This window comes from Ptychodera flava, chromosome 1 (assembly GCF_041260155.1).
Source record: "Ptychodera flava strain L36383 chromosome 1, AS_Pfla_20210202, whole genome shotgun sequence".
In the NCBI taxonomy this organism is placed as follows: domain Eukaryota; kingdom Metazoa; phylum Hemichordata; class Enteropneusta; family Ptychoderidae; genus Ptychodera; species Ptychodera flava.
The window spans coordinates 36,526,094-36,670,272 of NC_091928.1; the positions used below are offsets into that span (position 1 = coordinate 36,526,094).

At 38.2% G+C, this 144,179-nt stretch overlaps 2 protein-coding genes and 1 long non-coding RNA gene across 3 annotated transcripts; 1 reads left to right on the forward strand and 2 right to left on the reverse strand.

Moving 5' to 3' along the window:
• Nucleotides 1-14,377: 14,377 nt before the first annotated feature.
• LOC139136426 (cytochrome P450 20A1-like) lies at nucleotides 14,378-106,299 on the reverse strand. Its single transcript, XM_070704154.1, has 12 exons — nucleotides 106,146-106,299; nucleotides 31,742-31,865; nucleotides 29,342-29,421; nucleotides 28,786-28,955; nucleotides 22,575-22,720; nucleotides 21,271-21,438; nucleotides 20,226-20,292; nucleotides 19,215-19,394; nucleotides 17,303-17,426; nucleotides 16,608-16,722; nucleotides 15,854-15,918; nucleotides 14,378-14,973 (listed from the first exon to the last, which is right to left on the reverse strand). The coding sequence occupies exons 2-12, from the start codon at nucleotides 31,763-31,765 to the stop codon at nucleotides 14,721-14,723; spliced, it is 1,392 nt and encodes a 463-aa protein (XP_070560255.1). The 5' UTR covers nucleotides 31,766-31,865; nucleotides 106,146-106,299; the 3' UTR covers nucleotides 14,378-14,720.
• On the reverse strand, nucleotides 67,864-70,711 carry LOC139138747 (uncharacterized). Its single transcript, XR_011553671.1, has 3 exons — nucleotides 70,344-70,711; nucleotides 69,180-69,278; nucleotides 67,864-68,571 (listed from the first exon to the last, which is right to left on the reverse strand). It is a non-coding gene; the product is annotated as an uncharacterized lncRNA (long non-coding RNA).
• On the forward strand, nucleotides 74,287-75,135 carry LOC139144524 (uncharacterized protein KIAA1958-like). The gene has a single exon (XM_070715225.1). It carries the CDS (start codon nucleotides 74,287-74,289, stop codon nucleotides 75,133-75,135), a length of 849 nt encoding a protein of 282 aa, XP_070571326.1.
• Nucleotides 106,300-144,179: the final 37,880 nt, after the last annotated feature.

Genomic DNA, 144,179 nt, shown 5'->3' on the forward strand with positions numbered 1-144,179 from the left:
TTGATGAAATAGTTACAGATGAGTGGTTTATTCTGTTAAACAGACCTGAAGATGAGCACCAACTTTATCTGGCGACTGGAAATGGCCGTTACAATAAAATTGATGCCATAAATATGTCCCAAGATCAACAGAGCGGAAGCACTAATGAAACAACATCTGTCAACGTGAGTCCCGAGGATCAAATATTTCGAATCCTGTACTGCTTTGAAGAAAGTCTAATATCTGATATGATGTACAATTTAGAAATCAACGTGAACAATGGGCAATCTGTGTACGGCTCAATGTTTGTCGAAATGATGCACTTAATGAGACCTGACCCCACAAGAGTTAAATCTGTTACGAGTGCTGCAGATATAAGAAAAGCTGACCACTTAATGCACTGTCGCTTTGGAGGTCTTTACTACCATCACTTATTGGCTGTTGAAAATGGTTCATGCACCAATAAGATAGAAGTAATTCACTTCAGTAAGTCTAGTTCAGGAGAGTTTCGGTTGAAAATAAAAGAAGAAAAGGTTGAAATTGATACTAAAACTAGACATTATTTCGTTGTTCAGTACGACATCTGCGATGCTCCTGACACAGTGATTAAAAGGGCGAGGCAAAGAATTGGCAAAAAGGTTATTCGCTGGAAAGCAATAACTGTGAACACTTTGTTACCAAATGTAAGATTGGTTCTAGACAATGTGATCAACTAAATTACGGGGGCAGAAGAGTGCTAGTAGCATTAGCAGTACAGAGTATCGACGTTTTCAAACAGCAGTTTCTAGGTGCGCCTTTGAAAACTTCAGCTGGTGTTGTGGCAGAAGCAGCATTACTCCGTATCCTTGTAAGAGCAGCGGCCAAAGGTCTCAATCCCACAGCCACGGGGATTCGGACTGTTGCTGCCTCAAGCGGTATTGCAGCAGGCGTAGCTGTCCTTTCAGAAGGTGCTTTTTTAGCACATGATGCCATAAAAGTGGAGAGAAAGCTAAATCAAGTTCGTAACACGCACCAGGAGAAACATGACATTTTCACACGGCAGTGGCAAATGGGAGGGGCATTTGTAGGTGGAATAGGAGGGACTGTTGGAGGAGGAGTGATAGGTCAGATTTTAATACCAGTACCAGTGTTGGGATTTGCCGTCGGTGGTGTAGTTGGAGGATTTGTGGGGAGGCTTGCCGCAATGGGTGCAGGTACGGGCATAGGCCATGTAGCGTACAAACCAAATGGGATCGATGTATACATGGATTTTCTTCGCTCCGTGAGAAGAAATAGAATTCTGCATCAGTGAGAGTTCCGTGGTCTCCAGCAAGATTTTAATTGCTGTTTAAGTGGTAACTTACACACAGAGTCGTCATAGGAAATACGGGGTCAAAACTAACCCAACGATCCAAATCAGTCAAGTGATAAAATTAATAGGTCGTATAAAAACGACGATGTCACCAAGGACCATCTTGAACCACACACATAAGAAAGATGTGGTTGTACCAGGTACCTGGAATGGGTAAGCGTATCCTGCTAATATGATACACTCGTCAAGAATGACCCAAAAGTGTCAAAATCAAAGTAATCCAGTTAAGCTACCGAATCACTTTATTAGTCAAAGTTAGGAATGATGTCACGTATCATTTGCTTAACAGACAATGTTGTATTATGTCCCCGTATCTACCATAGACATTTTTAAATGAGATAGCTATCGAAAAATGAGCTGAGTTTTAAGAATCTGTTTACAGTGTAAAAGTTAGCATTAGTTGCCTAAAAACACGACTATCTTTGAGTTCGTTTCTTTCGTGTGGCCTGAAAGCTTAGGCTTCATCAAAAGCAAATTTCCAGATTCCAGATTTCAGAGTCCAGACAATTTGGCTCGTGACCGCTTACATATAAATTTTTGGACTGGAAGGCTGTTACAAAAGTGTTTTGAAAGGCCAATCGCACTTCAATTTCGCAGCTGTTTGAAAAATGAAATGTGATGATCTTTGTTAACATTTCCTTTTGTTAATCATTGAGTACAGTGAGCGTCATATATATAAATGTGACCGAGTGTGCTTTGAATGAACAGAAAGACTGCTTTAATTGCTGTGCGTATTGCAATAACAGGAGTGCTTTGGTATATTGTAACATGAATAGAATGGTATGAAATAGTTTGAATTAAACAATAGCTCTCTCGTATATGTGTATTGGCTCATCATTTTATTTCCATTTTAAGTTGAAATTTGGAAAGACGACAAGCTTGAATACCGTTCAAATGTACTCACAGATATTGCTACTGAAAGCTAGCATAAAATAGAGATTGATAAGTACCTCATGTAGTTAACTCTGTTCTTTCAATAACCTTGCATTTGCAAATCTTAGTGTTATAGTGACATGAATGTCAGAACGATATTTAATTTCATTGAAATTCAATATTATCTTTTATTATTCCAACTAGAACAGCATTGAAATTATCAGTCACTGCGATTAATGGAATGCTTCTACACATGGTGGAGTCTTCAAAAGTCTAATTTACATGTAATTAAATACTGTGTTGTCTGGATTATCGATTGAAAATGTATTTTATGCCATTAAAATAATATTTTGGCTATGTTAATAAATAGTTACAGTAATTATTAAGAGCAGTGGACCTATTACTGTACACCAAATACAACACACTATGCTAATGTGTAATTATACTATACTGTTGTCTACTAGGTCCACTATTCTTATGGTTTACCATGATTATTTTCTGCTAGCTTATCTACGGTTACGCTTATGCATGATTGGGTTCGATAGATGGTTGGGTATAAATAATGTATTCGGCAGTTTAACTTTTAGTGACGATACATTATAATTACCAGATATATATTTGTTCTTTAATTGCAGTTGATACACCATTTGTGTTAACCCAAAGGGTTCTTTTTTCTTTGGCACACATGAGGATTCTTGCTAGTGTTATATTGTGTTAGACTCTGGATTATTCAAGAATATTTGTAACGTTACTTCCTTTATTAGATGTTGTTAAACATCAAGGAAAGCAGAGAATTACACGTGTGTGAATTCGTTTCCTCGTCAAAGAATATTTACCATTACCCTACATAGGGCACTTTGCCCATACATGTGTCCCTGATATAACATTCATTTCTCTCACAAGAGGAGACTGTAGGGACGTAACTTTATTCAATAACAATGAATTTATTTTCTCGTTCGATAAACTTTATACAATCAATGTTTTAAAAATTTGGAAACGACTATGCAAAAAAATTCTGGTGCAAATCTTTGAAATCTTCTCTGTCACAATGACTATTGATTTCATTGCATTCATTTTGGCCTTTATGCGGTTCTCAATAACCTAATTGTATACATAATATAGTGGTATGTCATTGTGTAAATGTATTATATTTAGGTAGATCTACCCTCAGAATAAAGATACGTTTTCTTTGCTGAGTATTTGTGTCCATGTTCAACTAAAATATCGTAATGTTTTCTAATACTGCAAACAAGTTATGAAATAAATAGCAGATATTGAGTTTAAAATGATGCTCTCTGAATTCATTCATACCTCCCGAAGTATATCAAAGTTATGACAAAACTAAAATTACGTCACTTATATTAACCATTCAGATTTCTCATGTAGGCTATGTATGTATGTATGTATGTATGTATGTATGTATGTATGTATGTATGTATGTATGTATGTATGTATGTATGTATGTATGTATGTATGTATGTATGTATGTATGTATGTATGTATGTATGTATGTATGTATGTATGTATGTATGTATGTATTTGTGTACATACTTGTGTATATGTATGTAGGTATGTACATATGTAAATGAACAGATGTATGTATGTATGATAAAATTCGCTGTAAAATACCCCCTTCCATTTTATCTGTAAAGAATAGTCTCCCACTGTTCGTAGATCGATCGAGTAATCTATCTATCTATCTATCTATCTATCTATCTATCTATCTATCTATCTATCTATCTATCTATCTATCTATCTATCTATCTATCTATCTATCTATCTATCTATCTATCTATAAATCGATCGATCTATCACTCCCCATGAATCGCATGATCAGATACGTTATCAGTTGTTTTTTAATTCTGTATTGGTTGATTTTCAACTTTATCAGTTGATTAAATCTGTTATCGGTTCATTGATACGTTATCGATAAATTTGTTGACACGTTATCTGTTATTATGTTATGTCATGCTACCATACGCCATTCTGATTGGACGAGAGCTCATTCCAATTAGCACTGATAGCGGTGGTAAAACGGCCCCTAAACCAGCATTTTCGAAAATTGCCCAGTCGGTGTATTTGAACGTACCTATCTAAACCATAGACCCTCGAGATAAACCGAAACAGTCCGCTTTGTTTCAAAGACCGAAGACCGAATTTTCATACACAGATAAAGTGTGGGTCTGTAACTCACCTCTTAGTGAAAATAAGTTGAGATTGATGATGAAAGACATTCCAGCTTTTGGCCATACAAATTTTGACGTGGGCACTATCCGGTTCAGGCCCCGAGAACCGGATAGTGCCCACGTCTATGAATATTCAGCGTGAACGAGGGCGATAAAACTACAAAGAATGCTTCGGATAAGGCTTGCAGGAACGCAAACAAATTATCTCCTCTGAGTTCCAAATTCTACACTTGGCTCTTCTAAGTATTTCTCTGCACTCCCACCCGGTCAGTCCACATGGATTGGATTTTTCGATAGTTGAGAATGGCGACACCAAACGATGTGTCCATTGTCCATTGAGTTGAAAGGAATACTAGCAAACTATTAAAAGTGCATGTTATGTTGTAAAATACCAAAGCCAATTGACCCAAATGAAAAGAAATGCGTTGCGACACACGATAATTTCGAGTATTTAATCCCCACAGTCCCTCAAACCACGGCCATACATGAACGCGCTCGCGTATGTCCGTACGCTCTAAGCTGACATTGAATGGTATGCATTAAACGTCAGCGACGAGTGCTACGCTTGCGATCGTGTCGATCGGTACGACGGTATGACATGAATCAATGGTCCAGTTCAAGTGACTTCAATGACTATATACAAAACTGTTTAGATGTTTTCTGCTCTGTTATGGACAAGGGTCCGGCATTCACAGGTGCAGAACATTTCGGCCAAGGGGACACAACACTAAAACAAAACTGACCAACTTTGCCTTTTGTAAGCGCTAGCGTTCCCGCGACAAGAATTCCTTCCGCCCGTAACCGGGCCCGTATCCCAACTTTGTACTTAGCCGGCGGTTAACTGTTTTTATCTTTTATCTAATGTAAGCCTAGTGTAGCCATGTGAGAGATATATATGGTCCAATATTGATATATTGTAGTCTAATTTTGATGCTGACTTATTCACTATATTAAATCACAGACAAACAAAAAATGCTCACATGCCAGCTAGCCCGTGTAACGCAGGGAACAGTCGGAGACTGTACGCAAGTCACGGCTAACATTGCCGGCAAACTTCAAGAATCATGTCTCAATTTTTTCCATTCTCTTCCAATAAACCCGAGACGATTTTACTGACAGTATTACACTGTCACAAACTAGTCTGTTATGATGGACTGTGTATACACTAAAGTTTTCGATTTCATAAACCAGAATTCAGATCTCTCCGTTCAAAAGACGAAGTTTCTCTTAAAAGTCAACCAACAAGACTCAAATTATGATGATCGTTCTTTCTCATATGTCGCTGTAGCTGCAGCCATAGCTCTCATACGTTGCGACGGAAAAACTCTTTTTCCGTTGCACGACTTGGGGTTTTCCCGTTGCAATCCATATTCGTACGGCAAAACGAGAGTTACGGCTGCACAGATGTATATACTTCTAGTATATTCGGTCAGCATCAAGTACTGAAGTTTTGAAATCTTGACTAATGACCTGCTTCTTTGAGAAAGCATAGTCATGCCACAAGCGCCAGTTAAAATTTTCTTTATGCTTTGTCAGGAAAACTTAGGTGATTTTGCTCAGCTGACGTCTGAAGTTGCAGTAAAAATAGCGTTTAGGACCCGATAAACAAAATTTTACACTTGGTAGGGGTGTTCGTTGTAAGTGGAACGGCGTTTCTGTCCAATCACTGGCCATGCTTTGTTTAGGCGTCAAATTTAAAATTCATTGTTATCAGTGCGTACATATTGACACACACACCCACCAACTCATTAAGCTGGCAAAAGCTCTCGCAGAAATTTGTATGGGAAAAAGCTGTCATGGACATCTCTGAAGCAGCACATTTGGGTGTGATATAATTGTTCTTACACAAGTTATTTCATAGGGCGACAGCGCATGCACCGTGCACTTCGCTTGAGTCGAGACGTGATATATCCTACCTATCTTTAAAGTGAAGCCAGTATTGACACTTCCTCATAGTAACGGTATGTCAGATATTCGTTACCAAAGTTTGGACTGTAACAGACCTGGGTGTCCTAACGATGTAGACCAAGAAGTTCAAAATAACAATGGGATGACTCCTAGCGACTGCGACGAAATTTGACATAACGAGCAGTGTCAGCGTCCAGCTCTCGCTGCATCGGGCAACACAATCTGCACAAGTGCTATGATCACAGTTGCAGTCATCGCACGTCTGGATTATTTCAAAACTGCTTGTTTTCTGGTACAATTAACGCCCAAATTATCCATCAAAAATAGATCCTGTAACTTCACTGTTCCACTTCTGAATGCCGCGACGGTCGATACGCGTATGCGGTACAGAAATGAGACAAATCTATTTTTAGTGTGCCAAAAAGCCAGGGCTATTGTTCTTATGTAAATTTACGAAAAAATTGTTACTTTTCTTTGATTTGAACTCTTGACCCGATTTCTGTGTCTGCAGCAGGTATATTTTGACAAGTATAGTGTTCGTGTTGCATGCGAATAAAATGCAATGTTGATGAACGTAATGCGTATTTATCGTAGGATACTGTGTGCGTGTACGTAATGCCAACTTATAAAAATGCTCGGTCTCGGGCGCAGAATTTCCGACGTTCGATCTCTCAGACGTCCGTTTTCTGCATTTGGCGCTTAAAGTGGTGAAAATACCCAAGTAGGACAACAAAGACACACAAGTTGATATAATATAATAGCAATAACCCCTCCGCAGTCGGGTATCCACTCGATTTTGGTACAATGCGCTCCATATAGCACTCGCCTATCGGCTCGTGCTATATGTCGCGCATTGTACCAAAATCTCGTGTATACCCTCATGCGGCGGGGGTTATTGCTTAAGTAAAATTTACTATGTTATCGGTAAATTTTTACTACGTTATTAGTTAGAAAAAATTACTACGTAGTCGGTTCGTTACTACGTTATCGACTGATTTGATATGTTATCAGTAAAGTTTTACTACATTATCGGTTACATTATCGATTGTAACAGCCCCGAGGGCTACAACTATTGCAGCTCCTGCTCCGCGTGCTTTTTCAAACACGCAAAACACTCTCAAATAAAACAATCCGTATGTGGCAAAGCAACTACAAATACACGGCCACCCCTATGAGAAAAAAAGTACGATATCCAGTTTTGTTTTTCCGCCTGATCCCTACGCATACACACGATGGTCTTGACACACCCAGTGAACGGTAGGTGTCAATGGGATTTTCACAGCCGATGTTGTCCAAGTGGATCCGACAATACAGTGACGTTGCCCGTTTGCATAATCTCGATTCGTCCAGTCCCCTACCCCTCGCCATTTTTATTTGGCACAGCCTAAAAATATCATCACATAAATGCATTGAGGATGCATTCCATGTTGTTATCAGTTAGCCCATGGAGGTAGTAGAGAAGGAGTCACAACTAGGCGGAGATCAAAGGGACCATGTGTTTTGCCGCTGTTTGCCTTACTAACTACTCCATTAGCACCAACGGGACTTGCGAACGCGTTTTCTCGGATTTAGGAAACAAGATTAAGTTCGTTCGGGGTCGTTCGGGTGTTTCGGCCGTCCCTCGGCAGTGACAGATCTTCAAACATGGCGTCACGTGTCCAAGCGTCGCGTCGGGAAGTTCGAGTCGTTCCACTGATTTTGATGTACACGATGTTAAAGAGGTCGAGGAACAGATAATTGAGGAAGGGAGCTTTTGCATCTGCAAAGGCACGGAGACTGAGTTGATGATAGCTTGCGATCACAAAAAAAAATGCCATACATCGTAGAGCAGCATTGTTAACACGCCAACTTTTTCCAAATCCAGTTCTTGGTTCTTGCCGTGTTTTATCATGTTGTACTTGCATTAATGATAAGGTTAAATAGGAAAGCATAGCTTTTAACTGCTACGTCCATGACTTTAATGAATGGTCGCGATATATAAACAACACGTACGATGCATTGAAACAAAGCGTCGCAACGTCGCCTATGGCGTCGCTGGCGTCGCGTCATAAACACCCGGGAAACGCTACAAGTTTAACCCACGCTCACGGCAGTGCTGCAGTCCGCTGCATCATACTCAGTACATGATTGAAAAGTTCGTGATCAGAACTTTCATTCTAACAAGGAAAGGTTCCTGCGATCGAATGTAAAGTATATAAAAAACGACGTTAAAATTACCAAGATTTTGAGAATGAAAAACTTAAATTCCTTGTAACTTCACTTTTCGTGGACGGAACATGTCGGTTCTTACACTATCATGACGCACTTGACCCAAGCTACGCAAATACAGTCTTTGCGCATGCCTTATGAACTGTGGAGAAACTGAGTTGCATTAGCAAACCCAGGTTAATTTCACTCGGTTCGGTTGCGAAGTACCGTCGGCAACGCAGATGGCGGGAAAGGGGTGTTAAACAAGGACATAAAGGATTAAACCAATGGTGCACAATAGTAATAAACGTAATTATCTCAGTTGTGACTCCTTCTCTACTACCTCCATGGTTAGCCCTACCAAATAGCGCCCTCATACAACAAACTACCCACGACTTCTTTCGATTTCACACATCTCGGATATGGCGTATTGGAAGAAAGAAGGGTAACTATTGTTTGGGGAAGATGACACCGGAAACTTCTTGAGTAGGAAGAGAGGTACTGCGTAGGTTTGGTAGTTAAAAGGGGAGAGCCCGGAGAGAGGCTATTTTATTGATGGGGAGTAAACTATTCAAATAGTGATGGGAGGGTAGTTGCAACGGAACAGTTTATGTAGTTGCGAAAATGTTTGACCTCAACCCTCAAACGTTTATTGTTTTATGCTATATTTAAACTTTGAAATATTGAAAATCCCTTTTGGTTACAATCTTACTACATAAGCCCTAAGCTTATACCATATAAAGGAGTGAGTGATGTGTAGCTACCTGAATAGGTTGTCAGTTTATGTAACAAAAACTGTGTATCGCATTGTTAGAATATCTTTCATTTATTTTTTGACATCCTAACAACTGTTATGTTATAATTACAGGCCATTGCGGGCGGTGTTTCCGAACTACATGGAGGCCCGGATGTACTACTGTTTGTGCCATTTTTATTTGATCGGAATAATTTATGATCTTGTGATAGCTTTTCCTGTTCCGTAATTAAACTGCATCAAAGACAGTAGAAGCGATATTCTCGCTTCTACTGTCTGATTTTTCATTTTACATTTGCTGGATATCTTGCCCAGACATGGAACATAAGAACGGGGAATTTAAAATAGAATTACAACTAGCTGCAATTATAATTACTAAATGAGATTAAACATCAAGCAATATTCATACATCCCAAGTAAAGCTCGATCGACACACTTCTTCAAGGAAACCGTCCTCAAATTTGTAATTTTTGATAAGAGTTTACCCACTTTCACTGCGGTCCAAAGGCCCCGCTTTAGGCGATAGCTTCCCACTTTTCGCAGTGAGGGGATTGGCCGGCACAAACCGTGTATCTAGGCTAATCCCCTGAACATTTCCGGCTTATGACTCCCTAGAGAGTAAATAAACTATCTATTAAGTAGAACAAAAGATCAGAATGTCTGTGAAAATGACATCACCCGGCGACGTCTCTGACATGTCTTACAGTTCAAATCGCGTGTCGATGACATGATTGACACTTGATGAATGCCTGATGAATAGATGTCACTATATTTCACTAGGTCTCAATAAAAACTAGAAAATGAATAATTTGTTCTACTTCTCCGTTGTTGTATCACTTCTTGTTACTATGTGTTCCGCTCTGAATGTTTGCTTCTGCTTGGATGCATTTGTTCTCACCAGAAGTTGGAAGGTTCTCAAGTCTACGGCTTTTATAAGCGATCATACCAAGATACACGTCGCACCACTCGTACTTTATTGCGTTTTGCGGAAATGCATTTCTTCAGGTGATCCATGTTCCCTTCCTACGGCGGGAATTACCGCTCCCGCTGAATCAGAGTGTACGCTTTGACCATGGGTGCAAAATATAGTTTATTTTTGTACATCCATGCTTTGAGGTAGCTGCATGCACCGACAATGTAAGCTTACCACCGGATGTGACAGCCAATCTGACGAATAGTCCCGGCCAGACGGGCCGGGCGTTCGTCAAGCATGATGAACATATTCAAGCTCGTTCAACCCAAGCGTGAGCCATTGATTCAATATTTTCGAAAGGAAAAGAAATCTAAGATTTGTTTTACCGTAGCTAGCACTAGATACGTTTATAAGGAGACGGAAATTTGAAATACATTGTAAATATACAATCGAACGAGGCTGTTTATGGGTCACCCACGCCATGGAGCTGCTAAACGCTGGTACGCCACTACGGGCATGCACGTTTCTGGCTAGACTGTGGAGGAACTTGTCAAATGTTACAGGTTGTCAATTACTGCTTCAAAAAAGGCTAGTCACACCTGTGGGTTTCATTTTTTTATTTTAGAAGAGAATTTTTATTTGCAGTGTTTTTGAGTTGACATGCTCAGTATCCTGTTTTGTGTGTACGGAGCTGTGAAATGCCATGTCACGGACGGATGGACGTAAGCGAAGGAGGTTGAGCACTGAGACCAGCTGTTGGCTAGCCGTAGCTTATTTCTTCGTACCGTGGTGTTGGTGGAGGATATTTTAAATAAATATATATAATAATATCAAGTTCTTGACCAAAACTATGAATGGAATCAATCTAAATCTAAAATGAGTCAAACCTTTTTAAAAAGCCTTTTGTGCCCAACTTTCGGCTATTCATTGACAATAGCTACCGTACTTCGTTGGCGAAATTTCGATGCATTTATACAGTTGGTGTAAAATTATTTATACAGACTGAGATTTTAAAAGATGGGATCAAAATAGAATGGTTTTCAAATGTTTTGAGTTCTTAATGAGTAAAAAGGATGTATGGAGTTTAAACTTTTGGGCAAAGAATGTAGACGGAAATGATTAACATCAGGAGAGCAAACATTACCGATTTTGACAACCTTCGACAGCAAAAAACAAAGACACAGTCACATGACACTTAGGCATTATTTCTCTTTGTCATCGCTGCTGCCTTACATTGTTACACAAGAATTTGCCCCAAAATGACAAAAATGAAAACAATTGGTGAATCCAAAATTAATATAACCTTTCACATTTCTATATCTCAAGAAAGCCCTTTTCGCGAAACATATTGTACAGGATTGTATTCACGTAAATGCGATTACTGGACAGTTTAGGTTGCTTCAAAATGACTGACCAAGCAGAAGATGGAAAATAGATGAAGAAAGACTAACACGCTATCGAAAAATACTGACACCTAGGCTTTACATGTATATCCCATGAAACAGCACAGGATCATAAGGTAAATTGTGAATAAACGATCACGTTCCTAGAACAAAACTAACTTTTTGGATTCTGCGTTTCGATTTTTTGTCGAACAGTTGTCAGTCTCTAAGTTATGCTGCCTCTTAGACCACATTATGGAGTCTTCACGCTCGTCTTTCTATCCCGACTCTTATTACTTTGTTTGGGACTGAATTGATAGCATACGTGTGTCGCATATTTTACCTTGCAACAAAATGGAACTTTTATTCTCTACACAGTATTACCAATAGTACCGAACCCTCGGCGTATGCGAAGCAATATTCCGGACATATCCTCTTACCAGCGAATCCAAACTGAGTAAATGCTGTGGCGATCTTCCAACAAGCATCACTTAGCAAGAGGACAATAAGTTCCTATTCGTCGGGGGTAAGCTTACATGCATGGAAAACGTTCTGCTCGTTGTCAGACTTTTCATTAAGTACGTCTCTGCCTGATGTGTTCGAAGAACTTTTAGTCTATTTCGTTACCCACTGCGCCACCTTCCTTCACCTTAAACTGTCCACTATTAAACTAGTACTGTATCAAGCTGGAATACACTCCTACTGTATTATGAATGGTCATCGCAATCCCCTTGTGTCAGAATACGGCCATCCCTACCCACGCCTCAAGAATGTTCTCACGGGGATCCATCGTTTACAAGGTTCAACCACAAGATCACGCCTCCCTATTGCAGCGGACATCTTCCGGCGCATGTGCAACATCCTTAACGAAGGAGTATTCGGCCCATATGTAGACCCTCTGTTGCAATCGGCATTCCTCCTCGCTTTCTTCGGGTTTCTGCGCTGTAGTGAGTTCACATCCGCCACTCATAAGTTGGACCCTCAGTGGAACATCTGCTTCTGGGATGTTACCACCACTGCATCCAACGGACGGGTCTCCTGTCTGTCAGTACGACTGAAGTCTTCAAAACCTGACCAATTTCGCCGCGGCTTCGACCTGCGCCTCTTCCCCACGGGTACCGCGATCTGTACTGTCTCCGTATTACTCCGTTTCATGTCTGTCCGTCAAGCAATGTCTGCCACTGCATCCGAACCACTTTTTCTCCTGTCAGAAAGAACGCCGTTAGACCGTCACACGTTCACAGCATTTCTACGGACTGTTTTATATATCTCGTATCGGTCTACAACCAGATTTATTGGCCGGCCATTCCTTCCGCATTGGGGCAGCCACTTCAGCCGCAGCTAATGCTATAGATTACCCGTTTCATTTTGTGCTTTTATTTTATAACTTTATCGGTGTTTCCCTCCTTCTTTTTCAATAAAGCCTCTCCTCTTGCCCTTAACTTAGCAGTGGTGTATTCACAAAGTGGAATCTGTGTTGGATCACAGATGTGCTTTGTGATTACATCTAGCTAATCTGCCTACCCTACATCTTCACCTCCGCTCCCTTAGCCAATCAGCTCTTCTACCTCTGACTGATATCAATCTTCCTCCCCGGCAATCAGCCACTTTTGCACACGACACTGCATCATCAAGCCTTTGTCTCATCGCTCTCCATTTATTCATTCATCCATTCATTCATTTAACCGTTGGTTCATGTCACACCGGCTCGGTCAATCCCGCTGCAACCCCCTTCTCCTCCTCTCTTTTTCCCTTTCTCTCAAGTGTTCGGGCTTTGGATGCCATCCTGACCCCCATTTCTCGGGAATTCCACTCCTGTCCCACAATTCGGCCTCTCATGATGGATTCATCATCAAGGTCATCCAACGACCACCCTCTGCTGCTTGACTGAAGGGGCCCTCTCCCACATGTTTTGCTCATATTTTTATTGAAGGTTAGTTTGCTACTTCTATTTTGATTGTTTTCTGTATTGTAAGTTTTGATAGTACCTAGCCTTTTTTTGCTTGAGATCAGCTGAGGGCTACTTTAGCTTTGTAACTTTGTAGTTCTATGCCCTTTACTGCGATAGATTTGCCGTTTTATTTTGTGCTTTTATTTTATAACTTTGTCGGTGTTTCCGTTCTTCTTTTTGCAATAAAGCCTCTTCTCTTTCCCTCAACTTAGCGGTGGTGTGTTCACAAATGAGTAAATGCTAACTTTTTACGTTCCGCTTCTACCACGAAGAAAAATCTGTTTGGGTCGAATCGGTGAATCTTAGCGAAGCACGTTTTATTAATGCAGGGTAAGAAACCCAAAGGCGAGTGCTGAACTGTTTGAATTTGGAAACAGGTGACAGATGGTTTTTTTAAAATATGAGGGCAAGATAGATACTTTTTTTTCAGTGATTGTTTATAGTTTTTCGTCCAGAGCCTAATTCCAATAATGGAGAATATAGACTCCTACATAGGTCAATGAGATGACAGGATTCTTGCTAGGCATACATGTTGATATTCCCTGAACACGTGACTGTATTTTAATTGCTACTAAAAGTTATATATATATATATATATATATATATATATATATATATATATATATATATATATATATATATATATATATATATATATTGCAATCGTTACCGGCAATCCAAAGAAGCACGCTGTGAAAGAGGCAATATAACATGAAACAGAAATAACAGTTAAACCAGCAGTTCGGAAAACAAGCCACAGAACAATCCGGAAAAATGAAGTTTGACATCAAAATATGAAACGTTACTAACTCAACGTTACATTTTTAGTACTGGTCTTTTATGGCTATACAGTACCTTCGCTGAAAGATGGCGCGCATACAAAGAAGGCCATGTGACCATAAACCTTATTAAATTTAATGTGTAATGGATTCAAGACGTAACATCTGTGCTAAACAAATATGGTTCGCCAAATACATATTTGCAGAGTTCCAAATTAATTTCAAAGTAATTGGCACATTTTTGAACGTCATTTGCACTTTAAAGCACCTGAAAAAACCGACACCCTATATGTATACCGCAGGCAGTATAAGAAAGATTCAGAGTAATTTTTGAATAAACTGTTGTGCTCAAAATAAGAGACACAAAGAAATTTGATACAGTCTGTTTTGGATTCTCTTGTAAGTTTATCATTCGCTACACCATTTTCGATTTGAGAAGATCTGTGTTACGGAGTTGTCATTCTCTTTTTTCTAACGTGATCTTAATTTCATCGCTCGGCAATGTAACAAAACCATACATTCGTTTTATATTTTTACATCCCACTAGATGAAATTTGAACTTTCTACAAAGTGTTGCAAATAGCACCGAAGCCTCGGCGTCGGATACACGATATCCCGGACAGATCCTCTTTCCAGCGAATCCAAACGGAGAATATGCCAACTTGTGACGCTCTGCAAGTTTTTCAGGGAGAAATCGGTCCGGGTCGAACCTGTGTATGAAAGTGAAGTAAGATTTATTAATTAGAATTCATCGATAGGAAGTGAGTGTTGAACTTTTATTTTATTTTCGGAATAAGCGAGAGTTTACAGATGTATGCACAAATCAGTTCTCATCACGACATAGCATATCACATGCTTAGCCATCCAGTTTTTGCTAATTATTTTCTGCTTAGGGCCCAGGTCGTCCGGTTGAGAATACAAACCTTCACCTTGGCTTCACATGGCATCGACTTACTTTATAAGATAATGATGTATTACATGAAGATCACCATTTTCACAAAATTATGTGTGTGTATATCACGGTGGTTAAATGAACGGTCGTTACAATATTTTGTAGTATAATTTTACATGACTTTTCAACTTGTTAAAAACTTTTGGCCTTGAAAGGGAGGGGAGTCATAATACTGTGGGTATCGCACTGTTTTTCGACGGTCAGCCACTTTTTAATGTCGAGGAAAAAGACTGATCACTTACTTTATCACATGATTCCGTTTCGTATCAGAATCAGACTCAGTCGGAATGCAACGTTCACAGCGAGACGAATTACGGCGAAGTAAAAACGACACGAGCCCTTTACACATATTTTGCCAATCAGCGAAAATCAAAATGTTCATGGACCGTTTTTTCCGTGATCACCGTCATGCGGTATCGTGCAAAGTTCAGAAATAGATACACATATTACCTAAAATATATTGATATCTGATATTGAGAATGACCTGCTTTCAATTTGTTGCTTTTTTTTTACTTTGGAGTTGATTTCGCAAAATGAAGACTTTGAGAACTGCACAAGAGCTTAAACAAAGTGATGTAATTTTAAGAGTTGGAAAGTCCGTCCCGGAGTGCAATCTACGTTTTATAGTTCAGATATACCTTTCTGGGTCGGGCCATATGGTCTTGTCAGCCAAAACAACACCCAGGGCGTGTACTACCCCAGCCTGAAAAGACAAGAGAGATAAAACATTTTATCATACATTAATTTTATCGTACATTAGTATCATCGAAAGCTTAAAGAACTCTTCCGACTCTACACGGGATAATAATCAAATTTGATTGACTCGATGAACAAGAGTTAAGGAAAATTTGGCCAAAACTTATACCCTCATTTTAGCGGGAACGGTCAAATTGATATGCAGGGCCGTTACACTGCAGTGCAATCAGATTTTAAGTGTATTTTTCATTTAAAATAGTATGCGTCTCGCAAGTAGAAGACTTAAACGTTTGCTCAAACTTTCCTCGGGGAATCTTTCCATCGTTATCTTTCAAAATCAAGAATGAAAATCATGGTTCACTGTACCAATTTTAGTACTAGAGAAACAAAATACCACTTTTCATTGATATGTTGAATACAAAATGGCCGCTCTCCCTTTTTTAATTAATGGGAAACATTAAATATTGAGTTTCTGAATAAACTCAGACAGAGAAAGTTTTCTTAGACCATGGTCTTCAAAATGATCCCTAAGAAGAGGTAACTCAGAAAATGACAAAAGTTTGAGAATCCGAATATATGTCCCCCGAGGCGCATATTTAGATTGACTTAATCAGACTTCTGATACGCATTTGATACAGTTGCCCTTAATTTGAAATGTAAAACACCCTACAACTCCTAATAAGTATTGCTTCTTACTCCTTTTGGAATAGTGTAATCCAACACTTTCATGTCCGCTTCGTAATTCACTCTTGCAGCAAATGGGGCAAGTACAGCACAGCGTAGGGTTTCATCCAGAACTCTCTTGAGGTATCTGTTAAAAAGAATATGGGGCATCTCCTTTACCTTTTGGTAAAATTTTTTACTGCAGGCTTAGAGAGTAAAGTGTCCGTACGCTACAAAGCTTATACGTTTGCTGGATATTACAAGTAAATTTTATGTGCAGAAAACTGTTTAAGCAAACTTGACTTGACACAATCCCAAAGAAGCAATATCTACTGACAAGGTCACCATTTCAACAAAATACTGCAATCGCTTAGAAAAAATCCATTATGACATGTAGAAATGAAAAATTATTCCATTTGACGGTCGTGTATGGAACTTTCAATGTAGCCAAGGTAATTCTCTCTGGGACATAAAGTTAAGCTGTACATCTCTTTTAAGCTAGCACACATGTACGACGATGGGTGGGACAAAAAAAGCAACATGATTTCTTTAAGATATAATTTATGAAATCACTGACAACCTCAAAATCTTTTTATTTGTGCATCCAGCTAAGTGAGTATATCGACCGTTGGTATTAAAAATATGTGTTTTAAAAATGTTACCAAGTGGGAGTGCCTCTTTAATACTCGTCTGAAAGTCGAGAAAAACGAATATAATAGAGTGATTACCTTAACTGACTTTGGTTTTGAAAATCAATATTTCGTTCATTCCCGAGGACTTCGACTAGTTCTTCGTGAAGCTTGTCCTGTATTTCCATGTCTTGTGCCAAAAAGTATATCGCCCATACAAGCACTAGGAGAAAGAAGTTGAATCCTGGGTGACATGTAGGTTTATTGGAGCATGAATTTTGATTAGTTTAAATACCAACAATAACCAGTGTCTTGTCAGATTTAGAAGCTTTGCTAAAGTCACAGGGATGGTAAGGCATATAATCTGCAAGTTAGAGATGTTAGATATTCATCAATTAGGTGCAATGGACACATACATCTTTTACATGTTTATCATTACCATGCAAAGCTTACAAAAATTGGCCACTGCATCAAAACGTGATAATACAAATAAATTCACACTAATTTGTTCACTGTATTACAGAATAATACATGTAAATTCACATGAGTCCACATGAATACAGGCGTAAAGCCGTTTTTGGCAATTTTTTTATATTTTGTCGTCTGTTTCTTGCTATCTTAATGGGTGTTTTTTCCCCGTTCCGTTTTATTTTTTCTGTTTTTTAATGTACATATTGTATTTTCTTGCATCTCGACACTGTGTGAGAAGAGTCTTTAGCTCTACAGTCTATCGAGTTTAAATAAAGTTTAATAGCAATAATGACAATAATAATAATGTAAGCGTGCTGAATACAAGCAACGGATTCTTGACTGTATTCATCTATATATGCACTATTCAGCTAAAATACAGGCAATAATCCATGCTATGCTGTAAGTATTATGGGGTTTTCACGCACGGTGTGCCTCTGTATATATAATAAATGCTACTACATCGACATAACCAATCTTGTTAACACATGAGCATATGTGGTTTCATCAAATATTGTGATTTTTGTAAAGGTTAGGGCGATGTAACAAGAACTTTATCAAGGATGATAATATGAACACGCAGTACGTTAAGGCATGGGTTTCATACTTAATATTTTACAGCAGGTAAGGATGAAGTTTTTTAGAAAGTTCTGATAGAAATAACTTTAATAATTGCAACAATAAATGTCTATCAGTATGTATAGACAGAATTTTAGCAAAAATTTAGATTTTGACGAAGTCACGTAATCAACAGGCTATATTTGCTAGCAAAAATCACATATTGGAATAAAGAATATATTTCAACTTCGAGACAAAAATTTATTTAAACTTAATCGTTAATATATATTAAGTAGAATAAAGTATTGACCAGAAAACACAAGACACGGTCCATGAACAGGCTTGAACAGCGTCCAGGAAGCGCGTGCAAAGTGTTTAAAAAGTGAAAAAAGTCAAACGAGTTACAAGCAGCCGGGTAAGTCGCGCCAGATTTGAAGTTTAGAGGTAACAACTTTAAATAATTATTTACTTCTTCTGAGGGCGCTCTATACAGGCGCGCTCCCAAAGTGACACCGAAAAAAGCTCGTGTAAACGACCACTGACAAATTCAAAACCATTAACTTTTCACAGGATTTTTCTTCAAAAACCTAAAAAATAGAGCAACATTTTACATTTTTCGGACATTTTTAAATATTTCATACATATTTCATATTTTTATTCAGGCCGTGGTGTCTGTAATGTTGACTGATAATTGCTCTTTCACAATATGCAGAAGAGACAGAGATGTTGAGCAGATATGTTGAAAGTTTTTAAAATCTATGAATTTAGCGGGGAAATGTGACAGTCTTGTTTTGGTCACGTCACTGTGTCAGTCAACATTATTTATATTGTATCTGTTTAGGAATAATAAAACAAAGGAGCGGACAAAATTTCAATCAATTTTGACCTTATCCCTCGAAAAAAATGCAGTCCGGTATGTTTTCTACAGTGTTCCATTACTTACCGTACTATCGCGAATATTCAGGGGAATATTTCATTTACTTACTGTAGGCAGTAGTATGGTAACCACCAAGGAAGAACAGGGAAGCGTCGCTGAACAATAGTTCGTCAGTTGCGCAGAAATCAATGAGCACATCAAGGAAGTTCCTGTCTTCCTCCCTCAGTGGAGGATTGTCACGTCGGTGTTGAATTGCTTCTTGTATCAGCCCACGCCAGGCATTCAAGGCTGAAAAATGGAGCAAAAATTTAAAGTTAGGTTTTCACTAATAATATCACTCGTAAACCTGGTAGTTTTTCTGATGGCTTGGTTTGTCTATCTGTTTGTTTATTGTGTTCGAAATACTGGACGGATCCAATATGGATGACCAAGATCAAAAAATGCGTGGAAACGGAGAAAGGTTTATTTAAGCCAACAACATTTAGGTTCAATATATATTTTAGAAGGCATTACGAAACCATGACTTAACACCATTCTGATAAATGACTTCCCAAACAGGATGTTTTGCTTAACTCAACATTGTGTTGCAGGGTGTACTATATAAATTGCATCGCCTAATAACGTTGGAGGGATTTAGGGACTTCGCTGCTTAACATCAAGGAGATAGAAGGGTGTGATGTACATCTGTCAGATTAAAGAACTTAATTTTATAACTCTACCACTGTCTAAATCCATACTGGCTGTAATACGCTCTTCTAGATATGCGAAAATAAATTAGCATGCTAATATTCTATGGCTGACTTTGCGTCTGTAACAACATTTGACAATTTGCTAGGGGTAAAAGAATGGAAGTGCAGATCGCCGTCTTTCTAATAAATTATTTTCAAGTAACGCCTTGTTTGCGATCACAATTGCCGTAATCTTCGAAACAGACGCCGTTTAAGCCAACATGCACCGTATGCTTATATTATAACCTATGAGAATCACACAGCCTCCCGTGGAAGATCCCTCGCTGCTATTTGAATTGTAGCCTATGTAGAAGCTTGGATTGGATGTAAGATTATGGTTACAGCCACGTCGGCTTGTTGTTGGGAGTATAGTAGAGATAACATAACAAACCCGTATTGAATTTCTCTTCATTTGCAGGTCCAACGTCAGACATCTTCTGGTTAAGCGCCTCCATGGTCTGGAAAGGATCATGAACAAAGGTGAATGCTTGACTCGATCTTAGTTTGATGGACAGTGAAATTCGTCCACTTTAATCCCCTAACTTTCACTAACTTGTTTCCAACCAACAGATGACAAAGCTTCATCAAATAATCTATGGCTTAAGTGACAACGTTTCAATATGGTTATTCCTGTTGATGACGATAGCTTATTCGTTTTTTTTATTTGGATAATACCAGTGCATAATTTACAGATTCGCTCCTTGGTAGTAGCTAGGTAGTGTGAGTATCGTAAGAGCTATTAATTTACACCTGCGTCTGTAACCTTGGGAGTTTCGTCGTACAGTAAGTTACGGTATCAGAGGACGCGGAGTCCGATAACTTTGACGTGGAGTACAATAACTTTAAGTGATATCAGACGCTATTTGACCTTTGACCTCGTAACACCCTTACGTCGACACGGGGAAAAACAAGGGAAGATTTTACATTATTTACAAACATATTGCTTCTTAACAGTCAGTATATCATGCAATGATTAGTGCCTAGTCCAACGCCTGTGAATTTGAGTATGATTATGCCGCTGACGTCCAATTTCTATCACTCGTACTGCGCTGCGTGGTTTGACATCAACTTCATTGTGCGTTTAGCGGACGCGCTGAACGCATTCCCCTCTACTTGCCATCACCTGAATTTCGGCTTTCTGTCTGGTAAAATTGGACTAACAATGTGCATTATAATAAATCAATCTCAAAATACCGGGATTTTGTCCATCTCGGACAATACCTCCACTGCACGATGTACTCGGACATAAATACCGATATTTTTTGAATAACCTTTTATTATCACAATTGCGATACTCTATGTACTCTTACTATGTACCTGTAAACCTAGTCTAATACATTGAATCCGATCTGCCCTAAATTGCAGTGCCAACAACATTTCAGATAGTTCCCTACACCCTCAATTATCTGCACAATATGTAAGACAATTGCACTTACAGTCTCGTAGGTGTCGCGGAGTTCAATGACTTTCTCTTCGTCTTTGAAGAAGTCACCATAAGACACCCTTCCGAAAGCCCTGCTTACATAAGATGATAAGTGCGGTTGCAGAGGTATAGTTTCACCCGGAGGAATGGAGGAAAGGGTCTCCAATGTATCATCAGCGACCTTTGGAAAGAAAGAACAGTGTAAGTAACCAGCGGTAAGTCAATAGTTCGGAATACAGGACGTACGTACGTGCGTACGTATGTGCGTATGTATGTATGTATGTATGTATGTATGTATGTATGTATGTATGTATGTATGTATGTATGTATGTATGTATGTATGTATGTATGTATGTATGTATGTATGTATGTATGTATGTATGTATGTATGTATGTATGTATGTATGTATGTATGTATGATGTATGTATGTATGTATGTATGTATGTATGTATGTATGCGTGTATGTATGTATGCGTGTATGCATGTATGTATGTATGTATGTATGTATGTATGTATGTATGTATGTATGTATGTATGTATGTATGTATGTATGTATGTATGTATGTATGTATGTATGTATGTATGTATGTATGTATGTATGTATGTATGTATGTATGTATGTATGTATGTATGTATGTATGTATGTATGTATGTATGTATGTATGTATGTATGTATGTATGTATGTATGTATGTATGTATGTATGTATGTATGTATGTATGTATGTAGCTTGCAGGCAGGCAGGCAGGTAGGTATGTATGTATGTATGTATGTATGTATGTATGTATGTATGTATGTGGTATGTAGGTAGGTAGGTAGGTAATGTATGTATGGATGTATTTGTGTGCGTATGTGTACACGCAGGTATGTATGCTTTTTTTCATCTACGTGTCTTTCGTGGATAATAAGGCAGGGATTTGGCCGGGCTGTTTTGACTGTTATGCCTTCGCTATATGACCAGGTGCTGTACGTTGTTGGTTCGAATCCGATCAAAAATATAATGATTTGACAGTGGTATGTAATTACATACATACGCAATTACTTGATTGATAGTTTGTGTAATTATGTGCATGTTTGTACGTAGATAAATATAACATGAAACTTGTAATCATTATATGTTCTACCCGGCGTTTTGAACGGACTGTTCGAAGATGTATTGTGTAGAATTGTTTTAATTAGAAAAATAGTTAGTGTTTGTTCCTGAAAATGTACGCGTCATTTTAAAAATAAAAATTCCAAATTCTCTCGTTACTTATTGTGGAGGAATCACGGAGACTTATTTTCACAGGTATAAAAATATGGTTCGTACTATTTTACCTCTTGAATACATTTGTAGTAATTCTTCACGGCCTCATTTTGGAACGCAACATCATATATCTTCCGCCTGTGTTTGCCTTCTTTACCATTGGTTGTCTGGAGGCTGATATCACCGATTAATGGCGTCAGAAAATCAAACAGCTCAACTGCAAGGGGGACAAATCCGTGATTTGGACATTTTTAATACGTTTTGAAACATTCACATACTTCATTGTCTTTACTGTATTATATCCATGTCGAGTAATGGCGATGTTTAACAAGGGCATTTGTTAATGTAGATGTAATATCGCAACGGTGCTGTGGCGTATCGATCGCGCTCGGCTCAAGGGTTGTCGCCAAAGAATCCCTACGAGCCACCCCATATACTTTTTTGGTAGCTAGTAGGCACCATTTTACAAGTGGTATAGCCATAAAACGATGACATGAAATCGCCGAACACAAAACGCAGACGACTTGTAATTATGGCACTTTGTTTTGTGCAGGGCAATTGGACGTCATCAGTTTGTGGCTATACCACTTGTAAAATGACGCCATTTACTACAACGCCGATCGGTGTCGCTGATTTAGCTCATAAAATAATGAAGTTGCTTAATCTTTGAATCAATCAGGCACCATTTTACAAGTGGTATAGCCACAAACTGATGACGTCAAAGATGTGCGTACTTATGGAAATGAGGTCAAAGGTTACGTTCTAAAAGGGGCGATAAATTATTTTGGGGGTAAGAGTTAGGAATGGGGGCTTGGAAACTTAGGGGGAAATGAATGAAAAGAAGGGTCCCAATTTTTTACTATTTTCACTCCTTTCACACTCCTTTCCCTCATTTTGCAGTATCCTATTACTCTATCCATGTCTTCTTCAGCCAGCCTGATACCTATGTGGAAGCAACGGTTGATTAATGACAAGGGAGAGAAGTGTTATTTATAAGTTACGTTTTCTTTACACAACAACTATTACCGCTACCAGGGGTCGAACCCAGCACCTGCAGCATGTGAAGCACTACCTATAACCTGTACTCCACGAGAACAAGTTGCGAGAGAGGGGTGCAATGTTTCATATAAACGTTAGGATGATAATGCTAAGCAGGAACTGATGAATTTATAATGTTCACTTGTAATGATTTGAAAGTCTTTTACGCATTTTCTCTCTTTTATTGAATTTTTTGCCTCTTCATTGATTCTTTATGCCTGCATTGTCGTGTTTGTTGTGCAGATTTGTTATTTTTTGAATATTTTTCATATTATTTGTTGTATTTTCACAGTTAAAGTATAAATTGTCACTTGCTTAGGATGTTTTATATGTTGAAAACTTTGTGTTATGACATTCATTATTGAATTTGTCATTTGCTGCTTTTTTACAATACGAAAGATGTGTTTCCGTTTTTGACAGAATACACTTTTATATAAAAGTGGTTCGTCACTCAACATATATGCAATGCAATATTTCATTGCTATTGTAGATGAAAACGTCAACAACGATTCGTTTGATATGCCACGAAAGTTACATTATAAAAATTCCGCCGATCGACGAAGTGAATTAAAGGGAAACCTAAGTCCAGCGACATTGACCGTTTATCCCTTCCAAAATCACCCTTGAATAAAATGCAGCTCAAATTTGCAACATAATTGCACGCGCCGACGACTACGGAGCGACGAAAAGAGACATTGAAGTAGACGACATTTATGGAAATGAGCTCGGAATCCCATGGGCGCGAAAGGGCTCATGGGAGGAGCGTGCGTGACGTCATCGGCGATACACGAACGTGTGTGACAGCCTACAAAGCATTGGAGTCTATGACTGCAGGAGTGCAGTTCTGCACGTTACGATTCTTTAATGCTCAGTAGCATAAAAAATAGTTAACTGTTGTTCAGTTGAGTGCAAAAATCACTCAGGGAAGAACAAACGGAGTCAGCTTTTATCGTCTTCCCACAGAACAGCTTTTTCGAAGACAGTGGCTAAAGAAAGTCGGGCGAGTTTAAAAATCTGTAAAAGATACAACATTATATCCCTTATCATGTTCTTCAGGTCGGTAATACATAGTATTATTGAATGTTCTTTTAGCACGACCAAACATTTTCATTACCTGAACTAGTAACGTTACTAGTTCAGGTAATGAAAATGTTTGGTCGTGCTAAAAGAACATTCAATAATACAACGTTATGTTCTAATTCTTTCAGGATGATTGTTTTATAAGGGATTTCGGGATTCTGATACCGATACAAGACGATACTACACAATGCGGTTCGTATTTTGACATGCTGAGTCAGCCTACTATCGCCGGTTTTAACCAGATAAATATTAATATTGGCGATTTCGGGACTCTAAAATCCGAAGACGAAACTACACAAAGCGTCTCTTATCTTGACATCCCGGGTCTGCCACATCTCCGATATATAACCAATAAATATAGGCAATTTCGGGACTATACCTTGTAATATTGATATTACAAGATATTGGAATGACTTTTTGCCTACTGTGTCTCGGCGCGCCGGGTGTGAGAAATCGCCGAATATTTACCCGATAAATATCAATTGCGCCAGAACTCCTTGGCTAATATCGATACCAGACGATCCTAGATTTACTTGCACTGTGTGGTGTTGGCATGCCGGGTCTACGAAATCACGGATATTTATCCGATAAATATCGGCGACTTAGGACTTTAACTCTGATACTAGACGATACTTTGTCAAATAATGGGCAAATATCCGATGTATATCAGAGATTTCACCACCTAACAGATCTGACCACCCGAATACCTCTGTCCGACTCTTAGTTCAAAAATAGCATCCTTGGCCAGAAGTCAAGAATACTGTATGTTTTAAATTATTAGATTTATTAATGCACGAAATACATTTTTTACATGTAAAGCATTTTTTCATTAAATGTCCACACGGGACTTCGTCGAGAGGGCCGATCGGATATCATCGGGACTCGGGAGGCCCTTGCACAAATTAGGGCCTACATTCTTTACATGTAAACATTTTTACTTGGCGATCGGGACTTGAACAGAGGACATATCGGAAATCATCGGGAGTTTGGGCTGGTCTTCAACATACTATTTTTTTAAATAGCGGGCAAATATTCATTATATCGGCGATTTCATCACTTTGTAGATCTGAGTAAGTCCGACTTCCTAAGTTCGACACCAGCTTCGAAAAACAGACGACACTATATAGATTTGTCAAATCGCGAATAAATATTTTCTGATACATATCGGAGATTTCGCAACCTCAAAGATCTGGCCAAGCTCGACTTACACGGTAACACATACAATCAGTCAATCATTCCGTATCATTCACGAACCAAAAATTTATTTTAAGCGATTGATACAGAAAACTCTGTTTTAGAAACGTAGCGTTGAAGGATCGCAGGGTCACCCCGGAGGGTCACTCAGTCTCTCCAATCCAGTTCGGGGTCTGTACAAGCACAGTGACTCCCTCCGCTGAATCATACACAAAACGCAAGCAACCAAGATATGAACGATGTTTTGAGATGCTTTCTAATTATTACATATCTTGGACAGGTTCAAATTAGTATGGTTTGATTTCAGTCAGGGAAAAGTAATACTCGATGTCAGAAATATCGCTGTCCGAACTCTCCATAGTCGTCTTACGAACGCGCTAAACTGTTCACAGTACTCCTCAAGCTGCAAGCTACAATCGTCTGTATCGCCGATGACGTCACGCACGCTTCTCCCATGAGCCCTTTCGCGCCCATGGAATTCCGGGCTCATTTCCATAAATGTCGTCTACTTCAAGTTCTCTTTTCGTCGTGCCGTAGTCGTCAGCGCGTGCAATTATGTTGCAAATTTGAGCTGCATTTTACTCAAGGGTGATTTGGAAGGGATAAACTGTCAATGTCGCTGGACTTAGGTTTCCCTTTAAGTACAGAAGCAAACGAAATTCGCCGCCAATATAATGATTTAGGGTGCATATATAGCACGAACTTGGTCTGGTTTGTGAATTCTTAGTGTCACACATCAGCGGCAGCAGTGGCTCCTGAGTTGTCAATGAAGGCGTGATATTAGTTTTTAGACCGTCTCAAAACATTTGGCATAATAAGGTGTTATGTGCAGAGTTGCAATTAATCGATGAAGGGGACTGTAAACTTGAAGGACAGAGAATTGAAATGAACAAGCACGCCTTAGCTTTATCGCCGAAACGCCACCGCCACATGAACTCGTAAAGATAAGTTGGAAATAAGTCTGAAGGCGTGAAGCCAATCCAATTCGCATGGCATGCATCCACATGCCTTCAAAGTTGGTGTGGGCGAAGGTTTGAGGATCCACAAAATGAAGACAATGATTAGCGGTGAAATGAGAGAACTGAGGAGACTTGGACAACGAAGAATAAGGCCCCTACCATTCATCGGAATAATATCGGAACCTGTAGGAACAAATCGATAAAGCATTGGCATTCGTACGCCGGTCAACAGAAATTAAAAAGGAAGCACAAATATCGCGACCAATGACTCAAATCACCAAATGTCTGTCACTGTGTCGACTCAAGCTGTATTTGGACTTCCGGAACTTGAATTCAATATAGATTTTTTTTTGGTTTACATCCGTGTATTCATAAATTTCCATAATACAGCCTGGCTAAAAATCTATTGGAAGGCATATCGCGAAGATAAAGGAAACAAATTTGTGGACAAAAAATTAAACCAATCAATAACAGAGTTTGAACTAATGTACAGGTGTGATTTTTGGTCTGTAGAAGAAGTAATGCAAATGAAAACATACAAAGATTTTTGGCCGTCATATTGATTATTATTTGCATTTGAATGAACTCTGAATTCTGTTATGTAACTGTGTGCCGTCTTTGGCAACGGCTATATTGAAAAGGGGTCAATATGGCCATTGCCGTCGGGGTCAGTTTGTACATGACAACAAATTTGATGAATAAAACGTGAGAGGGGACATATTGTACCCGGAATGAGACGAAATTATTGCCGCGATCACATGAACTAACTAACCCTAACCCTAAAAACTCTGTGATGGTCTTCATTTGCTTGATTTTGTGTCGGGTGAAGCACAGTGGGAGCCAGAAATTGGGGTTAGCTGACCAAATTGTCGGAACTCCGCTCGCTTCGCTCGCTCCGTTCCGACAATTTGGTCAGCTAACCCCAATTCCTGGCCCCAACTGTACTTCACCCGATACAAAAACTAAGCAGTCGGAGATTGTGACAGTGATTTGAAGAAAGTGCAAATTCATATTATTTTAACCTTATTAGTTAGTCAGTGCCGCAATTACGGGGCGTCTGTGTTTTGTGTACGGCGATTTTGACGTCATCAGTTTGTGGCTATACCACTTGTAAAATGACGCCATAAATCAATATGCACCTACTTTATCACAGACTATCTACGACTCACCACCTCCTCTTACTCCTGCTAACTAAGTTGACTGAAACAACATGTATTTTCAATCATTTATCGGTGAGCCGTCGACGGTTTCTGCAAGAATTTAAACTTTTGACCTCCAACGTATTCACTACGTTTTACGCGAGATCGAGAGGGCAAACGTTGCAGAGTCCGTCGACTGCTCACAGGAAAATGGTTATTTATTCAAAATGGATATTAATTCAAAGATTCTTGATTAGATTTCATTTTTTGCGAGCTAAATCGGCGACACCCTTCGGTGTCCTAGTAAACTACCAAAAAGTCTATGGGGTGGCCAGCAGCTATTCTGCGGGGATGACCATTGTCCCGAGCGCGATCGATTCGCCACAGCACCACTGCGATATCACATGTATTTTCAATCATACTTTATCGCAAAGCGAGGCAGTAACTGTACAAAATCTGACACCCTGGCATTGGCTACGTGCATTTGGTTTGTCTCTGTTGTTCTTGCCTTTAAAAAGTATCATTCGAAGAGCTCCTTAAACACCCTGTTTGAGATTAGCGCCTCGTTGTGTTTTCTGTCTCGGTTTTACTTTTAAAGTACCTTTTAGTTTGAAAGTATCCAAACGATTAAGCATAACTTTTGTTTAGAATATTAACAAGACAAAAAGATCAAATTTTATGATCTGCATCGGTTCTCGTACGAACTCGCAATTAGGGCCACTCTATGGTTGCACTTCACAAAACCAAAAAAGTGACTTTTATGTCAGCTCCTCTGTGATAATTAAGCAATTTGAACTCACAGAAATATTTCTAAATAATTTAAAGCATGTTGAGCCTGAATTTGTATAATATTTGGATGTTAATTCACCTACCAGGTCTGTCAAATAGTTTAATGTGATCCTTCCAGGCTTCGGGTGATGCCAGACTGACGTAATAATGCTTGCCATACCAGAATGACGCAACACGGCCATATTTGTCATGTAACTTGAATAAAAAGTCGGGAAAACCACCTGCTTCCGTAATGTCTTGTAAATTGCCCTCCCTAGTTATGAAAAATATTACTTGTAATATGGTGATTATTTTTACGATATAGTAAAAATTTTAATTATTAATTAAGTATTACAACATGATAAATGTTTTGTTACTTCGAAAAAACACTTATTCGATAGGTACTGATTCAAATCTGTTCGCTCGAAACACACATTTGATTTGTCTGCAATGACCTCAACGGCAAACGCTTTCGAACAACATCTACATCACCGTCATGGCATCGCGTAAACCATGAAACCAGGAACCGAACAAAAATACTGAAGAATTATGAGGAGTGACAGTTATCTTGTCAAATACACATTCCATCGACAGAACACAATCAAATTAACTATCTCAACTTGCAAAAAAAACCCAAAAAACAAAAAACGATAAACCTACTCGGGGTGTCGTTTCTCCATTCCTGGTATTTTCTTCACTGTTGACAGGTTTTCTTCAGCATTTGCGACTTTGTCACCATCCTGCAAAACACGAGTAAAGGATAAGTTTCTTTGTTGTTTACAAAACATAGCATATGAAACATTACACATTTGAGTCAACTCATTTTGCCTAGCGATGAAATCCGGAACAGTCACATTTAAATATATACCACTTAACATGTTTGCCAGTTCATCGCAACTAAAATTTGAATTCTTACGCCATAATATCTTCAAAATAACTGAAATGTCCCATATATCTGTTGAGATCTCGAAGGTTTGGTGCAAGCAATGCACGACGTTATTGTTATTGGCTCCATTGCTTGTGAACTTGTTCCTCGCATGGTTTCAACTGGCTCAGTTCAAACATTTCGCGACCCTAAGTACAGGTTTAACACGTCTAGACCCTGTAATCGGGGGTGGGGAGGGTAATATATCATCATGATCGTACTGTAAACTTCAGGCCCGTGTCCATGCTCATCAAATATCTATAACACCCTGGAGCATAAAAACTACCCTGTAACACATATGTGGCAGTATGCAATTGTCAAGAACATTCTGGGACTTGTAAGTGGGCAGAAAAAGAAAAGTCGCCGATATCTCGCAAACGTCCACCTCTCGAACCTGAGATCATTCCAGATGACGTGATTTCGGAGGTTATATTCATGCTTTAGAAAAGCATCAAGGATATAAATTATTAGTTTCCATTGATTTATAAGCAAAAAACTTAATACTAATTTACGGAATTTAATATTTCATTTTACACTTGACTATATGTAAAACGGAGGCAAATTTTGTTTTGCATGGTCTATTCTCACTTTTAACAGGCAGGGGTCAAAAGAATGACATTCAAAAACGTAATTACAATCAAGATAAACAAAATTGAAAAGACTGTTATTTGAAATATAAGGATTATGTTGTCAAATTGTTGTGTCGTTATATCGTATTTCAAAAAAATGTGAAAATTTCCCAAAATATGACACTGCCGGGGCGGAGTTAAATGTTGAAATGTTGAAATCTGGGGAAAAACAACCAAGGAAGGATTTGCATTAATGAGCATTCATTTACATTCTTTCTCGCCCAACTTCAATACGACTGCTTGCCATCAAAAAAGTAGGTCCCAGCTAATATTATCAATAAATATTGGTCGATTCATTTATGGAAATTGAATGAATCTCTGCAAAAAAGTGATATTGAGCAAAATACGCTGTGTTGTGTGCAACAGCGCCACCATAAGTCTAAGTCTGTATCCAACTGTACTATGCATAGAATGGTTCCCTGACCCATTTTCCCCGGTAGAGGGCGTGGGGAAATATAGGGTCAGGTACCGGCAAATGTAAACATGGACGCTATTGGGTTAAAATAAAACAAGCTGTGATTGGATGAAAGTAACACTTGTAACTTTTCTCATGTTTTTCGGGTTTCGCACTTTCAGGCTCACTTGACACCAACTTCTTGTTTGTACCACAAAGCCATGGAGGTAGAAAGAAAGACTTTCTACCTCCATGATTAGCCACTGTGGTTTAGCACACCTCTTGATACTTTTAGAACGTCGACATGATGCCTGGCATTTTTCACGAAATTCGGACACTATTCTATCCATCGAAATCAATCGTCGTTCACAGTTCCAACAAAGTTTGCTTTCAATTAGCTGTGATATCGCAGCAGTACTTGTGGCGTGTATCGAACGTGCTCGGGTCATTGGGGTCACGCCCCAAGGCGGCGATACACGCCACAAGTACTACTGCGATATCACAGCAAGCCTTCAATCACCTGTATTTCCCCGTACTTCTGGATTAATCCTTTCAGTTTATGTTTCCCGTCTCGTGTGCCAATGTTTTTGGTTCGGATACCAGTGTTTGAACATAATTCTGATCCAGTCGAATTTTGACCGGCGTTTTATGGTAGCAGCCATATTTGTTGTAGCATGTTCTGTCAGGTGACTAACCTCGCCATCTTGAACAAAATTCTGTTCAAGATGGCTACCCGGTACCTGACCCTATTTTTCCCCACGCCCTCTACCGGGGAAAATGGGTCAGGGAACCAGACTAAACTATGCATAGAAAGATTAGCCTACATGTTGCTTTGATTGGCGAATTCTATAAGATCAGGAAATCTTGCCACTTTATGCTTGACAGGAAGCCTTGACTGACGGAGCTGAGTTACATCCACAGTTGTTTGTGGTTAAGTACAAGGTTAACGCCACTCTGTCGTGCATAACAGCTAAGAGGGGCGTTCGCCGTACCAAAGGCAATAGCAGTCACTTGGCAGCCTACTTCTAAAAGATCGCGCACATCAGGGTTCTTGAAGTACTAGGCCTACTTATACATGAAACGAATTCACTAAAGATTACAAATTAGCTTACCTTTGAAGAGTGAGCTGTGAACATCGGTCTTAGGAATTGATAATCGAAATGACGACAATAGCCACAGCAACTAAAACAGCCACATTCGCCATCTTTGTTAGTTACCCTGTAACATGCAGCGCCCCTGAAAATATAGGTCACAAGGCCATGGGTCGTCGTTGCGCAGGTCACGGAACCGTACATAAGACTCTTAGAGGGGTCATAAGCTGAACCGTCAGCGGTGTTTGTATAGTCACTAATTGTAACGTGTCAAACGTTTGACCATTGATGTTGGGCTTCCGTGTTTGGCTTATGTAGGCTTTATATGTGTGAGACTATTAAACGAAAGAGAGTAAAGGAAAGTGAAGGGCTACGAAGCAATACTGAAAGGATTAAACGATTTTTTCACCTCACAACTGAGTGAATGACGACGGACGTTGTTTTCCATACAAAATGGGTTGAAGGCAGCATTTCACACTCAAAGGTTAATGGGGTCAAGGATATGTTTTAATGAAAAAAAGGGCGAAAGACAATGTCATTTCGGGTTAGCTAAAACGGAACCTTACAAAAATTTACCTCCCATGGGAGTCGTCATTATTTACGGGGGGGGGGGGGTGGAGGAATTACACCAGAAACTCCAAAATTTGAATAATCCCCTGCCAACCATGACGAACTGGGGTACCTACCCTCTCTGAGATAGAAATTTTGACTGAACCCCTCCCCCGAAACTTAGTAAAGTTAAATATTATTGAATGTATTTGTAACGTTTACAAAAATACAGCAACAGGGAAGACCTTTCAAATCCCTGTTTACCCTGCTGGCTTATAATCAGTTACCACATGAAGGTTGAAAAATGTGAAACCAACAGAATAAATTTCAAAGTCACAAGGAAATATACCTAAAAAGCTCTCCTATAGCCAGTATTGAAACATATAGTACTGCTTAATTTGAATGGTTATCATGTCATTATTTTCACTACGATATCTGTCAGGGGAGAATTCGAAAGTACAGGTGGAGAACACGTGGGAGGCTGAGGGGAGAGTGCCAGGTGTGTCCGCTCTCTTGTGTTGATAATTTTGGAAATTAATGTGTAGTATGGTGCAATCTAATATGTGTTTTCAATTTTGTTTTTTTTCCGCAGTAAAACTGCTTGAAAATGACATAGGACACTCAATGCGAGAAAACACGAGAGGGAGGTCATCCTCAATTTATTTTGCACTAGGTAAAACTGTTTGAAAATGGCATTGGACACTGGTATTTTTGAATATCAGTGCTTTAGTCACAATACTCAACAATAAAACAATGACGATACATTTCTTTAAAAAACATTTATTTGTTAGCCAGAAATTGAAGATCAAAGAATAATCAGAAATGGGAAATCTGTGATCTTCTTCTGTCATTTTGCAAAGCCTACAGTCGGAGTCAGTATTTTCAATCCATTCATTGTTTGTTTGCAACTTTGAGATTTCACAGCCGGAGACAGCAATGATCCCGCCAGTAGTGCAATGTCTCCGGCTGCCTGCTTCCGATGAAAAGAATGATAACACGGTATAGTTCAACATGTCAAAATTTAGGTTATTGAACTTCAGTCAAATGAAATGTATGTTTCTGTGAAAATGTGGGAAGCATTCACAACAGGTCAGTTTTGTCCTAGATCCTGTGTAATAATAAATAATAATGGTATCTGCTGAGAGCATTTCTCAATGACCCGCTTTCCTTCCACCTCTGGTCAAAACTGTTGCCAAAAACTGTATGACATCATCACCACTGCCACATGTGTCATTGAGTACCTGAACAGCAATATTATTCTTATCACTATCTTCAGTATTGCTTGTAGTGGCACCTACTTGTAGTCTGGTGCCGAAACCCTGATTTTTGGTCGATCCCAAAAATTTCGGCCCCACAATGTTTCTTGTGGTTTCTGTATCTTCAAAGCCTACTGAATCAGGATCTGCATGATGCCACCCTGGCATCCTTGGGCATTTTAATATATTAAAGATGGCCGCAAAGATGGCGGCAAAAACATGTAAATGCCAATATCTCAGCTCCATGAAATGTTATCAAAGTGATTTTGGTGTCATTTGCCAGGTAAACAGGGTCAAGAAATTCATTTCATTCATTGCCCAACATGTGCAACTCTTAATTTGCATAAAAATCCCAGATGGTTGCCAAAATCACCTCCAAAACAGGTAAAATGCCATATCTCACCTCCATGAGAAGCTGTTGGAATCATTGTGGTCTCCTCTGCCAGGTAAATGGGGTTAAGGAACTCATATCTTTCATTGCCTTATATGTACAACCCTTAATTTGCATTAAAAAACCAAGATTGCTGCCAAAACGACATCCAAAAACAGGTAAAGTATCATATCTCAGCTCAATGAGAAACTGTTGGAGTCATTTTGGTCTCCTTTGCCAGGTATATTGGGTCAAGCAATTCATATCTTTAATTGGCTGACATGTAGAACCCTTAAGGTGAAGTACTACGAATCAGGTCAAAATTAAGTTGTGGTGTCATTTTCTTGAAACTTTGCACAAATATTCTTGGAAGTGTGCAAGTGCAAAAATGAAATAAAAAATGGGGGTCACCACGCTTGTTTCCATGGAAACGGACGTTAAAATGGCGTCGTAGGAAATAAATAAAAATGATATGATTCACTTAAACTAAAGAAAGCAATCATAAAACGCTTAGCAAATGAGTTAATTTTAATAAATACCAAGACTTAAGATCCATATCTATCGAATGTATAGTTTTCATGATGTTTGTGAAGAAATTTTAACATGAGTATCCACTACAAAATGACGATATCGAAATTATGTCACTACATAATTTTCGAATTTCTTCCTGTCGCTTTGAATGGTGTCATTTTGACCAAACTGGCGAATAAACTCCTGACATAATACCATTTAGTTTACACTTTTAATAAAAGGGTGTCACCACGCTACTTTTTACAATATCTCCAGGTGAATGGGTAATTTGCGCGATATAAATGGGAGAGAAATGTTAATTTTTCGCTCATATTAAATAAAAACCAGCTTCCTAGGGGGTCAAAATATGACAAGGTTATAGGTCACATGTATTTCTAGGACACTGGGTCAAAAAATTAGGTAAAAGCGCAATTTCAACAATGACAGGTGATGTTAAATACATGCGCTACAAAATAACCCATTTGCGGCAGGCTGGAGTTAAATCTGCGCAGAAACGTTCTAAAGCGTGTGCGCGTCCGAATTCGTCGCCCTTTACCTTAACTTGCATCAAAATTTGCATAAAAAGCCAAATACCCGTTTCAGTGTGTAAGGAGTCATATCTCAATACACTATGCCACTGATTTTGGTGTCTTTCGGCATGTTTTACGGGTCTTTTGTTATATTTGCTATAAAATCAACCATGAAAATCTGAAATTGATGCTTACAACCCAAGATAGTTGCTAAGCTTGTTTCCACAACATATATCAAGGTATATCTTAGCTGAGATTGCATACTAGAGACTAATACAGTAAGGGTTCAAGGCTGAAGGATAAGTTTCTTTCGTTATATTAAATGTAAAATATTTCATTGAAAGCCAAAATACCACCCAATATCAACTATAGGAACACAAATGGATGTAACAAAAACATTGAGTCGTATCGTAACCCACCAAGCATTCCTGATACCTATTTTGTTGTGTTTGGTCAAGTTTTGCTGGTTGCAGGGTTTTAATTGCTTGTTATCTGTACTGGAAAAATCTTACTTCTGATGGAGGATTTTATCCCGCATTGTATCTATAATGGTTTCCTAAAACATCACACTGTATCTAACATATCTAGCATCTTTGACACAAGGTTGTGTGTTTGGGTCCGTCTGAGAGGTCATTAATTTCACATTTCCACTCATATAAATTGTCAAACCATCCATTTACATGAATTATGTTATTCATTTTTGACAGTAAAGATACTTTCATGTTATCCCTCTGAAGTTCTACCCTTAGCTTTGCAACCGTCATGCTGCAAACAATTTATAGTTTCTGCAATACGATCATCCGTAGGAGCATCAAGAATACCAATGTTTGCGCTTGACACCCATTCAAAGCACTTTGAACATTTTAATTGCAGTACAATTACGTATACCCAATATTTAATTGGATTGTTGTTGTTTTTATAATTAAACATATATACACCTTGCTCCTCTAAAAGCAATCCTTTTCACTAGTTCTAATCCACTACCTGACATAAAAGTTCTATACTGATGAGCATGTGCATTTTTCCTTGTGTCTTGGAATGAAACCAAAAGTACATTGCAGACTAACCTGTACTGTTTTGTTGACTTGTACAAGCTTTTATTTGACTATGAAAAGAAACATACCAACAACCAAATATGTATGCAGACAAAGAGCTACAACTGTTAGGTGCCCATGTTTTGTCTTGTTATGGTGCAGTGGGTTACTTGCTAGCCATTGAGCCGCAACACACTAAAACAGCTTCTAAAAATAACGAGTATAACAACTGGCCCACACACATATATAACTTAGACAAGAAAAAATGAAAAGAGTAAAATGTTGATGAACATGTAATATACGCATAGGGATATTCAGATTTATACATATATATCTCTTTTTTTAATACTCGTTTGTTGTTGACTTTGCAAAACCTTTATTGTACTTTATGATCAAGATCCCAATTGGGATACGACTTCAATAAAGGCTTACTTTACTTCACTTGACTTAATATAGTGAACGATATAGTGAACAAAGATCCAAGGTGTCAAACGGATTTCGTGACTTTGTTTGGTTGAAAATGAATCAGTCAAATCGCTTTCACTTTAACTTTTAGTCAAGGCTAACCAGCTCCTTTAGATGTGCATAAATTCATTCCTGATGGATGTACAGGTGACCTCCATATTCCACAGGAACTTAAGGCGCTCTTTAACTCAACTGGCTGTGACATTTGTATTTTCTGGCAGTATAGTATAGCAAGCAACTGCCAATATAATGGCCCTGCTAATAACAAAAGCGATGGAGATGATGTTGTGCCAGAATCTTACCGAATCTTACAGTTCTGGTCGAAAACTTTTAAATGAGTATTTTGGTACATTGTTACAGATAAGTATTAAAAACGTGCCACCAAATGATAAATGATAAGTAAACAGTTCATGTAAAGGGAAAGTGTGTTCCTCGATACCTAACATGCGGCCGAAGATTAAGAATCAATCTCAAAGATGATCAATGATAATATAGGTTAAGGCTACATGCCTGTTTTGCGACTCTATTTATGGCATCGATGATGTTTGACTTCACTTTTGATATATGTTGGATTGTATAGTTTATATGCAAATGACCCTTCAAATGTATCAAAAGACACAGAAATTTGTCTTATGAGATACTCAGTAAATAGAAACATGATGTAATATTTTGACACCATTATTAGCATTATCAGATAAACTCCCTCTTTTATAATGTTCTTGGAAGTTTTTTTCAGCTCAGATAACTGGAGATTCAAATTATGCAACTGGATAAAACATGACCACACCCAACCAAAATAGGTCTTAAGAATGCTTGATTGGTAAAGATGCAACTCACACTTACTAATATCGGTGTTTGTAATGCAATTAAACTGCTCAAAGTGCTCTGAATTGTGTCAAACGCAAGAAGTTCGTATTTCTGCTGCCATGAATGACACTATAGCAGAAACTGGAGACTTGCTTGCAGCGTGACGGTTGTAAAGCTTAAGGTACAACGTCTGACGGATGACATTAAAACTTGTTGTCAAAAGTGGCAAAAGACAAGTAACTTCATTGTCAATCAGAAAACCATGCCTGCAATGATGAATGTATCCACAGAAGGCCTCTACTACACCCACTTGCGGTCATCTGAGTGACTAAGTTGGTGCAAAGATAAACAAGACAGATGACTCAGGTTGGCTCAAAGATGACAAAACAAATCACTTTTAAGCAAGTGCAAATGCATTCTCAGCAAATTCGCCTCGAATAATTGAAGCTCATTTATAGTGGTTGATTGGCAAATGATAAAATGACCATTGATGTTGTATGGAAAGATACAGTTCATTATCATTTAATTTAGATGGATGGTTGACAATTTATGTGGATGGAAATGTGAATTCCATGACCTCTCAAACAGACCAAACACACACAACTTTGTGTCAAAGATGCTGCATAAATTAAGATACGGTGTAATGTTGTATGAAACCATTATAGCGGCAATGTGTGATAAAATCCTTCCAAGTAAGATTTTTTCAAGTGCCGAAATACAAGCAATGAAAACCCTGCGGCCAATAAAACCTGACCAAACACAACTAAATAGATCTCAAGAATGCTTGGTGGATTAAGATAAGACGCAAGATTTTTGTTACATCCATTTGTGTGGCCATAGTTGATATTTGGTGCTCATTTTGGCTTTCAATAAGATACTTTACATTTAATATAACGAAAGAAACTTATCCTTCAGCCTTGAACCCTTACTGTATTAGTCTCTAGTGTGCAATCTCAGCTAAGATATACCTTGATATATGTTGTGGAAACAAGCTTAGCAACTATCTTGGTTGTAAGCATCAATTCAGATTTTCATGGTTGATTTTATAGCAAATATAACAAAATTTAATTTGATTTTATATCACATTTATGCAAATCGGGTACCCGTGTGAATTATGCAAATTAGGGGGTATGGCCCTGATTAGCAGCTCCACATCATCAATATTCTTAAAGTAGAGATAATAAGCTTTCAAATGACGTATGATGTGGCCGTATGTAAGGTGGGTACATTAAACTCCTAAAATAAGGCCCTTTTTGTGGATTCGCCGCCCGCCTATTATGACACTGCATGAAAACCCAATAATACTTAATGTATTTGCATGGATTATTGCCTGTATTTTAGCTGAAGAGTGCATATACAGATGAATACAGTCAATAATCCATTGCTTGTATTCAGCAAGCCTGTATTCATGTGGATTCATGTGAATTCACGTGTATTATTCTATAATACAGTCAACTTATTAGTGTGAATTTGTCTGTATTATTGCCTGTTCATGCAGTGTGAGGGCGATCATAATACCTATTCATCACTTTCCAGCAGACTGTCAGAGGTAGCTCTGTAAGCAGGTCCTGAACTATTACCCCATTGCGTCGTGCAGAGATATTTGACAGGTCGTGACTGGGCGATTGGGGTATGTCAAGCGTGAAACATCATTTGTGAATCCCAAACCAGCATATCCCGCTTTTTTCACAAACATCGTACCCACTGACACCGATGTAGTTTTATAAATATGGGCGGTGAGTGAAACAAAACGTGTTTTCAACCTCGAGCTTGGTGTACTTGTTCGAATTAATGTAGGGTGCCGCAGAATGTTTAACTATTGAACCAGTTTACTCTGCAATCATTTTAGAAAAAGTGTGCCGACTTTTATAATTGCAATGGGTAACAGTAGGGAAAAAACTATTCGGGTCATGGCATACGGAAGTATTGTAGAATTGTTGACTTAAGTGGCAAATTTTAATTGTGTGATTGTTTGCTTTTTGAAAATAGACATTGATCTCTCTTTTAGATTAGGTAAGTATGTAATAAGGCAATTGCTTTTTTAAGGCTCTAGTACTGGTTTTGCCGTGTTCTGTATGCCTTTTCCTTACAGCTTTAAAATTCTACAGAGTTACAGTACAGTTAATTGTTCGAAAGTCGTACTACCTCGTTAATTTTTAATACTTTGATGACGCAATCGACGCACACATACATACGGTATTTGGGTCTAGTAGGGGGAATGTGATGGAATTTGTCCATGGAGACATCAACACGTATTTCCGTTTTCTTGTTAGAGTTATATATTACAGTTAGGTAGTGAACTTTTTAAGCGTTATTTAGTGATGTTAGCCTGGTACATGCCTATTTCAAATGAAAAACGGAAAGCTGCGTCACCTGATCGGTTGGGTGACGTCACGTGCACGCATGTGCTCAGGACTTTTAAAAGCAGCTCTGAACCTTGCTGAGGTTGGACGTGTATTTGTCGCCCTGCTCAATGTAATATATCGAATGTTGTACGCTACCAGAGTGTATTCTGTTGCATTTTTTTATTCCCGGCTGGGTTTCGTTGAGTAATCTACTGTATCAAGGTTGATCTGGACTACGCCTACAGGGCTGTTCGCTGTAAGTTTACCCCTAGACAAATCCGCGTGGTTCCGAGCGTGTTATCAGGGTTTGTTGTACCTCAAGCCGCGGCACAAAAAATATTTGCACAAAATAGTTTATACCTTACTGACAGTGCGATTTTACCACCAGACTTCCTTCCCTCCTTTTAATCCGACAACTGCTTGTCCTCCGTATGCTCACTAGTCTCAATGAAAGATATAAATGTGCTCATGAAAACAATGTCTGCAACAGTATTTATGTAATTTATTTTCTCAGACACTGTTGACTCTTGATGATGATGTGGATTACAACAAACCAAGGGACGAAATACCGGCTTTCTAGATTCGACTTGAAGCATCATGGTGTTATGAAATTGAAGAAATAATTACAATCGATTCTGCAGGTATCCAACTTATTTTGCCAGCGCCTCATATGAGCAACCCTGTGATAAAAATAAAACTAACGATAATTAGACACTTAAACAGGAGTAGAAACGATAAATTTTATCTGTACTGATTGGAGAATGATAATATCAGCAGAAATCCAATGAAGTTACCTGATTTAACGAAGGTTTATTCTTTAATGTTAGGTCATTTTAAAGTCGTGTCAACGACTGCCAGGCACGATATGAATCGAAATGAGTCGGACAAGTTGCTCTTTTTTGTTTTCAATACATTGACTGAATATATTAGATTAATTTCCTAATTGTGTTGACAATTCTTGAATTTCATCAACGAGGTGTCTCGGTAGATCAAAACTGTGAGGTTCTGTGTATGCAAGAATGCTTGACATCTGAAGGTTTTCCTAAAGCATGGGATATTTGCTTTGTTAGCGACCCATGTGAGGATGTTTTCGGATGAAAAATTGACCAATGTTTTGGGACTTTTTGGCAAAAAATGACCCATTCGGGAGGTACATACCTGTACGTCTTTCTGTATAAGTGCCCAACTAAAACTGCAGAGGTCATGAAAAAAAAATATCGATTTTCATTCAATGAATCTTTTTACCGCGCTGTTTCTAAATATGAAGGTTTATACAGTTCTCATTAAAATCGTTTTCGCTTTGATTTGCATTTTCGTTTTTCAACTTTTGACCCTTAACCTTTCGATGGTCATATGATGTATTTGGACCATTGACAAGTGTTACGCGAACACAGTCAAACAGAAAGACAGACTGGAAACGGGTATTGTTCAGGGCGTTAACCGGTTACGTAATCTCTCCGTGTGCACCTCGCATTAGGTAGCTCTGGACTCTCTTTTCCGAAGAGTGCCGACAATATACTCTTTGGTAGTTTCAAATTTTTAAGCAAAAGTATGTTCGGCAAAGTTCGTGTTGTCATTTTTGTGTGGTGCTGCACAGAATAGGCGTGCTGGCAAAAACGGGAAAGTTTTGAGCTTCGGGGAGGTGAATTTTACCATTTTATATATTCCTCTGACATTTTTATGAATATAATTATAATAAGTGTGTTTGAACCAAATTTGAAAGTCTTTCATCGGTACTCTTAGATTAATTACTCAATGGTTTTCGGTCAGTCATATCGTCTTCTACAAGTTCGTCATGGGAGGAAGTGTAATGAAACTGCTGGGGCGTTATGTTTTGATTGGCGTGAAGCAGTGTTTCTGCCCTAAGAACACACAAAGTAAGTATGGTTGCTACGCGACAGGCAACATGATGCCATCTCGTCCTACTTTTTTCATAATCTCGTGAAATTATAAATCACGAACGAAGTTTCCGAGAAGTGTAACACCTGTGAAGCTCATTTTAACATGAAAAGGCTAACGTTTATCGAGACGATCATCAATCAGACGGCGTGCCGCGTTGCTAGTCTGACTTTCTATTTGTCCATAGTGTAAACAAATGGTCGAGAATGGGCTGGCTACGTATACTGTCAAACTGCTGATCTGGTCATTATCTACGGTGTGAATTACGCGTAACGGCGCGAATTCAGTTAGGTTTGGCGAGAGCACAGTCTCTCCACCACCGCCCAGTTTGCTCACGAGCCCACATATGTGACAGTGAGTAGGGAGGTATATTTTATCCAAAAGCAAGGCTCGATTGTTGACGTGGGACTACCGTTGATTTCAAGCCTTGAGTCCCAATATGTACATGTAAATGCAGTGTGCCTCGCTAGCCTAAGTACACTCTAAGGCTCTCGTGATGTTCTCCAAGGAGCTGGGTTGCGCATTATTACCTGCCCTGCACAGTGGCTAGACCGGATGTTGATAGGGATATAACACATCGTCTTAACTTCGTCCCAGGCTTCCCTTGTAACATTCGTTGGGGAGAGGAGGAGCCGCCATGAGTCAAAGGCTTATACATTAAGCATAAGTAGCAATTTCCGCGAACTGTTTGTGTGAATTCTGCTGACATAAAAGTGCAAGTAGATCATTGGAAGTTGGGCTGAACAATGTATTTTTCGTACACATGAAAGTCAGTAATCCGCATCAGAAACGATGGGCGCTTAACCCCTTGACTACCTATGGCGCCGGATATTTCCGGCGCCATATTGAATTACCATATACCTTGAGTGCCGGAAATATCCGGCACAGTTAAATAGGCGTATTTGCTTCGTCTTTGTCGCTAAAAATCCCTTAATTTCTGCACAGGCACGCAGCGCAACTAAGGTTGATGTATTCCGATCTGGCCAGAATGTGATTGCACCCCCGTACGTCCGAGTATGGCCAAAACCCGAAGCAAATGTTGTGACCCATGACCTCGACCCTGAAAGGTCAGGCTGATCACTGAAGCGTCGCGCTGATTGTTTACAGTTTTTAGAAGTACAGACGATCGCGAAGATGTTTATGGTTTTTTTTTAATGATATGAAATGTTTATTTATTGAAAACAAGTGATTTATATGTAAATATGTTCTATTAACAGCAATATGCGTGAATGAAACTAGAGGAAATACAGTTTTTTACTATAAGCCAGTGAAATTTTATAGCAGCCATATTATCAATATGACTGGTCACATGACTGGTCATGTGTTTGGTCATGTGATATGTTGTTCCCTAAAATGTATTTTAAATATTGTGAATTTTTTTTGATAAATCATAACCATTTTAGATGCATGTTTCTGCAAGGAAGACATAAAGCAGGTGTTTACAAATACAAAATGTGTTGATTTTCAAATACAGATCATGTCAGATGCTGATGTTTATGGTTCATTTACTCTGCCTTTTGTGAGAAAAATCTTAAATAGGAACATACATAAATAAAGTAAACGGTAGTTATTATTACGTATATGTAACGACAATGCCATGGAAATTGCAACTGTATTCAAATTTGCATCATTTTATGGATTCAAAACACGTCCTGATGCTTCAAATATTCATATTCTTTGCCAACTCTGGTCACATGACGTGTCATGTGATCAGTCACGTGACCTGGAAATACAAAATTTATGTATGAAAAATGGGAAATTTCATGCTGATTCAGAAAATATATATGGTTTATTGGTACTTACTTAATTTTTACTCAAAGCAGTGTTCATGCAATGACCACACCCCAGATTTTATCAATATTTACATAAGGGGCCTGGTATATAGGAATACATTGGCCTTGGTAGTCAAGGGGTTAAGCTTCATTATGTTCGTAATAACAAGACAATCGATATCAATACAATTTAATTTAAGTAGAATGAATTGAAATCGTATTTGCTGATATCTTCAAGAACATCCGACAAAGAAATTTAGATTGTGCCTACGTGTCGCCTTTGTACAGTCACTTAAATTCATGGATGTTAAACTCTTTTTCCAACATCACGGAAGAATAATCTACCCAACAATTCAGCTTTTTCAAACATAGAGGTAATTAACAGTAAGCGAGGGTATTAAGTTGCAGATTAAGATCTCTGCAGTGAAAATTAAAGATTTGGCAGGAAATAATCAGCGAGCGAATCCAATTAGTAATCTGTCGGAGATGATGGCTCGACAATCTCGCAAGCCGGAATTTGGACATTTTCGCGAGCTTCTTAATCCTTTGCAGGTCTTCTTATTGAGAATATAAAACCCTGGCTCAAGCCACTGACATGGTTAGATTCGAGTGAAGGGTATTAAAATTTAACATATCCTCAATAGTATTTGTTTCAAAACTTCCTGAGTATTATTTCTTCCCTCGCGAGAATCACGCAATATCAGGAAATACTGAAACAACATATAAATTTCATTTTATAAATCTTAATATTTTTCATTACTTTAGGCAAAATTATATTTTCGTGGCAAGCCTTAAACCCTAAATAACCCTCGTCAAGTGAAATCTACGCTGATTTTTAACCTTGTCAATTTGCATAACGACTAGTCAAGATGGATCGATTGTTCGAACAAACAAGAGGTTACTTGTTTGCATGCAAAAGAGATAATGTTTAGTATTCGAAGGAATAGACTCAATCAAACTGCAACTATTGAAGTCATCAGGAAGTAGTGGGAGTACATCAAAGTCATCAGAAAGTGAGGAGAAATGATTGACACACTCAGCCAGTTTCTTCAATCTTCAAACGATCTACACAGATTACCAGTGTAAACACTTATAGACAAAAGCGGATAACATCAAAAGTGTCAACGGAAAGTTGAATGACTACAGAAAAGTAAATAATAATTTTGTTCTATAGCCCATGTTTTTCATGTTGATTGCAACAATTGTTGGTATTTCTGAAGTCATCTTTTAGTTACTGTCTAGGGCTTCCTCAGTAATTCATACCCAGCATTTTCTGTAAAAATTTGCAATGCCGTCTTAGTATACTAGGTCTTCTTACAACTACTTTATCTCAATAGAGCAATTTCAAAATACACATCGATTCTTATCAACATGTGACTGAGCCAGATAAGCCTTTGTCACAGCATGCGGCTGGGGAGGAGTCGGTGGTGGTGCCTGGAATTCTCCACACTGTAGTTATGTAAATTTATGTAAATGTCCTAAGTCCAAGCTAAGCTAGGTTCTGCTACCTTGGCAATTAGTCACGATACGGCCCTCCATTTCATGCGACGTGCATCGATCGAATCGTACTTACATCAGCTTCCAATACGTCACGCATCGGCGATGAGAAACCTGTGCGAGCATCACTTATCGTCGGACCTTGGCAGGCATGCGCATACAACTGATGCCAGTGATTAATATGGCCGCCAGCCTTACAGTTCGCAGGGAAATAAGACAGGAAACATCCGGATACAAACGATTGATAACCCTTAACTTTCTTAAGACAGGACTTAGTGCTCGTGGAATTAGCTATTTCGAGTTTGGTTACCTTATTGTCAAATTTCTTCTGTCATTATAAAGTATACCATGGACTCTATATTGAAAATAATGAGTGACCACTATCTTGATTTTTCCCCACCGGACAAGTACACCACATTTTCAACAAGCACGACTCGTTTAGTTTTTCAGTATCGTTTTATATCTCTTCTTTTTTCCAGACATTCATGAAGCCACAGAAAAGCTTTGCCAGTGAATAGTTATGACCTCTGGTTTTTCTCTCCCCTGTTTTTTTTTCTGGATCTTCCCATTTTAATTGCCCCTTCCGCATCACCCAAAATATCTGAAATAACTATGAAACCGTATTCTCCTACCCTTAACTTTTTTTTTTGGATCCTCACAAATACCAAACCAACCCAATTTTATTTACACCAGCGCTAACTCCCCCCCTCGCTTTTTAATGACACAAACGAATTTCTTTAATTTGGCTCTACCACTACACCCAAGCAATTTTTTCTGGATGTTAACCCCTCTCCGCGTTTTTTCAAATACCCTATATTTTTCATACCCCTATATTTTTTTGGATGTACCCCTGGTTTTTATTAACCCGGCGATTTTTTTCTATATCTACAACAGTACCCCTCCGTTTCTTGGACACCATGGTGTGAAGCACAAAAGGTGTCCTTTGTCACCACAATGTCTGTGTGTGTGTCCGTCTGTCCGTCCGTCCGTCCGTCCGTCCGTCTGTCCGTCCGTCCGTCCATCCGTAGACAGATTTTGTTCCACTCATAACTTAAGAACCCTTAGGTCCAATGTCATGCAATTTGGTATTTGGTATTATCATGATGAGACTTAGATCTGATTAGATTTTGGTGGGTATGGCTTATTAATTAATTGCTCATTTGCATATTTTATGACTTTTTTCGTTCACGCAGATATCTCAGATACGCCTGGAGCGATTTCGTTCAAACTTGGTACAAGGATAGTACTCTACCTCATACAGATGCACGTTGATTTGTTTCACAATGCGATCAAATTGGCCGTGTTAGAGGACTTTTTAGTTTTCACAGTCATAGATTCCCATGTATAAGGCAGTCCATAGACTCCCATGTTTAAGGCAGTCCATAGACTCCATGTATAAGGCAGTCCATAGACTCCCATGTATAAGGAAGTCCATAGACTCCCATGTATAAGGCAGTCCATAGACTCCCATGTATAAGGCAGTCCATAGACTCCCATGTTTAAGGCAGTCCATAGACTCCCATGTATAAGGCAGTCCATAGACTCCATGTATAAGGAAGTCCATAGACTCCCATGTATAAGGCAGTCCATAGACTCCCATGTATAAGGCAGTCCATAGACTCCCATGTATAAGGCAAAGAAAAATAAAATTTAGTTTCTCATTGTATTCATATTGCAAAAAGGATGCAGTGACACAGTCTTTAGTCCCCACAGATAATGTCCAGGGGGCTCATAGATTGGGTCATGTCAGTCCGTCAGTCCATCCATGTGAGTCCATCCGTTCACACAGATATCTCAGACGCTTTGACAAAATGTCACGTGACCTTTGACCTCGAATATACATATTTGTCCATAACTCAGTAACCACAAGTGCTAAACCTTTCATATATGGTATGATGGGACACCCTATGACGCCACATATTGTACCTCATTAATTATGTGCATATCTAATTTTGAGCAAGCCAATAGAGCTAGAGGTCTGATTTTTGGTATATAGGGATAACTTAGCAATACAATTTTTTTGACAAAATGTCACATGACCTCAATTACCTTTGACCTCAAATATACATATTTGTGCATAACTCAGTAACCACAAGTGCTACACTCTTCATATTTGGTATGATGGGAGACCTTATGACGCCACATATTGTACCTCATTAATTATGCACATATCTAATTTTGAGCGAGCCAATAGAGCTAGAGGTCTGATTTTTGGTATATAGGGATAACTTAGCAATACAATTATTTTGACAAAATGTCACGTGACCTCGGTGACCTTTGACCTCAAATATACATATTTGTCCAAAACTCAGTAACCACAAGTGCTACACCCTTCATATTTGGTATGATGGGACACCTTATGACGCAACATATTGTTCCTCATTAATTATGCACATATCTAATTTTGAGCGAGCCAATAGAGCTGGAGGTCTGATATTTGGTATGTAGGGATAACTTAGCAATACAATTTTTTGACAAAATGTCACGTGACCTCGGTGACCTTTGACCTCAAATATACATATTTGTCCATAATCAGGAACCACAATGGTACATCCTTCATATATGGTCTGATGGGACACCTTATGATGCCACATATTGTACCTCATCAATTATTGCATATCTAATTTTGAGCAAGCCAATAGAGGTAAATATATGATTTTTATATATAGGGATAGACTATAGGATAGAATTTTTTTACAAAATGTCATGTGACCTCGATAACCTTTTACCTAAAATACACGATTATGTCAATAAATTGGTAACCACAAGTGCTATGTCCTTTATATTTTGTAGGATGGGAGACCTTATGACAACACATGCTTTACCTCGTTAATTATGCCCATAAATAATTGTTGGCAAGCAATAGAGCTAGAGGTCTGAATTTTGGCATATATGGATTAATTAGCAATACAATGTTTTTTTTTCAAAATGTCACGTGACCTTTATGACCTTTGACCTTGAATATGCATATATATGCATAACTCAGTAACCACAAGTTCTTTACGCTTCAATTTTGATAGGATAATAGACCTTAAGATGTCACATCTTGTACCTCATTTATTATGCACATATGTATTCTTGGCTGGCGTATACAGCTAGAGGTCTGATCTTTTTTCCCCATTTAGAACCATAACTTAGACATGCCTCTTGTTTCAAATTGGGAACAATGACATAGACCTATGTGTCCATAGATCTGAACATATACACTCCAGTGATACTTCTTAATGACCTCATTTCCCTGCCCCATCAAGACTAATACTCCTATTACAAGTGGGGGACTATGCCATTGTCAATGACTTGTTACCCTATAGCATAACTATGGTAAAAGTTTAGTAAGTTTGGTTAATTAATTCTAATTTGCATATTTAATGAATTTTTGTAATAAGACTACCAGTATACTCAAGAACTTCTTAAGCAAATGTGATGGCCATACTTTTATCAGCTTGTAGAAACATTTAGTTACGAAACAATTATTTTTAAAATAATGCTACACCATGAATACTGTTTTATGTGTGATTATTTTTTTCAATAAAATAAAAAATGTGTTCAGGTGGTTTTCTCATAGGAGTGTACGTTAGCAGTAAGGGGTTCGTAAAGTTGTGTTTGCGGCGCCATCTACCAGTGGAGCCAGTACGACATTCGGTAAGAGGTTTATTTTTGTATCCGTATTTAGAGCATGTGTTAACTTTGCGTGTACCGATAATATCTGTGAGTGAATGAGAGTTGAGAAGCTGTGTGCAGAAAGAAACGGCCTCGAAAGTTATCAAAAGCACGTTACTGATAAGTCATGTCAAAACGTGTGGCAACATCTCGTATACAATGGGCCCTAGTTATGGTCTAGTTTAAAAAGAGTATCTAAATTTACGAGGGATCGACTGTAATTGTGTTTTCAATATTCACGGAGTTCATTCGAAAAATGTTTGTCGCGTGATGATGACGCCATTGTTTTACAATTAGGGCTTGGGCGTGCATTAAAAACAACCGTTCCCCTGATTTCTACCACACTTGGGATTCTTATAGTGGAAACTGAAAGTTCAACCCCGTTTTGCGAGAATTTTTGTTGTTTTTTGGCATCGTAACTTTTGTGGATTACAAGTCGGGGGCCCCTGTAAGGTTGTGCCGTCACGGACATAGCAGAGTAAGCGAAATGTGGTGTTTAAATGGTTCAAACTAGGATATATTTTCATTTTAGCATACCGAGTCTGAAAACAAATGACCCTCTTGGTTTCACTTTAGTAAGTTACTATATCTTGTATTTTCACTGATATCGTGAAACTTGCCAAAATGTCCCAATAGAACTTGTAGACCACGCCGTTTTCCCGTTAAACACAATTCCCCGAATGGTGTCATTTGTTATGCCCAATCAGATTGAGCGTCCTTCCGCACGCTTTCCAATACATTCGACATTACATAGTACAAGATATCGTAAGACGTAATTGTTGCTATGATTGGCGGAAGCGTTTTCATGCCTTTCGGCATGTCGATAGGGGCCATTAGGTAAATTTTCTCAGTAAACGCAATATCAAGAGAAATACGAGCGTGCGGAAGTGGGGCAAAGAATATGTAAAGACATTTAACACTTCTAAATAAACAACAATTATCAAACGTTTATAACCCATGTGTTGAACTGGCGCATTTTTCTTTCCGACCATTGTACGGCGGTGCACGGACAGTGGGCTATCGCCACCGGAAATATTCACAATATAGCAAGGCATTTCTGTGTTCAAGATATGACGGTCGATGAATTTCATTCGGTTGTAAAACGAATTTAAAATTACCCCTCTGTGTCATAGTGTGGCGTTCAAATTATGGCTAAACATTTCAGTTTAAAATGTTGGCAAATAAAGTGTAGTCCACAGTTTGTTTCAACATATGCATATTTATTACTGGTATGTTATTTCATTTCAATAATTTAGCCCATCTTTAGTATTTTTTTATTTCTTTAGTCCATATTTGTTTAGCAGTGTTCTAAAATTTCTGAACAATTTGCAAATTATTCTGATGATATTTCAGATGCATATATTTGTGGTGATGATAACATAGTTGGTACTTTGTACAAAGATTGTAAATTTTGTGCAGTCCAGCTGCAATTGAAACATCAACTGATAATGGTGTATTAGTTTCCTATTGGATTTATATGTCAGAATTGCACAAATCTGTGCTGAATTAGAATAATGACACTGATCAAGAATCCCATCTGATTTCAGTTTTACAGTGGCTATTGGGAGAATGTTGTTCGCAGAGGAAATGCATAATGTGCATTGAATGTAAAATCAAAATATTTAATATGAAATTTAAATCATTTTAGTGAATCATAGCTAGACAACCTATCTCTGAAATATTTTTCTTTCTTTTGCAGTACTGGTATTCACTGTGTCTTTACTGCAGCTGCTAATTAAAAAAAGAGCCAAAATAAATCAGAATACACACACTTAGTACACAGACATTTGACAACAACATCCAACACTGACATTGACAATACATACTAACAAGCAGAGCTTGTTAGTTCTAGAATATACTGAATATTATCTCGTATAGTGAGTGTCTGAATATTATTCTGAATTGTATTCCAAGGCACATTCTGAAAGATCGAAGACTCTTCTGGAATATACAGAATATTATCTCACATAGTGAGTGTCTGAATGTTATTCTGAATTGTATTCCAAAGCACATTCTGAAGTAACTCTTCTGAAAATTTCACATTCTTTGCCACTGCACCATCTCCCTAATACATACTGATGACCCACGGTGTCCACTCAAGTCTCACTTTGATTATTTACCCCTAGCGATTTTTTTTTTATTTGGATAACTCCCTGGTTTTTTTAAGCCAAGCGATTTTTTCGCTGGATCCCCACAAAGATTTAAAATAATTTTGAAACAGTCGACGCGACGTAGATTTTCAATTTACATTTTATTTTTTGTTTTATTGTCATTTGGAATTTATTCTGATTTCCATTTTGGTTTTGACTTTGGAAACTAAAATCGTTTTCCTTTTGATGTTCGTTTTCAATTTCGTTTCGACTTCCAAATGAAAATCATCGTCGTTTGGATTTACTTTGATTTTGACTTTTGTTTGCGTTTGAATCTATATTTGGAACCGAATTTGTTTCACGTTTTAACCTTGTTAGTGATCATCCCATGTAATGGCTATTACGTCGCTGGCTTGACCTCAAAACCGATGAGTTTACTTTATGTGTTTTTCGAAGGTTTAATGATAACACGTGTTTTGACTGGAGGAAACGGAGAAGACGCAGAAATTGAAGTAAAAACAATATTGCAAATTGTTACCAAAAAAATGGATTCGCAAATGTTAATTGGTTTCCTTTAAAATATTTTACGAGAAACTGTCTCAGCAAATGTTATGAATACTGATAGTTTTATTATAATGCTCCATGGAAAAGCTGTGACAATTCAAAAAACGAAACTTTATCCAGACCACAGAATGACGACCGTTTTCAGCGTATTAAAAATTGTGTCTCTCAAAAGCAAAACTTTAGCAGGATCACTAGTTACAGATTCTTACTAGCACATCTTACTAGCAATACCTTAAGAAAAAAAAGATGCAGACTGCAAGATCACAATAGGAGTGTGCATCCTGTTCACCTACCCTGTCATGTACTAACAGACACACATACCTTAAGTCTTAATTAATTACTTTGCAGAAATTATCTAGGTTATAATGAGAATCTCTATGCTTGCTAATGGCTATAGAAGAGATACACGGTCTGCTGGAATGAAAGAAAGAGAGTGCATCCATTCATTTGCGCTGTCTTGTGCACATACGTCAATACTGGCAGATTATACATACCTTAACTCCTAATTCATTTCTTTGCATAAACTCTTCTTTATTGTAATTAGCATCTGTATTAGCTGTATCACAACTACAGAACAAAATGCATGGTCTGCTATAATGAAAGAAAGAACGTGCATCCTTTTCACCTACCCTGTCTTGTACATACATATACACCCATACTAACAGACTACACACACCTCTTCTCTTTATTATTTCTTTGCATAAATTATCTTTATTGCAATTAGCACCTCTATGCTAGCTCATGGTTATGGAACAGAATTCATGATCTGTTGTAACAAAATAGTGTGCATCCATTCACCTATCCCGTCTTGTACATATACATCAACACTTACAGACTACACACACCTTAACTCTTAATTAATTTCTTTGCATAAATTATCTTTATTGTAATTAGCACCTCAATGCAAGGTCATGGTTATGGTACAGAATGCATGATCTACCGGAACGAAAGAAAGAGTGTGAATCCATTTCATCTTCATTGTCTTGTGCATGTACATCAATACTTACAGACTACACATACCTTAACTCTTCATTAATTTCTTTGCATACATTATCTTTATTGTAATTAGCATCTGTATGCTTGGTCATCACAGCAGAACAAAATGCATGGTCTGCTTCAACAAAAGAGTGTTCATCCAGTTCATTTGCACTGTTTTCTACACACACATCAATACTAACAGATTACACATACCTCAGCTCGTAATTAATTCCGATATGCGCTCTGGAACTTGGAAAACAGAGAGTGATCACTGAGGTAACTGCTCAAATGCGATGCTCGAGAACTTAGATAAGAATGGTAGATTTGATATCGGTCGATAACTCTTCAGGATGTTTGGGTTGAGGTCAGGTTTTTTAGCAGTGGTCGGATGACGGCAGATTTAAAGTGACTGGGCACACTTCCAGATGACAGCGATTCATTGAAGAGATGAGCCAGGAATGGCGATAGAGTACTGGCAAATTTCTTGATATAGTTCGCTGGCAGTACATCAAGATCACATGATTTCGGCGCTGCTCGTTGAATTAGGTATTAACTTGGTCTGCAGACACATCACTGAAAGCTGGAAATGTATAGGATGGTAAAACGCAGTCACTGTCAACACTGACACTGGGTAAACCTTCGCGAAGTTTAGAGACTTTTGTGCTCAAGTAGTTCATGAATTCAGATGGATCGCCTTCGCATCAGTCAACTCAGCGATGATCTTGAACAGCCTCTTATTATCTGCCTCTTCAATGCGAGTCCTATGGTAGTCAGCCTTCAAATCATCACAGCGGCGAAAGTATTCATTCCGTCTTGTCAGGAAAATCTGACGATCAATCTCAAGGTTTGTGGCGCGATATTTTGTCTCCAGTCGTCGCACAGTTTTCCGTAGCAATAGTAGCTCTTCACAATACCATGGAGCTCTTACTTTGTCAGTCACCACTTTATGCTTGATGGGGGCGAGAGTGTCTAATATGTCCGTGACTGAGTCGATGTAGAATTTTGATAGAAGCTCAATGTTAATATCACGTGGATATGTGTAAAACGTAGCAGCGATTTCGTCTCGCAAGACATCGGTGCTCTGCATGTTACGGAAGTTTCGCCGCGAGATCCTCACCTTACTGTTTGCAGGACACTGGACGGTCAACCGAACCGTACAAGACTGTGATCAGAGTTCATTGAATTAGTGATATTGACGGAGTGGAGAATCTGGTCTGTTGAACGTGTAATAACTAGGTCTAGGATGTGTCCCTTGTTATGTGTAGGCGAGAGAATGTGTTGACGCAATCCATAGAGTGCAGTAGGGTGGTAAACTTCACTATATCGGGCAAGTTGCCGTCATTAAGATGAAAGTTGAAGCCACCAGCAATGACAAGATAGCCTGGTGACGTTACAGCAGATTCCAGTAGTGTGGAGAACTCGGTGAGAAAATCATTTGTAGTCGATCTGCTTTTTCTTTGATTTCGGCGGGCGGTAGATGGTGATAATACGCACTGTCTGACTTGATGATTGAAGTTTGATGTCCAGAGATTCAAAAGAATTGAATGAACCAGATTGTTTTTCTGTAACACGCAAATTGGAGCGAGCGATCAAAGCGACACCGCCGCCTCTCGACTTGAGCGAGACTGGTGGTGAACATTGTAGCCACTGACCGCTGAATGAAAATCGGCGATTACAGGGTCGGTTTGACTCTTGAGCCATGTTTCCGTGATGACTAAGATATCGAGATTATCTTCGATCAGAGTTGATGCAATGACGCCAATTTTTCCAGTCATTGAACGTGCATTCCAAAGGGCAGCATTCAGTTGCAATTTTTGAAAACATGTGGAGAACTTTGGAATTTTCAATAGCACCGGTTTTCTCTCTCTTTGCAGCCGGTTGAATGGTACGATTTGTAACGAGAGTTACAATGGCTTTAGGCTCACCGTATACAATATCTTGAACACATATCTGCTGCAGCACACTTGTTCGAACACTTTTCTGTAGTAGCCTGGAAGTCCGATCTGTAGTGACGATGGTCGAAATACGGTTATACTGGTTTAGGATGTTTCCGTCCAGCTTTGCGTCCACGGGGTTTGGAAGTTTTGTTCAGTGAAGAACAAAGGCTGTGACGTAATAGGAGAGTACGCGCTGCCATATGTTGAACTGGTCACAAAGTGCGTCAGAAACTCCGTAGAAAAGAAGCAGAAACTTACAGTCTCTGGAGCGACAGATGACGTCTTCTTCCGAACCGTTTGATGCTAGGACACTTTAAAACCAAGATCAGACAACCCAGCTTGAAAACACGTCGTAAGAACGAAAATTAGTACTAAAAACTGAGAGAGAACTAAAAAGGCAGCCGAACAACAGCGCCACCTACAATCTCAATGTGTAGTCTGATATTAAAGATCTATAGACATAGGACAGGCTAAGTAGAAAGGATGCACACTCTCTCGTTCATACCAGCAAACACTGCATTCTCTTGTATAGCCATACGCTAGCACATATTTGCTAATAAAAATGCAGATGGTTTATGCAAAGAAGTCAATTAAGAAATGTAAGTGTAAGTCGTGCTAGCTGAAATGGATGCACACACTTGCTTTCATTCCTGAAGACAATGCATTCCCTTGTATAGCCAAAGGCTAGCATAGAGATGCTAGTGATAATAGAGCAAATTGATGAAAAGAAATACTTGAGATATGAGACAAGTATAGTTTGTTAATATGGATATATTTGTGTAAGACAGGCGAGGTGAAATGGATGCAGACCTCTTTTTTTCTTTCCAACAGACAATGCATTCTGTTAGATAGCCATTGGATGGCATATAGGTGCTAATTAGAATAGAGATAATTTATGAAAAGGCATTAATTAAGAGTTAAAGTATGTGTGCAGTCTGTTAGTATGGATGTATACGCACATGACAGTGCACAGTGCTAAAGTGCACTTATTAGTGTCTTTGAATTTGCACAATTTATGCAAAGACATTAATTAGTAAATGACATGTTTCTGTTGATACATGTAAAATGAACTTGTACGTTAGATTGGTGTACACTTGAATTAAAAATATAAAAGGAAAAGGGCTTGCAAGTTTTGACTGCAGGCCTCCACACCAAAATTTTGACCGCTAGGTTTTGGCTGCTAGCTTCAGCCGAGTGCAGCGAATCAAGTGTAATGTCTATGGGCTATCGACAAGACATATTCTTTTTTCAGAACCGATTTATTTCTATGAAACATGCGACTGAGTTGGACGATACTTTCTTAATCGATGTACAATAATTGCGACACAATATAGTTATTCTCATTGATACTCAAAACTCCTTTCGTTGGATTTTGGAAGCCACGCGACTGCGACTCTCGTTTGTTGGACAATGCTCTCATCGGTGAAAGTGATATTGTTTCTCACGTTTGTTTATGAACTTTTGAATGACGCCTGTAGTGACTTTTAGCAAGCGAAGTTACGCCCGTTTTCTACAGAAACGCATACCCTGGATGAATTGCTACTGCGTCACTATGTTTTTAACGTTACAATATAGGCGTTCAAAGAACTACTGCAACGCAAACTGTACTGTTTGTATGACATCCTTAGGGCCCTGGAGATTTGTTTGATAAGTCAAAAGCAACGGATGGTAACAGCTGAACATTTGGCACTTTTGAATCTATATCTTTTATTTTTATAATACTTAGACATATCAAGTGCAGAACTGAGCATGTTTGATTTAAGAAAGGTTTTGTTAACGAGATTGTAAATCGACACTATCATTCTGTACCAGTACATTTAAATTTTATGGAATAAGGGAATTATTATTCATTATATTATACTTTTTCATTACAGCAAATGCCAAAAATAATTAGAGGAGGAAAACACGAATGAAAAATATTAACAGCTGCAGCGTTTTGTGCTGAAATATTGGTAATTATGCTTTGATGTACTACAAATGTTGTATATGGGAGTCTCTTTCAAACAAAACTTTACTATTCCCCATGTTTGAAAGTCAAAACAATGGTTGGTACGAAAATGAGAATCTAAATAAAAAGCCACTCTAAGTAGGAACCAAAAGACATGTATGTGCAATTCATACGTAATAGTCTCGTAGCTACCTGGTATTGTTATACTTAATTTTCAGTATAAAATTAAAAAAACCCATAGATTTATCAAATATTGTGGATTATCTTTTGTATCAGTTACAGACTGTTGATGACTACAGTAACAGTAAGGGATAATTACAAAAGAATAAATTTACATTTTTTGCCTCTATGTCAGCTATGGTTCCTTAAAACAGGTTAAAATACCGAGTATTCATGTTGTGTAGAGCTTTCATTGTTAGTTTTGACAAAGAAATTTTCAAATCTGACAGCAATTGTCATTGACAGTACAATGTGCATATTCCATGTGCGTACAGACTCCATAACGACTGGACTCATACACATGTAAACTCCCAAGCTTTCAACAATAAAATGCCAGATACGCGGGCTCATTAATATAATTTATGTCACCACATTGGGACATGTAAATAAGTTGAAATGTTCCAAGTGGCTACAAAATCAACAGCCATGGGTTATTTTCAAGCCAATGAATATTAATAATTATAGTTTCTCTTTAAACCTTACAAAACACATGATACAATATGATATGAATATAAGAATTGTATTCATCATCACCAAAATTACTCATACATTTCTAAATCCTTCTAAATTAATTGTCGTTATCTGAAAATATTTTGATAAAATCTGCTTTTAAAATCTGATTTTCTTTTTTGGCATTAGTTTTTATAAATTGGAATGGGTAAGAAGAGTTTCTACTAATATTTGTAAACCTTTGGCCACAATATGGAAAGAATTTACACGTGAGTTACTGGAATTTGATTGCAAATCACGAGATACGAAGATATACAACTCATTTGCATTTAATGGTCAGGGTGTTACACCTCAAAACCTGAAACAATGGACCATTATAACAATTCTCTATGTGCACGGTAACTCATCCTAGCAAAACATGGAATATTTTGCGACAAAATATGAATGTTATTAATTTGCCATGCGAACAAAATACCGGGATGTAGGGTCAGTCATGAAAATTGACCATATCAAAAAAAACATGAATGACTATTGCTGGAAATCAACAAACGTGCACGGATGTATATATCCACACCATCTTGACTACTATTTGCCAATGGATTAACTCTCTGCTGTTAGATGTGGAGATACTGATCTACAGGGTGCTTACCCATCCAGGTGGAGGCACTTCTTCATCTGTGCCAGAAATACTACCATCGGCATGGTCAGCATTGTCTGAGGCAGTTTCAACTCCATATGTACTAGTGTCAATATCAACTTGGTCTAAGCAGCTCTGGGTACAACTGTTTTAATTGTCTGCATTTTTCATGCAGTAACACTTCGAAGCCACAACTGATTTGGGCTATGATTGTGTTCTGTGCTTAGTTTATGTTCATTCGATCCTAGTCAGAATATTGCCAAGGAGTAGTTTATTATGGGCAGAAGAAACGCAGTGTAGGCAAAATAAAGCTATTGGAATGTGTGGATTAAGAATACCTTGGATTCCATATCTGTAAAGACATCATGGTAGTACTAGTAGGCAACATCTAAGAGTGTCTTCATGTAACCGCTCAATTCTCTGGTTGTAAATGGATGACCCGACTATATGTGAGCAGCCATTCTGACCTCTGCAAGTCAACATAAATGCAGCAACTTTTGTATTTTTCCTTCCATAATCAAATCTAACCCTAGATGGAACACCGTATTCTGCTACTGCTTTTAAAATTCTACCAACGACTGTGTGTTCCATCTTGTTCACTGCACAAATGAGGTAAACAATTACCCTGGAGTATCCATCAATACCTCCATGTATATAAAGCTTCCATCGTTGTAACGTTTCTAAACCATCTGAAAAAGATAACTGCACAGCGATTCCTTTGGTATAATAATGCAGAATAGTCTCAATTTCTCAATATTAAATACGAGAAGGGGTTCGCCCTCTCAGGCTCTCCCCTTTGGTGTGTTTTAAAAACGTTTTACTTAGAAAAAACACCGCGGCCCAAAGGCATCCCGTCTTTTACGATAATAGCGTCCCATCTTTTACCTACACATAGGTCGACTGCGCGTATAGAGAGTCAAATTCACCTCCTACCTCATGTTGAAAATTTCGCCGCATTTCCTTGCTGCACAACTAAATATGAATGAAAGAGGTACAGATTCGATTTCCCTTGTATACTGCCCTTACAAGTATAATATGTTTGAAAGAAGTTCACGGAGGAATTCCGAAGATACCTGACCGATAACAGTCGGATACAAAATTAGGTGAAAAACACAGCCAACAGCCAAACGATTGTTAACTCGTTATTTGATAACAAAAGAGGGGAACTCAAAATGAAAACGATAGTGCATTAGTTTACTTTCATGAGATGTGTAATATAAAATATTGTAAAAATTACAAAAAAATGATAAGTTCAACCAACGGTTTTTTTAGATGTATTTTTCATTTTACGATTTGTCGAATCAGCTCGATTTCCAATAGAAAACAATGAAGTTTAATGTACCGAACATACCGCACAATGTTTGCTCGTTCAAATTCCTCAATTCTGAACCAATGATAGCGAAAAGTGGCACGGTAATTGTGTGATTGATATACAAAAGTCTTGCGATTTAGATTTTTGAATTAAACCCTTGGCCTCAATAAAATGGCTATCTTATGGCGTTTACATAATATGCAAAATCAGAGTCTTATATTGGCGAATTTTAATCAGCGTCTCTTAAATTGTACAGGTCAATACTGATGTAATGTATGTCAAATTTGGGTCAATATCAACGATAAAAATTCCAGTAAACTACAAAAATAACACAGAATGGAGGCGAACGGGCGCCGAGTCTCCACTGTAATCATGTAGTGAACGCTATCGATCGATATTCTTTTATCCGAAGTTGATACATTGTTGTCTAGCTCACTCGTGTCTGTTCGTCTGATCCATGTGTCGTATCAGCATGAGTGTCATTTGTACTACCGTCAGAAACTCGACTTCGTCTGGTGTCAGACGCACCACAAATGATGATCATGCTTATATGACACAGGAACAGGCGATATTGGGTAATAACCTCTAATGGTCATCATCTGCACCTGGTATTGCACTTACAGGGCATGGTCGGACTGTTCTATGATGCATAGAACATGATGATGGGATCGAAACCAAAACATGAAGCCCTTTCCTTAAACTGGTAATGTCAATGAATGAAATGGCCGACAAACTAGCATTCATTGTCGACAGGATACTTTTCATCGCTTGCATAAAGCTGAACATCGAAAATTAATTCGATAAACTACTGGCAGACGTTTCGCTCAAAGCAACAAAGAGAGCCCAGCTTAGTGTTTCCATCAGAAAGATTCAGGAGAATTTTTGTGTCGGCCTATATGACTCTGAACACATTTGGGTAGGAGTTCTTAAACAAGACATAAAGAGGGTTGATATCAGCACGACTACCCTCAGCGAATCATCCTGCTGGACATCAAACTAGCGCTACAATTACTGAACCAGAATGTTGCAAGGGATATAGTTTTTCCATATAACGCCTGCATGGAGATACCTTCTGCGGACCAACAGAATATATCTCTCGCAGTCATCGAAGATGTCAAGAACATGGAGCAAGCAAAAAAATCTAACCATGGGCAGGTCTTTAACGTTGTTTATCAAAACGATATTGAGAGTATTGTGATGTATTTTATTTTTCACACTCACGACCTGACTTTAATTAGTCCAGAACATTCTATGTCTCTTCAGGTCATTCTCCTCCATGACTTTGAATTCAATTAGTCATGTTACAATTTTGTGGAAATTGATGTTTACTACCAGTGAAGATATTTTAGGACAACAATATGCATTTCAATTGAAATTCTAGAATGTTCATATGTCCTGGATACCGGGATGGTACAAATTGTCAGACAGACTTTGACATCACTTCATCAGTTTTAATTCCACGAGCTTTCAAGACCTTTACTCTCACACTGGATTTATTCTGTGGACGTTGCACAGACCAATTTCAAACCTGCAAGCCAAAACATTTCTCATTGATCGGACTGTTTGACTCAACTTTCTAGCTTTGTGGCGTCCCAGCTTAGATAAGTAGCCTCTAAACCTCTACAGTGTGTCCTTTATTCCTTAACTTATTGAGTTTTTAATAGATTTGTTTTGAAGAAAATCACTGACTTCAGCGGTTTTTTCTGACGTAACATAAATTGAAAGCTCGTCAGGGAGATGAGTTTTTAAAATCATAAACTAAATGCAAAAGTTTCACAAAATTTGAACCTGCCAGAGTGAAGTGAAATACTGTTTTGAAATAATGGAAATATGGAGTTGCATCAAGAAGATATTCAGATGCATTCAACTTTCATATATATTGATCCTCTTTTTCAAGCCATTCTATGCATGTTGTGCCATCATAGTACAGTGCATATGTCTACAATCACCTGCCATCTCAGGTCGCCCATAGGGATTAAAGTACAGTATCTCTTTGTCAAAACTCCGGGCGTTGTGTAGCTATATGTTTTTAGATGCATGTTCCCATGTAATATCAACTTCAGAACCAAATATTCGTTGTTCTATAAAATCTGAAATAATGCCAAGTCTTAAAAACGATCTTTTGATGTTCTTTGATAAAACCAAGGATATCCTAGTATATCATCATCCAACCGTTGTCTAGAGATTCACTATAAGAATGTATGTTAGTTATTATTACTCTGCACCACTCCTGTTCAATAACCAGATATGAACTGAATGGCCTCGCGTGCACATTTTGTAAAGTACTTCTTGGGGTATTGGCTTTTATGAAGAAGGAAAATGTGTCAATAGATGACAAAATTTGTTCCCGAATTTCTCAAAATTAGAATAGTTGGACGATAAATGTTTCAAAGTTATAAATGAATATAGAATGTAAAGTACAGCCGTGTGAGGGCGCTCCATATGCTCGGCTTAAAAAACAGAGCGCCCTCACACGACTGTACCTTACAGTCTACATGTATATATTGAACAGTGACACTGATTTTCATTGGCAATGAACAGTCAGAGGTTCTGTTCATAACTATTGAATGTTTGAAGTCGTGTGGTTGTATTGGTAAGAATGAGAGAAATACATTTTTAGTGAGGTCAAAGGTGAGGGGGTAACGCCAAAATTTGGCTGGTTTGGTTTTATACTGGTCTCCGGTGAATAAACAAACAGCAATGCCATAATATGTCATCATTAGAATTATGTGACAGAATCAGACATGATCTATGATGTTGAAATTCGAAATGTAGTACTATCAGTCACATGGTCTGCAAGGAGTGTGTACCGAATTTTGATTAATCATTATTTATGTGACTAATTGAATATTGATTTACACAGAATATTTGTGACACAATCACTTTTATTAGCATTTTGACACATTATGGACTTGCACTATAATCTATGAAAAATGTGATGAGAACTTGGTGCAGGTGCCTGCACCATTAATTCATTCAATTTTATAAAATGAAATACACACTGTACGTTACACTGAACAACAAATCCTGTAATTTTCAAAAGTATATGGATGGAGTTTATTGTTTACAATGCAATCCAGATTGGTTTGTGATCACTGTAGTATGATTCAACTATACCAATTGTGTGCAGTGAATGTTGGTATAAATATGATCAAGACAAGATCCATAGTCTGTTGTTGGTTGTTGAATTAATTGTCTATACTGGAGCTGGTTTGTCATAAGCTCTGTCAATTGTCTCGCTGAAGATGTTTGCTGTAGCAAGTCAACATTGAAATCACCAAGGAGCACAGTTGGTACAGTGTAGTCGATTTCATCTATAATTTTGAGAAGAGCACATTGTAAATTATTTATTGATGTTGAAGGGGAATTATAAACAGCAACAACTTGAACTAATCCAAATGTTGTTTTGTATATCGCAGTGACAAAATCACAGTTATAATAATGCAGTGATTGCGGAAGAGATTCCAGTGTGTTAGGCTTGCTATACAAAATCATGCCATGATATGGTCTTCTTGTTTGTTGATTACTTTTATCATCATATCTGTAAATTTCAAAACCTGGAATTCTGTAATCATCATTCTGATCACACACTTTGTAATCTTGATTCACTGCAAATAAGTACATCAACTGATGTCAAACTGAAATCATTGACAACATCTTGAAAATGGCAATGAAGAGATCTTACATTTTGATAAGCAACAATAAATTTGCTTTGTATATCATAGGGAAAAGTCAAACAAAGTTGTAACATGGAATGTGATCTCATGCGTTGTATTTCTTCTGTGACATCACTGCTGACTGATATTTGATTTTCCTGTAATGTGGTTATGTGAAGACCAGCAAGTTTAGTGACTCTGCTCAGAGCAACATAGTGTATATGACACTGGTTTCTGTTTGAGGCAGTGCTAAAATCAACAACCACATCATTTAGAGTATCACCTTGGCAACGGTGGACAGTCTTTGCACTGGCTGGTCTAATAGGAAATTGTTTTCTCACAACTTCAGCATTTTTGTGTCTTCCTACTCTGAATTGCCGTGATATCTGTGCAATGGGTGTCCATGTTTTGGTAATTCTCCTCTCGTATAAATGTCTTTTTTCTTGTCGCACTGCTTTGCCAACTGTACTATCATCAAATAAAATCCATAGAACTGTGACATGATTCAAGTCTGGTCCATCAATCAACTTTATTATCCCTGGGGTGCCATTTATTAATCCATCATCAACAGACAGATTCATGCAGAGTTCAACTCGTTGATTAATTCCAACAGATAATTGAGATATTAATCCCATTGTCTTTTGAGGACCTAACATAGCAACTATGGATAATGTTTTTTGTTTCACTGTTTCAGAGACATCTCCAATTACAGTATCAGTTGCAGATATAATTGTTTTAGTTTCTGTAAGTCTATCATACACTAACACATTGTGGTTATCAACAAGTCTGTTCTCACAATATAGATGGACTACTGAATCATCATAAAGTGGGTTTTCATTATTCCTTTGTAGTATCCGAGTTTTAAGAACATTTATGTCATATGATGTCTGTTTTTCCTTCACGAATACGATTCAGTAATTCAGCAAAATCCAAGTCATCTTTTTGGCGCATGATATCTGTTAATTCGAACATTTTGAAAAGTTCTTTCCAGATATTTAAGGCAAGTGGTCCGTAATCATGCCTAAGATCATTAAATATCCAGCCATCAAAGACAGGCTTTAATTGATATGTCACCAAATGCAACTATACTGACACCACCAAAGAGTTGATTGTTTCCCATGATTTGTTGAAGTCTAAGGTTGATATAATTGAACATGCCATTACCAACCATGGAGATTTCATCAATGAAAATGACTTTTAGATTTCTATACTTTGCTTGCAAAGTATTCAGTCTTTCTGATGTTAAAGGTCTGTAATGAAAGCCTTGACTTGCAGGAATTTGCAGAGCTGAGTGAATTGTGTTTCCCTTGATATTGTAAGCAGCCTTTCCCGTTGGTGCCATGAGCAATAAAAATATATTGTCGGGATTTTGACCAGGGAGACTTGAAAGATGATTCAGAAGTACCTGATACAGTGATTTCAGAACCAGAGATTTACCAACTCCTGCTCCCCTGTTACAAACACATACAAAGGATCTTTCTTTGTTTTAATCCAATGAATTATATGATAAAATATTTGTTTTTGCTTCTTGTTGAGAGTCTGTAGAAGGGGGTACAGTTCACTGTTAGCCATCCGTGGTTGATGAAGTTCTTCCATATTTGGATTATTCACAGCAATTCCAATGTCTTGTCCTATGTCATATTGTGAATGACTGCTATTATGTGGGGCAAATATGTTCATAGTGTCACTTGGTCCTTGTGCACAGTCTTGTCTTTCTTGATGTTGTGTATTTGGAGCAACATTATCAAACATATCCATAGCTGTGTTCTGCACTGCTTCTATTGCTTGATCTAATGCTTCAGCATTCTTATTGTACTCTTTTTCCTTGGCATCAACCTCCTGTTTGATTTGCAAGTAGCGGTCATAATATGTGTCACAACCAGCAAGTAGTTGATTTTCATGTCGCCAATGATAGAACAACATTATCAACTCTCTGTAATAATTTTCTCTGTCTTTCTCTTTATGAAACCGAACATATCTGATCACTTTACTTTTAGTGCGTTTCTTGTACAAAAGACCACCTACACGATAACTTGTTTGACTGTCATCATCTTCAGAATGGTACAATTCATCATTGTCTTTATCCTGATCTTGTTGATCATCTTTTACCCACTGAAAAGTATACCAAGCAGCCAAATCTGCCAAGCACAGTTTCTCAATGGCTTTTGGACGCCGTGCATATTTCTTCAAGATATTATCACTTTCTATATCAGTGGCATTTTCTTTCATATTTTGTATTTCATCCAATGGTTTCAGTAGGATAACTCTATCATCGGGTGGTGATGTATTAACAAATATGAAACTACGTGAAGCTCTTCTGAGTTTCATTTGCATAGTGAGATACACAGCCTCTTGAGCACTAACTTCAACATGATTAAGGAATTTGTTTCCAATGTGTCTGACACTTTCCCTGATGTCTTGATTTCCTTCTCTCACTTCATCTACAGCTCTAGCTAGCAAGTTACTCATTCCACGCTGAGCTTTGCTTATGTAAGATGCTATGTACATAGCACAGGCATAAGGATCTATTATAAACTGGATGTCCATATTTGCTCTCCAAGCTTTCAGTAGAACCCATTAATTGTAATTCTTATTTCATTTGGTGATCTCTTGAGGAATATTTTATCACTTGTTAGAGATGATTGTACTGCATTAATGTAGGTTGTTTCATCCAGTTGCAATTTATCTAAGAATTCAGAAAAAGACAGATTTTCTCCAAATTGAAGATCAGCAAGTACACTTTTGATACGTGCATAATGTTCTTAAGTGTCTGCTCTGTGCTGTCATCAATATCCATAGGTAATGGTTGCAATATCATTGTTCTTGGCATAGGCGGCACTGGAAAGCCAAATCTACAAACACACTGCCCTTTGATTTTACATGTCTTTGCATGTCTATGCATCTGATAATTTATCAACTCAGCAAAGGACTCGTCATCCGTATCATTGTCACATGTAATGTACTGATCGATAAACTTGGTTACTTCATCATCACTATTCTCATTATACTGAGGGCTATCTTTGATCCATAGAAGCATATGTATATGGGGTGATCCCCGTTGTTGAAACTCCACTCTGTAAAAGAAGTCCTGTATTTCACCAACTGGATGAAGTGAGCTCATGAGAAAATCATGCATAAATCGCTGAAAGGTACGGTCAAAGTGTCGAGCACAAGTAACAGGGTCTGACTTGATCAACTCAGATTTTGTACTCCATGACATATTTCTTATTTCATTTTCTGTATATTCTTTATCATGAACTGTCTTTCCTAGAATTTTCATTAGGTGTATCCATTTAGTCTCTGCTGATGAGAAAGACATGAAAAATGTGGGAATACCAAGCTGCCGTATCATAGCAAATATGTCTCTCTTCGCACTTTCCCAATACGGTGGCGAACCTCTTAATGTTTTCAATACTCTGAATCCCTCATCAAGTCGCACAATCTTGTCCACATTTTGGGGAGATTGTATTTCACCTGCTGTTACTTTACGTCCCTTCAGATTACATTTACGCAAGCACAATGTTGCCTTGTCTTTGATTTGCTGAATTTGTAACTTTTTCACTTTAAAGAAAATGTTAGGAACAGATTTGGCAACTCTTCTATCTTTGTGTCGCATTTCCCATTTGCAGAGTGTGCTGTATGATACTGGTATCAATCGTTCACTTGGTCTTGGCTGACCACAATATATGGTTGGAAAGGAAAGTTCTTCAGAATACTTGTCTTGAAATATACCTAATGGTCTGTTGCCTTCACCGGGTGCGTAACAAAATGCACCTTCTGAATCAGTATGGTCATCATGCAAGTGAGACAACATTGTATCTAATGTACCACCAAGATGATCCTCTATATTTTTTTGTTCTGTCCAATCATCATCATCATCATCATCATCATGATTATTCTCATGTTCACCATCATGCTTACAGTTTTCGCTTTCAGACGTTTGAGAAGACCTATTGCAGCCACTGTCATCACAAAATTCTCTCAATTCAACATTTGTTCCATTCTTTTCACAAACATCCCAACAGGTAGAAACTGTTACTTTCTCTGCCTTATAAAGAGGACTGTTTTCTATTAACCACTTTGCCGCCTGGAAAACTTTCTGAGGTCTAACATTTTGCACCTGATAGGCATGACTATAGCTTATTTTTCTTTTAAATTTGACAGGTATTGTTTGTGATTCATTCAAAGTCCTTGGTAAAGTAGAAAGAGTACTAGATACATCAGATATAACATTGACAATGTTACCTCTTAGACTGACTTGTCTGCCCCGTGGCAATTCTCTTATTTGCATGAATGGAATACGTAAAGCAACAAGTCTTTCTTCTAGTGGATGTAATTGTAACTCAGGGGGGATTACTGGAAATGACATTTTATTTGTAATGGCACAAGGAGGTAGTTTTGAGTCTTTTAAATACGAGTAACAAGTTTTACATAGTGGCAACATTTCATCATCTGTAGCATTTATGTGGGTCAATGCAAATACAGACAATTTACTTTTGATATTATTGTAGTTTACAACACTTTCTCTGTACCACAGCTGTTCACAGCACACACATACAAAAGTTGGACCATCTCGAACTGATTCATGGAAATTTTCAATAAGCTGTTCTGTAGATTTAGGAGCAGAGGAATTTCGCTTATTTTTTTTAGCAATGACATCTTTATGTCTTTCATTTTGTCTGTAAACTTCATCACTTCTTCTTAATTTCATTGAATTAGCATTTCTCTGCTGTTCACGTTGTCTCCAAATATCATTACTTCTCTTGGTTCTCTTTCTTGTAAAATCAGTAATTTTTTCATTTTCTCTGAACCCACTTTGTTTTCTCTTTTGTCTTTTTGCAATCCTGTCCCTCTCTTTTTCGCATTCTCTGTAATTTGTACAGCTTCTTGTTATCGCAGACATATCATCTGTTTCATCCAATGCATCACCAGCATTAAGTGCCCCAGTAAGATGTGTTTCTATACTTTGCAAAAAGTCATAATGGCCGCTATCAATTTCTCCTCGTACACGAATTGGGTGATATAACAGATGTACAGTTACAGAAGAATTACCTACAGTTTTTAATGGTTCACTCTGTATATCTAGATGTACAACAATGTTGACATTGTATGCAAATGCAGCTGCAGTCAATTCAATGTCACCTCCATAAGTTGCAAAACCTGGCTCAGATTTAGACATGAACTGCTTGTATTGATCTGGATTATTTATGTGCCATCTTTCATATTCTCCTTTAATTGGTTCCTCATATTCATCCCAATGATCAATTATGTAATTTATAGTTTGCAATCTGATAGCGTTATGATGGTCTTGTGTTCCATAGATGCCTTGACTTATAGCACGGAATAAACAGTTCCCATCTCCTTCAACAATAACCTTCTTGTAAGATTTTGGTTGAATAGACAACTGTTGTCTTTTATGTTGCATGTGTAACTTGCTTTTTTCATTTCTAGTCTTTGTGCTTGATCTTTTTACTCTCATTGTATTTGTTTTGTATTTTCTTATATGAAAGATGCGACAATAACAGATGTTACAAGGTGCTTCAATCTGTACTTATAAAAATGACAAATAATGTAAACTATGATCAGTGTAAGGCTGTTGTGTATTACTCTAGATTTTCCCAAAATTCAAGTGAAGAGCAAATGCTTCGAACAGTGTAGATGGTATTTTTAATGGTCTGAATACTTAGATTGTACACTTTGATTATAAGTATGTCTATATTATTTGTTTATAGTATCAACCCTTGCACTACTGTAGACAGTCTAACTCTTGTTAGACTGTTACACAGGAAAAGTAGAGGATAGGGTTGATGGAGTCTGTGGGTAAAAATGTCACTATTCACAAGAAAATCGTATGATGATAATGCACCAAAGAAGTGTTGAATCTTCTAATTTAGACTATCGATATTACAATGTAATAAATAACTGACCTGTTGTGGTGGCTGATAGCATAAAAATGCAAGTGGTTCGATTTACCCCTAAGTAAAATATAAGTGTATGTGATTGCCAAATTGTTTGTATGATGAAGGAAAAGAAGTGAAATGTCAAAATTATTTGCTAATTTCAGTGAGAATCAATGTTTGCAGTTATTGCTAATCAATCTGTGATTTTTTCTCGGCCTCTGTGGGCAGTCTGTGCCGCTTACTGGCAAGTGATTGTTTGCGCCTCTTATTGGCAAGTGATTATTTGTACCTTTATAGGTAAATGGTTATTTGTACCTTTATAGGCAAGTGATTCTTTTTGCCGCTTACGGGCGGGTTATTATTATGCCACTTTTGGGCAGATGGGCCACAGTGTGGCAGCTTGTGGTGGTCACGCTGGCTTTGTCGACTTTTGCAGCCAGTAGCCTTGTCACTTCTAGCACACAAACTGTAAAGAGAAAGAAGGCAGACATGTTAACAATGTATAATGCCTATGTATTAAGATATAGACATGCAAAAAACTACCTTTGTAACTTTGCATAGTTGCACTCATTTGCATATTATAGTAAATGCAACTATATTTGAACAAAATTCCATCTACAATCTCTATACCAAATGAAAGTTTTATGATCAATCAAGGAGTTTTGATGTTTACGTGAATCTGGTTACTTAGAAGAATAGCTTTGTAAATTTGTTCCCTAGGATTATATATACCAACTTTAAGAACAATTAGAGATTTTCTATCCACAGCAAAATTTGTCCAAAAAGACAAATATGCAAATTTTCCAGAAGTTCATCAAATTTTACTCAAGGATCCTATATACCAAATTTCACAGTAATCAGACAAGTGGTTTCAACAGAAAATTATTTTTGACCAATAACAGCAAAACTTCCTCCAAAACCAAACATGTACAAATTTGCTCCTATTTGACTTAATTCCATTTAGGTAAAAATATGAAGATGTCATATTGTACACATACACATGCAGTATTAGAAATACTTAGTGCACGTTCAAGGAACAAGAAATTCACACGTGATCAAAACTGAAACACTTACCTGAACTTACTGCCGACGCCAATTTATACTGGGGAGCAACTCTGTATCAATTTCACTTGCACAGTCTTTAGATGGTTGTAAGGTTGCTGTGAACTGTGCCTATGACAAAGATAAAATACTGATGGCGTAAATAAAACATACATACAGACATACATACATACAGATGACGGACGCCGTGTCATACTATAAGCACACATTGTATACCAAATGTATGCCAAAAAAAAAAAAATAAAAGCAAAATCAGCTTATGAACATTGGAAAATTTACAGAATTAAAACTTTTACAAATCATTTACATTACATTGTTTTTATTCCCGAAATTAATCCAATCTATCTAAATTTGACATTATCCCGGCCCACTGTATTACGCAATAAAAAAGAAAAGAAACCATTTGAAAAATTATGATCCAACAATATCTGTCGATGCAAGTGCAAATGGCTGAGCAGGCTCTTGACTGGCAGAGGTCGCGTTTGCGTATAAATTCTGCATATTTCACATAAATTGCCATGTAGAACGAGTTGACCTACTTCACAGTATCTCAATGCGCCCAAAAACGATACAATCATCTGTGCCGCGCCGTGTAGCAGCAAAATGAGTTCGTGACCTTTGAAGTACGCGTTTCAAAAAATAAATACCCATGGGAACCTGCCCACCACGCCACGCAACTCATGTACAGCTGACTATGGTGCACTTGTCAGGCGATGGTCGATGATTCTGGTTATTGCCTATATTGTCAAGTTCAATGCCTAATTTACGGAAACACGAACTCTGTCTCGTGTATTCGAAGCTCTGCGTACAGGTTGTGCACACGGCCTCTACCACGTGGTGTCCTGTGGACAGTGTGGTACAAGCCGTCGGCCTACCACCGTACCGCCGGGAAACGCAGACCTATTGTACGCAGGAGCTAGCCTACTGCTGCTGATTTAACATCAATGCCACATGGAAATCTCATGAAAAATTTGTCATTGTTGGTTCTGTAGCTAATACAATCTTGAAAAGCAACTTAAAAGACACAGACTGTCAATACGTCGCCATAATATTATGCTGATCTCAGTGGAACCATGCCGGAATATAAATTCGCTGACACACACACAAGATTGAAAAGTGTCACTCTACATCTCATTCTCAGAGAAAAATGCATTGATCAAATATTATGACGCTTACCTTCGATAATCTAGCTTTTGGTTCGCTATGTCCAGAGTAACCCACACGATTCTTAAAGTCAAACGTCGACACGACGACATCAACAGTCAAAACTCAAGATAAGCGATCAGCGCGGCCGAGTGACTGGATTCAGCTTAGCGCCCTCAAACATACTTATTTAGCCTCCCATAGACTTATACAGGCCACAAATTTTCTTTTACTCATAACTTGATAAATTCGCAAAGCACAACCACCAAAAACTAATCAGTTCTTGCAAATTTGAAGAACAAATTGTGTGCGAAATGTGATCGGAATCTGCCAAGCCGTTTTTGAGATATCGTGCTAACAGACAGACACACAGAAACGCCTAAACCATAACCTCGCTGCGCGCATGCGAGGTAAAAAGGCCAAAAGTCTCGCATTGTTTTTTTTTTCAGAAACTTCAAAATATGCTTTTCATAAAAAATACAACAGACAGTCATTTTGCACACATGGTTGAAAATATTTCAACATCAAAAGACATCTATCGTCAGCAAGTCCGCCGGTCATATTAAAAAGTCAATGTTCCTTTTACCAGCGGAAGGTGTGTAATTATCTGCAAAGAAAGATCGATAGGGCCAGCTCTTCACTGTAAAGCATCTTCACAGGCACTATTGTAGCTGTGTTAACTTCAGGGTTGTTACCTTTTACACTAAGTGATCCGCTATCTATCTGCATAGTGTCAAGTCATGTTTTTCAATAGCAAAACAGTTGCCGATCTAAATACATCTTAGTATCTTCGTTTAATCTCCGGTCATGCCTTTCTTTTCCTGGGTCAGTTCTTCACATTTCTCTATACGTTCCAACCAAAAATTCTCCTAGAAATCCGTTGCGTTGAGCACTGCTTCAAAACTGCCAAGCCAACTGCTGCTTCCATTTCTAAAATTAGGGTCTTTTAGACTATTTCGATTATTGTGCTTCACCTGCTGCGCGCGATAACTGTCAAGACTAACAGATGGTTTTCCTGAGTTAAGTACCTCTATTTTCTTTGTTTTCTAAAGACATGGAATGGTCAATCACGCCAATGTAGTGCGTTCACAATTATCTTAGTGTCTCCCATACATCATGGAAAAAACAAGCACAGGAACAAATGTTTCATATCATAATTTGCACTGGCTCCAGTCCCTAGCCGAACCACTGGTGGTGCTTTTGCTAGGCCGTACGGGTAGGAGGGCAAAATTTACATAGTAACATAGTAAATACCTTTCCCTATTCAGTGTACAAAACTGCGACAACCTGACCTAAGTTGATAAACTTGCTATGTATGTAGATTTACTATGGTGAAACAGTAGGGAAAGATATATATGTTCTTTTGTGACGCTATTAGTATATATGCACATTTTGCATAAGCGATGTTTACCTTATAGGACATGAGCAGTGATGACGAAAGTGCTATATAAATAGATGATAGAAACACATAATAGCAGTGAGCGATATTTTGCAACTAACAATAGGCAAAATTCTTGATATACAACAATATACACACATATATTGATTCTGTATATGCGTCAAATACGTTAAAGCCCCCACTCAATTATCAGATTTATCTAATACAAATATTATTTCCTTGATAAAATATTCAATGGAAACAAAAGAATGACAAACTGTTAATGGCCTGTTGACACATTCGCTAATGCGAGAACCAGGGATTGAGAAGGGCGCCTTTAAGTACACACGTACGTATAGTAATAAAATGCAAAACTACCATGTGCGCTTGGTGTAAAAAGATCTGCAGAACGTATAACTCATGATCTGCATAGATATACGCTTCACATATCAACGTATTGGAATATTCCATGCAAAAAGATAACGATACGTATGCAATCAGTATTGTGACTCATATACGCCATTATACGTAAATATATACTGAACGTATATCAAGCATTTTGTTCAGTGCAATCGGTTTTATGTATATTTGATGAAATTCAAGATTGATTTTGCATAACAAAGTTGAAAGGCTTACGGAAAGTGACATGCATAGACATGGAAGTATCATTTCAGCTAATTTCTACTGTTTATGCTTGATGATATTTTTAACTAAAGCAGTCATTCTTACCACTTACAAAGCCAAGATTGTAATCTCTTGACAACAAAATATTTATTCTCTAGTCGTTCTACATGACGATAATCTATGTTTATGTTATCAATTTGGGTACTACGAAATTTCCCTTGCATTGATCCTCGTTGTGTCCTCAGAGTTATACAACAAGGCGGTCAGGGTTTCTCCTGTAATCGAAATTTTGTATGACATGAAATATCGGAAATATCAATTATAATCATTACACACTAAAACAATACATCCTCTTCGTGCAGGGTGGTCAAACATTAAAGTCTCACTGTTTTACAACATGCAGCGACTCCATTCCGAGCGAAAGCCAAACAGAGCAGATAACACGTGCATGAAAGAGGATTAAAAAATTAATAAATCGTAAGGTAAGGCATTATTATCGATATTTTGCACCACTATTTATCCAATAATTCCCTCCGTTTAAAATGGACAGTTCTTTATCGTTTGCCAAAAAAACTCCTTGCATTGTTACGCTCGCTATGGGCCGAAATGCTGGTTAATCGGATACATTATCAGTAATAATCAGGGGTATTACGTCAAAAATTCACTGGTATTGACAAAGTTATAATATAATGTATATTATACATGTCCTAATATTGCTTTACCTTTTAACAGATTTTATGGTCTTCAATCCGTGAATATTTGATTGAAAGCATGGAAGATCTGGAACTGATTCTCGACGAAGAATAGAAAAGGTAAGGTTTTGTGAATCATACGCAACTGAGAAAAAATTATCTCAGCCTAGGCAAGGCACGTCAACCTGCAAAAAATCGCAAGTAACGATATAACTTTAAGGACGTCAGTATTACTTGTTCTGGTGTCGATGCAACAAGAGTAATATATATATATATATATATATATATATATATATATATATATATATATATATATATATATATATATATATTATATATATATATGCTCAATGAAGGGATGAAGAGGAACATTACAATAAATATGAGAACACATAACGTATGTATGGTACCTTCCTCGAGTTTCAAGAATACACGCGATCGTCAAATATGTAGATTTTATTGTATGTAATTTGCTTCAGGTGCTTACATATAATTATTATACATCTACCATCGAGAACAATAGGATTTAGCGTTCGCTAAAAAAGCCGTATGAAACGCCGCGCCGTTCCGTAACACTTAGTTTCAAGGCACACCCAGCAGCACAAGCCCTTAAACTACCTTGATCAGTCCCACTTGCGCGCGCTCACAAGAACGGTTTCAAGGTACCCCACACTACATGTAAACAATAATGTCTGCCCCCATGAAAATGAAAACAAAACGTCGCGTCGATAGATCAACACACACGATAACATACGCAGATAGACCAATTCTTGAAAAAATATATATAGATTTATTTCATTTAACAATGAAACAGAATTTTTTTCAAAAGTATAACTTCACGGCAATGTTTATTCCTGTGACGTAACTGCGCGAGCTCGAGCTCCGTCAATCGGTCGATCAGATTTGCAGCATGGCACACACACAAAGTTCATGTAAACGTTTCCCTACCACAAATCTTGTTTTCGAGCTTAATTTGTTATATTTCTGTCAGTAATTCAAAAGCATGGATGGTGATAATTACTCTGACGATGGCGAGTACGACTGGGATTCACTGCAGTGGCTGAGTTACAAACGGGACACATTTTACTACAACGACAATGCGAGCGATGTACCCCAAACACTTCATCAACTTGAAGTACGGGAACCAGTTGCCGGTACAACCGCTATAACAGTAAATACCAACCACAGCCTGAACCAGCAATCAGAAACAGCAACCCTGTCATTGCCTTAACATCAAGTTCAACAAACATTTAGTCCATCTGATTCCATCGCAGATAACGATATGCAGGAAATATTCCGCTTGGCCAAAGATATCGCTAGTAGTGACAGAGCACACAAAGAAAACCAAGTTGACGAAGATATCCGTAAATTTGTTGACGGACAGAAAAACACAAAAGAAAAGACAAAATACGAAGTAAATATCTTCCGACGTTTTGTGCAGCAGAAGTACGAGGTCAGAGAAATCAACACTATTCCATCATCTCAGTTAGACTCGTACCTTCAACGTTATTTTTATTCGACGAGGAAGTCTAAAGGAGACCTCCACGAACCCGATACCCTGTCATCCCATCACAGAAGTATTGAGCGATTTCCGAGTGAAAATAACTACGAATATTCCATGACACAAAGTAGAGAGTTTGCGAAGTCAAGAGAAGTCCTGAGTGCAAAAAGAAAAAGTCTTAAGAAAGAAGGGAAAGGAAACAGACCGAATAAAGCTGAAGCACTCACGGCTACGGAAGAAGAGCTGCTGTGGGAGAGCGGTCAACTTGGCGGTCACAACGCAAAGTCTCTCCTAAACACAATATGGTACTATAACACCGAATTTTTCGGCCTACGAGGAAGGGACGAACACTACAAAATGAAATGGGTTGATGTGGAACTGAAAAAAAATACAGAAGGCAGAGAATATCTGGAGTATACGGAACGTGACACTAAAACAAGATCCGGGCAAGTTAACAACCAACGGCCGTTTAAACCTGTAATGTTCGCGACAGATGACCCCTCTCAATGTCCAGTAAACATGTACAAAAATATTTCGACAACACCGACCGGAACGAACTCTAACACAGGACTCGAACTATTACATTGCAATCGATTACAGCAAACAGCTAGAAGACCCTGTGTGGTTTAAACGCGGTAAAATCGGCGTAAATACTCTGGGCAGTTTGATGAGCAAAATGACCGCCGCGCAGCCGGTATTATCGGTCAGAAAACCAATCACTCCGGTAGAAAAACGGCCATCCAGTCACTGCTAAATGCAGGTATTCCACCGACTGAGACAGCCCAACTCACAGGTCACGTTAATTGTCGAGCCTAAACCATTATGCAACCCCAAACGAAAAGAAACGAGAAGCTATGTCCGACATACTAACATCGGCAGCGGCCAAACGTCCATTGCATGAAATAGCCCAAAACATCAACGACTCAACTTCTCAAATGCAAGCAGCTACTTACTCACCGGCCAAACGTACCTTCAACAAGTTCAAGTTCCATCCGAAGCAGCCAAACAACATCATGTGCTTCTGTCGACTCAGCTTTGGGAGCGATGTTCAGCGGCTCAACTCTGAGTGGCTGTAATTTTTTGTTTGCCATCACAATCAACACGGCATCTTCACCAAGGTCACCTAAGCGACGGCGAACGCGTCCATATGTAATTTATGACGACGACGACGACGACGACAGCGAGTGATTTCGATTTTCGTAATGATGATAGACTTTACAAATAGTTCAGTTTTGTCAGAGTAAAAAATTAATTGAGCCATGATTTCATTCACTATACTTCTCTGTCACGATTGTTTTGAGTATGTGTGTCACAGATAGAGTGCTTGCATGGCCATGGACGCGGGTAAAAGAGAACCTGATACCGGTAACCTTTGACACTGAGGTCGACTCTCCCACTTCATCCAGGGTACTGACAGGGAGGGTGTATTGAATTACTTCTATCACGGCAATATTTTTGTTTTATTCATATCATTGCAATTTTTAAAATAGCATCAATTCTATAAGAACATTACAGCTGGGTGCTCTAGATCAGAAGGAAAGCTCTGTACAAGTGGTAATACATACCGACACCCTCAGCCCCTATGAAAAGTGGCAAAAAATTGGATGATTGCAAACATTTCTCTCGCGCTCTGTTTCAAGTTCGACAGCTGCTGCACTGGTACGTCCGTTGGTGCTTGACTGCGCTGCAATCCAAGTTAAACTTGTACGAAAACGATAAAAGTTGGCCAAAGTAACACCAAAGTCACGAATTTAAGATCGCCCTCCGCTTCGCGTCGGGCGATACGCTGCGCCAATGTCCTCGTGCATCCTTTGCCGTATTTTCGTAATAACCTCATAGTATCAGGTTGGGTGAACCATTTGGTGTGATGGGTAGATTTGAAATTTGACAAGTAACATTAGTTTTGTTGTCGGCATATTGAGACCAACTCGGAACGCTTGTTTAAAAGGTCGGACATATCTATATTATTTATGAATAGCTTCTCTGTAAGACAGAGGTTGCATTTCTCAGACACATTTGAGTTCCTACTTCCTTTCGATAGGATTGACCATAATATATAAAATGAGTTTTTCCTTAGATTTCAAGTGACATACTTTGATAATACTGTGCTGTTGGAGTATGTCGTGCTTCGGAAAGATTGGACATTATTCGTGTAGCACAGAATTATCTGAAGCAAATTTCATACATACATACATACATACATACATACATACATACATACATACATACATACATACATACATACATACATACATACATACATACATACATACATACATACATACATACATACATACATACTACATACATACACATACATACATACATACATACATACATGCTACCTACCTACCTACCTACCTACATACATACACACATACATACATACATACATACATACATACATACATACATACATACATACATACATACATACATACATACATACATACATACATACTACGTTCATACATATACACGTGCGTACGTTCATGCAATGAGATGCAAATCAAATAAAAATGAGACTGGGTCACCTTATGAGATAAACTCTGTAAGGAGTTTACATATTCCAAATGTGCGCTTAACATGAACGTAGTACGTTGCTACTTGTCTTGAGCATGACATATACCAGACTGTTTGATTAGCTTTATTTGTAGATCAGACTGTAGAACCGCTGCCCATGCCCGATTTACCTATCAGCATATCAATTAGGACGTGATCCACAGTATGCAAATACCTCAGTCGGTTTCAAAGTTTCCACCGGCCAAGCCTTGCCTGGTATCTGCAAAGTCCTTCAACAGTAGCAAATATCAGAAGTCGTTCGAATTTCGCATCCGTACAGCACATAATAGGAAAATAATAGACTCTTTAACGTTCTTGGTTGGTTTACATTTGGACAATGTGTGATCGGAAGACATAGCAGCTCAATAAATTTTACTGGGTCAAAGATTATGATGTAAATAGAAAAAAAGAGCATTAACCTTTGAACATTCACTATACCTGATAAGACGAGTCAATTAAACATTAACTTTAGATATAGGAAGAGGTCAAAACACTGACGACGACAAACAGGGAGTAGACAACGTACGAAAAAGTATGGACATTGTCACAAAGGGATTGACGAAATATTCATCTTAGAAACCCGGAAAGAAAAGGTAGGGAAGCTATTGTTGAATCATGAAGTTGAAAGCAATTTCGAACTCGAACGAGCGGTGAGAATTGTTGTTTTGCTTTTAATATCTGTCATATCGTCTAAACAGTACTTCATTAAGGTGGCTTTCGACCTTAGCAACAACTTCAAACGTAAATTTTGCTGTCAAAGCGTGAATTGCTATCCGTGTATCACTTTGGAGCTATTTCCATGATTGTTTTTAATGGACCAATACACTTTCAACGAAGATTTTAGTGTCAGTGTAAAAACATTGAGTAAAGTGACGTAAAAATGTTTCTGTCGGAGCGGAATGTTGACAATTGTCTTGGTGTCACCACATTCATATACTGCTAAATACTGGCTACAAAAATTGCCTAACATTTTTTAAAAAGGCCTTAGTTTTTCACAATGTTGAAAATAAGTTTAACAGCCGATTAGTCACGCAATGCCGTCCAATTAAGCAGCAATAACTCGTCTTTAGAGATCTTAATTAAAAGATTGAGGCACATTTTTTAAATATCTGTGAAAATCTTGTGACATCCCTTAAGCGTTCCTGCATGCTGCAATTTGAAAAGGTTGCCGAACTCACAAAAAGGCCATTGTAAATTGTTTTTTTTTTCTTTGATTGACCATAAACAATTTACTCGACGGACAGACAGACAGATTTGTAGTCGGCACCTTGAGACCAACTCAGAACGCTTGTTTAAAAGGTCGGAGATATCTACATTATTTATGGATAGCTTCTCTGTAAGACTAAGTTTGCATTTCTCAGACATATTTGACTTCCTACTTCCTTTCGATAGGATTGACCATGATATATAAAATGAGTTTTCCTTAGATTTCAAGTGACAGACATACTTTGATACTACTGTGCTGTTGGCGTATGCCTTGCTTCGGAAAGATTGGACATTATTCGTGTAGCACAGAATTATCTGAAGCAAATTTCATATATATATACATACATACATTCATACATACATACTACATACATACATACATACATACATACATACATACATACATACATACATACATACATACATACATACATACATACATACATACATACATACATACATACATACATACATACATACATACATACATGCACACATACACACATACATACACACGTACATACGTTCGTGCTGACATATATACGTACGTACGTTCATGCAAATGAGATGCAAATCAGATAAAATGAGACTGAATCACCTTATGAGATAAACTCTATAAGGAGTTTACATATTCCAAATGTGAGAAAAACATGACGTAGTACGTTACTACTTGTCTTGAGCATGACATATACCAGACTGTTTGATTAAGCTTTATTTGTAGATCAGACTTTTAAAAACGCCGCCAGGCCCGATTTACCTATCAAGAATATCATTAGGACGTGATCCGCAGTATGCAAATACCTCAGTTGGTTTCAAAGTCTCCACCGGCCCAGCCTTGCCTGGTACCTGCAAAGTTATTCAACATCTCGAGTACGTTAAGGCGAGGCTCGAGACATTTCTTATGAATATGCAAATTTGCACTAATAAATATTCATGTTTCCCTGAGCGCGCGCGCTTAGCTTGATTCAACTGGGTCGCGGACGTGTATGGTGTGCGAGTACTCGCGAGTGTAGCCTTCGAGGCTTCAGCTCATGTGGGCAAAAGACCAAAACGGGAGATTTGGAACGGCTATTTATGTCAGCCAACTTCACCGTTTCGGTCTTTGGCATATCAAGAGCATATCGAAATGAACGCAGTTTGACGAAGGATATTGTGGCTACGCCATCATGGTTGCCGCCCGGGTTGCTGCCATCAGCACATGTTGATCCCTGATGTGGCCCACCACTTGTTTTCGCCATCATTCATCAAGGACAGACAGGAGTGTTTTGCAACTACTGGTTGTCACTACTCACGATATGTACAAAAAAACGTCAGAAACAAAAGCGAGGTTGAGTATTTTATCGATCTCCAGAACTGCTCTCGCACCGACGCGATCGCTGAATGCGTACGGTGCTGAAATGGACGCGACCGCCTCGTTACTAGGATACAGTCAGCTGTCTCTACCCATAAAGCATGTATGTGGTCCCTGGATGGGCTTCCCCAGGGGCCTGCATAGGGATTCCCCGGGCCGGCTAGAGTCCCAAATTACGACAAGAAAATTGCCAAAATCCAGCCGCTAAACTTGTTATTTTTTTTAAATCGCTGATTTGAATATTATATTGACATGTTTGTCATTATCATGCTGGCAATTCTTTATCCCAGAAAGCAAGTGCAGGCACAGTTTGACCCCAATTACGCTCGTACTGGAGGTCGTCCGTCAAGGGTCAGCTGATATTTTGTGGCGAGTCATTAATACGGGGGCGAAATTTCTTACAGTATAGGTCGCACTAGTGCTGGAAATTGAGGTCAACGCGGACAGTGTGGTTATTTACAGGATATGGGGGAGTCTACCGGCTGGATTCTGTGCTCGAACAGACAATACCATTTTCGAACCAAAAATACGTTATTTAGTGAAATAAATTATTATTTCCGGGATTTTATCAACATAATACTATTTTGCGGAGTCGTTTTTTATAAATACATATACAAAGTTTGACTAATACGGAAGGATGTGCCGATTTAGCCAGTAAAACCGAAACGCACTCGTCGATAGAGGGCGCCCTTGCGGGAGCCGTGCCTTAACATACTCGAGATTTCAAATTTCAGAAGTCGTTCGAATTTCGCATCCGTACAGCACATAATGGAAAAATAATAGACCCTTTAACGTTCTTTGGTTTACATTTGGTACATGTATGATCGGAAGACACAGCAGCTCAATTAATTATACTGGGTCAAAGATTATGATGTAAATGGAAAAAGGAGCATTAACCTTTGAACATTCACTATACCCGATAAGACGAGTCGATTAAACATTAACTTTAGATATAGGGAAGAGGTCAAAACACTGACGACGACAAACAGGGAGTAAACAACCTACGAATAAGTATGGACATTGTCACATAGGGATTGACAAACCATTCATCTTAGAAACCCAGAAAGAAAAGGTAGGGAAGCTATTGTTGAATCATGAAGTTGAAAGCAATTTCGAACTCGAACACGCGGAAAGAATGGTTGTTTTGCTTTTAATATCTGTCATATCGTCTAAACAGTACTTCATTCAGGTGGCTTTCGACCTTGCCAACAACTTGCTGTCAAAGCGTGAATTGTTATCCGTGTATTATATATTACTTTGGAGCTATTTCCATGATTGTTTTAATCACAGAGAAACATAGGCAGAGTGGCAACACTTGCATGCCTTTTGTTCCATGGTCGTCTCGGTAGACTATTGGCTTTTCATATTAAAATGAGCTTCAAAGGTGTTAAACTTTTTGGAGGCTTTGTTTGTGCTTGATAATTACACGAGATTATGCGAAAAATACGACGAGATGGCATCGTACTGCCAGTCGCGTAGCAACCATAGTTACTTTCTGAGCTCTCAGGCCAGAAACACTGCTTCACGCCAATCAAAACATAACACGCCAGCAGTTTCATAAACATGTCCTTCCTTGACGCACGTGTAAAAGAGGGTATGACTGACCGTAAACCATTGAGTAAAACCAGACAGTATCGATAAAAGACTTTCAAATTTGGTTCAAACACAGTCATTATATATTCATAAAAATATGAGAGGAATTTTTAAAACGGTAAAACTCATTTTCCTGAAGCTCAAAACACTCCCGTTTTCGCCAGCACGTCAATTCTGCTCAGCACCACACGACAACAACAACACAAACTTTGCCGAACATACTTTCGCTTAACAATTGGCGAAAATCCGAAAATTACCGAAGGATTCATGGTCGGCACTCTTCGGAAAAGAGAGGCGAGAGCAACCTGAAGCGAGGCGATCATGGATGGGTTACGTAACCGCTTCACGCCTTAAACAATACCCGTTGCCACTCTATCTATGTTTCTCTATGTTTTAATGGACCAATACACTTAAACGAAGATTTTCGTGTCAGTGTATAAACATTGAGCAAAGTGACGTAAAAATGTTTCTGTAGGAGCGGAATGTGGACATTGTCTTGAGTCACCACATTCATATACTGCTAAATACTGGCTACAAAAATTGCCCCAGATTTTTTAAAAAGGCCTTAGTTTTTCACAATGTTGAAAATAAGTTTAACAACCGATTAGTCACGCAATGCCGTCCAATTAAGCAGCAATAACTCGTCTTTAGAGATCTTAATTAAAGATTGAGGCACATTTAAAATATCTGTGAAAATCTTGTGAACATCCCTTCAAGCGTTCCTACATGCTGCAATTTGACAAGATGCCGAACTCAGAAAAAGGCCATAGTAATTTTTTTCTTTGATTGACCACAAACAATTTACTCGACGGACAGACAGACAGATTTGTAGTCGGCACCTTGAGACCAACTCAGAACACTTGTTTAAAGGTCAGACATATCTACATTATTTATGAATAGCTTCTCTGTAAGACAAAGGTTGCATTTCTCAGACATATTTGACTTCCTACTTCCTTTCGATAGGATTAACCATGATATATAAAATGAGTTTTCCTTAGATTTCAAGTGACAGACATACTTTGATACTACTGTGCTGTTGGCGTATGCCTTGCTTCGGAAAGATTGGACATCATTCGTGTAGCACAGAATTATCTGAAGCTAATTTCATACATACATACATACATACATACATACATACATACATACATACATACATACATACATACATACACACACACAAATACATGCATGCATGCATGCATGCATGCATGCATACATACATACATACATACATACATACATACATACATACATACATACATACATACATACATACATACATACATACATACATACATACATACTACATACGTACGTTCATACATATACACGTGCGTACGTTCATGCAAATGAGATGTAAATCAAATAAAAATGAGACTGGGTCACCTTATGAGATAAACTCTGTAAGGAGTTTACATATTCCAAATGTGCGCTTAACATGAACGTAGTACGTTACTATTTGTCTTGAGCATGACATATACCAGGCTGTTTGATTAAGCTTTATTTGTAGATCAGACTTTAGAAACGGCCCCACGCCCGATTTACCTATCCAGCATGTCAATTAGGACGTGATCCGCAGTATGCAAATACTCAGTTGGTTTCAAAGTCTCCACCGGCCCAGCCTTGCCTGGTACCTGCAAAGTTATTCAACATTAGCAAATTTCAGAAGTCGTTCGAATTTCGCATCCGTACAGCACATAATAGAAAAATAATAGATCCTTTAACGTTCTTTGGGTTTACATTTGGTCCATGTATGATCGGAAGACACAGCAGCTCAATTAATTTTACTGGGTCAAAGATTATCATGTAAATAGAAAAAAGGAGCATTAACCTTTGAACATTCACTATACCCGATAAGACGAGTCAATTAAACATTAACTTTAGATACAGGGAAGAGGTCAAAACACTGACGACGACAAACAGGGAGTAGACAACACACGAATAAGTATGGACAATGTCACAAAGGGATTGACGAACCATTCATCCTAAACCCAGATAGAAATGGTAGGGAAGCTATTGTTGAATCATGAAGTTGAAAGCAATTTCGAACTCGAACGCGCGGAAGAGAATGGTTGTTTTGCTTTTAATATCTGTCATATCGTCTAAACAGTACTTCATTCAGGTGGCTTTCGACCTTAGCAACAACTTCAAACGTAAATTTTGCTGTCAAAGCGTGAATTGCTATCCGTGTATTATATATCCCTTTGGAGCTATTTCCATGATTGTTTTAATGGACCAATACACTTCAACGAAGGTTTTGGTGTCAGTGTAATAACATTGAGTAAAGTGACGTAAAAATATTTCAGTGGGAGCGGAATGTGGACAATTGTCTCGGTGTCACCACATTCATATACTGCTTAATACTGGCTATAAAAATTGCCCCAGATTTTTTAAAAAGGCCTTAGTTTTTTCACAATGTTGAAAATAAGTTTAACAACCGATTAGTCACGCAATGCCGTCAAATTAAGCAGCAATAACTCGTCTTTAGATATCCTAATTAAAAGATTGAGGCAGATTTTTAAATATCTGTGAAAATCTGAAAATCTTGTGAACATCCCTTCAAGCGTTCCTGCATGCTGCAATTTGACAAGATGCCTATCTTGAGAAAAAGGCAATAACAATTTTTTTTCTTTGATTGACCATAAACAATTTACTCGGAAACACCTAAAGCAAATTAGTGAAATCCACTTTTCAAACCAAACAATACGCTTTCATTAAAATCAGTGTCACCTTTTGAAATAATGGCTGTAAAGTTAATTTTCCTTTCAGAAAACAATTTTCACAGTTGCTGATGATTAAACAAACTTTAGGGTAGCCTAGGATGGGATTTTGTATAACATGTTGACAGATTACTGTGACCTCAAGACAGTGTCTCAACTGCTGGACTGAACCATCGGGACTCCCACTGAATCTCGATGCCGTCTACATAATTATAAAATACACTGTAATGTAATGTCCGTTCAATCTCGGAAAGGGTTCATAGCCGCGAAACTTTTGGTTAAGCAATTCTGATAATGAGAGAGTGAACAGAACATTGGTTGACAACATTACAAAAATACCCGCATTTGAGAGTAGATATAGATTCATTTGTCAGTGTCTGTGATGATGAGGTTTAAAATATCTCCACGCAGTGATTCAGTGAACATATATTACGCCATATAACTACGATTTTCTCTTTGACAAAAACTTGCCTTTGCTCTTTTTCTACATTTCTGTGATGAAGACCGTTTATGGAGTCAATTTGGCTCACATGAACCGATTGCCAGTCAGCGGCAAAGTCAAAGGAGAGAATTTCAGAAAAGTTGAACAGAAAGACATATAGTTATATCAACTGAGCTGTTGTTGTTGTTGTTGAGTGGTGTCCCCAAACATTTGCTCGTCGTGGTATCGTTACAAGTGCTCTCAAATGACGACAAATTATCGCGCATCGGCTTTAAAGTTTTGCTGCAGTATGTGCATTTGTCTGACATTCGCAGGCTGTATTTTATACTTTTGGACGTGGTTGTGGTTGTTTCTGACTTTCGAGGACGCACCCCTTTCCCGTTCTCTTCCTTTCATGATGCCGTTTCCGTCTCAATCTTGAACGCTGAACATGTACGGATGTGTCGCGGTATTTAGGTATTCGCCATCAGTGGAAATACCGTCTTTCTACAGAATTGCTCTCAAAAAGATGTTGAACATTACGAAATGCAGCTCCATGTGCTTTTTCAAGCGCTTCAGTGCTTCAAGCGACAATAAGTTATTTATCACCTCTGAGTTACATCACCAATTATCAACAATTTCAATAAATATGCAAATGACCCTTAAATTCACACTTCTAATATCAAAACTATTAAATATGCAAATAAGAAGATAATTGACAAGACACTCACAGCAACATATTGTTCTGAAGTTTATTGATGTGCAAGCAATACTAATCAGTACTTGCAATTAGCTTATGGTACCTGTCTACATAATCTAACGTGGATCCCTTTTCACGTTTTTGGTTTACGTGTGAACAGAAAAAACAGACGGAAAAAACACGCACAGACAGTCAGACGGACGGACAGACAGTCTGACGTCGGAACGACACTTGGTAATTTGCTCTTGAATTTGAGCTAAAAACTGTACTATGATCGTCAAGTACGCTGAACGAGAGGTGTCAATGGGATTTCACATTGGATATTTTGACGCTGCTGCTTAGCTCAGATCTGTAAGAATTATGACTGAACGCTGGTCTTTAAACGCAAAATGTTCCTTTTGTAAACTTTGATCGCAAATTTCAGCCCTTAACCGAAACTCACATATCAAGATTTCTTTCACACTTGAAGATCAGTATTATAGGAATACTTTTCTGGGGAAAAACACATTTTAGTGTTTCGACATCAAAATACCTCTGTTTAGGGTTGGAAGCGGTGGCCGACTGTTTCTGTGTGAGGCCTAGCAGCTAGGCACTAGTGAGTGTGTGGGGTTCGAATCCCGTTTGGGTTATAGTAAAAAATTTATATTAAAATTTATATTACAATAGCATTGCAATGTAAGCAGTTGACGTCATATTTCTATTCTTCATGGCTAAGTATAAATATTTGTCTAAAAAATAAGACTACATGTTGTGGAATGTACACAAGGGCAGCCCGTTTGTAGAAGAGACAATTAACGGAAATATAATATCACAATACAGTTATTATAGCTAACAGTCTCGCTAGCCAGAAATAACAAACGTTCGTATACGCAAAATAGACCTACAAAATCTTCAAGATTTCTCTCGGAAGTTAATGTTACATATTTCCGGGTGTTGTCAATTTGCCTAAACGGACCTTCCATATGTATAGTCGTTATTTACATAATATTTAAATATAAACATGTGTATCAGCCCATGTACACGCAGATATCATGCGTGATTAAACCCTCTCATACAGCTTCATCAACGCATTTATCATTGGCTTATCAGTCACCAGGTAAGAGGTAAATAGTGCAGTGGGCGAAAGGTAACAGCGTACATATAAGCTAAAGTTGACGTCAAATTGAACGACCTAAGCAACACATACAATTAAAGTTTATGAATAATAAAAAGGGAAAGAAAATCTTAAATTTTATACATTAATACAGCTCACCATCTCCCTTGGGGAAATAGCCAGCGAGATGTCGTCGAGACGCAGAACAAGAAAGAGGCTGAATTTTCAAAGATAACACCGTTTATTACTCATGCAAAGATGTTACATCCTGGTGGCTATTGTCCTGTCTCTTTAGTGGCTGCACTAGTACAGAAATTTGCGAGAAATGGACACTTTCTCGCTGTATTGCGAGAAGTAAGCGAGAAAACATACTTTCTCGCAATCAAGCTGCGAGAACTGTGCTTTCTCGCATGCATCTGCGAGAAATTGAATTCTCGCAATCAATCAGCGAGAACTATGTTTTCTTGCTCTGCATCTGCGAGAAATTGTGAATTTTTTATGAAATGCTTACACAGAAGAATACAATTTCTTGCAGATGCAGAGCGAGAAAACAAATTTCTCGCTGATTGATTGCGAGAATTCAGTTTCTCGCAGATGCTAAGCGAGAACACAAGTTCTCGTCGGCTGATTGCGAGAAATTATATTCTCGCTAAGTTTTTGCGAGAAAGTATGCATTCTCGCTTACATGTCGCAAAAAACGAGAAAGTGTCCATTTCGCAAATTTGTGGCAAATTTCTGTACTAGTGTTGTGTTCGTACACAGAGAAATAGAAAAAACAGACTAGCAACGCAGCAGGCCTTTTGTTCCATGGTCGTCTCGGTAGACTATGGCCTATTCATATTCAAATGAGCTTCAAAAGTGTTTAACCTTTTGGAGACCTGTTTTTGGTTGATAATTGCACGAGATTACGCGAAAATACGACGAGATGGCATCATGCTGTCAGTTGCGTAGCAGGCATAGTTTCTTTGTGAGCTCTCAGGGCAGAAACACTTCTTCACGCCAATCAAAACATAACACAGCAGTTTCACAAACACGTCATTCCTTGTCGAAAGTGTAAAAGACGGTATGACTGACCTTATCGATAAATACTTTCAAATTTGAGTCACACACTCAATATATATTCATACAAATATGAGACGAATTTTTTAAATGGTAAAACACACTTTCGTGAAGCTCAAAACACTTCCGTTTTCGCCAGCACGCCTATTCTGCTCAGCACCACACGACAACAACAACACAAACTTTGCCGAACAAACTTTCACTTAACAATTGGCGAAAATCCGAAAATTACCGAAGGATTCATAGTCGGCACTCTTCGGAAAAGAGGGGCGACAGCAACCTGAGGCGACGCAACATGGATGGGTTACGTAACCGCTTCACGTCTTGAACAACACCCATTGCTAGTCCGTTTCTCATATGACAGTGATTCTTAGAACTAAAACGCCTCCTGTATACAATCTGTAGAGTGGTTATTTTCATACAATTATTATCTCACTATCAGTGTCTCGTTCTACTTACGACGTATTTATGGCCAAGGTTCATACCATTGGCCATTACCATACACAGCAGAACGATTATTTAAAGTCTGATTTCTCAAAGACCGTATCGCCATCGAACGTCTTCACAATTCTGAGCCTAATTATTGAACTTTATGCACAATTTATGTTTTAGTGAATGACCGCTGTAACATTCCCCTCTTCTCTTTGAATGTGTCCAGCATGAAAATTCGTTTAATAAACAAATCATGAAATTAAAGGCTTACAACTACTAATAATATCAAGAAAACTATATAACTCAAGCAAAAATCATAGTTCGACACAACGCAGTTTATATACCTGCTTTTATATTATTCAATGTTTGATCAAGTGTGTTTAATTATTTGTATACCATCCATTTATTGTCCCCACTCAATCTATAAAAAGGTGAAATATCAGAGACATTGTCCGTGTTCCTATAAATAGTGTAATACGGGTTACCACTTTTGCAAATGAAATTCAGCTTGCTATTTATCTGTGCAATAAAATATTAAATATGATAAACCTTCATCCTTTGGTTTGCTTCTGTGCATATGGCAATGACAAAATACGTTCTCCGATAAGTAAGCTATCGAAATTGACTGATAGCGTTTCATTTCAATAAGATACAGTTTGATAGAGTATACTTTGCCTATCAGTAAGGTTCAATGGTTTCCCTGATACGATAACTACATCTCTCCATAAAGCTACAGTATCGTGAAATTTGTGAAAAAAACATTCGAGAATTTCTGGAGCGGAACTACAAAAGGTACAGTGTTGACGGAAATTCTTACAGTACATTTACCAATGATTTGACGATGAGATACAGCTGGATATTGATACACTACCTAATTAGGTTTGTCAGTTTGCTCTTGAATTTACCCTTTTAGTGGTCAACTTTACAACTTTGCGCCAACATCAGTCAGACTAAAACAGCAGGTGACGCAGCAAGATGTCTGTAAACTAATTGACTATTCAGTTCAATTTGTCTGTTGGTTCTGAAGAAGAAGATGTATAAAAATGAAAATGGTATTTTTCGAAATACAATATGTGGCCAAATCACGTGACCAATTCAAAAGTCGTTTACAAACTTGATAGAGATCATTCTAAAAATGAAATGAGTAAAATTTCAGCTAAATTGGTGTCTTGGTTCTGGATTAAAAGATCTTTAAAGATAAAATTGCGATTTATGCCAAATCCAATATGGCGGCGAATCACGTGACCGATGAAAATGGCGTTTACAACTTGAGAGAAATCTAAGAAAGACATGAGAAAAATTTCAGCTTAATCGGTGTGTTGGTTCTGGAGAAGAAGGTTTTTGAAGATTTGTTTTTAATCAAATATGGCCGCCAGGTCACGTGACCAATGAAAATTTTAAGGATAATATGCACTAGTACATATACATGCCTTTAACCCCTGCAAGTTTGAGAAGTTTACATTCAGCGGTTTCTGAGAGTAACAAAAGCGTGACGGAAGAAGAAGAGGAAGAAGGAGAATATTGAACTCCAGTAAAACAATAGGGGCCCAAGCCGCAAGCCTTGGGCCCCTATAGATGACAATCATTACCGTATTTCGCCAATAGAATCAAATACCCACAAGGTTATTTAACTATTCTCGACCGCGGGGTGACGTCAGTAGCTGAAACGCATACGAGCGAGGTGAATGAGAGATCAGACGATACAGAAGAGCAAATGATACAGAAATTGTGTGGGAAAAAGCAGAACTAAATGTTATGTCATTTATGTATATTGAAACTTTGAATATTGCTTTCGTGGTTGAAAAATTCGAACTTTATAAAGCGTTTGATGCAAAAATGACGTAAGAATCCACAAGTACCCTGATGGCCCGCGATCGGGAATATGGGTATGCAAAGTAAGAACCTTGATATCACAGAATGAAAATCCATTTTTAACATTCTTTATGCAATTGTAGAAATTTGCATAAAGTTGGTCAGCTCCTGTACGCACCTTTATGCAGTGCATAAAGGTGTGTAAACATGGTGTCAGTGATGGTGCCTATATGCATCTTTATGCACTTGTATAAAAGGGTTTAATGGCTCACTAAAATTATGCACCTTTATGCAATCCAATAAATGTTGCATAATTTTACGTGTGAGGTAAAGATTGTAAAACAACACTGAGGATGACAACTTACAGTCTCTACAAATTGGAAAGTACTATATGTGTTACAAAATAGCTGGATGTATAGTTAGAAACATCTAGTCACTTCCCCGGGCTCACATTTCTAACGTTCACTCTACCCATCTGGAAACCATCTTGAAGGGCTTAGGGTTTGCACTTTTGAGTCCCCGCACTGTAGTAGACACATGTCCCTTCTTTAATTCTTATCATTTTGCAACTATCTCTTTATCTTTCGACTGAAATAAAGCTTGCGTTTTGTATACCACAGTATTTGTTGCTGCAGTCATGACGAAAACAGTGATAGGTCAGGCAATGGCAAGTCATGCACGGCTCTGATTATTGCTCCATTGTCTCAAGGTATAAATAGCCATATGTCATTAACATATCAGAAATGTTTGCCATCGATATCGCCACAGCAGTTAAACATGGGATACTTGCCTTTTCGTCACACATCGTTCATTCTAATGACAAACTGTGGAGTCAGTAGATGACAGCATATCTTGTGATAGTATTTGGTAGCCGGTATCAGACAGTTTGTGTTCGTGTCGGCTACACAGACGATACTGCCCTCTTGCGAGTTTGACTTCGTGAAAAAAAAAGATATAACCTGTGACCAAAATTGCTTATTTGACACATAACCAGGAGACCTGCATTACATTTTGCACCGGTATGCCATGAAGAAAATAGTGATAGATCTGGCAATGGCAAGTCATGCTGGGCTCTGATTTATTGCTCCAATGTCTCAAGGTGTAAATAGCCATATGTCATTAACAACGATCACGAGGACCCCCTTGAATGTATAAACAGAAAGCGGTTTTGTTACTTCAGTCACTGTTGATAGAAAGTTTAACTGAAAATAGACTTGGTTCAAGTCCGCAATTTGCATTAAATTCTTGTAAACTTTTTTTTCTTTTAAAAGTTGATTGAACGCATTGTCATGGAGTTGCACCCGAAATCACATTTGCAGGATCGCTGACAGCCCTACTGCACTATGGATGAAAAAAGGAAAGTCATAAATTTGAAAGATTTTTGTGATGCGTAGAAAATTATCAGTGAAATTGGTGTGTGTGTGTCCTTGGACGTACCACAGATACGTCTTTGGAGTGTCTTTGCCGTCCTGATCATGGCAACCATGCCACAGCTTAAAAGGCCAGCGTCGACAAAGATAAAATAATAGGTGTGAAAGGGATTATCAGGCCATCCTGTACCCTTACATCCATGACTGCACAGACTCCACTTCTAGTGCGTTCTACAACTTTTAAGAACGTCTACACTCAAAAAAAGTAACCTGAGTAGTTTTTGCGAGAAATAAAGATGACCGTGATATCCGTGATTGAAACAGCCTTTGTTTGCTGTCTTACTCGACCTCAGCCGACTACCATGGCAAAAGTCGGAGACTGCTGAGACGGGAAGACCATTATCAAATTTGAAAAGTGTGAATATATCGTTCATTTTATCCAGATGATTTAGTGTCCTTTTCGATATTAAGTGGTCGAACCAAGGCCCCCGGTATGCACTCTGTGGTCACAATGCATATGCAGTACAGTCAGGGTGAAGTGTGCAACACAGACAAGGGAATTATTTGTTTGTGTGTGCAACAAGCATTGTCAGGGCAGGGACTTCCCTAATTACCGTGGGCAATGTCGGAATTTGGAGAGGTTGACTGATGTCTTCCAACTTTACGTGTATGGCATAATGTTATGAATACTCTGGTGCACGAATGCTTCAATAGTCGTTTGTGTGCAGAGGATCTGTGCCTTGACGAAAACCCTATGATATACTTGCATCGTGTGGGTTTCGCATAATTACTATCAAGTCCCCTGTGCCCTGGCGAGTGCATAGCAATTATCTGGCGAATCGACTACCTTTCAAAATCGAACAACGAATGTTTTAAAATGATGAGTAAAATTCAATGCTGAACACAGAATCGACAATACTGAAAATACATTGCTGTAGCTGATGGCACCAGTAATTTAAAATACGCAAAAAGGAACCTACTATAGTCATAGTTTCCGTATGATTAAATAGGTACAGCCAGCCATCTGTAAGCATGAATGTGAAAAGATACATCAATGCTGTAAGGTCAAATAATTTTGCTCTGGTAGGTAAGATGTGTCCTTTTTAAAATTTTTCCTAGTGCTTTCTATTGTACCAACTATTTTCTGGTCAGATTTTAGAGTTGCAAACGTTGTATCTCATACAACAGTGTGACCACCAGGTTTGCCTATTGGCTATGTAAGTGTAAAAGCAACAGGGATAGACTTCTCCAAGTCTGTGGGCATATAAGTATCAAAAATAATAATTGCAGGACTAAACATCGGCAAACCGTTGTGTTAATGGTAGGCTATTGCGCAGATCGTGGAGTGAACGCCGCCTGGTCAGCAAGAAACTCAACCGAAGAGAAAGCACGACTAGGGGCCAGTCTACATCAGGGACTGTTTTCCGTTAATAAATCCTGGGCTAAAATTTTCTAGGTTTAGTATAAAACAGCATCTAATGTGCCTATCAGATATCAAGAAGTTTGACGCTTGATTGTGAAATTTTAGTGCATGTTGCTTTTTAATGCTGAATTCTCATTGAGAAAACAGAAAAGTATCAGGAACTTATTATGCTTTTCATATGCGCTGCAGGTTTCATTATGATTGTACACTTTGCAAAACAGATGTTAATTTACAGACATAAAATATTTCTATGTATTTCTGATATATTAAAGTACAGCGCCCGGAGCGCCCGCTGAAAAATATTAACATCTGGATATCACCGATATATATGTCTGATATATGAAATTTAAGTCATGCGGTTGAAGGGAATGCTGAAAAATAAGTTCGATATTTTAAAGTAATGCGCTCGAAGGGCGCACCGACAACATTTTAAACACAAGATATCTCTGACATATATGTCTTCACGAACTCTACTACGTGTGGAGCGGTCTCAGTCAAAAAAATGTAACAACTTAGCCGGCTATTGAACCACTCTTTTTTGGGAGTGGAGATTTAGCCGAGCGGTTCTCTCTGTGGCCTCTCCGCTAGGCGACTGATGCCGTATGTTGTGGGTTCGAACCCCATTGAAAACTAGCCGTAGTATCTGATATATTAAAGTTTCGTGCTTGAAGGGGGCTCTGAAAAAAGTTTGTTTATTATTATTTAAGTTAAGCGCCTAAAGGGCGCGCCATGAATGCAACTGAATGGTGAAATTTGTCGCTTGCACGATGCATTGTAGGCAAGTATGAGCCCGTGTCAAAATTTTAAAACAGACTGAACCCCCTACCCCATTGGGCATTTCAAAACCGAAGTGACCCCCCATCACCATAGTCCAAAAATGGGATGACTCCTATGAATCCACTGCCCCCGCCAAATAAACTGACTAGTCCCTTATTGTGAATATTGAACGACCTTAGTATTTGTAAGTCCTAAGACAGGCATGTTTTATACAAACGACTAAGATCATAATCTTTCGCAAAATGCGCTCGTTCTTCATGCAGTCTCATAACGATTTGTTAGGGTTGCCATCGATGTCGCCACAGCGCTAGCAGTTACACATAGGATACTTCCATTTTCGTCACACATCATTCATTCAAATGACAAATGTGTGGAGTCAGTAGATGACAGCCTCTCTTGTGATAGTATATGGTAGCCGGTATCAGACAGTTTGTGTTCGTATTGGCTGCACAGACGATCTGCCTTCTTGTGAATTAGACTTTCCGAAAAACAAGATATCACTTGCGACAAAAATTGATAACCAAGAGACCAAGATGGGGAAATCCAGGTAAATTCTCTTATCTATCACATGGGAGCTGAGGCAGAGAAAATCCTCACGTGATTCAAATTCGATGCAGAAGCAGATGCAAACGACTATGAAATAGTCTTGAAGAAATTTGATGAGCACTCTGTTCCCAGAAACAATGTCGTCCATGAAAGGGCACGTTTCCGCCATCGCCTACAAAAGGCAAGGGAAACTGTGGAGGCATATGTAAGAGATTGTTACCATATAGTCAACAAATTCCAGAGGTGCCTGCACTAGGTGTGGCCGTAAACATAAGAAGGGTGTTTGCCCAGCCAAAGGAAAGCAGTGTAATAAATGCAACAAAACGGGACACTTTGCAGCTGTCTGCAGAAGTAAAGGTGTCAAAGAGGTCACTACCACCGAAAGTGGTGATGAAGTTGGGTCAGTAAAACATTCACTTTTTCTCCGAGAAGTTCCAGCGCGGGAAAAAGACTGGGTGACTGGCAGGTAAATTTAAAGATTAACGGAAAAGTAATTAACTTCAAGATTGATACCGGAGCCGACATCACGGTTATCTCTGAGAAAGCACACAAACGCATTCCGAAGTGCGCAATTTTGAAACCCCCAGATACCAATCTTATCAGCCCAGGAGGTAAGCTGAACTGTAAAGGATGGTTCATTGCCGATATAAAGCACAAGGGGAAAATACATCATACCAAGGTCTACGTCATTGAGGAGACCATGTTAATAATCTACTAGGACGAGAAGTCGCTTGTGAGATGGGCCTAGTAATCAGAGCTGAGGAAGTTGTCAAGCCTGATAGTCCAAAACAAACAATAAAGCGTGTTTGGAGACATAGGCATATTCAATTGCAAGCCAGTAAAGATACAGCTGAAAGATGGAGCGAAGCCATACAGTGTCAACACAACAAGGCGAATTCCATTTCCAGTCCTTCCCAAAGTAAAGGAAGAATTGCAGAGAATGATAGAGGGCGGAATCATCGAAGAGGTCACTGAACCTACAAAGTGGTGCCCCGATGGTGGTGGTCGCAAAATCGTCAGGGAAAGTTCGTATATGCGTGGATCTGAGGAAACTCAATGAAGAAGTAAAAGAGAAAGGTATATGCTTCCAACTTTAGAAGACATAGCCCCAAACTAGCAGGGTCCAAAGTTTTCTCGAAATTAGATGCTTCGAGTGGATTCTGGCAGATTCCATTAGATCCAGCAAGTTCAAGGTTGACTACATTCATCACACCATTTGGTCGATTCTGTTTTAAAAGACTGCCATTCGGAATCACCTCCGCACCAGAAATATTCCAGCGTTTGATGACAGACTTGTTACGTGACAATGAGAAAGCAGAAGTGATTATGGATGATATAATTATACATGGCGAGATAATGCAAGACCATGACATCCACTTCAACAATGCACTACAAGTCATTGAAAAGTCAGGACTGAAACTATACCAGAGTAAATGCGAGATTAGGAAAACAAGTATTAAAGCCCCTGTAGCTGTAACTCTTGAAAAATGTTGACCTGAAAAAGGCTTTCTATTTTCTGTGGTTTTTTATAGTCCTTTACTACTGAAAATTGGACAAGGAAATTCAAATTTTAACCGTTATTTTGATTTCCCGCCATTTTCAAAAACTGGTAATATTACAAAGAAAACCAAGCATATGATGTCCCAGTGGAAAACATTCAGCACTATGCACTATGTTATATTTGACTACTCTGTTGTTTCTGTGAAGATTCCAATGACTATATGCACGACGTACTGTGTTTTTTGCTTTATTTGCATGAAGGCGCCATTTTTTGTTTGAGCAAACGTTTAATATTTATCGGGCTCAAATTGCACATGCAGTCCCTCTGGACAAATTATTCCACTTGAATAAACACCCCTCAATGAGTACATTCCCACGAACTTGTTTTAGTTTGGAAGTAAAATCACAAAATAATGCCAAAAGATACAGCTATTGGGCCTTTAAGTTCTTTAGAGGAATAATCAGCGCCGATGGGGTCAGCGCGGATCCAGAAAGGTAAAGGCGATTCAAGAGTTGAAACTGCCAACAAACAACACGAGCTGAAACAACTACTTGGTATGGTAAACTATCTGGGAAAATTCCTACCAAATTTGTCAACAGTGATACAGCCAATAAGTGAATTACTGAAGACAGATGTAGCATGGGTCTGGAGCGTAAAGCAAGCTGAAGCATTCCAGAAAATGAAGCAATTGGTATCTACTTCGCCAATACTTGCATTCTACGACCCAGGCAAACCAACAATAGTGAGTGCAGATGCCAGCAGCTATGGACTAGGTGCAGTCTTGCTGCAACAACATGATGATGTCAAAAGGCCTGTTGCATATGCTTCACGTACACTAACGAAAGCAGAACAGCGGTACGCACAAATCGAAAAGGAGTGTTTAGCAGGCGTTTGGGCTTGTGAGAAATTCTCCCGATACATCACTGGTCTAGAGTCATTCATACTACAGACTATCAACAAACCACTAGTACTACTGATCAACAGCCAAGACATCGACAAAGCACCACTAAGATGTCAACGCTTACTACTAAGGTTGATGCGATTCAACGCAAAGTCAGTATACGTACCTGGAAAAGAATTAGTAGTAGCTGACACACTGTCAAGAAATCCGATTCAGTGCATAGAAAAACCTGATATGGAGGAAAAATACAAGCACATGTCGATAACCTGGAAGCAATGGATCCAGGAACACCAGACAAGATGGAAGAAATCAGACAAGCAACGATGGATGATGAACAACTGAGGTGAATACAAGAATATACCAGTCTAGGATGGCCAAAACGAGCAAAAGAAGTGCCAGACGAAATTCAACAATACTACTCACTGACAGTGAGAAACCAGCTTTCATTGAATGATGGCAAACTCATCTATCAAGACAGAATTGTCATACCAACCACAATGAGAGATGAAGTCCTGGAGAAAATCCACGAGGGACATCAAGGTGTGACAAATGCCGTGAACGAGCAATTCACGCAGTATGGTGGCCAGGCATAACCAGTGATATCAAGAGCAAGATAGCTAATTGCAAATTCTGCATGGAAAATAAACCAACACAGCGAAAAGAGCAGATGATGGCAACGCCATTGCCAGAGAGACCATGGCAGAAAATAGCTGTCGATCTATGCGATCTTAACAATAAGAAATATGTGGTCGTCATGGACTACTACAGCAGATACTTAGAAATCGTTCATATGACAAGTACGACCAGCGAACAAGTAAATGGAAAGCTGCAAAATCTGTTTGCCTGATGGGGAATTCCAGAAGAAATATTCTCCGACAATGGTCCGCAGTCTTCATCAGCAGATTTCCAAGAGTTCGGCAGAAAGTATGAATTTCGATGCACCACATCTAGTCGACATTACCCACAATCCAACGGGAAGAAAATCCTAAAGCAAGATGACGTATTTCTTGCATTAAAGAGCTACCGATTAACTGCAATAGCAGCAACTGGCATGAGTCCATGTCAACTGATGATGGGACGCCAAATTCGTACCACATTGCCTACAATAGCAGCAAAACTCGAGCCAAGACCACCTGACTTGGAAGTAGTCATAGCTGCAGATAAAAGGTAAAAAGTGCATACGAGTGAGCATTCAACAAAAGACACGGAGCAAAAAGTTCGCCAGAGCTGTTACCTGGAGACAACGTCCAAGTGAATTTGGATGGAGAAAAGGGATGGAAAACTCCAGCCAGGATACTGCAAGCGGGTACAGCACCACGCTCATACATTGTGCAAAAACCAAGTGGTACTCTTAGAAGAAACCGAAGACACCTATTATTTGTGTCAAGGCCAGACAAAACAGAGGGGAAGACCCTGGATCTGTCAATGTTTGACAACGATGAGTCAGCAGATCCAGTTACACCAACCACAGTGGAGAAGTCAACGCCCACAGTGGAACAACAACAACCACCGGTTGAAAATATCTCACCGCCTATGCCAGAAGCTCAGGGAAAACAAACAGATGTAATCAGAACCCGGAGTGGAAGAGCAGTTAAAAGCCTGTGACATACTACGATGAATACTGTTAAGTAGATAGCAACCAGATTGCCTTGTGCGGGGCAGAATAATCCCTAGGCAAATGTTCGACTTAGGATAGTCCACCCCTAAGTCTAGTTAGGCGAACCTATTTAGTAGAATAGAAATTTTACAAATAGGACGACAATCGACATTAGAAAATTATTGACAGTTAGACAAGGACAGAACAACGTATTGACCATTATGATTGGATGACGAACACTGTTATTTGTAATCGATGGAGCTCAACAAATCAGTGCTCCACTTACACACATTATAAACCTGTCTATTCATCATGGAGAAGTTCCATCTGATCTTAAACGTGCTAGAGTGATACCTCTTCACCAAAAAGGAGATAAGACCTTTGAAGGAAATTATCGTCCAGTCTCAATTTTGAGTGTGGTCTCCAAAGTTTTAGAAAGAGTAGTTTACAATCAATTTGAACAATATCTTCAGAAGTTTGACATTTTATATGAATTTCAATCTGGTTTTCTGCCTGGGTTTTCTACGGACACCTGTCTGATCCACCTTACTGACATATTAGGTCAAATATGGATAAAGGGAGCTAACAGGCATGGTTTTGATAGATCTTCAGAAAGCCTTTGATACGGTGACCGTGCAATACTGTAGGAAAAGCTTGATGCATGTGGCATGAATAAAGAGTCAGTACGGTGGTTCAAGTCATATCTGTCTGGTAGAACTCAGGCCGTGAACGTGAACGGTACTCTTTCTAATAATAACTCAGTTGATTGTGGAGTACCACAAGGCTCTATACTGGGGCCTTTTTTCAATATATGTAAACGATATGCTATCAGTAGTGTCATGCAAACTGCTCTTATATGCTGATGATTCAGCTCTTCTTGTGTCTGGCAGAGATGTTGAACATATTCAAACAAAACTTAGTAAGGAATTGGGTTATCTCAATGAATGGCTAATTGATAATAAATTGTCTCTTCATGTCGGTAAAACAGAATCTATCCTGTTTGGTTCTAGTCGAAAATTAAAACAGTGTTCGGAAATGCAGGTTCTGTGTGGGGATGTCAACATCGCTGCAAAACAGTGTGTGCAATATCTTGGTACTGACTTGGATCAATCCTTGTCTGGTGAAACAGTAGCATCTAAGGTTATTAAAAAGACATGCTCTCGTCTCAAGTTTTTATATCGTAATAAGAAGTTTTTAGATTTTCATACGAGAAAACTGTTGGCTAACTGTTTGATACAATGCCATTTTGATTATGCAAGCTCTTACTGGTATAGTGCCTTGACTTTAAAAAGCAAACAAAAACTTCAAACTTCCCAAAATAAAGTTATACGGTTTGCCCTCGGTATGTCAGCAAGAGCACACCTTGAATCGGTTCACTTCAAACAAATGGGATGGCTACCTGTTAGCCACAGAGTCGCATATATAAAACTCAATCATGTTCATAGAGTTACATTAGGATAAGCACCGAAATATTTGTCTGATAATTTTGTTTTTAACAGTCATGTCCATAGAACGAGATCCGGACCCTATTCTATTTTTATTCAAGGTGGGGCTCGGTTTTATCAGAAAAGTTTTGTATATACAGCTAGTGTTGAATGGAACTTAGTTCAAAGAAATATACAGAGTATTACTTCAAATTCTCTGTTTAAAAGAAAGTTAAAGAAGTATTTTTATGAAGCAATGATTCAACGTGAGCAAAATGATTTTGTTTTTTATTAATTGTTGTCGTGCCGATTTGCTTGTGATTTTATTTTTCGTGGGACCACAGTGGAAATAAGTTTTTAACTTTTCTGTGTTATCCCAGCACTTCTGTCTTTGTCTTTTTTCTTGTTTGTACTGTATGGTTATTTTTAAGTGCTAAATAAATCAATAAAAAAACTGTTTAAAATGAACTCAAAAGAAAGGGAGATGTCTTGAGTTACTGAGAGTTACCTTGACTACAATGCTAATCATATCGGTATCAGATTACTTTACATAAGACTACATGAGACAGCGACACGTTGGTAGTTAGTCGACAGTCAATTGAGTTGTGTATATAGCTTTCGTAGAGCTAGTAATAAATGTATTGAAAACGACATCGAGCCTCGTCGTATTTCATGACATCAATCGGGTTAAAACTCACAACATATGGTACCAAGTCAATGAGCGGAGAAGCCACAGACAAACCGCTCGGCCAAATCCTCAATCTCAAAAAGATTGGTTCAATAACCGTTAAGTTGTTACAATTTTTTGACTGCGACCCCTTCACACGCTGTAGAGCTCGTTAAAGCACTCACCTTCGTACGCTCACTATCATACATAACACTCAAACTTCATTGAAGCGAAGCAATGAATACAATGCTTAAACTTAGCGAAAGACAGCCTCGGGGACAAATCTGTCCACCAGCATGGCTATCAACCAAGGATAGAAAATGAAACTGTCGGTTTCTATGTAGGCGAACCTAATACCCGGGTATTTTTTTCGGAAATAATTGTAATGCATATGCCATACATAGCAGCTAAGAAAGTTCGAATACGGACGCCATTCACGGTGGTGACCTTTTGAAACGAAGTCTAAAAATAATGGTACTTTATTGCGCTATTTATTTCATTTTCGTCAGCCGTTTTCTTTGAAAAACTGTCATTCCTGATGGACATCATAACTAGGTTACAAAGCATGCCCGTTTCTAGGCTAATGCAATTTTAAATATCAAATGCCGTAGTGTTGAAGTATCAAAAGTGTTCTTTTGATTTTTCTTGATTTTAACGTGCAAATGAGGTAGTCTTCTTTCGCACCTCGTCAATTTCGCTTACACACCAGCTGCTTGAAATACACACACTGTTCATGGGAAACATAATGAACTCAAAATCTGTGTCTGAGGATTTCCTTTACAGGCACTTGTTTTTTCTTGTTACGCACTATTGAAGCTAATAGAACTAAGGTTCTTTCAATCAACGGACATTTTCGCGCCATATAATTAGAACGGAGACTCGGAAAAATCGTAGACACGCATTTGAAGGATATTAAAAGGGCTTTTAATGCATAAATTCCAACCGGAAACCTTGCAGCGTATTCGCTAAGCAAAGCTCGATTGTGGAAGGTTCAGCAAAATGCTTCTCTTGTGACTTATGCAAATAATGACTATGTAGTGTACGTTGTCGGATTTGTCTACATTAAGGCTATTGTCTGGGCTATTTTAAAACACTAACCGTGTAGTACCTTGTTTTCAGATTTTGTCATCTTTTCGTTGCAGTAGATAGTAAAATGCAGTGCAGGGGGAAAACCGGATAATCGGTTGGCATGGCGACAATTTCAGGGTTAAAAATATGAGGAAATTTGTGGCAAAGATATCTATTGAACGAAAAGTCATACAACAACCGAATTTTTTCTGTAGCATTCAGATGTATATGTATTACAATATGAACCTAAATCTATGACTGTATAAGATGTCAATATAAATTAAATCATAGTCATCTCGGTAAGATTGAAAAATTAATAAATTTCACAACTTTCCGTCAAGTTTCTACTATGACATGATTGGATGACCTTGTTTTTTGAGGTTTATTTTGTAAAGTATTTAATTTCACATATGTTGGCTGATTTTCATTGCATTCCAACCATTCTTTCAAGAGTTATTACTGCCACAAGAAACGAATGCAGTACAAAACACAATTGTTAGGAGTATTGGATTGAAATGTTTACAACATAAAGGTGATACTCATACTTCATGCAAAGTTTACGACCTCAAAATAGGGTATTGGACAAGTTTAAATTGTCAGTTAGAATTCTATTTACAAAAGCCTGGTTGTAATTGCTTTCTAAGTGAAAAATGAACAGTTAATTATCAAAAAAACATTGATTTTATAATCAGCATGATAATGAAATTCATGTGAGATTCTTTACTTGTTATGTATATGGACACCATAACGTCTAATATGGTTTGTTTTCTGGTTTAATTGCTATACCTGAATGAAAATCTTCATATGCCTTACAGTAATATCCACACAAAATATAAAACAGAATCATTTGTTGCAAATTTCTTCCCGATTACTCATTGATCTGGCTTTTTTAGACTGCAATTAGTCTCAAACTCACAATTTCCACAACGCCATATATTTACCTCTGAAAAAGCTGCTTCAATAAGCAAGCAAATGGTCACTACTTCATACATGATGCCATAACTCAACAAAGTTTTTAGGCAACCAAAAATAGCGATTTACCTGTTTTGAATATATAATTAAATAATAAAATGTGACCAGGGGTCAGTGGGAAAAAAACGCCATTTTTCTCGATTTTAGTTAATATTTTTTGAAGAATGATATAGCTTATTTGAAAGTATACATGTCGAGGGTGACAATGAAGGAAAAAAATAAAATTTGATTTTTTGAGCATTTTGACCGACATTAGCCCAGACGATGGCCTTAATGGTTTAGAGAAAGTTAACTTAAAGGAATTTGGGGATTTTTCAAGTGCGGAAAATATTCAAAATCTGGAAATGTCTATTTGGTGTGACAACCAATAAGCTACCTCTTTTTATCGCAGGATATTCAGTTTTTTGCCATTAAAATACCTATATTTAAGTCGAAATTTAATATCTAGAACAGAATATACTCTCTTTTTGTATTTTGCTTTATCAGTATATAACAAGCAACCAGCTGTCACTTTGTTTAAGTGAGGATTTTCAATAATTAACATAAATAATTACTTTTTACTCTACATTTTCAATACTTACAAACGCATAAACTGCATCGTTTTTGTACCCCGCATTTTCAGTAATTAGTAACCATAAAACTGTTGTTGTTCTAAATGGGGATTATGGTACTATGACAGAACCCCACGGCTAGAGAGTGCAAGCATTCCGTACTGGGGGTATTTGCACGAGTTGCTGGAGGTGTATTCTTGCGCCAGTCCTCGCACGCCTATCGCTCGTGCGAGGACAGCAAGAATACACCTCCAGCACGAGTGCAAATACCCTCAGTACGAACTGCTTGCACTCTCTAGCCGTGGGGTTCTGTTTTTATTACATGTTTTAATTTTAGGTTAAGAATAAACCGAAAAATAAATCAAAAACCGCCTGTAAAAACGAAAGAAATGCGACCGCACAACCCAGCAGAGTTCTGCGGAATGATATTGATTGTTTACGCTGTTTTGTGAAGACGAGGCGCCACTACGATGATGTCATTGACTTTTCATTGGCTTAGGAGTCCTGCATTCCCACTTTTGATTGGATAAAGCTGTTTACTTATTTACAGGTCACAAGGTCAAGTATTAGCTCACCCAGTAAGAGTGACAAAAGGCAGGGTTACTTCCGCGTTCAAAGGCTGGTGGTCCGGGGAAAATTAATGAAACAAAAGACTTATATTCCTTTGAAAATTTTAATCAACATGGTAAATAAACATGAATTATAATTATTACATAAATATCAACAAAGCAGCAATCTTTGGTCAACATGACGACATTTTTAACGCAAATATTGGCGACGGACGGCATCGACACTGATATTCAGTGCAGTGTAACTGTAAACAATCGAAAACTGATCGACCGCGTACCGAACAAACATTAACACGGTAAAGATCACGTACGGAAGTTTCAAACATATGAAGAGTTCAATTATGTCTAAAGCAAGTAAATCTATTGAAAAATGAAAGGGTCACTTGAAAGTCACCGATCTCAGAGAGCTAGTCATCGTCCGAATCATACAAAACCATAGGACGTCGTCTCTTGGTAGGGGGATTTTCGATGGAATGGTGGTCACAATTTGCGGTGGACGTGTTCCCTGCTACGTTGAAATTGAAATTAAAAGTTCCGCCAGTAATGGTTGCGTTGGCAAACATGCCCGCGACAGCACTGCTTGCTTGCTGTGACGATATACTCGGGACCGGATTATTAAGAATGGCTTTACCTGAAAGCGGCGGCGTTTCAATAGGTAGGAGCACCCGGTCATGACTCTGTTGCGGTTTGATTAGGCTTTATTTGTGGATCACACTTTAGAAATGCTGCCACGCCCGATTTACCTATTAAGCATATCAATTAGGACGTGATCCACAGTATGCAAATACCTCAGTTGGCTTCAAAGACTCCATCGGCCCAGCCTTGTCTGGTACTTGAAAAGTCCTTGAACAGCAGCAAATTTCAGAAGTCGTTCGAATTTCGCATCCGCACAACACATAATGGAAAAATAATAAACACTTCCCTACGTAATTATTTAAAGAATGCTGCAAAGGACATGAGATAGACTCGGTTAACGTTCTTGGTGTGTTAACATTTAGGCCTAGTATGGTTGGAAGACACAGCAGCTTAATAATATTTACTGGGTCAAAGGTTATGATGTAAATAGAAAAGGAGCATCAACCTTTGAACATTCACTATACCTGATAAGCTAAGTCAATTAAGCATTAATTTTAGACATGGGGAAGAGATAAAACGCTGATGATAACAAACAGGCAGTGGGCGACGTACGAATAAGTGTATACATTGTCAAATAGGGTTTGACGAACCATATATCTTAAAGACCCATAAGGAAAAGTAGGGAAGTTATTATTGATTCATGAAGTTGAAAAAATATTCGATATCGAACTTGGGGAAAGAATGATTGTTTATCTTTGAATATAGTTCAAACAGTACTCCATTCAGATGGCTTTCGACCTTTGCGACAACTTATTTTCAAACGTAAATTTTTCCGTCAAAACATTAATTTTTATCCAAGTATTATTATATCACATTGGAGGTATTTACATGATTGTTTTAATGGGCGAATAAATTTTAATGATGATTTTAGTGACAGTGTAAAACATTGGGTAAACTGAGTGGAATTTCGGCTATTGGCTAGGTGTTAGCACATACTTGCACATCTGAAAACTTGCTAAAAACTGCCTTAGATTTTTGAAAATGGCCATAGTTTTTCACAATGTTGAAAATAAGTTTAACAACCGATAAGTTTTGCCATGCTGTCAAATTGAACAGCGATAACTCGTCTCCAAAGATATTAATTAAGGGGGCGCTGCACCCAAAACAGCATATTTTGCTCAAAAATCACGTTTTTGCAAATATTAATTCAATTTTGATTTATATGTTAACCCAAGATTAAAATATTGGTGGGGTTTACCTTTTTAGCTTGTCAAGCAGTCGTAAGTTTCGTGATAAAGAAGTGTTAATTTATGCAAATGAATGCAATTATCCGATTTCCTGGCTTCTTTTTCCTCAAAATTTCAAAATTTCCACAGAATTTAACTCCATTCTGGCAGGGTCAAATTTTCTGAAATTTTCAGAATATGTTCTTTAAGTGCTCTTTAAAAACGACTATTTTGTTTGGCAATAAAGTTCTTCCATTTTACATAAAAAGCATTTGAATTTTACTAATCATCATTTTAATCACTTTTTGAGTGTCAGTTTTTCAAACTCTTACCTTTATGAATGAGGGTAGATAATGCAAAATGTAATAGCCGTTTTTTTTTCTACATATACTCTTATTTCAAGTTAATATTGCATTTTAGAAATAGTGTCAAGTTTTTTACTTAAATTATATTTAGCATCAATACCAAAATTGAGGTTTTTCACCCCAAATATACACCTACTTCATCCTTTGAGTAAATTACTGCTACCATACTAAACTTCTGAGTCTCTGCTGTTTGAAAATATATAGTATAAGGCCCTGGGTTTCCTTGTCATCTTTGATGAGAATATTGCTTTGAAAAAAACTGTGTTGGCAACATGCAGCTCCCCCAGGCACATTTTTAGAGACAACTTACAATCATATTTCTCAACTTCATTAATATGCAAACATTACTATTCAGTTCTTGCAAGTAGCATATGGTACCTGTCTACCGAATCTGATGTGAATCCGTTTCGACGTTTTTGAGTTTACTTGTAAACAGAAAGACAGACAGACAGACGCACAGACAGAAAAACGACATCGGTAGGACATTTGGTCATGTGCTCATAAATGTGAGTTAAAACTGTACGATCCACTTTTTTGAGCCACATCTCTATACACACAATATGACCGTCACATACGCTAAACGGGAGGTCTCAGTGGGATTTCACAACGGATTTTGTCAAAGCGCCTACGTCAATATTGTGACGCTGCCACTTAGCTTAATCTCTATGAATAATGACTTAACGCTGGACTCGAAACGCAAAAATATGCATCTGCTCCCATTGTAAACTTCGGCCCTTAAAGCCGCACTTTTCAATCCCAGGTTCTCGCATTAGTGGAGTTCTCCTCCCAGTCAAATGCTTGGCCAGTACGATGTTTGATTTCTATAACATTGATTACACAAAATGATCTCAGCCTTTTGTCACATTTTGCTAATCGTACAAACAGAGTTTATGCAAGCATTTGATTGACGGTCGGTTCAAATCGCCGACGGTCATTGATTCCCCACCACAAACGCTCTAATTTTCTAACAAATCGTCTTCCAGTCGCGTCAGACTTTGAATATAACCACAGAGTTCGATCGGCAGCAACTTCGCGCTGACCGCTTAGCAGTCTGTCTGTATTTCTGCGGTTGGGGAAAACTAAAAAGTGGCATTTTCTGGAGCGTGTGCCCTCGTGTGGCCTGTTTGGTGCCCACTTACACAATGAAAGCCACCATACCTTGGCGTCCTTTTAAAGAGAGGCTCCGCCTTATACAGAAACTGCCATACCAAGATTTCTTTCACACTTGAAGATCAGTATTACAGGAATACTTTTCAGGCTAAGAACACATTTTAGAGTTTCGACATCAAAATACCTCTGTTGTTACAATAGTGTTGTAAATCAATCCATGTACACGTGGACATCATGCGTGATTTATCCCTCTCATACAGCTTCATCCATGTAATTATCATTGGCTTATCAGTCACCAGGTGAGAGGTTAATAGTGTAGTGGGCGAAAGGTAAGAAGCGTACATGTATCGTAAAGTTGACGTCAAATTGAATGACCTCTGCAACAAATACAATTACAGTTATATCGATAAAAATAGCGTCAAAGTCGCCGTAGTAGCACTACTGACATTAGTCAGGAATACTAATTTGTTGCAAGTTAGAACACAAAGATATAGAAAAGTTGCAAGAAAATGGGTGTCAGGTGGTCATTGGATCATTGTAGGAAAAGTTGTGAAGATATGAAAACTAGTCATAAAATGGTTGCCAGGTGACCATGTTGGATTGTATCAAGCAATAAAATGATGCGCACATGTAACGTATAGTACATTGCAATAGTGACAAGACTGAGCAAATTGGGTCAGTAATGTGTGATTTATTGGCAAAGGTAAGAAAATGATACAATAAAATGATTACATGGTGACCATATTGGATCATGATGCATGGACAGTTGAATGCATGTACTGAGTTCAATCCGTAAGTTTGGACCAGGTGAGAATGTTCACGCAGAATGGATGACAGTGCAAGCACGATGCTGTTATATGAACATCTGTACCATGTTTAATGGATATTGTTACAGTAATTTGAGAACTACATCACCAATTACAACAGTTAATGAGATACGAAATGGGCAAATAGTTGATTAATGTTGTCGGTTCATGCAATCTAATCTATGTTATAAAATAAACATTTTCAATGTCATTAGGATGTTACTGATGATAAAGTGTGAACCATTTGATATCCCGGGGCCTGGAAGATTTTGGAAAATATCCACGCAGACATCAATGACAAAAAATTTGGGCACAACATGGTGGGAAAAATATTGCCGAAACAAATCTTCCAGATCCCTTCGCCCAAAACGTTCAAAGCATTTAAAGAAAAGGTTCATGGAAAAGATATTTCACCAAGAGTGACAAAAGTAGGTACAGAAATACGATCTTGATTTTTTTAGGATGATTTAATACATCATGATGTAAACACCAAGTACGTTTTTATAATGAGATGACACCACATATCATTTTATGATCTGACAGGCATTATCAATTGTATCAGTTTGAATAAAGGGCAGGTTACTGAATAATAAGTCAAGCTGAGAATGGTAGTTTGTGGTTTCCTCTTGTATAAACTGTTTACATTTAAAAACTTGTAGCATGTGATTCATGAATGTCATGTGACCTTTCAAGATATCGACATTTAAGTCTCCATAAATGACCAAGGGTTTTTGTATGTCAACAAGACCAGTTGTGTGTTGAGAAAATTCTTGTAAGAATGAAGAAACACTTGATGCAGGTGATCTGTATACTGCAATGATCTGGAATGTATCTGAGTGATGGGGAGGGTGAATTTCTGAGTAGATAAATTCCATGTTTGGTGAATTATATGAGTCATACCTGATGATATCAAGAGATGTTTTTGAATACATGACCAAACCATGATGTGGTCTACGGTTAGACTGTCTAGGTTGGTCATTTCTGATTACATTGTAGTTGGGAAGATAGTATAAGTCCATGTCATCACTATTTGTTAATCTTGATTCAGCAATAGCTATTACATCAGAAGCTAAAACATTTGGATCAGTCTTAATGTCATCAAAATGGCAGTGTTAAGATCTAGCATTATTGAAGAGTAGTTTCAATGTGTTGGATTGAATTGAGTATACAGCTGTATAGCACAATGAAAGAGGTGTATCTTTCTTTAGCCGTGCCATTTCTGATATCGCTGCTTGAGACACAGATATTTTGTTTTCATTCAGTTCCAGTATATGCAAACCAGTTATATTTCTTACCCTGCTAAAGGCAACATAATGCATGTGGCCATTTTGTTTATTACCCATATGAACGGCAATTTCATTTAATGTATCACCCTGAGATTTGTGAATTGTTTTAGCTGCAGCAGGTCTGAGAGGAAATTGCATTCTGATGACAGTGATATTTTCGCGGAATTTTATGATACAAAATTGTCTTTTGATGTCAAATGTTGGAGTCCAACATTTCTTAATGTTTGATTGATAGAGATGTTTGTATTTATTCCGTGTTAGGCTTCCAGTTGATTTTTCATCAAATTGAACCCATATGACACTTGGTCTGTTATTGGTGGTATTCGACATTCTGTTGTCAATTAATTTGACAATACAGGTTGCACCATTGATTATACAATCATCAATATCAATATTTGTGGTAATGTCATACCGTAAATTGAGAGCTATTGGACATGTTGATAGTAAGCCACTTGTTCTTGAAGGATCATTTGGTATTGATTGTTTGACTGCTGTTTACTTCAGGGCTAAAAATCACCAATAACTGTGCCCAATGCATGTATGATTAATTTTGTGCTTATACTATCAATGAACAATTGGTTATTGTGCATATCAACCATTTTATTGATTGTAAATAAATGTGTTGTGTATGTATCATGTTTATCAGTAAGTCTTTCTTTCAAGAGCTGGATATATTTGTGTGTGTTTTGCTTCACGTAGTCTGTTTAGAAGTTCAGCATAAGCTTTGTCATCTTTTTGTCTCATAATCTCAGTAAGTTCATACATTGATTTTGCCACAGATTTGTGGTTATGGGACCGTAGACTCTGTGTAAGTCTTGAAAAATCCATCAATCCATGACAGGTTTCAACTGGAATAAGTCTCCAATCACAAGAAGAGAAACACCACCAAATAATTTATTGCAGCCTTTTATTTCCTGTAGTCGCAGATTGATGAAATTCAACTATCTATTTCCAACCATGCTAATTTCATCAATAATGACAAAAGATAAATATCTATATTTCACTCGTAGAGTATTTAGTCGGTCACTGTCAAGGGGTTTATATTCAAAACCTTGACTTGCAGGAATTTTGAAAGCAGCATGGTTTGTACATCCATTAATGTTTTAAGCAGCTTTCCCAGTAGGTGCACACAATAAAATTTGACATTCTTCTGGATTTTGTCCTTCTGATAGACAAAGATAGTGATGCAGTGCTTGATATATTACTTTAATGACTACTGATTTGCCACAACCTGCTGCACCAGTCAAAAATATTTAAAACGGTTCTTGCTTTGTTTTCAACCATAAAATATTTCTCTCAGTTTTATGTTCAGTGATCTTACTAACAGAAGATATTCTGTGTCAGGTATGCGACAAGCTATAGTGACATTTTCATCAACATGTCTATTTGCAAGGCCAATGTCATAATTTCTGTGTTCTTTACATTTGTCAGGATCAAAGTAAGCAAAACTTTCACTTTTTTATCCGATTTCAGTATCAGTTCTTTCGACTTGTTGTGTACTAGGAGCAAGGAGATCACATTGAGGCATGTAATCTAGACACTGGTTTGATTGCTGTCGTATGGCTTCTTCAAGAATATCAGCATGATCTTCATATTCTGATATTTTGATTTTGATTCCTGGACATTTTGAGGTATATGCCTCTTTGTAGGTTTAAAATGAACCAAGGAGGTCACTTTTTTCTTTTCTCCATGGTATAAACAATTTTTTTTTCTCTATAGAAGTCTTCAGCATCAACTTTGAGATTGTACTTCATATAACGAATGATCTTTTTTGTATGGCGGTTTTTGATTTTTATTCCATTCTGAAGAGTGATGTTAATATGTTCATTGTCGGTGCTACAATCTATATCTTGTTCACTGTCACATATATTATCAGGATCATCATCACTATGGTCATCATCAATTGAGTAACTTAGGCCTCTTTGTGGGTAAATCACATCCGACTTAGAAGCATAGTCTGCAAGACACCAGTTTTCAAATTGTTTTGGTGCATAACGCTTAATGAGATTGTCTGACTCAATATCAGGCATATTTTCCAGTGTTTGTTTACTTTTCAAGAGATTAATTCTTTCCTCAGGTGGTGAGAGAATTTATGAATATAACTTCTCTGGATGCACGTGTTAATGGCATTTGGAGAACGAGATAAACAGCTTCTTGTGCACCTATTTCCGCACTGTTCAAGAAACAGTTTCCGATATGACAAACTTGTTTTTTGATATCCATGTTTCCTTTTCTTGCTTCTTTACATGCCCTGTCCAACAGTGCACTCATTCGTCTCTGAGATTTACTAATGTATGAGACTATATACATTGCACATGCATATGGGTCAAGTATAAATTGGATATCATGATTAGCTCTCCATGCTTGTAACAAGTTTTTCATGTATGCATTAAATCTTATTCCTGAAGGTTTTCTTTGTAGGAAAATAGTTGTTGCATTGAGTGCACTCTGAATAGCTTTAATATAGTCATTATGAGACATGTTTAATTCATAAGAAAGGAACTGGTCGAATGATATGTCATTACCTTCCTTCATGTCATCCAGGACAGTTTTGATCTTCTCATTTTTTTTTCATTATCTTTTTGTTCATCTGAATCTGTGTCTAATGGGTTCAAAATAAGAGTTTGAGACATTGGTGGAATTGGATATCCAAATCGACAACTTGGTTTACCTTTCTGTCGACAAGTTTTTGAGTGTCTTTGTAATTGAAACTTGAGTTGATCTGAGTGGTCATCAGGGACATCAGTAGAACATGACACATAGCTATCCATGAATTCTGTAATTTGTTTGTTTGATTGCTCACTATGTTTAGGTGCATTTTCTATCCAAACAACCATATGGATATGTGGGGAACCTCTTTGTTGAAATTCAACTATGTAAAAGTAGTCTTTTACATGACCAATTGGACGCAGATTATTTTTAGGACATTATTTATGAACTGTTGTACTCTGTGGTCAAAAAACCTCGCACATGTCACAGGGCCAGACTGAAGTAATCTAGTTGTTGTTTTCCAATCCATGGAATTAAGTTCATGATCTGTGTAGTCTTTGTTGTCAACGAGCTTTCCAAGAATTTTATGCAAATCTTTCCACTTTGCATCACCAGCAGAAAGGCTCATAAACCATGTTGGTAGTCCCAGCTGTCGTATCATTGCAAACACATCTTTTTTAAGTTTTTCAAGGTATGGGGAGAATTTTTCAAACCTCGAAAGATATAGAAACCTTCATCAAGATTAACAAGATTGTTTGCTTTATCAGGATTTAGCATATCACCTATTGTGATTTTATCTTATGTAAGTGGGTTTTCATGCAGTGATACCTGGTTCTTTGTCATGCACTCCTACAGTGTGGAGGACAATAAGATCACTTGGCCTCCTGTCAAAACGTCCTACCCATAGAGGGACAAGAGCTGGGAAATATAAACTGAAGAAGGCTGGCAAACAACACGACAACATCAATGATAAGGACATGACCGTAGCTTTACTGAATGCACACTCTATAAATGATCCACAGCGGCGTACAGAAATTTCAACATTTGTCACTGATCATGCCATTCAACTCATGTTTCTCACTGAAACATGGCTAAAGCCTAAGGGAGATAATGCCAAGTGTTCTGACGTTACACCTCCAGGATACTGTATAAAATCCTTTCCTCGCCCCTCTAGGGGCGGTGGACTTGCCATCATCTACAATGAAGTATACACATCTCGTATTTCCTTCAAGGATACTTTTTCCTTTAAACATACATCGTATGAAGTTGCACAGATCTCGATAATCTACCTCAACAAGTCATCCACTTCTTTTGCATTTATCGACCTCCACCAAGTCGGAAGAATAAACTGACAGACTCGTTGTTTTTAAATGAATTTCCAGATCTGCTTGAGCATTGTAATACATTGTCTGGTTCCTTCATCATTCTTGGTGATTTCAATATTCACTACGATAGTCCACAAAACCCGACTACTTCAAAAATGATGAATCTTCTTTCTATATTCAGCCTAAATCAAACTGTCTCTGAACCCACCCATGACAAAGGTCATATTCTCGACTGGTTGATACACAGATCAGACAATAACTTAGTTCTGTCCACTGATCAGGTGTTTCCAGCACTATTGCAACTGACCATCCCTCCATCATCTGTCATCTGAATGTTGCAATACCACGCCCATCAGATGTATTCGTGACAGCACGTAACATTCGCGACATAAACCTTACTGCCTTGAAGGAAGATCTTCACCACAGCCTTGCTAGCATTAAAGAACCTACAGCACAAACTCTTAACTTCTGTCTCCAATCTGCTTTGGACAAGCATGCGCCAGCAACGAGACGTAAAGTTTCTAGACGAAGGAATGCTTGTTGGTTTAATGCTGTTCGTGACAAATTCAAGGCAGCCAAAAAAGAGCGTCGCCGAGCAGAGGGTCAGTGGCTGAAAACTGGACTTACAATCCACAAACAAATATATAACCATACGAAGAGAGTTGTCACAAAACTTGTTCACTCAGCAAAAACCACTTATTTCTGTAATAAGGTTAGTGAGAGTCGTACATCGAAGCAACTGTTCGGCATCACACATAAATTACTTGGATCCAAAAAAGCCTCCCCTACACCAACAATATTCCCTGCAGTAGAACTTCCACAGCGTTTTCTGGACTTTTTTCAAGAAAAAGTTGAGACAATCAGAGCCAGTCTTGATTGTCAAAATATCTCCCAGCCTTTGAGCTCAGAAAGTTGCTTTCGAGGTATGCCTCTCTGTAACTTTAATCTTGTAAATGATGATATTGTAAAGAATGCTATTTTAAGTTCCACTGCAAAGACATGCGACCTAGACGCAATGCCGACCGATTTGTTGATAGAATGCTTAGACACCGTGTTACCATACATCACACGGGTTATCAATCATTCCCTTGCATGTGGCACATTCCCTTCTAGTTTTAAAAACTGCTCTTGTTAAACCACTGCTAAAGAAACAATTTTGTGACTCAAATCAACTTAAAAACTACTGACCCGTCTCAAACCTTCTGTTTTTGTCTAAAATACTTGAAACAATTATTCTATCACAATTAAGTGTTCATCTTACTTCCCATAACCTTTTGAATCCTTTCAGTCTGCATACAAACCACACCACAGTACTGAAACGGCTCTATTGAAAATAGTAAATGACATTCTGACCTCCTTGGACTCTGTCAAAATTACCATTCTCACTCTCTTAGATCTATCTGCTGCATTCGATACTGTCGATCATGGCATCCTCCTTCATCGTCTTGAACATACTTTTGGAATCTCCGGAACTGCTCTATCCTGGTTTCAATCTTACCTCTCAGCAGAACTCAAACTGTAACTATCAATGGCATACGATCAACAACATCATCTATCTCTTTTGGTGTCCCGCAAGGCTCAGTTCTTGGCCCCGTCATATTTGTTTTGTACACTGACCCTCTTTTTAGCCTCGTCAGAAAATACTCATTAAATCACCACGCCTTTGCCGATGACAATCAATTATACAAGGAAACCACAATCGATCAAATAAAATCAACTGTTGAATCTGTGCAAAGTTGTATCACTGCCATCAAGCAGTGGACGACATCTAATAAACTTCAGTTGAGTGACAGTAAAACAGAGGCAATACTTATATCTTCACCCAGACAAGCTGTCAAATCATCTCTCCCTCCATCCATAATTCGTAGCGATTTTGATATAATTTTCGCCCCCAGTGTCAAAAACTGAGAAGTCACACTAGACTCTAACATGAATATGTGTGAACATGTGCAGAATATTTGCAAAGCTGCATACATTCAAATTAGACAAGTTAGCTCTATTCGTCACTTTCTCCTCCCTACAGGCTACTCAGACGTTGGTCTCTGCACTTGTTCTGTCTCGTTTAGATTATTGCAATTGTCTCCTTTCTGGTTGCCCTAAACAGCTTATAGACAAGTTGCAAAGAGTGCACAATGCTGCCGCTCGTCTCGTCTGTAATGCTAAAAAGTACGATCATGTCCAACCCCTTTTGCAAAAATTACACTGGCTGCCTATTAGTTCTCGTATCCACTACAAAGTTGTATCTACTTGCTTCAATTCAGTTACGGGTACAGGACCGCAATATCTCTCTGAACTTCTACATCAATACACTCCAAAAAGACAACTCCGTTCTTCCTCAGATTCTCGACTTCTCAGTATTCCAAGAGTTTCCACAAAGACTTTTGGCGAGAGATCTTTCTCTTACATTGGCCCTGCATTATGGAACAAACTTCCTTCTGACCTTCGCCACTCCAGCTCTACCCTTTCTTTCCGTCGTTCCCTCAAGACTTATCTCTTTAAACAGTAGTTTAACCTTTTTTTCGTTTACCTTGTCTCCAGTCCCGGTGGTTCATTCATTTCCCCTGTTATATTTTATTTTTGTTACTATTGCGCCTAGAGCTCTGTTCAGAGATTAGGCGCATTACAAATGTACTTTATTATTATTATTAATAACAACATTGTAGCAGAGTCATCAAGTAGGCGTGGTAAAGCTTTGATGTTAGGATTAATATCACATGGGACATTAACAACATTTCCGGCCAGTAATTGTTGATTTCCCCTTGGCAAAGATCTTATTTGCATGAATGGAATGCGCAGTGCAATCGGTCTTTCTTCGATCTTATGCAAATATAATTCAGGAGGTTTATTAGGAAAAGCCATGTTGTTTGCAATTGACAACTTAGGGATGTTCCCTTTGGATATTGAGTTAAGACATGTTCTACATAACCATTCTTTATTATCAACTGATTTATATCCTGTAAGGCACTGATAGCCAAGTCAGCCTTGTGTGCTATACGAGAGGCAGGTACAATGGACTGCTTAAACCAAGTTTGGTGACACACTGAGCACACATAAATTGGTCCAACAGATATAATTTGAAGGAAATTGTTGATACTCTCTAAAAGTGTTTTTTACGACTAGTGTTAGATTTGTCTTCAGCATATTGTGAACAATTGTTTTTGTTAATGTTAATTCTATCTAGGTATTTATTCATACAACAAAGTCGTTTTCTTTTGACATCAAGCTGTCTTTCTTCACTTGTATAAACTGGGTTTTGTCGCCTTTTGCAAATGTACATTTGTTTTTGTTTGTTGATCTTTGCTTTAATTATTTCATTTTGTTTAGACTGAGCACTGTATAGTTTTCTGTATTCCTTTTCCTTTTTATTTAACCATTTATTTTGTCTGGTTTTAAATTTGTATAAACGATCTCGGTATCGTTCTTTCGATTTGAACGCTTCATGTTGTCATAATTTCACTTTGTAGTGTTGGTCTTTATTTCTTTCTTTCAATTTGAACTCTTCACTTTGCCGTAATTTCAACATGTATTGTTGGTTCATACGTCTTTCTTTCACTTTGAAGTATTCACTCTGCCGTAATTTCAACTTGTATTGTTGGTTCTTAAGTCTTTCCTTCACTTTGAACTCTTCACTTTGCCGTAATTTCAATTTGCATTGTTGGTTCTATATCTTTCTTTCACTTTGAACTCTTCACTTTGCCGTAATTTCAACTTGTATTGTTGGTTCTTAAGTCTTTCCCTCACTTTGAACTCTTCACTTTGCCGTAATTTCAATTTGCATTGTTGGTCCTTTCACTGCATGCAAACCCAATAATACTTATAGTATTAGCATGGATTATTGCATGTATCTTAGATGAATAGTGCATATACAGATGAATACAGTAAAGAATTCATTACTTGTATTCAGCAAGCCAGTATTCATATAGATTCGTGTAAATTCACGGGTATTTTTCTATAATACAGTCAACTTATTCGTGTGGATTTTTCTGTATTATTGCGTTTTCATGCAGTGTTAAGTCTTTATTTCACTTTGAACTCTTCATTTTGCCGTAATTTCAACTTGTATTGTTGGTTTTTACGTCTTTCGTTGACTTTGAAATCTTCATTTTGTCTCGCTTTCTTAATATACCTCTGTTTTCTTTACTTTATTTTCTGTTTTTCACACTCTCTTGTTTGGGATGTATAGCTTTGGTGAGAAGCCCTGCTTTTTTGTTTTCTGATTGTGTCTTTTTCTCTTTCTGCTAATTTAAAATGAGATTTTGATCTGAGTTTTTCAACACAAGCTTTGATTTTCTCCTTTTTACTCTTTTTCCTCCATTTTGTCTTATTTTCACAAAAGTCAGAGCAGGACATGAGTGGTTGCATTGTTTGGTGAAGGACAGTTTTGTCATTTTGAAAAGCAAAGTAATTACTCATTAGCTGGTTGGTATTGTAGGTGTAAAGATCACTGGTAGTAATTTCTAATGCTTGTAATTCAAATTCAGAATATTTATCAATATTCCAACCATGAAATAATCTGAACATGAAGGCACACTGTTCTTCTGACGTATCAAAATATACAGTGACTGCAATGTATGAACCATCTGGTTCCACCATTCCATCCTTGCCATGACTGTGTGAATCAAATAAACCGTAGCGACCCTGTACAAGCTTGTTGTGTATTTTTCAAATATTTCATTTACAGCAGCTACTAACGTTGTGAAAATTCCACCAGGGCAAGCTATGAAATCAATCATACCAGTTAGTGTATTACCACGTTTTATTTTGTATTGGAGTGGAGAAATCTGTACAGAGCTAGGCAAGCCATCTAACATCAGCAAATCGTGAACAGCACTCTTTCCTTGTTGTTGCACATAACTGATAACAGATTGATAATGTTCATCTCCAATCTGAAGGACTAATCAGTCTGTGTACATGGTTGTTTTTGAGAAGACATGCAGAGGAAAATCAAAGCATTGCATGTGCACTACTTTCCTCTAGATTGCACACTGAACAGATTGCTACCTTGGTGAGTGCTACTTTGAATGATTGATTAAATACCTGCAGTTGTTTGATCACAAACATTGATGAAACTATGTGGTGTACTCCTTGTATTGTTTGTATGACATTCAGTGTTCTTCACTAAATTGTCAACTTTTGTACCATGTGAAAAATTCGCTTAATTTGTATTGCTACTTATCTTTGATATAAAACTGTGTGGTCCATTGTTTACTGGCTTATTTTGTATGCTAGATGCTTGTGATGCAGTGAGACTTGGAATACTTTGTACATCGGACATAGTATTTGGCACGTGGTAACTTGTTACTTGATCACTTGTTACTTTGGCACGGTTACTTGTTTACTTTGCACTTACATTAGTAATAATACTTTTGGTTACTTTCATAGGTGTTCTTTTGGTTACATTGGTAATTGTACTTTGGTTGGTAATATTGCCAATGGTATTGCAGTAGCTTACATTGGCAATAGTACTTGGTACATCAACGTGGTAACTTGGTACATTAATCGAATCCGATTGTAAACTAGCCGTATTGCAACTTGTTACTTTGGCTACATTGTCACTTGTTACTTGGTCACTTGTTACTTTGGCAGTGTTACTTGTGTACTTTGCACTTACATTAGCAATGATACTTTTGGTTACTTTCATAGGTGTACTTTTGGTTACATTGGTAATTGTACCTTTCGTTGGTGATATTGCCGATGGTATTGCAGTAGCTTACACTGGCAATGGTACTTGGTACATTAACATGGTAACTTGGTACATTAACATTGCAACTTGTTACTTTGGCTACATTGTCACTTGTTACTTGGTCACTTGTTACTTTGGCAGTGTTACTTGTGTACTTTGCACTTACATTAGCAATGATACTTTTGGTTACTTTCATAGGTGTACTTTTGGTTACATTGGTAATTGTACTTTGGTTGGTAATATTGCCAATGGTATTGCAGTAGCTTACACTGGCAATGGTACTTGGTACATTAACTTGGTTACTGGGTATATTAACATGGGAACTAGGTACATTAACATTATAATTGGGTTCATTAACATGGCAATTTGTTACTTTGGCTACATTGTCATTGTTCACTTTGGCACTGTTACTTGGTGTTATATTGCACTGACTGGTTATATTGGTATGGGTACACTGCATGGTTGTAATATCACTTTTTACTTTTGGTATATGCATAACTTCGGTATTTTCCATTGTGCCAATCTGAAAGGGAAGAGAGAAAAAGAATTAATTAGTTGAGAAAAAATCAATAACACCACACATTTGATGAGAATTGGTAATGCAAACTAAATGTGTACCATGAAAAGATCTTGTACACACAAAGTATGGATTCTTTATTATTAAAGAATTGCTTAATACTATAAAAGATTATAAATGCATGCAAATTATGCTAAATTTGCGTGGTGAGACCACCAGTCTGTTACCTCCCAAGGTCAAGATAAAAATTTCAACATAGGGCCAAGAAGATTGATATAAATTGTTCATCGGAATCACCGTTTCTACTTTTGCAAATTAGGAATATATTTTTTTAATTGGTTTGCTAGTTGGGCTTTTGAAGTCCGCCCTCTAGCAGATCAGCGTAACTATTGCTTGTATCCGCAATTTTGTGTTCGACGTCTATTTGTCCTGCTGCACCTCAACAATTCACTCTGTTATGGGGGAGGATACAAAAGTCTTGATCAGGTTATCTGTATCAGTGAAACAAGTGGCAGATTTTCCTGGTTTGAAAAACGAAATACCTTCACTAAATATGCAAATGAGCAATTAAATAACACGCCTCTCAACTTAACTTTTAATATGGTAATGCTAGAGGATGACCAAAATGTGTGCAAAGTCCAACTAAATTCGGTTGAGTATTTCTTGAGATATGGCCTAATTACAAAATATCAAATATGCAAATGAGTATTTAATTAACAAGCCACATCCACCAAAATCTAATCAGATCTAGATTCTATCATAACAATGCTGCATACTAAATTTCATAACATTGGACTCAGCGGTTCTCAAGTTATGAGTGGAATAAAATCTGTCTACAGACGGACACACTGAAGGAATGACGGACACACACAGACATTGTGGCGACATAGGACACCTTTGGAGCTTTGAGCCATGGTGTCGAAAAATCACCAAAAAATTCAGTAGAAACAGTAAATTCAAGATATTTTCATAAAATCCATAACACTTTATGAGGTTAACCTAAGGTAATTGTGTACTAATTTTCAAAGCAATCGGAACAGTGGTTCTTGAGTTATTAATTTTTTGACCACTTTCACATTTTAAAGCTCATTTGCACAATTTCAGCAATGTCAACTTCATTTGAACAAAATCACATCTACAGTCCAGGATGCATATACACACTAAATACCCAGGTGAACTGCACACCGGTTCTCAAGTCTTTGCAGCGGATACATGTACATACCAGTACATACAAACATACATACAGACAGACAACGGACATCAGTGTGCCCTCTGACAAGATTACAGAAAAGTTTCAAAATTTGCTTAATTTTCTTGAGTCATCGTGTATAATTTCCTATTCAACTGAAAATTTTCTTGTCTCACAGAGATTTTTATGCGTCGTGGCACATCATATTGGCTTAGAGTGCACACTGACGGAGACAGACTTATGCTCTAAGCTCACATTGGTAAACCATATGTAAGCTAATATTTTACAAATTTCTGCCGATGAACAAGTTTCTTTATTCTCTGGCCTTACAACATTTCTCTCTGATGGTTTTACATTTCGTCTAAGACATGCATAATGCCTACACTGGTCACTTAAGTGACAGCTAAATGTATTAAAGGTATACTGTCACCTGTTCCAATTTTGCCACAGTTACCATGGAAAGAGAAAATCTAACCAATCACAGATTTTAAGCGGGTGGCCGCTTTTTAAAAACAGCGCCCTCATATGGGCATATTGACCATATATGGGCACATTTAGATTACAGGTGACTGTTTACCTTTAATGAAACAGCACACTAAAAATATTGCTAGTTGGTGTCTGTGTATGTTTAAATGGCAATTTTTCAAAGAAAAAAATCGTAATGGCCATTTATGAAAGCCATCAAATATTCTCGAACAGACATTTTTTTCATCATAAGTACTGACATTTCTTAACTAAATCCTACAAATTTACATGACACTTAAGAACATGCTCTATGTGTTTGCATTTTTTATGATGATTTTAGTGATGATTTTAATGATTTTAGCCCGGCGCGAAATGGACCGGGATCCGGATTAATGCCAAGTTTTGGTGGGTGGTTTGGGGCATGGCTCTGCATAATGAGTTTGTTGGTAACGGTTGCTATCGTTTGCATTATCTGCGTAATCTGTTTGCTCTCAAATCACGCTCGGACTATAGGTACAGCCTTCGCAATACGCGAAAGAAAAAAGAAAGAAGGAAAAAATATCAATTGCATCAAACAGGAGCTTGCTGAGTTGATCTACTGAAGTTTTTGCTGCGTTGATTTACTGAAGTTTCGGGGTCATGTCATCGTTCGAGAATGATTCGGCTACTGACCGCCATAAATGGCGCCATACGTAGTGAAAATAATCAACAAGAAAGTAATAAACATAAACATTAAAAATAATCTGAAGCATGCTATTTCGTATGTACGTTGAAATCAGGAATTACTGATCTGAACATTGACTGAGAAAACGGTCAGGAAAATGGTAGGAAATAGGTAAAAACGCGACGTCATGACCGATCGCTAAAATAAAAAATAAAGTAAGTTCACTACATCACGGAAGGATCGAGATTTCCATAAATCTCGCGTACCACGATATCTGTAAGCGATCGAGGTTGGCTGCTCGGTTGCGTTGAGGGCGACCCTGGAAAACTCGTCACGAGTTTATTTATTTTCGGAGCAATGGGATGAACGACGGACTGGGTTCCTAGATATCTTTCAAAGAAGATCGGGTGATGACGCTCACTTGCTCACCTTGAACTGACAAATACAATGTTTTGATGTCTTACAAACTTTGTTTAATTCTCATAACAGAAGTCCAAACGTTACTGGGCAAACGGTATGTCAAAACCTTACCACCCTCCGAACACAACATGTCATTGTCATGTGTGAGAACACGTGTACATGTACAAAGCATACGGCCGTTTTCAGGGCTAGCAGTTACGGTACATCAAAAGCGACTGTAGCGTACGGGTACTTTCGGCCGTAGGTTTGGAGCGCTGTTTAAAAAGTGACTCTCTTTGACTGACTGCAATTAAATTGATTATGGAGGCTACCGCCATGCTTTGACGTTTAGTTGTTTTCGATGTCATTGTCAATGCAAACTATGGACTCTGCCTACAGTTTTGTATAATACAGTGTACGCACTTTTCGCAAGAATACATCGTACCGGTACTGACCATGTCTTGCTAAGTCACACTTTCGCGATGTCACATTGCATCATAAACGTTGATAGTAAAATAGTTTGTGACAACCACGAAGTTCTCATCCTGTGTGCATGCCGATATACATGTAACTCTAAGCATACACATGGTTTGTTTACATCGTAATTGTTCTCGTATGCACAGCAAATGTTTGACCAGTTTACACCTCTGCGCGTCACTGAATGATTGACAATTGTTTGAATCACGGAACGACTGTTCCCTAGGGGCCATTTCCTTTGTTACGAAAGCGATTTTCCCCTAATCGTCGTAATTTTAAAATGCTTTGTGAAACTTTGCGGATACCTGTATGGCCTACGTGTTTATGAAACAGTCTATGTTTATGGTATGCCAATAATGTTTGTTTGAGAATCGCTTCGGCTGATTTTCACGGAGCGGTCTACCTTGCTGTTGCCAGTTGTCACTCAAGCGCCATTATGAATTTTCGATGAGTTAGGGGTCTTTTCCGCACCGGAGTTTAACCAACAAGATTTTGCTACAAGATTTCAGCCATGTTTACCCTCACTGACGCAAAATTTTCAATTTACAATTTTCTGCTTGCTCTATGTAATTGCTACATAAAATCTTATCAAATACGTTTCTTATAAATAACAAAGTTTGGAAAGTCAAGCAATAATATTGGCTACAAGTTCTCATAACATTCCTGCTTACAGCATACTGTTCTTCATTCTGGTACTAAGGCTTGGGGCATTGTCTGCCTATGTTTAGGTCATGCTGTTACACTGTGACAGGCATTTGAACATGGAAGATATTACAGCTTTTGTGGGACGAATCTTTACTTGACTAGACTTGTCAAATAAAATCATACCAGCCCATTTTATTGTTATGCATGTGCCTAGCTCTGCTGTGCTGATTATGGCTGCACACATCAGCTGTTAAAACCACTCCCAAGGGAGTTGAAAGGTATTAAAATTAGGTACAGTTACCAGGGGTAAAAATAAAATATTCTGCACTTAGAGTTATAGATTAAGCACATTATAGTCTCAATTACTATTATTTGCAGGTAAAATGTCTGAAAGGGGAGGGGGAATTGCATGTTTTTAAGCAATGAAATAAACAGGAAACAGAGCTTGAGTTTTTAAGAAAAATGGGAGAAATAGTTTCAGAGAATTTTCAACAAAACACCAATTGCAATAAAATTATGTCACATTTGTTTGTATATAATACTGGAAACTACTCTCTGAAGTTTCCATACAATAGAAGAATTTCATATATCGACACTAACCTTCTTCTTGGCAACTGCCTTCCTCCAATACCTTTTTCTTCCCATTGTAAATGCTATGAAAAAAATTCTTTCATCAAAACATTGTCACTCATGTCTGATGCATCTTATAAACTACCGCAATCATATCAATCAATGTTCAATGAGATTACAATGTAAGTGTTTTAATGTTTTGTCAACATTCAAGCATTTTTGCACATCCATGATCCATGACATGTTTTGAAAACCTGAACTGTAAAAGGCTGAATGAACATTCAAATCAAAACCACCACAAATAAGGCTTAATTCGCATTAATATACTGAAATTTCCTGTTCTGTAGACTTCTACTTCTTGCCTAGACAGGCGAGCAGCAACCTTCTCGATAACTGCAATGATAGACCATCGTGTTTTTTACATACAAATGGAATGCATAGCAGTCAACCTAGAATTTACTTCGTTTTTCAAATTTTTTAGATGCAAGTTGATTTTGTAACAAATGCTGACTTCGGAATTTAATGCAGAGATAGGCCATGTTTATTACTTGAATCTCATCGGGCGAGTAGCTGTAATACAAGTGATCTGTGAACTCTGCAATCTTTTCATAATGGCATGATAGAAGTTATACACGTAAGCAATGGCGATCGAAGAGAACCACGTTCAGTCAATAAATATTGAATAATATAGCCGGGCACTCTGGCTAGTCATGGTGGGATGAGATCATGTTGCCGAATGACTACAAGCTGAAGGGAAAAATCACAACCTTTGAGTAGATTTATCAACTTACGGTAATCAAATCAACTGAACTGGCTCCCACACAACTGTAGTACAGCTTCAGGCAAATTGACACTGCACAGACGGTCTACGCCTGGTCTGGAGGAGTTCTGGTGTGAAGAACCACAAATGCGACTACACTCGCTTAGATCTTACGGCGAGAACCCGATTCGGATCTGGGCATAAAGACCACCGTCTTCGTCCACAAACTATCTGAGGCAAAATTGCTATATTCGCCAAAATAAGACGAATACAAGAATGCTCGTTACCCGAGACAATATAGCAAACAACGCCATTCAGATTTGCTGACGTAAGATTTCGATTCAGATTCAGAAAATCCGCCAGCTAATTTGTCACAGTCTAAGTCCCTAAAACATAAAATCAATCATATATTTGCAACCAAAACAATACAAGGAACTATATTTTTGTTGTTTCCAATAATTCTCGATGATATTAAGCACCGGGTATTGGTTCTTTTCCAAAATTTGTCTCACAATGATACTTAAAAGAGTCTGCAATCAAATGCTAAACCCGTCTTTGTCTTCCTCAGGAATGGATGATGCACATCATACATATAACAGATACGTCCGCGCTGTCCATTATACATCGTGGCTCGACACGCATTTCGCTCTCGTCTGACAACCTCACAACCAATATTACATTAACAGAACAACAACAACAACAATATGATTTTATAAATTCATGTTTTATTTACATTATAAATATTTTCAATTCTCCACCCTGCACTACATGAAGTTATGCGTGGAGACCACAGGCGGCCCAGACACTATTAATGGGGTTATTATTGAGTTTTTCTCCTTTCTCTGTCAGTACCTCTCCTTTTCTTTATGCTCTGACTGATCAAAGTAAATAAAATAAATGACTATACAGCGTAACATAGTCTCTTGACTCTTTATTTATTTTACACCCCACTACAAGGACGTTTATCTCTCATATACACACATCTTGTCATAATTAGTCAACACAACTAATTATGCTATTCCGTGGACTTATCATGGATTTTATGGATTGGTCAACATCGCGAAAGATAGGAAAGGTTACTAAAACAAAAAGGTAAGAAGCTCTCCTGCAATGTGTCCGGATATTATAAAATTGCAGCCAGTCATGACCATTTATCCAAATTTCCTGCAGCCAATGTATTCCGATGGCCGAGGAAAGCCAGCTACTCTGTTTTCAAACATTTAAATGGTCGCAAACAGTTCAAACCCTGCCGGTGCCTTGTGTGCAGTTCATGGATGAGGACGTCCGTAAAGCAGGAAGTCGGAAGTTGAAACTGTTGACCTTTACGTTGTTTATATGTGGGCAAACTTGTAAACATATTTCCCAGGGACAAGACTGATTTTGACTCGAGTCAAAAGTTAGTGTGGTTCTTTCAATTGGGTGGTGTTGCTAAGGTTTTGTCTGCCTGTCAGTTTAGCCATGCGTTCTCGATAATTTTGCTGTATTTTTTCTCAGAAACATGGGAAATTCATTTAAGTTTTAAGAACCATTCATTTCTCTATGAGAGCAATATTCTAGCTTGTTGTATCCTCGAATTAAATTGGCAGATTTTCTTTGATACAATCATTTATGTGGTTTGGAGATCTCTTTTGGGCGGCGTCAAAAAACAAGTGAAATGAGACAACAACATTTCGTTCATGTGAGGAAATCATATAGTAAGTACTTCTTGCACTTGTGCAAAGCGCAAACTCTATGAAATATTGTGACATAAAAGATGTTTGCAGTGATAGTTTACAAGGTTTCCTGTCAAAATTCACGAAAATCATCAAGAATATCTAAAAAAATAATACACGTAATAATGACTACATTTTGTATGTGTAGAGGTGTTGTTTGCCATTTCGAATGTTCTACGCGTACACAACGTCTGGTTATCATGTGACAAAGACGCTATCCGTAGTGATCAGCTGATGATGGAACCTAATTACATGTAAACTAAACTTCTCTATAACAATATGTTACTGGCAAACATGGAGTTAATAGCAAGTGCAGAGAAATGACGCTGACTGGTTTAAAAAATTCACAGAGCTGGCAAAAATTCTCCAGTGCGTGCTGCTGCTAATGTGTCACCATTGTGCCATGAATCACAACGCGATTTGTAAATTATACTTGGTATATCCACTCCCAGAAGACGACGATGTGAAACATGCATCTATATAATTTTGTTGAAAAACTCATAAAATGGCCACTCCAGCAATCTTTTTCTGCTTGGTCGGTCGATACTTTCTGGGTGGTGTTTGTTACATGAAGCAGGGCCATGCTGCTTAGTTATGTGTATATGAGAGATAAATGTCCTTGTAATGGGGTGGAAAATGAATAAAGAGTCAAGGGGCTAGGTTAGATTATATGACCATTCATTTAATTTACTCCGAACAGTCAGAGCATGAAGACACAGTCCCTCTATCCATAAAGGGACTGTGATAAAGAAAGAGAGAGGAACTGATAGAGAAAACTGTGAGAAAAATTCAATAATAAGCTTATTAATAGTGTGTGGGCCGCCTGTGGTGGAGACTGTTCACAGTCACCCCAAAAATCAAACACTGAGTCACGTGATCTAAAATCGCTTAGTAAAATTCGCAAAATAATCATTCTTAAATTCATAACTCTCGGTGGTATCCTCCAATCAACTTCATTTGAACAAATCCCCATCTTCATGTACCAAGTTAGACCGTCACAAACTTTCAATGCCAACAGTTGAGTGGTTTGTCAGTTTAAACGGTTTACAGACACCCAATGTCTACATCCAGACATCCACCCAGACATCCACACAGACAGCCTACTCTACGGAATTCGAGCACCACAACTATAGCACTGCTGACATCCGTCAGTCGTGCTAAAAGGGAAAGAAAAATCTTAAATATTAATACATATTAGCTCACCGTCTCCCTCCGGGAAATAGCCAGCGAGATGTCGTCGAGACGCAGAACAAGAAAGAATAACACCGTGTATTACTCATGCAAAGATGCTACATCCTGCCGCTGCAGTCCTTTCTTGAGTGCTTGTGTTCGTATAACTAAGACACCTCCTGTATACAATCTGTAGAGCGGTCATTTACATACGATTATCATCTTACTATCAGTGTCTTGTTCTACTTACGACGTATTTATGGCCAAGGTTCATATCATTGGCCATAACCATAAACAGCAGAACGATTATTTAAAATTCTGATATCTCAAAGACCGTATCGCCATCGAACATCTTCACAAGTCTGAGCCTGATTATTGAACTTTATGCATAATTGATGTCTTATTGAATGACCTCTGTAACAATTCCCTGTTCTCTTTGAATGTGTCTAGCATGAAAATTCTTTTGAAACAATCATGAAATTAAAGGTTTATATCTAATAAAATCTAGAAAAAAACTACATACTCAAGAAAATATGATTGTTTAAAACAACACAGTTTATATACCCGTATTTATATTTTGCAGTGTTTTATTCGATTTGTATAATTATTTATATTTCATCAATTGATTGTCCCCTCGCAATAAATGAAAAAGGTGAATATCAGAGACATTTTCCATGTTCCTATATAAAGTGTAATATGGATTGCAACTTTTGCGAATGAAAATTCAGCTTGCTATTTATCTTTGTGATAAAATATTACATATCATAAATTCTCCTGACAAAAAGATAAAAACCTCTATCCATCGGTTCAAATTTGCTTCTGTGCATATTACAACGACAAAATATATCATCAAAATTGACTGATCTACTTTGCCAATAAGTAAGGTTCAATGGTTTCCCCGATACGATAACTACATCTCTCTATAAAGCTACAGTATTGTGAAACTTGTGGAAAAAACACTCGAGAATTTCTGGAACAACACCACTTAAGGTACACAGTTAGGATGGAAATTTCTGGATATTCAGTTTTCGAAGTTAGTCGTTGATAAATAAGATGTAGTGAAAAATTTTCAACTTAAATTCACTTAATTTACAATCAATTGAAATTTAAAACTCAACTTTCTTTTTTGCCAAGGTTTATTGATGACTTTGAGGATCTCTTCATATATCATATATTCCTTATTCTTAACCTCAGAGGGAATGGCCGAATTAATGCCAAGCCATTTCACTTTATGAATCAGTTAAATATTTTCTTGAGCAATTGTTGTCCTGGAAATTACTCCATTACCTGAAAATGCGTCCTAAATATTCGTTTTCATGTGCAAAGTCTTTATATAACACTTATTTGCCATTAATGAGTATATTTTCATTGTTCCAAATTGTTTGACTTATATTACTTTGGTTTTCTTGCTGTCCTCAGACCAAGTATTATATCTGTCTGTGACAAAATCTGTAAGCTGGACGGGTAAAAGTTAAGATTTAAAATTTCAATTGAAAATTATGTAATAACCAATAGACATGAGTTTATGTCCGACTTTTCTTGCATATCGGGTTTAACAAATGTTTACAAAAGATTCTTTGTGTACTTTCTCTATAGGTAAGTGCATCTCCTGTCATAGTTTTCCTTACGACTTTATCTTTCTCTTCTCAAAGGAAATCATACAGCATTCTGTTAACGTCTTGGATGATGTTTTTACGCATAGTGGCAATGTTAATATGCAACAAAACTGTGATATACTAAAATCTTTTGATGATCTGAAATTTTCCAAACAAAGGTGATATTGTAGTCTTCGAAGTTGAAGATTTTTTCCATATTTGCTACATGTTGCCGAGGTTCCTTCTCTAAGCTTGTCCTTATCCTAAAAGAAGTACAGTACATTCTGTTGCAATGGAAGATATCGCAAATAAGTCTTATACAGTCACAAATATTAATCCTTTGACAAAGGCGTCTTGAGTTAGGTAAATTAGATTGGGAGTAATTCTCAAAACATTTTCAAGGCATGTAGAGAAAATTTTAATATAATGGTTCATCAGGGAAATTGTCTCAGATAGCTTACTGAATAGACTCAATGGTAGTATATAGGGAAATTAATCTCCAATGTCAATAATGCAGAGTCATTAAGGGTAAATGTTAACACTGTGTACCGGCAACCTACCTGTGCAAAAATCTAAAAAGAAAGCATCAAAAAGCATTAAGTTACAACCCGATAAACCCCAGTTTTGAAGACCAACTCGGGCTTTAGGTCTAATAGGGTTGTTGCCTCACCACATTGTTTTATACGGGATTTCAAAACAGTTTTTTCCAAACTTAGAAAGAACTGGTTTGCTTCAACCTTTTTGTATCAAATTATGGATTCCTTTGCGATGTAATCGTAGAGTCCGTCTTGTTCTTTGGTCAGGCAATCCATCCAGATTTATCGTTTTTTGCCTCATTCTGATTTATAACGAGAATGAATATACTGGCACTGTTTAACACTGTTTTCTGTTAGCGTTCATTTTCTTAAGCTTTGCTTAAACTAATGGTGAGGTCTCTAATTTTGAACTTGATGAGGTTCCAAACCAGTCTTTTACCATCAATATCAGTAAGCTCTTGAAACCATTTTGTAACAGTTCCTCTAATAACTCTGTTTAGTTACTATCGTTAGCTTGAGTGTTATATCGCCAATGAAAGGACCATGCACACAATTACTGTTCGATTATTATATACAATTCCGTGGTATTTTTTTGTGTTTGACGTCATCGTATAGGAGTGTTTTTCGCGGAGCTCTACACTTCGAGCCGAAGGCGAGAAGTTGTGCGGCTCCACGAAAAACACGGGTATACGATGACGTCAAACATAGAAAAATACCATGGATTATATATTTATCACATGAACAGTCTTCCTATGGTTTTATCCGGTATATAAGGTTTTAGCGACTCAAAATTTCGTTGGAGAAATATACCTTTTATACTGCCATGTCTGGAATTATCGGTCATCTTTTTGTAAAAATTACGTGAGAGCTATATCACGGCATCGGTCATAACAAAATCTGTCTGTGTCGCGACGCCTGCATGTATGAACGGTACCATGCCCCCCAAAAAAGTTCCGGGTTGATGACATACAACAGGGGTGATTCGGATTTCTTATCTGTCCTGTTCTACGTCAAACAGGTGGAGATTCGGGCCAGTTCATGTGATAAATATAATATAATACAACAAGCAGAGTCATCAGGTCTTGGCTTGAATAGTTTCTTTTTTTCTTTTCCATATTTTGTAATTGATCTGAAATCAGAAAAATCCAGACTTCTGTTGAATGGCACTATCGTACAGTGTATTTACAACTGTTTTAATGTCCATACTCCGTGTTCTGTTTATATGAAAGAAGAAAAATGAAATTAATCAATTCGATAAAATGCAAAGGAGGAGTACGTTGAGAGGAAGAGGAGGAGAAGGGGAGGGTAGTGTTAGTGGACGAACACGAACTTACATCTACGCCAATATGAACCTAGTTCAGTCAGTATACCTCCTACAACGCCTAAAAAGATACAACATATTATACTATCGTTACTGGATCTGTGTTTCCAGCTCAGACAAAGACACTGCCTATAGAGTCACCTGTGAATGACCTTTTTACTTTGTACTGTTCGTTCCTTTCTCCTAATCCCTTCCCGCATGGTTCTCCTTCGGTAATGTGATCTTCTGTCTATTTTTGACCTCAGTCTCAGTTGAAATCGGGGCCACTGTCCCTTCCAGGGCTCCATTGATTCTAGGAACTATATCATTCAATTTAAAAAGTATTTACGAAATATACATGTTTACCAGTTTTTAAACCAATGGAATTAGAGCTAGTAGGGGTCCCCTTATATAAGCTATGCAACGCGACTCTTTCTTTCTTGTTCTCTTCAGATTGAATTATATTCGGAACAAACAACTCATTCAACCAATATTGTTAAAATCATTTACGTTTTTACGTTTGAAAGTAGTCCGGGCCCCATATCCACCACATGTGGAATATGGATTCATCGATCGTAGTCATATACCTATAGTGTGACGTCATACTGTAGGATAACTGGGTCTATGTATATGATAATTCTACATATTCGGTAAAAAATACTACTAATGCTAAAGTTTTTATACCGATAGAGACATTACCAGTATGCTTGATTTCCTCATCGACAACATATTTGTTGAATTTGGGAGACACTTTGTCCAACAGTGTATAGGAATTCCTATTAGTACTAACTGTGCTCCCTTGCTTGTTGACTTACTTTTGAACTCTTCAGAGGCAGAATTTATCCAATAATAAAACAGAAAACGTCTGTTTAGCTAGAACTTTCAACTTTACATTTAGATACACGGACGATGTCATTTAAAAATAACTTCAAAATTCAGTGACTATATCACTACGATTTATTCTCCAGAATAGGAGAATAAAGAAACTACAGAAAACGGCCCTCTTCTGCTTCATATCTGGAAAATTTTCTTGAATTTGACTTTAATGGTCACCTTTCTACTACGCTATATGAAAAGGGAGATGATTTCAACCTTCGTATTATCAATTTCCCACACCTCATCAGTAATATTCCACTCTCACCAGCTTATGGTGATATACATTTCCCAGCTTATTCGATATGCAAGAGCAAGCAGTTCATATGGAGATTTTATACAGAGACATAGCCATCTCTCTTACAAACTGTTAAATCAAGGTTACATCAGAAAAAGACTTGCCTCTACATTCAAACGCTTTTATAGCAGGTATCGCAAGGTGGTAGACAAATATAGCATCTCTCTTCGACAAATGATCGCTGATGACATCAGTGACATTGGACCTTAGATAGTGACCACTACCTATTTGACTTACTTCTTGCCCAGGGTTCCATATATCTTTCTTTCATGAATTTGACTTTGTTATGTGTATCGGTGCTTTACTGTCTGTTCTGTGCTGTTTTGTGTCTCTGTTTATAACTAGTGTATTACGAAATTTGACATAGTGTTATGGATTACAGATAGGTGTGATTGCGATTATTTTACGTAAGCTTGAAGATATCACCTAGTAACTAATGAAATCTGTACTCCAGTAACTGTAGTTTTTGATAATCTTTTTACAATTTCTTTTAACTTCAACTACAGTTTCTTGTTCTCCTAGAAGCTTATGGGAAACATATTATTCAGCTTGTCAACTCAGTCTATACACGTGTAGCGATTGCACTGTTATTTACAAGTAAATCTGGACCCTGATTCATATGTATACATCCTCCGTCATCCTGCCAATTAGCAGACGTTTTAACAAACATTTTTAAAGTAGAACAAGAAATTATAATGAAAAGACGTGATGGTCTGTTGAAGACAAATTTGACCCAGTCCGTGCTTAGAAGAATAAGTGACAAGCCATCTTTGTTATCACTCAGGGCACAAATGGATCTAGAAAGTGTACTATCTACATGTGTACCCGCTCACGGTGGTCGTATATGGCCTCTACAACCCTCAGAGACCCGGACATTGCCACCCAAGACATAGTGACCTAAACTGTGTGGCCGAGCAAGTCATGGAACACTTTGAAGGTGCCCTGAATGGCCAGAGGCTCACATCGAAACGTAACAGAAAGTACATGAGTGGGAGCAGAGAGTTCGTGCGACAGATACCAACATCGATGATGTGGTAAGACTGGAAATATCCTCAAGAGGGCAATCATTCTGCAGGACATTGCTGGTGAGAACATCTGCAACAGTGGGAAGTATGGTAGGGATGGAAATGGCAACCATCGCCCCATAGAGCTCATCTGCCACAACAGCCACGCCTGGTCCAAAGAACTGCACTTTCCTCAAAGCATCCACAAGGGCGATGTCTGGCAGGCCATCCAGTAAGCTACCAATGGTGAGCCATTAGCAGTCTGGCACTTGGGAAGTGGTCAAAATAGACGACTTACGTTCAATCATTTCATACTCCAAAATGGCCACGTCTACATGACATAGGAAGCTCATGACAGGCTCCAGAAGGTTTGTGGAGGCTCATGTGACCCCACAATCGCCGAGAAAGCTTTCGGTGAGAATCACGCAGCCAGCATTATGGCCAAGGAAAAGAACAACTGGAAGCCGACCGAAGTCAGCTTTCTTCTAGACACCTAGAACGCATGTGCAAATCTATAACATGCCATGAGCAAGTTGAAAAATGTGTGGTCGGGATTTAAGTTAGAGAAAGATGCATATGGCAGAGAGAAAATAGATTTATTTGTTTTGTGTGTTCACTAATAAACTGACTTTTTGTAAAGAAAAACATTCACTTGAAAGATTTAATGTAAATACTACAACCCACTGCAGCCCAAAAGCCCATATTTTATACAATAACCAGATATGAACTGAGTATGCTCACGTGTTTTAAAACAGGTTCATGGATAGTAGTACGCTTCACAGAATGTTGTTCATCAATTCTTAAGAAGCATTGCATTTTTATGATTCTTGCATGTTTTACTCCTGGATTTTAGACATTATGACTTAAACTTGTAAGTTGTGACGATGACAAAAAAATTAATATGAATCACTCAATCAACAAAACAATTACCTGGGACTCAGATCACATGACTAGGGTCATAGCACTATAGATTTACCGGTGTCTCGCCATGTATTCCACAAAGATAATAACTACAATGATCCTATTTTTCACCATATCGTATATCAACAAACTTGGTAGAGGCGATGTGTGGAGTAGCCTTCATTTCCTTTAAGGAGTCGTCATTACTTACGGCCTGGGGGTCGGAGGAACGTGAGGGAGGTCACTCAAAAATTGAAAACTTCAATGGGGTTACCCAAAATGTGGAGAGGAAGAAGGGTCCGGGTTACTCAATTTTGTGCGCGAATAAAATTGAAATACCTCTCAGATTGGACCATTGCACACATCAGTTTCTCAATTTTTTTGTCACCAGGGGGGGACATCCCCTCTCCTGCTCCCCTTTGTGTCTTCTAACAGTTTTACTTGTAAAAGACAAATTGAAAATACCTCTCAGGTTCACTACACTGCATCATTGCGCACATCATTTCTCAAAGTTTTCACAGGATATACGACAAAATGAACCGTTGCGAATTCATTTTTATTATCACAGAAACATATGTTTTGATTGACCTCAGTTCAATGACCATTTTGACATTTAGACATACCATATTCAGGCTTTTCATTAGAAGCTGGAGAAATGACACAAGAAGGTCACAGATTTTCCATTTCTGCATATTCATTTGTCTAATCTCTTGCAAACTGAGAACATTGTTTTTCACAAAATTTAACTCATATACTGATCATGCAAAAAATGTAAACAAATATCAGTGTTCAATGTCTTTTTCAAACAGTTTTACCAAGTGCAAAATAGATTAAAACTCCTTTCAGAGTACATCATTAAACACATCAATTTCTCAAAATATTCAATACGAGCTCTCCCCCTTTTGTGTGTTCTAACAGTTTCACTTAGTAAAAAAAATAACATCTCTCAGATGACACCAGACTGCACCATTGCACACATCAATATCTTAAAAATTTCCATGCAAGGTAGCGAAGCCCCTCTAACACTTCCCCCTCAGCCTCTCGTGTGTTCTCCCCCCCTGTACTTTCAGATTCTGCCCAGTCAGATATTCTAGTGAAAACCCGGTCATAATACCCATCCAAATTAAACAATATACTATATGGTTAGATACTAGTCATAGCGTGAGCTTTTATATCTCTGTTTTGTTGTGACTTTGAATTTCATTTTGCTCGTTTCACCTTTTTCAACTGTCATGAGATAACCGATGATAATCTAGCAGGGTACATCAGGATTTGAATAGTCCTTAGTATTGCTGTATTTTTTAAATTGTACAATTACATGTATTGGTATTTAACTTTAGTAAGGAGGGGGAGTTCAGTCAAAATTTCAGAGCAAGAGAGTTTTTTTTTTCAAATTCATCATGGTCCGTGTGGGGGATTACTCGAAATTTCGGAGTTTCCATGAAATTCACTCCGACCCCCCAGATCGTAATAAATGACGACTCCCTTAGAGACAATGTATTAAAACAATGCATTGCTACTCCTTTTGAAAAAAAAATTGACGCAGGTCTGATAGTATAAAAAAGAATTGCTATAACACTGACTAGAAAAAAAAGCTCGCACACCTACTTCCTCAATACCCCTCCCCAGAAATCAAATGGTTCTCCCCTAAGGAAACTGTAAACACACACTCTGGTGAAAAATGACACAATCATCAGTTGAAAAATGATAAACGTTTCATACTGTACACCATTTTACTTGACAAATATTTCGTCAGTGCATACATGTACAAACGTAAAACATACGAGCTCTGCACAGCTGTGTCCCGTGGAGATCAAGCTTGATCTCATAATGTGACTTGTATCCGTATAATACCTCGTGGCCGCTAATGCCAAACCGTTTCACCAAACATCTCTGTACAGTACTTGAATTGCAAGCGTTTTAAACGCAATTCAGCTCCCGTACGTACGTGTAAGTGTTCCATATATGAAAACAATCTAAGACACGAACACGAAAAATGAACGTGTGTGACTAGCACTACGGAGAATCATCAGGTTACTTTAGCCACGGTGATAGAGGGACCGTGCCAGAGCTGACGCATGGAACAGGAAAACCTAGCTCTGCGTGGCTGGGCTATGTTTTAGCAGCGTTATATGGAAGGAGGCAGTATAGAGCCGGTAAAACACAGTCCTGCCACGGCAGCTAAGCAATCCCATGCCGTGAATAACCTGTGGGTGCAACTCTCTTTCGTTTCTTGGCGGTTCAACAAAAATGTGGTCTAGCGCTTCCCTTGCGGGTGTTTTCTGATAAACATTTGCCTCTCTCATATGACCGTATGTTGACACAACTGTCACACCACTGTCCACATATGATCGACCATACACCGAAATCAATGTGATGATTTATCAATTCAGTCAATTTGAGTATACATGCAAACGTACCTCTACGTGGCATGCGCCCGGCAAGGATGTAGTGTGTTGCCGTGGCATGCACGCAGAGCTACATATTTTCTTTGGTAGTAATAGTATACAAGTACTTACGTGGGAGGATGGACTTCGCGACTCGAATCAAATACGTTATCATCAGCTGTTACCCTACAATGGTGAGACTTGGCAAGGGTATGATGTATACGGAGCCAGTTGAGATAACTTTCGCCGGAGGTTTCACTACACATCCACCGTACCCATCACCGCACTGATCGTGTTTGTTCTGCGAAACATTTGCTAGAGTAAAAAAGGGTCAGCTTAACACAGGCATATCCTTCCATTACAAGCAATCAAGTACGCCATTGTTAGCTTTATTTGACAATACATCGAAGAAACTAAATGTACAAATTTTACCGAATGCTTTATACAATATAAACAAACACTTCTTACATATCAAGCTTTCAATTGTAGTATTAATTTAGCTTGCTAAACTTCGCTACACTTGTTCTCATTTGCATAGAACTTTTTCCTCCATTCTTGAATTAGATGTTTTCACCTATGGAATTATCGAGTCCAAATAAAGATTAATAATAATAATAATAATAATAATAATAATAATAATAATAATAATAATAATAATAATATAGAAAATCGGTCTTTGCAATTAAAATCTGTATACCTATAAAAACGAGTGATGATCCCTTTCCCGATGGTTTTCTGCTGAACAAGAAATGCTTGTTACCAGCACAAGCAGGTTTGAACTTAGAAATACAATATGTAATGCCAACAGATAAGTTTATTATCCACCAGAAAGACGTATCCAAAAATAACATTTTTATCTTAATATTACCACAAGATGCTTCCACCATTATTCACAACAGTCTGCATTTTCATTCGGACAGAAAAATATCTTTACAAAAGTTCTTGACATTAAAGTTTAAAAATTAAACAAGCATCCATGCAGATATCAAAACTTCAAGGTGTGCACTATTTTTCTTCTGAACTGTCTTCGTGGGTAATGAACCCAGAAGTGAATTAGTGGTCTTGTGCCAATATAGTGAACCTTAAATTCACCACAAAAGTGCACAATTTAAAAACCAATGAAAGTACAGGTGAATATGATGCAAATACTAAATAAAAGAAAATTGTACCTTACACTTCAATTGCTACACCTGCCTCAAGACATACATTCATTGGCTCTATGGCAGCAATTTGCGTCACCTCTCTACCAAGCCATATGACACCATATGACATAAGACACATTCCTGGCAAACAAATTTTGTGTCCCAAACACTTGCTAAGTGGCTCTTTGGGCACCAATAGGCCAAGAGATGGCACAAGACCACAAATTAATTTCCCATAAGCCACGACAGTAGCGTTGAGCTCGATTTTCCTATTTTTAAACATTCAGCGGCACAAATCCTCTTAAAAGGGGTTAGGTCAATGTCAGCTTGACTACTGATAATTTTTTTCGTGTGGGCAGGTCCACGGAAATTTTGAGATAGCACTGAAAATAGCGCCCTCAGTGGTCTTATTGATAAAAGTCAGGCGTATTGTTATGATTTCTATTAGCCCTACAACTTCTCACATTACCACCCAAAACGCTTCCGCCATTATTAACAACAGTCTGCATTTTCATTCGGACAGAAAATATCCTTTACAAAAATTCTTGACATTAAAGTTCAAACTAAACAAGCATCCATGCAGATATCGAAACTTCAGGACTGCACTATTTTTCTTCCGAACTATCTTTGTGGGTAACGAACCCGGAAGTGAATTAGTGGTCTTGTGCCAGATGCAGCGCCCTTCTGGAATGCAGTCATCCTCATGGGTTGCCCAGCTGCCAGCCGTTGTTGCAGCCCTGAACTCAGATGCAACAATCTTTGACAGATGAGAAGCCTTCTGCCGCCATGGGATAAAACAGTGAAGCAAAAACCCACTGGTTTTGCACATTGTCCAGTTGGCTTTTTTGAGAATAAACTCCCTTTAGAGGTTGGCTTCCCTTATCTGTACCTGCCTGGTGATCTGGAGCATAGTAGTCACAGGGCGACTGATCCCACCTGGTCCTTTTCCTTCTCTGGCTTTCACGCTCAATGACCAAGCCTGACTTGCCTGTGATGTATTATTGGCAGGATGGGCTGTCAAGGGGTTTTTCAACAAGGAACTTATGTATGGTAGTGTATCTTGAAATCAACTGCCACTGGATTGGGTCATCAGGCATTGGGGCTGCTGACACTCTGTTTCTATCACACCAGATACAATTCAACCGTATGTTGTCACACGTGTGCCCCTGGCCTTGTCTAACTGGTCAACACTAACCACTGGATATCATTAGGCCTGTAACCCTGAGGTTATTTTGGACCTCCTTGCGATGCAGGACATGATCGAGCTTCAGGTAAAACATTTACCCTTTAACTTGGTCCTGGGGCAGGTAGGCCACGAGCTTCTTTGAGATAGCCTTGTGGAGCTTCTGCTCGGTATGGGGTCTGACCTTGGAACCCTCCTCCAGGAACAGACAACCTGTTCGAGCTGGTGCATGCGCTCCACCCGGGACACAGCCAGGTAGAAAACATTTGACCACTGGAGATAGTCGTCGATAATCCAGACCTTTTGGATTGTAATGGTGAGACTCTGGCTGGAGTGGACTGTAAGAGGATAACTGAGGTGCTAGTTGCTAGTTTGGATGGCTACTTTCACTACATCTATGCAGACATTCACGATGTCGTACAGAACCAACTCTTCAGTGCCTGGGATGGTAACTTGTTTGATTTGCTGCCGGCTGTCCTTTGGATGGTACTTGACGGGTGCAGTGGTGTCTTGAAATGGTCCCTGTGGAGCTGGAATAACAGCCTCTCCAAGCCCTTTATGCCAACAAAACAATCCCACCCTCGGCAGGGAGGACAGCCTTTCGCACCTCTTGACACTGGAATTTTTCAGGTTTTCGGCAGATACTCCTTTGGAGGGCCTTTATGGCCAAGTCCTTGGCTCAATGGTCAACCTCGACCTCCTCGTAGTAATGGCCATCAAATGTAGCCACCCTTGTTGCATCTCATCAGCAATCGGTAGAGACTGATCCTGGCTGTTTGCCAACATAGTAAATTAGGATGTGGCCCACGATCACACGAAGCTGTATTGGGGCCAAGCCATTCTCAGCAAAGTGCTCTTCATACCACGCGAGGATGACAGGTTGGGCGTCTTTGGTGAACTTCCATTCCTGGACCTACACAAAGCCAGTTCAATGTCTTTGGGAAGAGGGCTGTTGATGGCTACACGAATCATGAACCAAAATGCTTGAAATAGGGTTTGGCTTTGCCTTCTTTGAGGTGGGAAGCTTAGTAGTGGGTCAATGCTAGCAATGTTCTTGTTGGCCATTGAGTTCAGTGCCTGCTGTGGTCATGCTCCATGCAAGCATTCTAGGTGTCTAGAAGAAAGCTGATTTCAGTCGACTTCCAGTGCCTCTTTTCCTTGGCCATAATGCTGGCTGCGTGATTCTCACTGAAAGCTTTCTCGGCGATTGTGGAGTCACATGAGCCTCCACAAACCTTCTGGAGCCTGTCATGAGCTTCCTATGTCATGTAGACGTGGCCATTTTGGAGTATGAAATGATTGAACGTAAGTTGTCTATTTTGAACACTTCCCAAGTGCCAGACTGCTAATGGCTCACCATTGGTAGCTTACTGGATGGCTTGCCAGACATCGCCCTTGTGGATGCTTTCAGGAAAGTGCAGTTCTGTGGACCAAGCATTGCTGTTGTGGTAGATGATCTTTATTGAGCGATGGTTGTAATATCCATCCCTACCATACTTCCCACTGTTGCAGATGTTTTCACCAGCAATGTCCTGCAGAATGATCGCCCTCTTGAGGATATTTCCAGTCTTACCATATCATCGATGTTGGTATCTGTCGCATGAACTCTCTGCTCCCACTCATGTACTTTCTTGTTACGTTTCGATGTGAGCCTCTGGCCCCTCAGGGCACCTTCAAAGTGCTCCATGACTTGCTGGGCCACACAGTTTAGGTCACTATCTCTTGGTTGGCAATGTCCGGGTCTTCTGAGGGTGTAGAGGCCATATGCGACCGCCATGAGCGGGTACACATGTAGATAGTACACTTTCTAGATCCATTTGTGCCCTGAGTGATAACAAAGATGGCTTGTCACTTATTCTTCTAAGCATGGACTGGGTCAAATTTGTCTTCGACAGACCAGTTGCCTTACCGTGAAGGAACTTAATTTTTAGAATAAACTAAGCCTCTAAATAATAGCAAGTAGCAGTGCTGCTGTTTGGCCTTTCATGCTAGCATTCCTATCCTCCATGGCATTAAATGTCTTCCATCTTCAACCTCAACATGGGCCTGCTCTCCCTTTTCAACCAACCTGGTAGAGAAGACCATAGTGGCACCATTGACCTCAAACTTGGCTTGGCATTATCAAATGCCTCAACCTACTCATCGTCTTCTGGCAGCGTCACTGGGTAGGGATCAGGCCATCTAGGTCGAATGGCCAGTCTTCAACCCTCTCATCACTGGGAGCCCCACCAGTGGGGCATCTTGGCATCCAGTTGATTGGGCGGTCTTCAACCGTCTCATCAGTTGTGATCTTCACCGGGCAATGGATCTGCTCTGGCAGAAGTGGCCGGCGAGGTGTCCTCTAATATCTTTTAGGATAGGTTCATTGAGTAAGAGGCAAAGTATATACTCTATGAAAATCTCCTTGGGCTCATTCATAAGGTCATCATCAAATGGCATCATGCTTTATATTTGGTGAATATATAGGTACCGGTAGAATATCTCTAAATAAAAATGTATCCATTGAGTATATTGCTATAAGTAGAATATATCTGAATGAACATTTTAAAATGGATGGATATGTGGTCAAAGGTGGGCCCTTTTATGCATTTAGTGTCGAAGATGGGTGCCAACTTGTATAATACATTTTTGCAAACCCAGTTTTATCCGAATGGGGAGGGGTGGCCGTTTTCTGGAATTCAACTTCAAAACAGGGAGATTTTTCATTTACATTTCAATTACATTCTACTTCCGTTAGTTAACTTCTGGTCTGACACCAGATTTTTCTGACACTCTAAAGTTTCCTGACACTATTTCTGAGCTGTTTGTATAGGTATTAACTCAAACATGGGAGGGTTGTTTACAGTCTGCTGTCAGAGCATGTCAGTGTGTTCAATGTCATATCCTGTACTGAACTTGCAGATTTGCACTGAGCTGTCAAATATTCGTTTCAGATCTGTGGCAGTTCAAAGCAGTCCACATGCACATATGCGCAGAGCGTTTGTAGTTGGCATTTGTCTGCTGCAGATTCGAGTGTTTCTAGAGGGCGTAATACAAACTTTTGCAGCTCTTTGCACATCGATCAACAGTCTTTATGCAGCTCAAAATCATCGAGGTAAACCTCTATTGACACTACACTTGTCATAAATCAATGACAGCCCACTAGCAGCTAAAATGAGCAGAGCTAGCTTAGATGGACCCATAATTGAATGTTTCATTTTCGCAAAAGCTAAAAATGAGTATGGTTACACGTTGAACAAATTCACGCCATTTTAAAGTGGAATTTCCATGCGCCTGTTTTGCAATCTCAGCTTGGAAATTGATCATCAGTACGCGTTTATGTGACAGTAAAATGATACAGCGTATCCTGTGTGCATGCGTGCAACCATATTAAATGTAAGAAAGCCCTGTGCGTTAATGAGAAGTTTGCGTCACAGTTGCCTTATCAGCATCAACATGAGGGAATCATACTTCGTTTTGATGTAAATGTTTTGAAAAGTTTGCTCTGTTTTACCTGTTATTTGTAGCTCCGGGCTAACAATACTAATGGCACAGGTCCAAATATGTGTGCAGACAAATGTTACTTCATCGTGTCAATAGGGCTAACATCACATTAGATGACGTAATTTATCATGTTAACATTTGTCCGCGATTGGTTAGAATCGTCAAACGACCTAGGTATCACAGGTCAAATGTTAGCCAGAAGACAAAACGAAATGAAGCCAAACCGCGAATCTGCCAGCTTCAAGGATATACTGTCATGTTTCTTTGGTAAACTTTGGATGCAATTTCACCAAAAAACAGTACTCAGAATTGATGAATGGTAGCAAATTGAACAAGTATACATGCTGACATATTCAACGCACCATAGAATAAATAAAGTCAAACCATGATGGAGAACTGTACGAGCAGTGCGTTTGCCCGCAAACGTACATCATTCAAAACCAATCTCTTTTGATAAATTATGATTTCAGTACTACATTGAGATTTTAGAATAGCCCCCGAAGTCATATTTCATTTTTGTTATCTGTTATTAAGACTACTTATGAAGATGACATTTGTTATATTGAGACCTCCAATATGCAAACATTCAGTGACTTGACCTAATGCATGGCAAACATTAGTATTTGGAGCGCACACACAAATTAACGCTCCAATTAATCGATCTGTTCACTGAATATTTTGGAATGATTATGTTGAATTTTCTCGTCGATCAGTGAACCGCCGATTCTTCTAAGCGTTTGTCAAATTCTGTTACAATCAGCGAATGCTGTCGCGTCTAAGGAGAGTTCAGTTATTATTTTCGGGCGATCGGCCGAGAAATTTCTTTCAGCGCGTCAGTCTAAATAAGTTAAGCCATAACCACTGCAACAAAACATTGATGACCCCTTTTAAGCAGTCCGAAAATCATTACTTCCCTATTTTCCTGAGTAAAGCTGCATTCACAAACACCTCTGAAGGTGGGTAATAGAATCAAAAAAAGAGTTGTCAGAATTTTTCGAATGACCTTCTTTGGAATTTCACAGAAAATACGTTCGTCCTCTAAACATTGGAGTCTATGAAACAACTGCGAATAATTTTTGGGAGTAAAACACTTGCTATACTTTTGTATATATAGACATTGGATAGTTATAAGATTAATTTATTCAATTTTGAAGCGACTAAATCCACACAAAAGTGTGATCAGATACGCTGAACACGATTGGAACTAAATTGGGATAATTGGATGAGAGTAATTTTGATGAAAGTTTGATGAAATCGAAATTTTTACAGCTTAAATTTTACAAAATGATAGAATACTGTAAAAAGTAAAATATTGTTTCCATCGAACAAAATAACAAAAACACGTCAATTATTGTATATCCATTAAACCGTATTCATTTCTATGAAAAGGTGGTATTTTTGTGTAAATGTCATAAAAAAACGAGACAAAATGCATAAAATTTGTGTAATTAATGACTTTGAGTCGGGGCACTTTTAAAATGTCCCTTACTTTTTCGTCAATTTGGGGCTTAAAAAACACTAAATGTAGTCAGGGCACTTTTGAAATGACCCTGACTACTAAACCTAAATCCATCGAAAAACTTCATTTTGGTTGGGGAAAAGTAACAAATCGAGATTAAAACTAGTATTTCAGTAACAAAGAAAGTATAGACAAGTTCGCATATTTTCATTCAAATATAAATATTGTTCATAAGTATTGAACAATATTGCATTAGATGCAGTCATGCAATGATTCTTACTCATAACATAAGCACAACATCGCAAATTTTGAATACAATTTTAAAGATGGTTAGTAAATATGGTGTAATATTTAACAAATTCCTTAAATTTTTGAGAAATTGTGCCAATCCAATTATCCCAATTAAGTTCCAATCGTGTTGCTGGGTAAAACACAGTCAATATTATAAAAGGTAACAGGCATAAAAACAAAACAAAAACGTAATACAATGGATGAGTTCAGTTAAAAACAGAGCTAAAAAGAAATGTTTTAAAACTTGATTTAAAACTTGGCAGGCTTTGGGGCGTGACGAACCTCAAGGTTGTTCCATAAAAAGGGGGCAGCAATACTGAAGGCACGGTCCCCTATTTCTTTGTACGCGACCTGCTTTGACGTAGTTTAAATTGGTCAGCGGACCTCAGATTACGAGTTGGGACGTAAAAATTAACCTTGCTACAAAGATAATGGGACCGAGTGAATGGATAAATTTATAGGTGAAGATAAGAATCTTAAAAACAATACGTTGAGAAATAGGCAGCCAATGCAACAAATCGGAGTGATATGCTCATGACTCTTGAGCGAGTTACAACTGTAGCAGCTATATTCTGGATACAGTGAATGCGATTAACTGAGTATTTCGGAAGACCATAAAGAAGATAATTACATGAATCAATGCAAGACGTGACAAAAGCGTGAATTAACTGTTCCGTGTCTGATCTAGAAATATATCTGCGAATATTTGCAATGCGTCGTAAGTAAAAATAGCTCAGCCGCAGACATTGTTGACATAAGGGTACATCGTAAGACAAGAATCCATGATAACTCCAAACGCTTTGCCTGACTTTGAACAGGAATCAGGGTATCACCTACCTGTATCCCCAGTATTTTATAATCTGAATTATTAGTGGAAGATGCAGAGAAAGTTATGAAATCAGTTTTATCATCATTCAAAACAATTCCTCTTGTAATTGCAGAAACATTTTTTCACTGATAATTGACGACACTGCAATCACATCTAACTGAAGGGCATGCAGTGTCAAAAATTTCAGATCGAGTAGCGAGATTGTCAAAAACTCCTTCTCTTTTTTGCACCAGTCCTCGATATTCAATCATTGTCCAAACATTACGGCGATTTTGTGTCATTCATAGATGTCTTACAATATCAGTTTTCATTCCTGGCTCTTTCAGCAACATGGTTGAACTCAAATGATACAAATCTTTTAATTTACCCACACAATAATTTGCTTACATGCAACAGAGAAGAGTCTCAAGGTTGGTGAGTAGCGCTGTACATTCACGATTCGGTGTCTTACACTTGCATTAGCACCTCGAGAATTATGCACTATTAATCTATCTTCATTTATAGCGTCATTATAACAAACAAGTACTTATAAGTGTCATTTATAGAAAACTGGACACACCTTACATTGATATAATTTAGAATTTCGAGGCATGCCTCCGCCAGCTGTAAGTCAAAGGCCAGGATTGTGTTATCCTAGGTAATTT

Coding starts and splice junctions, on each gene's coding strand:
- LOC139136426 (XM_070704154.1), bottom strand. CDS start 31,765: ATGTTCACAGCTCACTCTTCAAAG. Junction 28,956..29,341: donor ATGGAGAAACGACACCCCGA/GTAGGTTTATCG, acceptor TTTCATAACTAG/GGAGGGCAATTTACAAGACA. Junction 14,974..15,853: donor ATATGGCCCGACCCAGAAAG/GTATATCTGAAC, acceptor TTTCATACACAG/GTTCGACCCGGACCGATTTC.
- LOC139144524 (XM_070715225.1), top strand. CDS start 74,287: ATGCAGGAAATATTCCGCTTGGCCAAAGATATCGCTAGTAGTGACAGA.